At 40.2% G+C, this 144179-nt stretch overlaps 3 protein-coding genes across 9 annotated transcripts; 2 read left to right on the top strand and 1 right to left on the bottom strand.

Annotated features, from left to right (window-relative positions):
• The first annotated feature begins 3695 nt into the window (after positions 1 to 3695).
• HSF2 (heat shock transcription factor 2) lies at positions 3696 to 25591 on the top strand. Of its 3 annotated transcripts, none has more exons than XM_089530480.1 (13): positions 3696 to 3950; positions 12800 to 12908; positions 13585 to 13712; positions 13895 to 14019; positions 14255 to 14330; positions 15910 to 15971; positions 16082 to 16166; positions 17824 to 17987; positions 19873 to 20136; positions 23117 to 23222; positions 23847 to 23900; positions 24565 to 24649; positions 24903 to 25591. In XM_089530480.1, exons 1-13 carry the CDS (start codon positions 3813 to 3815, stop codon positions 25190 to 25192), a joined length of 1686 nt encoding a protein of 561 aa, XP_089386606.1. In that variant the 5' UTR covers positions 3696 to 3812; the 3' UTR covers positions 25193 to 25591. The 3 variants fall into 3 exon arrangements, with proteins under 3 accessions (XP_089386606.1, XP_089386608.1, XP_089386609.1); XM_089530483.1 differs by lacking the exon at positions 3696 to 3950 and adding an exon at positions 6892 to 6935; XM_089530482.1 differs by lacking the exon at positions 23847 to 23900 and having other exon boundaries at positions 3698 to 3950.
• A 777-nt stretch (positions 25592 to 26368) lies between these two features.
• On the bottom strand, positions 26369 to 44083 carry SERINC1 (serine incorporator 1). Its single transcript, XM_089530479.1, has 10 exons — positions 43942 to 44083; positions 39430 to 39591; positions 38605 to 38765; positions 35868 to 35947; positions 35421 to 35558; positions 33150 to 33319; positions 32957 to 33047; positions 30738 to 30879; positions 30412 to 30642; positions 26369 to 29897 (listed from the first exon to the last, which is right to left on the bottom strand). The coding sequence occupies exons 1-10, from the start codon at positions 43978 to 43980 to the stop codon at positions 29759 to 29761; spliced, it is 1353 nt and encodes a 450-aa protein (XP_089386605.1). The 5' UTR covers positions 43981 to 44083; the 3' UTR covers positions 26369 to 29758.
• Positions 44084 to 66105: 22022 nt separating this feature from the next.
• Positions 66106 to 134664, top strand: PKIB (cAMP-dependent protein kinase inhibitor beta). 5 transcript variants are annotated; one of them, XM_089530475.1, is made up of 4 exons: positions 66106 to 66362; positions 130912 to 131013; positions 131776 to 131950; positions 132876 to 134664. In XM_089530475.1, the coding sequence occupies exons 3-4, from the start codon at positions 131803 to 131805 to the stop codon at positions 132962 to 132964; spliced, it is 237 nt and encodes a 78-aa protein (XP_089386601.1). In that variant the 5' UTR covers positions 66106 to 66362; positions 130912 to 131013; positions 131776 to 131802; the 3' UTR covers positions 132965 to 134664. The 5 variants fall into 5 exon arrangements, with proteins under 5 accessions (XP_089386601.1, XP_089386600.1, XP_089386602.1 ...); XM_089530476.1 differs by lacking the exon at positions 66106 to 66362 and adding an exon at positions 106889 to 107073; XM_089530477.1 differs by lacking the exon at positions 66106 to 66362 and adding an exon at positions 128855 to 128871.
• Positions 134665 to 144179: the final 9515 nt, after the last annotated feature.

Below are 144179 nucleotides of genomic sequence, written 5' to 3'. Positions count from 1 at the left end.
CTGAACAGCTCTTTTTTTCCTAATGAAAAAGAAAAACAGAAAAAAAATGTGTTCATGAATGGCTGAGGTAATGGAAAGCATAGTCTTATCCAACGTATCTGGAGGATATACTATTGTGGAAAGTTTGTGTATGTGCTGAAGCAAACCACCTTTACTCGGCAGGTGGCAGCAGTGTTCACCACACAGAAGATGCAGAGTAATCTGTAGGAAATGAATCTCTAAGGAAGGACTCTTGAATGAAGCTTTTGTAATAAAAAGAAAGGCTTATCAAAACATCTCAGTGAGGTAATACATTTATTAAGACCAACTACAGTTCCAAAATACAGTGGGTCCTTGCTATCCACTGGAGTTTCCTGCTAGGTACCTCTTTGGAGACCAAAATCTATCGACTGGATGTTCAAGCCCCTTTATATACAATGGAATAGTAAAATGGTGCCCCTTACATAAAATGGCAAAATTCCCCGATTGATAATGTCCAGAACCAATTGAATCCCCCTCCTTTTATTATTTTTCTTATTCGTGGTTTGTTTATTAATTTTGTCATATTGTTATGTATTTTTAACCATGTTTTATTGTGTAATTTTATACTTGGGAGGGAGGGTTGGCCCGGGGTCTTGTGGGGCTTGTTGTTTTTATTGTTTTATATTGTATAAACTCTGATGTTACCCACCTCGATCCTCAAAGCGGAAGAGGCGGGATATAAATATAAATAAATATTTTATTATTATTATTTTATTACGGTATGCGTTTGGGAATTTTTATATTTTTCAAATATTTTCAAGCTGTGGATGCTTGAATTCTCAGATAAAAAACAGTGGATATGGAGGGCTGACTGCATTGTGCAAACTTTCACCTTCTTCACTGTTCATCAGGCTAGTTTGTTAAAGGTTGGCTACAGTGACACATTATTTGATCACATCCCATTTGGATTACAGTTGGCCTTCCATATCCACTCCATTTGTGGCTTTGTAAGTTTGATTATCGGTATTCACAGACTTAATATGTTTTCTCTAGGAATCTCTATGTCCTCCAATGTGTCGCCGGAAGACCTAGAAATTTATAGAGCAGCGGTTCTCAACCTGTGGGTCATGACCCCTTTGGGGGTTGAATGGCCCTTTCACAGGGGTCGCCCAAGACCCAAAACACATATTTCCGATGATCTTAGGAACAGAGAAACCACTCCTCTATGGTTGGGAGTCACCACAACATGAGGAACTGTATTAAAGGGTCACAGCATTAGGAAGGCTGAGAACCACTGTTCCAGAGAAAACACTTCTCTAGTCATCTGTAGTCCTCTAGTGCACTTCTATGGTCAACTTCCACAAGGCTGGCCACAGAGGTGCGCTGGAGGACCTAGAGATTTATAGAGAGGTGTTCTCTCAGGTTAAAAAAAGTGTATTTTTATTTGCATTTCCCCCCACTTTCAGGAGGGTCTACAATGTGAATGTGGAGGGTCTACTGTACTGTAACAAACTCTACATGCAGCTTCCTTTGGAAACTGTTTAGAAACTTCAGCAGGTCGAAAATACTGTGGCCAGAATGCTGACTGGGGCCAATTACAGGGAGCATATAACTTTCTTGTTAAAACAGATTCACTAGACACCGTTATGAAATAAGTTAGAAAAGTTACTTTTCGGCTATTAACCCCTCCCATCATTCCATACAAGCCACTAACACAACTTAATAGTGAGTCCAGCCCCTATAATAAACCAGTTAGTTGCCCAGTGTGTCTGTGCCTTCAAGTCATCTGTTGACTCATGGCAACTCCTATGAATTTCAAAGGGTTTTCTAAGGCAAGGAATCCTCAGAGATGGTTTTGCCAGTCCCTTCCTCTGAAATATAGCCTACAGAGCCTGGTATTCCTAGGTGATCTCCCATCCAAGTACTAACCAGACCTCATACTACTTAGATTTCAGGGATCTGGGGCCCTCAGGGTATTTAGGCCCTGGCCCTGGGGGAAGTGGGAAACATGAAATTGGGGGAATTAATTTCAAACAATGTATTGGCTGTGTTACTTCCAAGCTACCACTGAAAAAACAATATGCAAAAAAGGAACAAAGAAATGAGCAGTGCCTGTCATAACCTATTTTGGAATACAGATTCTTAACAGGGATGGTTTATATAGGAACAAATGCTGCAACTAAAATTGTCCCACTTTTAATAGAAACAAAGCTAACCAGATCAAACTGGCCTTTGTTCCTGATATATGCCAGGGTGACCAGATGTCCTCCTCCACCCAATTATGCCCTAGATGTTGTCCAGGAAGAATTCCAAAATGCCCTCCATTTTGAGCACGCCTAAGCTCCAAAGCACACTGCAGAAATAATCCAGTTTGAGCCTGCTTTAACTGCCCTGGCTCAGTGCTAGGGAATCCTGGGAATTGTAGTTTATTGTGTAACTGCAGCTTTCTAATGTCTCACTAAACTACAGTTCCCAGAATTCCCTAACATTGAGCCAGCACAGTTAAAGCAGTCTCAAACTGGATTATTTCTGCAGTGTGGATGCAGCCGCAGGGGGAAAGGACAGCAAATGTGGTGTTAGGGAGTGGGCTGCTTGAGGACACAATGCAAATGTTGAAAGGGTTCCCCCCCCCCCTTAACTCCAGCACAACGGACAAATGAAAGGAACAACTTAGGGCCTGAACAGAGAGGCCAAAATAAAGCTGCTTCCGGTCACTTTGGAGGTATGCTGTTTAAATGATGCCTGTGTCCTAAGAGGCCAGAAGCTGCACCAAAAGTGTGCCCCAGTCCTTAAGACTGGAGTGTGGCTTTGGCGCAGCTTCTGGCCTCTTAGGACACAGGCATCATTTAAACAGCATGCCTCCAAAGTGACCGGAAGCAGCTTTATTTTGGCCTCTCTGTTTGGGCCCCTAAACACAGATACAGTCAAGGGTTTGTTTCTAGTAAAACACAATTCTAAGCCTTTGTCTCTCTTAGTTCTGAAAGCACATTGCAAGCCAAGAAGGCATACTGACAGGAGATAGCTTCCTCAGAAAAAGACCTAATAAAATACAGTATATGTCCTACAGCCGCAAATCAACTACATGAAATGAATTCATATGAGTGTTTTTAGCTTTGATTTGGTCATGTCTTCCATTTTTCTTGGTGGTTGAACGCTTGGGCCTCATCCACAGTGTGGAACTTAATCCGGTTTGACACCGCTTTAACAGCCATGGCTCGATGCTATGGCATTCTGTAGAATAATAGCCCAATCCCCTGTATAACATCTTTTTAAAGGATGTAATAGGGCTAAAACACAGACACGAGAGGCGGTGAACCTCCCCCTCAGGAGAGTATATTCCTCCCTTCCCCTCAGCCACTCTTGACCCGTTGCCATGGCGACTGCCTCCTTCCCCACGTGGCTAATAGGCTGGCCTCCCTCCCTTTCCTTACACACGCCTCTCCTGCCCGAGTCCCACCTTCCCTTCTTAAAGCCTTTCCCTGATTGGTCAGTCGCGTTCCTTACTTTGCATACCAGTGGAAAATTCCATCCCCTCCCTCTTTCCCACCCCCTCCCTTCCAGCGAGCGATCCTCGCGCCCCTCCCAGCCAATGGCCGCGTCGCGAGCGTCCTCCTCTTCGTCCTCCAATCAAAGCCCAGCGGCCGCGCTGTTGTGGCACGTGAGGGCCGCGCACGTGGAGAGCGTTATGTAAAAAAAAAAAAGGAGGGTAGGGAAGGCGGGGCCAGGCCCTTCAAGGAACCTGCGCGTTCAGCGCGCCGCGCAGGCGCAGTATAGTGTTCGTTGAGGCCGAGAGACGGCGGCACCAGCGGCGGCAGCAGCTTGGGTCCTTCTTCTTGTTCCACTCAGGCGCCATGAAGCAGCAACCGGTCGCCTCATCGGCCTCGGCGGCGTCGACGACAGCAGCAAGCACGGCGGTCCCGGCCTTCCTGAGTAAACTGTGGGCGCTGGTAGGCGACGCTCCGAGCAACCAGCTCATCACCTGGAACCAGGTAGGCCTTCCTCATGTCCCTCCGCGGCCACCGTCGGCCCCTTCGCTCGGATAAAAGGCCTCGAGTGAGAAGGGGGCGTGGCCAGGCCTTGGCCGCGCTTTTTTGGTGACTCTGAGGCGGAAGGGGCCGCTTCTCTGTCAGAGGCTGGTTCCCCGGCCCTTAACCTGAGGGTGCAGGCCCCGGACTCTCCCGAGGCTGCTCCCTTCGGGGAGGGATCTCCATTGTGAGACCCCCTTTCCATTGTCCTTGTGGGGGAAGAGCACCGTATTCGCTGTGCCACTGCTACATGCAATGATACAATATAATAATGAAGATGTGTGCATATCCCGCCTTTCCCATGGACCGAGGCGGGTTACAGCAAAGCCTAAAAATACATAACACACCTCGACAGCTACACAGCCCCCAGCCCTCCACTGTCCATATAATAATAGCAGTCGAGTAATAATTAACATAGTCAGACTAAAACAGCTTAAAACCGAGCGGGTGGGAGTAAGACACTTCTGTCCTCCAATGGGAGGCCAGTCTGGGAGGGCCTGCCCTCCCTCCGTTCCCTTAATGTAAATGGGCATTGAGAGTGGATGTGACCAGCATGGGTCAGAAATGGAGCACACGCACGTGTCCGACATGCGTCCCTGACACCGGAGTTGGAGGCCATGCATCCCTGCTTAGCCCTGGGAACCTTGGGCAAGTCACACTCTCTCAGCCTCGGAGGTAGGCCATGGCAGAGCCTCCTCTGAAGAAAGACATTTTATTTCTACCTGCCTCTCCCGCAGGATCGAGGAGGCTTACAACACAGACAGTGTTCTGTAGCCTTGGGTCCAAAACACACTGCAGAACTAATCCAGTTCGAGACCGCTTTCACTCCCCTGGCTCTGGGCTAGAGAATCCTGGGAATTGTAGTTTATTGTGGCACTAGAGCCCTCTGACCGTTCCCAAGATTCCCTCGTAGCATTGATCCAGGGCAGTTAAGGCAGTCTCAGACTGGATTATTTCTCCCGTGTGTTTGGGACCCCTGTGACAGTCAGGAACAGCAGCCACAACAGAGGATGGGAGAGCAGAGGCTGACCTATCATGCGTCCCCTGCCTCCAGATGAATGTTGTGTTTACACACAAAAGCTACAATTGTAAAACATGCTAAATTTAGCATTGGACTACAACTCTGGAGACCAGGGTTTGAATCCTGGGTTTCCCATAGCAAACTGGGTGACCTTGGGCAAGTCACACTTTTTCAGCCTCAAGATGGCAATGACAAACTCCCCTCTGAAGAGGCTTGCCAAGAAAACCCCATGATAGGCATTTCTAAGGGTCAGCATAAGTTGGGAACCACTTGAAAACACGCAGCAATATCTCTTAGTGTTTTGCTCCAAACACCCATCTTGGGGATTTTCTGAAGATAGGAATCTCGGAGCTTCTGGTTCCTGCCTTGTTTTATGTCTTAGCAGGATTTCATCCATAGTTTTAGGCAAAGCAGATTTTAAAGACACCTTTGCAATCCTGGGTGGTGATGCAACTCTGTCTTTTAAGATCACTTTAAAAGTTATTTTGGGTGTCATTAGAAACGCTTTATATTTTAAAGAAGTTTATTGTGGCTTAAACATTTGTAGGGCAGGACTCATTTCATCAAGCTGTATTATATTTGAAATAGTATGTACTATCCCGTATATGAAATACTATACACATGTTAAAGGTTAATAACTTTCAGTTCTGATTTCAACAATATCCACAGTCCGCTCTCCATATCCACGGATTCAAGCATCCACAGCTTGAAAATATTCAAAACAATTGTGAACATTGCTTTTATCCTTTTATACAAGCCATTTTACTACCCCATTGTATATAGAGTGGGCCCTTGGTATCCATTGCGGTTTGGTTCCCAGACACACACACCCTCCCCATGGATGTTCAGGTCCCATTAAATATAATGGATAGTCAAATAGTGTCTCTTCGATAAAATGGAAAAATCAATATTTGCTATTTGAAATGTATATTCTTTTTGAATACTTCCAAGCCGTGGATGATGGAATCTGTGGATACAGAGGGCCAGCTGTAATAGGACTTGAGCATCTATAGATTTTGGTATCCATGGAGGGTCTTGGGACTAAACCCCAGCAGATATCAAGGGTGCTCTGTAAACATTGTTAAGTGCTTAAGAAACACTTAATGTCTTCCTCCCATTTTCCCAGCTGCATATTATCAGTTTTCAGACTACACTGTACAGTATAGTGAAATCTAAACTTACTGTATATGCTGTATGGAGGAATTCCGTAGAGTAATAGTGGCTTTATATAAATACTCAGTTCACTATTTTTGTTCCCCCTAAATGTACATAAACATTGTTTCCCTGAGTCCCCAAAATATTAACATAGATTTATATTTGTATGCCTGTGTCAGAGCAGTTATGTTCATATTGTAACAGTTTTATTGGTCTGTAAACCGCTTTGATCTAAGGAAAAGTGGTATACAAATAATAAATTTTATTATTATTATATTGCTATGGCTGATGGATCTGTTTAATCATTCAATCTGTTCAGTGTTTCTTTGATTAGAGGACTACAGATTATGGCAAGTAGCATTCCCAAAACATGTTATTACACCATATTTTTTCTCCTTGCTTCTAACAATATAAAATAGGGTTTCTTCTTGTCTGCCTTGGGTCTTGTGCAGATGTGAACCTCATGATAAGATAGGATAAACAATTTCCACACACAGTCTTTGGATGACTAAGGCAAATAGTGTCCAGATACCAGAGACATTCATTTCTTACAGTGTCATTGTATCACACTCCCTACACTTCTAATGGTGATTGTTTATTTTTAGCATATGATCTGTTGGGTATACAAGTTTTTACTTGCTCCTGATACTTGGTTCTGAGCTATGGCCTGTTTAATAGGCTAAAATAGGCTTGTCATTCATTTGAAGGTATCAGGAAATAGATCAGAATCAGAAAAACAAAATCAGAAAATGCTACAATCCTTTCTCCACCAGGTTGGTATAGGATTGCTACTGAATCACAGTTTCTAACACAACAGAAGATATATCAGTGTAATGAATGTATGAAAGCTAGCGTGATGTAGTGGTGTGGGTGTTGAACTAGGACACTGGAAGACCTGAAGTTTGAATCCCTGTTCAGCCATGGGAACCCAGTGGGTGACCTTGGACAAGTCACTCAGCCTCAGAGGAAGACAAGAGCAAGCTGTCTCTGAACAAATTCTGCCAAGAAAATCCTGTGATAGATTGAAAGGTCACATCTCCTTATATAAACCAAGTTGTGTATTGAGATCTGCAGGAAGGGCATTCTCTCAGCCCCACCACCCTCACAGGTGCAGTTGATGAGGACTCAGGGAAGAGCCTCCATGGCTGCTCCCAAGCTGTGTGGAAACCCCTTTCCACAGGAGGTCTAGGTGGCTCCCTCCCATCTTTCATTCCACCGGGAGGTGAAGACATTTTTATCTAGGCAGGCTTTTGAGCAGTGTGGGAGGTAGTGTATGCTCTCTCTCTCTCTCTCTCTCTCTCTCTCTCTCCCCCTCTCCCCCCCCATACATACATACACACACAAACAATTATTTTGTTGAAACTCTTTTAAAATATGTTTTAAGTATTTTTAGTGTTTTAGCTGTTTTAATTTTTTAAATAATGTTTAATTCCTTTTTAACTTTTGTAAATTAATGTTTTAGTTGGATCTTTTTAAATTTTTGTAAGGCACTTTGGAACCCATTTTGGAAGAAAGGCAGAAAAGAAGTTCAGTAAATAAATAGATTCACCTTAGGGTTGCCAGAAGTCAGAAATGATGAAAATAATGAATGTATATTCATGCTACATCATACTTTTATCAGTAATAGGCTAATGGCAGCAGAACACTGGCAGGACATCACTAGCATAGGAAAGTGGATGGAGTTGAGAGCATGCTAAGGACCTAGTAGAGCTTAGTTCAGGTCCTGTGTGTTTCGCCCTTCTGCCAAGTTACGATATCTATAAAAGAATTAGTATCACCTAAGAAAATGTTCCCATTTAGTGTTTTTGTATGTGGTTTTTGCTGATGTGACTGCTGAGGATAACATCTGTATAAAACTCATTAACATGGTCTAGCAACTGCCTATACTGTATAATAAGATTATAGACTCAGGTAGAATATTGATTAAGTGTCAGGAATTAGCCAAGAACTATCCAGGTCAGATTTGTGATCGAGTTTACAAGACTATTGTAAGAATTACTGATGTATATGATATGAGACTTGTACACTTTGCAGATCATCCATTGCCTCCAAGGCAACAAGGAGCAAAACCCTTTATTCCCTGTATTTAAGAGTCCCTGGCCAGAGACCAGTAAATAATTTTGCAACAATGAACCAAGCAGTTAGTTGCTAGATTCAGAATAATACACAACCATGCAAGAAGAAACTTGATTCCTTACAGCTGTATAACTGTTTATCTTAATTTGTTATGCATTCTCATCAGTTGATGTAGGAAAGAAAGAAAACATTTGGTAATGTTCCTGCAATGCTATACATTGTATGCAGAACACATGCTTTGAATATTTTTGAAGATCCTTGATCTCTTGTCAAGGTAACTGCCTGAAGTCAACAGGAATTTGTGGCTTTTGAGATGTGGTTCCACTGCAACTTACTGTACATTATTCCTCACCATTGGCTAGGCTGACTAGGACTGATGGAAACCTCTGGAGAACAGCATTTCTCCGCCTTTGCCTCAGGGTCTCCCTTTCACAAACCTGTTACAATGGAAACTTCAGCTGGCAGGCTCTAATACTGCTGCTGGTTCAGCATCATGTCTAGGTCTGGGCTCCAGACCTGTCAACTGAAGGCCATTTCAGACTGTGACTCTTAGTCCTCTCAGCCTTCTTCTTTTTGCCAGTAATGCACAGCCTCTTTTGTCCCCATGTTTTGTGTGTAAATCTTTGCAGGGTCCCTTCTTTCTTCATTTCTCATACTTTCCCAAATCCAGATTTCCAGCCCACTACCTGTTACGTTCAACTTCCTTTTCTGGCAGTCCCTTACCAAGGATGTTGCAGTTTATAAGGTTCTTTCTCTGACTTGTCAGCTTACTGTCTCCTTTGTCCATTTCTTCAAGGTTCATGTTTTTATATTTCCTTGCTGTTTCTTCCTTAGTTATATATAAATCTTTCTACAGATATCTTACCCCCAAGTTTCTTAGCCCTTGTAGAACTGCTTCAAAGATATGGAGCTCCACAGAGCTTCACAGTGAAAAGAAGAGTGCTGGCAAACAAAAAGTGAAACAAAATATGTAGTCTTTACTCTGCCATATATATGTCCTTCTGTCAGTAGCGCCCATGTGAGGTTTTAATTCCAAGCAGACCAAGTAAGCACGAAGTTGGTAACTCCTGTTTCCTGGCTCCTCCTATTGCTGCCATCATAACTCCTTCTGCTCCAAGCAGAACAGTCACTACAGATCAAATCTCCAGCCTTCCTCCTTGATAGACACCAGACTGCATAAATACATAATAAAAGCAACAGAACAAAGGGACATTAGCTATAAGCATGCAATTATGAAGTAATTGTAATTAGGAAGGGTTCTATACTCCCAACTAACCATTGTGTGATAATGTGCCTTCAAGTTGCCTGTTGAATTAAGGTGGCACCATTAATTTCATAAGGTTTTCTTTCACAAGGAATACTCAGAGACAGTTTTGCCAGTTTCTTCCTCACCTAACCAAAAGTATAAATTTTGTTGTTGTTGTTAACTGCCCTTGAGTCAACTTTGACTCCTGGCGACCCTGTGGATGAGACATCTTCAAGTCTCCCTGTCCTCCACTGCTCTGCTCATTTCCTGCAAATGCATGCCTATGACCTCCCTAATTGTGGTCCAAAACACACTGTAGAAATAATCCGGTTTGAGACTGCTTTAACTGCCCTGGCTCAGTGCTAGGGAATCCTGTGAATTATTGTTTATTGTGGCACCAGAGATCTGTGACAGAGAAGCTACATGTCTCACAAAACTACAGTTCCCAGAATTCCCTAGCATTGAGCCAGAGAAAGAGGTCTCAAATTGGATTATTTCTGCAGTGTGTTTTGGACCAGAGTCTAGCCATCTGGTGTGTGATATACCTTCCTACCCCCAACCTTTCCTGGCAATATTGTCTTTTCCAGTGAGCCGTGCCTTCTCATGATGTGGCCAAAGTATCACAGGTTCAATTTAATCCTCTTGGCCTCCAGTGGTATTTCTGGCCTGATCCATTCAGGGACCCATTTGTTTTGTCTTTATGGCTGTCCACAGTATCCTCAGCAGTCTTCTCCAGTACCACATCCCGAATGAGTTGATTTTGTTTTTCTCTGCTTTTTTCACAGTCCAGCTCTCACATCAATACATAGTGATTGGGAATACTATGACCTAGACAATTCTAACAGGTGTTTTGTTCTATATCTTTAGGATCTTCACTAGCTCTGTCCCATTACTAATCTTATCTCTTGACTGCAATCTCTATTCTGGGCGATGTTTGATCCTAGGTACAATAAATCTTTGATTATTTCAATTTCTTCATTGTCTGATTCGCATTTATGTATCTCCTCTGTGGTTATTATTTTTGTTTTCTTTATGTTCAGCAGCAGCCCTGCCTTTTCACTTTCTTCCTTGACCTTCCATAGTAATTGTTCCTAATCTATGATGCTTTCCATTAGTAGTAGGGTGTTATCCACATATCTTAGATGGTTGATATACCTTCCTCCTGTCTTCACTCCTCCTACTGAGTCTAGCCCTGCTCTTGGGAGCTAAATTTAGTTGATTAGACAACTGTTTCTCATCAAATAAAACAATTAAGATATTGTGGGAATTGACTGTTCTGTCAGTGGTTGCATTTCATTTGGGTTACATTTAGTCATCTGGAAACATATTCAGGTGTAGTTGTGTTGGTCATATAGCAAAGTACAATAACATTCAAAATCCACAAAACAGTTATACCTTTATTCAGCGAACTTGCTTGTCACCTGTTTTATTGCAGGGCTGGCAAGGAATAAATGGAACCACCACACTCCCTGTAAATGTAGCCAAATAGTGTGATATAGTTCATCTGACTTGAAATTAATGTTCACTCTTGATTCCCACTAACCTACCCACCCGCTCACCCCGGCCAAGTAATTGCCTGTCATGAGAAGGTGGGGGAGAGACTATCCTTTCAAAGATAGCTTAATTAGCAACCCAGTGACAATGTTGGATTTCCTGCAGTAGAGACTGTAGTGCTGGATATTGGAGTCTGATCTGCTCCATATCTCAGTAAGATGGGAAGTAAAAAAGGCAAGGAGAACAAGGATTTACCATGTCCCCATTTTACTGATTCCCCATCTAGTGGACCCAGAGTGATAGCCCAGACCGAATATGGCTAGAGAGCCCAAGCTGTAGAAATTGTATGTTAGATGGGTATGTTTTTCACTTACGAACTTGGTGAGGTTTTCAGGAGCAAATGATCTGAAATACTTTGAGGTGTGGATATACAATTGATGATGGTCGATGAAGTTTGATCTGATTTTGCCCTTTTGCCCTTCTGACTTTTGTTCCAATAATTGTACTGTTTTGTTTATACTGTTATCTCAGTATTTATATTTTTATTATATTTTATACTGCTCAATGACTGAATAAATGATTGATTGATTGAGCAGGAGATGGATGTGATGTATGACTTTTAGTTTTTCCATATTTAATCTTTCATTGAGTGCTCATTGAGCTAAGATCTACATACAGTAATAGAACACAGTCTTACTGGGCAAAGGATAAACAGAGTATTCATTCTAGGTCTTGTGATTTTATTGTGGCCTTTCTTGCTTCCATTTGGAGGATTATAAAGTAGTGCTGTGTTGTGTCTACTTTTATTCCAAAGAACTCCTATTAATTTTATTAGAGAAATGTGAAGAAAGCCAGTTTCATTCTATTCTTTCAGAGGTTTCCACTTTCTAAAATGAAATGGATCCCAGGGTGCATACATTCATTAAGTTAGCTTCATTTTAATGTCTTCAAGGCTAAAGAGGCTTGTTAATAGGACTTAGGTTTATGGGAACCTGCTTCATCTAGAAAATAAGAAATGTCTCCATTCAGCAAGTGGTTGGTCAGTGGGAGCACGTGGATTGCTAAGGGCTTTTGAATATTAAAACTTGGGGCTGGAGTTAGTCTGTTTGCTTTACCATACTTCTTGCCTTGTTTTTATTCTATGCTTTATAGCTTGCTTTTTTGTTGTGGGTGTTTGTTTTGAAGCCCATCTCAGTACATAAGGGGTAGGATTAGAGATAATTGCTATTCCATGTTTGTGCATTCCCAAATGTTACTTTGGTCTTCCATGTAGTTTGTTCCTATTTACACTTTTGCTTGTAAATAGATTCTACACCTACACAAGCCCTTATGTAAGACCCAGTGTTGGACAACAGTTCTAGAGACCAGGGTTGGAATCCCCACTTGGCTCTGAAAACCCACTGGGTGCCCTTAGACAAGTCACACTCTGTCAGCCTCAGAGGAAGACAAAGGCAAACCTCCTCTGAACAAATGTTGCCAAGAAAACCTTGTGGTAGGTTCCCCTTAGGGTCACCATGAGTTGGAAACAATTGAAGGCACACAGTAACTCAGCTCTTGGCAAATATACATGTATCCATTGAAAATGGCTCATTGATGTTTCGTAGTGGCCTTAAATTCTTAAGAACCCAGAAAGATTTACAAACATTTTCAGTTTGCCTGTACCAAGTTTAATAAATCAGTGTCCAGTATTTCTGATGCTGATTTATCTTATATTCAGAATGCTCGTATTGGATATGGTTCATTAAGGTCATGAAACTGCTTTATGTTTCTAACTGTATTATTCAAATTGTCAGTGTAATTGTATATGATTTTTAATTTCAGAATGGCCAGAGTTTCCTTGTGTTGGATGAACAAAGATTTGCCAAAGAGATTCTTCCAAAGTACTTCAAGCACAACAACATGGCAAGCTTTGTGAGACAACTAAATATGTGTGAGTTCGATAATAATACGCAGAATTGCTTCCAAGATTATATTCTTAATTTAAAACACCAAACCTTCAATTTAATTTAGTGCACAGGTGGTCTTTTTGTCAGCAGTACATTTTACTTTACTTGATAGTCTGAGTGCAGATAGTGTTGTATGGTGTACAGCTGCAGTCCTTGGCTGAAGCAGTATACAAGGGAAGCAAAAGTAAATGTTCTGCTTATTTTGAGTGATCAGTGTGTTCTGAATCTCCCAAAACAAAAAGGAGAAGAAAATGCTGAGAATGGATTTCATTGACGGGTTTAATTCTTACAGCTACAGGTCTGCATGAACATATAATTTGTGTGAGCTTCAGTCATGTCTGTCATCTAAGAATTTTGTTCTATAAGTGTATAAACTGAGAATGGAATCAAAGATGTGATGGTTGATGGGAGTGAATCTCATTATGTTAATGACTAACAGTGGACACAGAGGTAACAAGAAAATCTAATGGATTCAAACTGGGTCCAGTTTTTGAGCCTCTGTCCAGTTAAAAGATATCCTTTTGATAAATCTCTTACTTACAGAAAGATAGAAAAGCTATCTTGCTGTAAAAACTTTGTAATTGTTCACTTTACTGTTTGTGGCTTGTAGCCTTCAGTATTCTAGTAGGTTTTTGCATACTGTTTGTTTGTCCTTTTCAGATGGCTTTCGTAAAGTAGTTCATGTTGACTCGGGTATTGTTAAACTGGAAAGGGATGGCCCTGTTGAGTTTCAACATCCCTACTTCAAGCAAGGACGGGAAGACTTACTGGAGCACATTAAAAGAAAGGCAAGTGAGAGGTTTTGTAGAACCTGTCCAAAGTATTGTTGAAGTTAACATCTGATAGTATTTTTGTTTCTGTGTTCTTAAGATTTCATTTCAGTTTGTAGTCTGGCAACTTGTTAATAGTTTAAAAGAATAAGATGTCAGTTCCATTTTAAAACACTTATTCCTGATGTTAATTTTTATAGGTTTCTTCTTCAAGGCCTGAAGAAAATAAAATTCGTCAGGAGGACTTGTCTAAAATCATAAGTAGTGCACAGAAGGTTCAAATTAAACAAGAGACCATTGAATGTAGGCTCTCTGCTTTGAAGAGGTAAATATTGTGTGAGAATGTATGCAGTCTAATGTAATTTTTCAGAAGCAGAGGACAGTATTTTAATAGGGAAAGCTAGCAACATTTAGATTTCCAAGTCCAAAGTTTCCTGCTTTGTCCTAAAACTGTCAGCCGCATTACTGGTTGTTAATACCACTTTACAGCTACATTTGCAAGTATTTTATTGTGTTAACTATTATAAATCATTACACTGACTGTAAACATTTTGAAACAGAGAGAATGAATCTCTTTGGAGGGAAGTATCAGAACTGAGAGCAAAACATCTGCAACAACAACAAGTTATTCGAAAGGTAATTATGTAATTCCTATTTTGGGTCATTTATAATTTTAAAAAATAATTTAAATCCTTTTATTATGCAGTTCAAAATTGGGGATGCGGAGCACATGTGAATTTGCACTGCCTAGTGTTAAGCAGTAAACTTCGATTATTGTAAACATGGGCATGTCTCCAGTATAGACTAGTAGTTTAAATAGTATAGCAGCACCTACACAAGGTAAATGCAAAAAGCCAAGCTTCCTTAGAACTAGTTTACCTTTTCCTGTGCTGACTTTGATTGGGGACTGAGGGAAAGCTCATATTTGTTGAGCACATGGTAATAATGGAACTGTACATAAGTAACTGATATACCTGAGTTTGTTATATATACACAATTGTGTATGATAAGAAATTACCACGTGGCCATTGGTATCGTAGAGATCATGGCCATCATATGAAGAGTTGTTCGATGTCTAACTCTACCGATTGGTCTTATTACTTCTGTGGAAGCTCTCTGGCCTTCTACAGTCACAGGATTGTGAGATCCCTCATACTTATCACTGCATCTCATTTTATTTGATATTTATCCACTTAGAGAATCTGTAACATTTGTTATAGCTAATTTCCTTCTGTTTTAATAAAACCAAATGCCAGAGGAGTTATTATTATTATCGTTTATTTGTATAGTGCCATGAGTTTACATGTAATTTACATATGATGAACTTGCAGTGTTCATACAGGTGTAATATAGTTCACAAACTAGATAGGCTCCTGGGCATTACTTCTTTAACAGAAAATTTGGTACAATTTTACACACACACACACCCCTTAGAAATGCTCTTAGAGCAGCTTAGAAATTGTTAGACAGTTCCCTGCCCTCAGGCTTACAATCTAAAAAGACATGACACAAAAGGAGAAGGGAATGGCAGTGGGGAAGGGGACCAAGTCCAGCGGTTCTTCTCTCCCCATAAAAAGAACAGGGATGGGTTCCTGAGTCACAAAAGAAAATAGCAGTTGCTTGTTTTAGCAAATTAAGTTTGCATTTAAAACTTAAATTATGTGCATATTAAATGAAGCAACCAGGTCATGTAAAATGATTGGAACTTTCTGGAGACCCTTTCAAACTTTCTTCCAAAAGGCAGGCTGGAATGGTTTTTTTCTTTCCTCCATTTCAGTGGCCAAACTTGCTGATCGAGCCTTTTTTAATGGGGGTGGGAAGGGGGTGAGGTGGCTCTCCACTTTTCTTTTGTCCATGCATGCTCAGTAAGAGATTGTGGAAAGAGCTGTTGTTTATCTTAGCACTTGTAGGCAGGCCATACATAGCTACATTAGGACTGTCTAGAATAGAATCCCATGCTTTCCCACCTCAAGCTTTATTGCATACTTACTGAAGGTGTGCTGCTGCAACCTGACACTAAACGTCTGTGTTTCTCTAGCCAACTCAGTGCTTATGCTGCTAAAAAATTACCAGTGAACAGAAAATAAGGAAGGAAAGTTGGGAGCTGGGTGGACATAAACTGTAAAAAAGCACTTTTTTGTGAGAGATTTAGTTAACTGAGGACTACTTGTGTTTAAGATTGTAGTCTGAGGCAAATTTCTGTTTTTCTTTGCAGATTGTACAGTTCATTGTTACCCTTGTTCAAAATAACCAGCTTGTGAGTCTCAAACGCAAACGGTAAATATGTTGTTGAGAATTTTGGTAATGTAAAACAGTTTTGTTTCTTGAGAGGTATTATTTAAAAACTTAATTCAAATCTTTATTTTTATATTTCTTTTCTGATTTAGTCCATTACTTCTGAATACAAATGGAACTGCCAAGGCCAATGTATTCCAGCAGATAATCAAAGAACCGACAGAAAATAAACACCATGTGAGTTAGTTCTGTAATATACTTACCAAAGTTAGGGCTGAAACAGATGGCCCTTTTCCATCGCCGTCCAAGTGGCTTTGGAGCACGGCGTTCATGCACCGCATGTCCTGAAGCCGTTTTGGCCATTTACATGTGGCAGCTTCAAGGTGCACCGGCGGCACAGCAATTATACGCTACTGGAGCATCTTAAAGCCAGCTTCCAGCTGCAGCAAAGCGGGAAAAGACGGCTTTTTGCCAGCCAAAAAGAAGCAGCAATTTGCTGCTCCTTTTTCAGCTGGGGAAAAGGTGGATTGGGGCTGTGATGTGCGTTCACCATGGACCCAATCTGTGTTCAGAAGAGGCAGCTTCAAGCTGCCCCTTCCACCAGTCTGTTTCTCCCCTTAGTGAAGGGTGTGAATACCATGTTAGAGAGAGAGATTAAGAAATGTAAGATGATAACATGGAGAAACTACATCATTCAGCATTGTAATGGTATTTGTGGTAGGAGGAGGACTACAATGGCTTATATTACGTTACTCCTGACTAGAGTAGATCCATTCAATCAGTGGAACATATCTCTGTGTTTACTCACCATTCAACAATTGATTTGAATGAGTTGTGACTAACCAACAGGATGCAAGTCAATTGGTACATATACTTCTGAAAAAGAAAATGTTTCCTTACTATGATTTCCTTCCTATAATAGGTTGAACCCACAGAAGCCCTCTGTATTTTGTTACAGTGATACTCTTGTTGTGTAATTGCTAGGGAAGAACACCAAACATACGTCACTCCTATCCACCACCACCTCCAGCTACAACACAATACGTTACAGCTATGTGTAACCCATTTTAATTCCTCATAACAGTAGTTGTGGGAGTATATGTATATTCATATACATATTCAAAGAGCTGCTGCCAGGCTATTAACAGGGGCAGATTACAGAAACCATACAACACCCCTGTTGAAACAGCTTCTTTGGCTGCCAGTTTGTTTCCGGGCACAATTCAAGGTCCTGGTTATTACCTACAAATCCCTACATGGCTCAGGTCCACGCTATTTGGCAGACCGTTTCTCCTGGTATGAACCGGTCCGGACTCTAAGATCCTCTGGGGAAGCCCTTCTCTCTGTCCCAACATCATCACAAACACGGTTGGTGGGGACACGAGAGAGGGCCTTATCAATGCCTGCCCCTAAACTCTGGAACTCCCTGCCCAGGGTGGTCAGAATGGCTCCCTCCTTGATGGCCTTCTGCCAGCAGGTGAAGACCTACCTGTTCACACAGGCATTTAGGGAATTACTATAAAGACAGGCTGGAATGTTCGATGTTGGACCAGTTTAAAAATTCTGTTCAATGTACTTTTTATTTTATTGTACTTTTTTAAAAATACTGTGAAGCCAGTCTGAGTCCCAGTCCTGGGAAAAGAGCGGGATACAAACAAGCAAATAAATAAATAAAATTCATGAATGTCTTTGTGAATGAAAGTTCATGAGAAAACCACATTTTCCTTCTAATGTTTGTCTAGTTCGCATATCATAATATCTTAACTTTTTGTAAGCCCAACTCAAATCCATTTTAGCTTCAGGTTATTAAGTTCAGTATCTTCTAATTTTGATCTACTCTGAGGGTCTCTTTTTTTAAAAAAAACTTCATTATGAAATGGTTTCTTTCTTGCAGCTTGTAAATGGGCAAGTACCACACAACAGAACCGATGGCTTAAATCAGAGGGAACAGTTGTCTGATGATATCATTATTTATGATATCACAGATGATGATATCAGTGATGATGAAAAGGCTCCAGTTACTCCAGAAACCAGTGAGGACACTGCTTCAGATTCCAAGTAAGGTCTTTCTTTAGGTTATGTATTAATGTACTTAAGGTTACTGTACTGCATCTACTACGCCTCAGTGGTTGTTCAAGACAGACATTTGTTAACAGGTTATTTAGAATCATAAAATAATAGAGTTAGAAGAGACCACAAGGGCCATCCAGTCCAACCCCCTGCCATGCAGGAAATCTCAATCAAAGCATACCTGACAGATGGCCATCCAACCTCTGTTTAAAGACCTCTAAGGAGGGAGATTCCACCACACTCCAAGGGAATGTGTTCCACTGTCAAACAGCCCTTCCTGTCAGGAAGTTATTCCTAATGTTGAGGTGGAATCTTTTTTCCTGTAGCTTGCATCCATTGTTCCAGGTCCTAGTCTCTGGAGCAGCAGAAAACAAGCTGGCTGCCTCCTCAATATGACACCTCAACACCTGGATGAACGAGACTACATGCGAAAGGGATCTGGGAGTCCAAGTAGGCCACAAGTTGAACATGAGTCAACAGTGCGATGCGGCAGCTAGCAAGGCCAATGCGATTTTAGGCTGCATCAATAGAAGTATAGTGTCTAGATCACGGGAAGTAATAGTGCCACTCTATTCTGCTCTGGTCAGCCCCCACCTGGAATATTGCGTCGAGTTCTTGGCACCACAATTTAAAAAGGATGTTGAGAAACGAGCTTGTCCAAAGGAAGGCAACTAAAATGGTGAAGGGTCTGGAAACATGCCCTATGAGGAACGTCTTAGGGAGCTGGGGATGTTTAGCCTGGAGAAGAGAAGATTAAGAGGTGATATGAAAATAAAAAAATAAATAAAAATATGATAGCCCTGTATAAATACTTGAAGGGATGTCAAAGATGCTATGGAGCAGCAGCATCACTGGGGTGTGTCTGGATGGTGCAGACCACACCGGGTGACACTCAAGAGGGGGGCAACACCCCGTTGCCTGCCCCTCCCCTCCTTGCTGTGCCCCATTTTTTCTCAGAGGAGAACCAGGCCATGGGAAGGAGCCAGGCTGAGTGCATGCATGCCCCCTGCACCTTCTTGTTGCAGCAAATGGAAGGGGGTGGGGCTTCTGCAAGGAGGCCAGGCTCAACCTTGCCGAGTGCTTTCGCCCATCCACACCTCCTTGCTGCAGCTTGGTTTTCCTCAGATGAAAGCCAGACTGAGCACACATCTGCCCCTGCTGCTCATTGCTGCAGCTCGGTTTTCAGGGAAAACCAAACTACAGCAATGAAGGGTAGGAGGGCACACACACTTGGCTTGGCTTTCCCCTGAGGAAAACCAAGCTGTAGCAAGGAGCCTGGCCTCACCACACCTCCTTTGTGGAAGCCCCACCCCTTCCTCTTTGGAAGCCCTGCCCCCTGCACCAGGTGCCACCAGAGGCAGGCACGCCGCTGCTATAGCAATAGCAAGTACATTTTATAGTGTTTATCAATGCACTTAAGCGCTCTATAAGCGGTTTAAAACATGTAAGCTAATTGCCCCCAACACGCTGGGTACTCATTTTAGCAATCTTGGAAGGATGCAAGGCTGAGTTGACCCTGGAGCCCCCAACTGGTATCGAACTCGCAACCTTGTGACTATGAGTGAGTGGCTGCAGTACCAGCATTTAACCACTACTCCCTATGGTGTAGTGTTCGGTGAACTGAAAAATGTTTCAAATCTTCTATCAAATTTAAAAACAATTAGTTGAAAATCACTGTTCTTGATCTGAGTAATAATCTTGAACTGCTAAAGTAACACTGTATAAACGTTACATGATATATGTATTTATCCAGTCTGATCACCATCTCAGAAAGAATCTTAATGGGAAAAATTAAAATTGTTTTCTTCACTTAAGCTTCAGAAGAAAGGTCATGACTAGATGATCTAACTGTAATCTTCCATTTGTATTTCAGCTACAGTCCTGACATTGTAATAGTAGAAGATGACAATGAGGATGACTATGTGCCTGTAATTCAAGAAAATGCAAATGCTGAACCAGTCAATGTTACATCGCCTGATTCTGTCAGTCCTTCCATAGATGGTACAAGCCCATTAATGTCCAGTGCAGTTCAGTTAAACAGTCAATCAACTTTAACAGCAGAAGATCCAGTTTCAATGATGGACTCTATACTCAGTGAGACTGGAGTGATTTCACAGAATATCAATCTTCTTGGAAAGTTAGTTTCTTGAAATCATATTTACTACTTTTCCCTTTAATAGCTTGATTTTCAGTGGCATTTGTATTTTTATTTTTATTTTTAAATTGCACTTTGATGTATTGATTTCTGAAATAGGTATGCTCCATGGGATTCAGATGTGGCTTCAGTACTCATTGAGTTCTGAATTCCAGTAGGAATTGTGAAGGTCTTAAGTAACATCAGTTGTGTGGGCAATATACCATGGATCATTTGCAGAGGTTTAGAATCATTAGATGCCTGATACCTGTTAAATTTTGAATAGTCTTAGTGATTGTCCTCAGTTATACATGGTTGCGTTTATATCCCATCCTAAGTATTTTTTGTCTTAGCATCCTTTGAAAGAAAATACATGGCTTGGGCCTGTAAGATCTGAAGAGAACTGTTTCTCTTTTTAAAAGTATTTTTATTCAGTATTTATGTAGTATAATAGTAAATTATCCCATAGCCACCCAAACAACATTCCATGATTCAAAGTATAATCAGTAAAACTACTATCAATGTCCAAATACTGCTCATCATAATAGTTTCCAGAATATCATGTGGTTCAACAGCAGGCCATGGCCAAAATTTATAAGTGCCATATATGTTATAAACAAATGCTATAAGTCTCAAAAGTGTCTTTGGCTATTTCATCTCTGGCAAGTTGGAATTTGTCTGTAATTTTCTCTAGTAATACAAGAGTCCAGATTGTCTAAGCAGCGATTAATGAATAAAGCTTTTAAGTTCTTCCATGTCCTTGCTATCTCTACCCTTGCTGCATGCAGTAAGGGAGATATAAGATCTTTACATAGGGCATTTTCATTTTCTTTGTCATAAATTGATATAATCAGTAAAGTATTTTGAAAGTGCATATTCTGATTACTGTTAGTTACTTTGTTCAACCAATCAAGAAATTGAATTATTTTAGGGCAGCCAACCCACCCATGTTCTAGTGTTATTCCGAATTATTACAGCATCTCCAACGTCTGTCTGACAAATTGTTACTTATTTCATGTAGTCTTATGGGGAAACAGTTAACAACTATATCTCACTTTAATTGTTTTATAAATCTTGTAGGCTAGTCCTTTAATTCTCTTTAGAGTGATCAAGGCAGTATGTCTCAAACATTGTAAGGGAGCACTGGTTGTACCTGTATCCTTATATAACCTAAAGGCAAACATGAGGGCTTGAAATTTGTTCAATGGCTTAGGGATCTATTCTTCCAATTTTAATGATTAGTTGTCCTTCTGATACTGGTCTACCACTTATAAACAGGTCTCCAAGCCCATATACCCCTTGGTTAAATTTGGTTAAATTTATCACTGTGCTGAAATTTAGGATGTATCAAGAAGTGGCATGAAGGGGTTGAACAAATACGTTAACTTTGGTCTGGTGCAGATCGGCGCTTTGCGCCGGCCTGAACGCATAGTAAGGTTGCCCGGGGGCGGAGCGTCCGCACGCCCCGCAACCCTACTATGTGGCTGCGCTGTTGTCATGGCGGCCTCCCATCTACATGGGGGCTGCCATGATGCCGGTGCCGCCACTGAGCACCCAAACATAGTGCAGAGGAAATGGTGTCATGACGGCATCACTTCCTGGTTGCAGCGCCGCAACAAAGGAGCTGCTCTACCTTGAGAGGGCCGTGAGAACGAAGCCATGGGAAAAAAGGGCCGCCCATGGTTGCGCCTGTCTCCCTTGGCTGCGGCTGTCGTGGTGTCCTGGGGCATGAAGCCTTTTGGGACCACGGAAAAGCAGCATTTTGCCACTTCTCCATGGTCCTGAAAACTGCTGGGTTGGGGCCTCTGGGCTGCCGATGAAGCTGCCCTGTCCCCAACCTGGAGATAAAAGGGGAGGCTGGAGACCACCCCATAGGTAAACATGTCCAAACACCTCAGACACAAAGAAATTCTGTAACTGGTTCAGTTTTGTTCCTGAAACTTAGTAGAAAGACAGATGCATCAGCTATACCTAAATGGCCCTCCGTTTCCATTTGAACCTGGTCTGCTTTGGGCCACAGTGAGTACTACTAATTAAATTGCCAAATAATATTTCTCTAAATTAGGAACCGAAAGCCAGCATGGTGTTGTGGTTTGAGTGTTGATCCAGGATACTTGGAGACCAGGGTTCAAATCCCTGCTTTTCCATGGAATCTCACTGGGTGATCTTGGGCAATTCACATTCTTTCAGCCTCAGAGAGGGGCAGTGGCAAACTCTGAACAAATCCTGCCAAGAAAACCTCATGATTGGTTCACCTTAGGGTTGTTGTAAGTCAGAAATGAATTGAAGGTACACAACAAAATTAGGAATTTCAAGGCCTGCCATTTTAACTTGGAAGACATTTCACCCCATCTACAAATATGTTCTTTGCTGCCTGGCAATAAACTTTACAGTATTTATTTGCCATTTTTTCAGATGTTTTGGTCCAGTGTTTAAGGGAACATTTTCATTAGGTGAAATGTAAGGTATCTAATATAGGAGTAGTTGAGGGACATACCTGATATGACTTAGATTTGTTTTTGTTCTACAGAGGTGTCAGTACACAACAAGTTTGTCTTCTCTTAAGCCTGAAGCAGTCAGGCCAAAAGCACCAGCTTCCAGCCATGTTTGGGGCGTGGCATTCATATGACGCACACTGAATGCAGTCGGATGGCACACCAGCGCCACACCATCTGGAAAGAACTGGGCCCAGTTCAGGACCGGTTGCCACAGTTCCAGCGTAGTTCTTTTGGTCCGTCTGCTTTGGGACATAGTGGATTTTCAGGCCAGAATGTTAATAGAAATCCTTCAAAATAATTTTAAGCTGCAATTAAAATGCTGTTTTGGATAGCAAGGGAAAAACAAGGATATTGTTAGCATAAAGACTAATCTTGTGTTCCTTGTTTTTATATCATTGCACCCTTGAAAGAACTTTTTCTTGAGGTGAAAAGTTTGTATTGTTCAGAAAACAGAACTTCATGAAGTGTTCTTACATTATTTTAAGGGTGGAACTCCTTGATTACCTTGAGAGCATCGATTGCAGTTTAGAAGATTTCCAGGCTATGCTTTCAGGACGGCAGTTCAGCATAGATCCAGATCTTCTGATTGATGTAAATATTCACAGTATCTTATTTTGGTTTTTCTTTCCTTCTTCACAAAGATTTTGTGAAGGGAAAATACACACTTGCATTTTCTTATTTAAAAATGGTTATTCATTAGAGGTTCTGTATTAACAAATTCTAACTGAGGACATATGGCCTGTATCCAGTGCTTTCATTTTGCTGATAGAAGTAGCCCCATCAGTAGAACTAGGTCAGAATGTCTTCCCCCAGTTGCCCTTAGAATTTGCTCTGAAAGATTAATAGACTGGAGCTGCAGCTGCACTGCAGAAACAATTCAGTCTGAAACTTTAACTGCCATGGCTCAATACTGTGGAATTCTGGGAATTTTGCCTTCCCTGATTTGAGAGTTTGTAGATTTTTGGTGTCCTGGAGACTGCAGGAAGATAGAAGAAAGAGTCCTTCTTCATTAGCAAAAAATTTAGTATCATGTTGGATTTAACCCTAAAGGTTCAGAAACATCCACTGAAACAGAAATTTGTACGTGAAGGTTTCTGTAGAGCATTTTTACTATAGAAATGTTCAAGCTCAAAATACCGGTTTGCAGTTTAAAAATCACCGGTTTCATATAAAGAGCACAGAATTTTAAATTCATGTATATTTTGTCTTGTTCAGCTTTTTTCAAGTTCCGTGCAGATGAGTCCTACAGGACATATCAATAGCACAAAAGTAAGTTTTAAATTAGTACAGCAATTGCAACTCTTGGTGGCAAGTTGTTCAGTTAGCAGATAGCATGTCAGTATATTTTATTTGTCTTAATAAGGCTGAAATTTTACATTAAGATCTTGCAGTTTGATTGTTTGCATTTCCAAGCATTCCAGTACTGAAATTTTATGAACCAGTAAAAATGTGATGCACTTTCTACATTTTAATAGTCTTTGTTAGAGTTTCTACTAGCCTACTGTGGCAGAAACATTACAGATTAGCATGAGAGTTTTTGTTTTTTTGGTTTTTTGCACTACAGAGTGTACTATTGACAAAGAGGAAAAGACAGAAGCAGAGAACTGGTTAAAATTGGAAAAAGAGTATTTGGATCATTTAATAACACTTGGCATGAATTTAGTCATGCTACTAGTCAAACTAGAATAGTAATTAATTAGTAGGTGTTGCCAGTATATAGGTATTTAGAATTTCAGTACTTCTGTACCTTAACTTTTGGATAGCATTCAGAAACCTGGCAGTTTTGTGCTAGATACATTACTGTTTTTTTCTAGAGACACAGTCTATCTTATTTATTTTTAAAAGTCATTTCAGAATATTGTAACTGTTCCTAAACTTAATAAAAATGTTTAATATGTAGTCAAATTTGTATAATTATGCAATCTTTCCCTAGGTAGAAACAAAGGGAATTGAGACTATGAAGGCTAATGGTACTCAACAAACTACACAAGATGTGCCTAGCTGTAAACTCAAAGCAGGTTAGTACATGAATAAATAGTAGTGTAAAATATGCTAGATTGTGTATAATTCAGCATACATTAATTTTTAAAAATCTTTCTGTTCAGATATAAACATCATAAAATGGCTAACAGTTTCTGTATTTCACATAAGTCTAAGTAGCAAATTGTATATCGTAAGATGTCTTTTAAAAATCATTTTTTTGTCAGAATAAACAAATTTCTTTGTGGGTGTGCTAGACAATTCCTTTTGATTTTCTTTGTTCTTCTATAGATAAACAACTCATTCAGTATACTGCCTTCCCTCTCCTTGCACTCCTTGATGGAAATCCAGGCTCAGCAGTGGAAAGTGCAAATGTGGCAACAGAACCAGGGTCATCTCTAAATAAACCATTGGAAGTGGATGAACTTCTGGAAAGCAATCTGGATCCGCAGCCAACCCAAAGCAAACTTGTTCGTCTAGAACCATTGACAGAAGCAGAAGCCAGTGAAGCTACATTATTTTATTTGTGTGAACTTGCTCCAGTGCCCATGGACACAGATATGCCGTTGTTAAACAACTAATGAGTGTTACAACAAACTATTTATTTAGGCTGTTTGGGATCGATCTTTTGTAAATGGCATTTTGTGAGAGCAACTAATGTGGAATCTAAAAACAGTTCACTTTTCCCCACCAAGTCAGTGGTTTAAACGTTTACCCAAACCATCAACAGTATATTCAAACTAGTTCGTTACATTCTAGTGCTATCATAATTGGAATTATATGTATTCACAATATAGCAGGTAATGGGGATGCACTGTATTAACCACTTACGGTTTTTCTTGTTCACTTTTGGTCCTATGTATGACTGATACAAGTAATTCTGGATGGAGGTCATAGCACTCCAAAGTTTTATCTTCTGTACTTTGTTTTCTATTTTTACAACTTTGTTTAAATAAAACTGTTAAGGGACCAGAACAGAATTGATGGTTACTTACCTGTAATTGAGCTTTGGACTTCAGCTATTAGATTACATTATAGGTATGGAAAATTCAAAACAAGATTCTACCTACAATATTATCTAGCGTCAGAGTTGGAACAGGCCTAAATGAGTCCTGCAGGATCACCAACTACAGCATCACCAGCAAGTAGATTTAACTGGAGAGCCAGCATTGAAAAGGGGGTTGGACCTGATGATTTTGAAATGTATGATTTTAGTAAATATTGTAGGCAGAATCATGAAACAACACTGTCCAATAAAAGGAACCCATGCACTACATTACTGCTAGTTTTGTACTTGTACAAAACATGAAAACACTGTCTCAGAAAACACTAGAGGGGTGAGTTGTGTTGAAGAAATTCTAACTGTACCCCTTCTGGAAATGAGAATGACAATAAAAATTTAGCTCATGCTCCTGTCTTTGTTGGTACTAATCTCATTTCTAAAAGGTTGCACTATTTCAATAGAGATAACCATCCTTTCATATTTAACAGTGCTCTGTCAGATTACTGGGCTAAATGCCAGAATTATAGTTCCTATCCTGTTTCATCCCTTCCCTTTCCTCTCTAGATCAACAGAGGGGTATAGATACCACAGGCAGTGACACTCCAGTACTCTGAATGTATATGGTCTAGTTAGTGGATCAAATTTCACAATGACTACACAGTCAAACCAGGCTGAAATTTCCGTCAAACCTCACTCATCTTTGACCCCCCACTAATGTTATAGGTACAGCCGAGGAAAAATTAAGATTAAAGAGCCAAGTTATGTGAATGTTTATTGATAAGATACAGCATACACACTTTCAAGTGACTAAATATTGAAGTTACCTCCACATTTCATTCATGATGATCTTAGCCTTTCAGCATATATTACAATGTTTTAACAGATGAGGGGAAATGAATATTAATAATCATAAAACACACATCTTAAGGAACGTTGAAATTAAAACAATTTTCTTATCCCATCTTGACACTCCTTAGGTGGAGCAAGTTATATTTCCAGTTAAAGCAGCAAACAGAAATTTGCAAAGCACATTAAACTACAAAGCAGACCTAGTAGTTTCCAGGTATGTAGACAAAAGATTTTCTGGGTATAAATCCACTGCCGGCAATGGACACAAGGACTAGCAGAAGTACTAAATTACAATGAAAGTAAAAGACTGTCTAAATGCTTAGAGAAAAGTATCAGACTGGAAGTGTTCCAATTAAAAAAATCCAATATTGGCAATTTATTCAGAATGGTTTAAAAAGCAAGGCATAGCTATCTTTGACTTGCAAATGAAGCTAAGCAATCTTCACTCAAATAACATATTTGAGCCACACTGGGGTATAAAAGCATGATTTTCTGTCCTCACTCATTCCTGCTAAAAATCTCTGGGTTCTCAAGCCAACTTTGCATGCACTCGCTATACTGCCAATTCCAGCAGTGTGCAAAAGAAGGTCATCTCAGGCCTCAATTCTACTTTCTTACAATTATCACTAGAACTAAATACTTTCAAGCGGTGATCAGGTAAAAATAGGAAGGCTTATAGTATCAAATGAATACAAAAATGAAAAATCTTAAGTACATGCACTATTAGTAGCACAAAATTGTAGACTCCACTTGAAAAGCAAACCCAAGCAAAATGACAGCTAATATCCATTATTCAAATTCATGCAAGTTTCTCACAATTTCAAATACAGCCTTAAAGATGTAGTCCATTCGACATTCTTTTAGCAAAGGCCCTATGCTCAGACATGCCTAGGAGTATAGAAACTGGCTCTTTCAACAGCAGGGATGGGCAGAGTATATCTAGTCAAGCAAGCCCTTTTTTGTGTGCACACAGACCCACCTTTCCAGCTAAATCAAGAGCAGGCCACCACCAGAATTCAGCAGTTCAAACTTGCTGTGATTTAGTTTGCCACCAAAATCCAGTGGCAAACCACAGTTAGAGTAGTATTTTGGTGGGTGGTGGAATCCCCTCTGGGGCCATCATTTCTGCAGCGATTCAAAACTGAAAAGTAGAAAGATCAAAAGCCACTACCACTGCCAGCAGTTGGTTCTGCTGTCTATAGCCAGTTGTTTTCTGAATGCCTGGGTCTAGATCTTTCAAGCCATGCTGTATGACAGGGACAAGAAAAACTGCTTGTGCTGCACAAATACAAACTTAAGGACTGCCCACCCAGCTCAGCCACAGCTACCCATCCCTGTTCTCCAGGATGCAAAAGGTTGTTGTGTTTAAATTCTCATACTAGTCCCACTACCAACTGCATCAGACTCTCAATTAAAATATTATTTTATTGATTTATTTAAAGTCAATGGCAGTGTCCATTGGATCACAAATACATTACTTCCCTCTATATTAGCCCAACTCCTTGCTCCACTACTGTCTTCTCTGCAACTATTGCTCCCTCCAACTAGGGGGATAAACTTGAGACTCCTTTGCTTCTGCACTGCTCATTCAGCAAAGTTCCCAGCTCCTACAGGTCAGATAAAGTTAACCAAGACATCTACTATTCAATGGCGCAGACATGAATGCAAAAGGTACATTATTTTTTTTTAGTATTCCATTCTAGAATAAAGCTATTATTATAACAAGAACACTGCAATGTAACAATTATTATTAAAACTGACTTCTGTAATCAAAGACAAACAGATTGGCAGAGACATTACTAGCTTACTTCCAACACTGTACCTCCATCCTATCAGTTTATAATATAAAATATTTGTCCCATTTACAGGCATTAAAATACTTTTTTGAGGAGGGGTTTTTCATTATTATTAAGCTACTTCTCACTCGGGTCAAGATGTAACAGTGCTCCAGTAAGATGTAGCAAGGCTGAGCCAGACATATGTGGGGATTATACTTTAGCATTCATGTCAAAGTTTTTCCCCCCAGAAAGGACAGCACTCATCATGGACTTGGCTAAGGGGGAAAAAACCACTTTATTGCTCCTGGCACCACACTTTCTGCAGAGAAAGTGGAGGCAATATCCAACAGGTTGGTAAAATCAAACAGGCTTTAGCAATAGCAGCTTCATTTTTAGCCATCCGAAGGAAGAGAATGTATGGGTGGATCATGCCTTCCACTGTTCAGTTGCTAAGAGAGAGGCAGTTACACAGTGCACATGCCAACAGCATGGCGGGTAGCTCTGTAGTTACCTCCTATAAAAGGAAAACATATCAATCCAATTTGCAATTGCTTCTCTCTGAAAGATCATCAACTGTAGTGGGGAAGTACTTTTTGTGAATTGTTTAATAAAAGAAAACATCTCATTTTTTTCTCAGTCGTAGCATACAGTAGCAGAGGCCAAAGCAGGGAAGTACTGCCAGCATCTGTGTGTCAATACGCAGAAATATATCCATAATGTGGAAAGCAGCAGCAGGGGACATTGTTTTAAATGTGTAAAAAGGTTCTATAGAAGGTAAACAAAGTCTCATTTACCCTCTTTTATTTTCTTTATCTCCTCTTCCCACATGTTCCCCTCTTTCCATGGCCCTTCCACTATTAAAGCCCAGCTGGAAGAAATAATAGTTGGAGAGAGAACAATAAGGAGATATATGATTGAAAAATGTTTTGCACTCCTCATGCGCATACCTCTTTTGCTTTTTAAAATACATTATCTAAGAAACTCAGCAAACTGTGCTTAATGCATATCGGATAATATCTGCTACACTGGATAATTTTTGCTACAGAAAGCTTCTATCACTTGTAGAAACACCATTTTCAGCCTTGCAAAAGTGTCAAATGCAATATTGATCAATCACAGAAGTGCTTTTGTAAACTTTTACAACTTGATTAAACTAGATGTCACTTGTCCAAGTTATTCACTATCATTGGCACAACCTCTAGTGCAACATAAAATCACCAGTAGAAACTACCACCTCGTGTATGTTTTCTATTAGGATTATGTTGCATGCAAGTCATGTATCCACTACTACCATATCTGTTTTGGCCCTGCATCTAGCATTCATTATCAAGCTCAACTAGAAAAAGAGTAATTGAAATGACAATATAATATGATCTAAAAGTAATCATGCAGAACTAAAACAGAATAAAGTACACAGATACTAGACACATATATTTACAGTTACATCCTAGTACAGAATACTTTTAGCTTCAATAAGCAACAAAAGGTGGGCAAAGCTTATAGATGAGATGCCTGGCTTAGTCAAATTCACGGTTTGTAAGAACAAGTGGAGCCACCAGAGTCCACACATAGAGCACAATACCAATCCAACTGGAAGAGATCTTCACCCAGACAGATGGCCATGTACTGGTCATTGATGCAGAAGCAGGATCAGGGCTAAAAAAGAGAGAAGGGGGAAACAAAATGTGTTTACTGGGTCATTTATGAATTAAGGAATTAGCTTTCTCCAAAACTACTGACTTAATTTTTTTTCTCTCTTAAAAAAGGCTTATGGAAGTTGCCTCCAACTAATTTTCAGGAATCCCTTTCACTTCACCCTTCCATGACATAGCCTATTCCATTCAACAGATAACCTTTATCCTTGTAAGCCTGGCAAAGAGAGGGCTGGGATTACATTTCTTTCTAGGTGTCCAACCAGGGATGTAGCCAGGATTTTGGGAAGGGGGGGCAGACTAAGTGCCACCATTATAATGGGGCTTGGGTGCGGCGGTGCAGCAGCACTCACCATTCATTTTATCTAACGGAAGGGGGGTCCGGACCCCAAGAACCCCCCCCTTGGCTACGTCCCTGGTCCAACCCTTCAGTCCCTTCACTTGCCTTTCCATGCTCAACCTTTGTTGAGATAAGTACTGTCAGAACAAACCATGCTAAGGATCTGTGAATCCCATACCTATACCAGTTGGTCAGAGTCATCATGATGTAAAGCGAAGCAAGGAAAAGCATGAAGTGAAAGAAGGAGTAACTGTAAGTAACTCCATCCCGCTCATTATCAACAGCACGATTGTAATCATCCCCATCATCAAGGGAGCCTTCACTCCTTGGAAGTCCATCCTCTATCAGTGTTGACTCATCGCTGGTCAGGGTCAGTTTATTTACTTGACTGTTATTAGATGACCGAATGCTGCAATCAGAAAAGTGAGCATTGTCATTAATGGCCAATTTGGATATTTTCTAAGAATTGAAAATTGTAAAAGCATTTCCAGATATTCTGCTCACCTTGAGTAGAGAACACAGAGTAAAAACAGGATGAGTCCTACAATTCCTTGAGCATCCCACCAGTGGACAAACTGGCCCTTACTTGGAGTGCTTGTGGAATTATAGCCAATTATGTTGAGCAAACTTGGGTTGCACTGTCGGTCTGGATGGATAGAGACAGAAGAAAATAGAAGTCAGGATGTCCTGTCCTACTCGAGAAATAGGTATTTCTTATGAAAGATGAATCTATACTTGGAAAATGTGCCTTACAAATGCTGGGGGAAGGGAGGGGGATCCAAGTAAATATTAGATACACAACATTAAACAAATCTTCTAAGATTGTTGGGAAGAGGCTTGGAAAATTTATTAGTGGGTCTGGGGGGATGTTGTGAGTTGTAGCAGCCTCAGTGCAATCAGACACAGCTGAACTCTACAGGAGAAACAATGAACACAGAGATGGGCAAAGTGTAGTCATTCCCATTTTTGCTCCCATAACCCCTCCCCTTTTTTTTCAGTTAGAAAGGCAAATTACAACATAAACTAACTCACTGACTACAAAACATTTGGCATGTACGCATTTAGAGCATACATTTAGCCTGTGTGGCATTCAGAAGATTTGGCATGTATGCATTTGGAGCAATATACTATATCATGATGTAAGAGCAGACCTTCTCTGTTGTGATACCCTGGTTGTGGAATGCCCTGATCCTGGAGGCTTGACCGCCACCAGCATCCTGACATGAAAGTAAAACATAACTTTTTATTAAAACCAGTGGGGCCTAATGGTTTATTCAGTCTGTACATACACATGGTTGTAAAACTTTTTTACTTGTTTGCTCCATTAAATTGATTGATCCAACTCTATGGTTCTATGATATGCTTTCTGTTTGCTTAAATTAGTCCTTACTGTTTTGGTATACTTTCAGTCTACTTAAATTATTCTGTATTGCTTTACATTTTAAATAATTTATAACTGTTTCAGCTGTTTACATTTATTGTACCTGTATGACACCCTGGAATTCTATGAAACCTCTCCCAAACAAATACTGACATAACCCCAGAGGGCATGGCGCTATTTTACAATTCCCTAGGCCTCAATTAGCTGGGGATCAAAATGTGGCAAAATTGCACCTCAGTCCCATGGGATGCATTAGGGGCATTTGGGAGCAAACAAAAATGTTGAAAAGCAATCAGAGCAAGAGAGGGGGTTAGTCCTCTCAAGTCCTCTCACCCCAACAGCTACCAGTCTGTACTATAAATAAATAGAACATGGAAGTGTTACAATGATTATTACTTGAACTGTAATATGACCATGTCTTCCTATGAGAGGTTCTAGTTGCTACTGGTGGAAACTGGGTTGTGCACAATGCTCTGATTATCTCCTTAACAAGGAAAAAGAAAATCTTTTCCATTCAAAGGAGAGGAAAAGTTTGTCTCAAAAGGACACTTGGTTAATACCATTGTTTACAAACCACTGGGAGGGTTAAATAAGTAAGTAAGTAAGTAAGTAAGTAAGTAAGTAAGTAACGTAACAGTGATTCTCAACCTTAGGTCCTCCAAATATTTTGGACTTTAGCTTCCAGAATCTGCCACTACTGACCAGGCTGGTGCAGCTTCATGAAGCTTCATTTTACACCTTGTATTTTTTGTTGGGTTTTTTTGGTGAGATTCAAGCCATTGGTATGAAGTGCTAGGTTGGATAGCTTTCTTGTATACATTTTCTCAATCCTTATTCTTGTTTTTATGTATTTTTTATGTTCCCATGTTCTGTTCCTTTGTAAATAAGCTTGCCTGAAAGGTCTGTGTCTCTCTATTTTATCCTCACTATAGATCCAGTATCCAACTACTCAATCCATTGATGGTATTTATTGGTTTCTGATCTTAGACGCTGGAATAAAGGGGGCAGGATTTTGCCTCTTGTTGCACTAGATCCTAGGGATATCCTGTAAAGTCTGAGAGTCTCCTGTCACAGGCTGAATCAGATAGGCTAGAGCAGTGGCAGTCTATATTGGAGTGTTGTTTTATGTCCAGGGAGGTCACTTGAATGCCCTTCACAAGGGGTCAGCTGAAAGCAAAAAGCAATTTGCATTGCCCATTTCTGTAACTAACTCTCCTCTTTAGTAAAATCTAGCTGAGATGATTGGGCTTAGAATTCTAAACCTTATACCAAACTACGCCTGAGAAAAAAATAAGCAAATATATATTTACCTCACTTTTACACAGCTATGAAATCCTCTTACCTGGTTCATTAGTCATTGCTGCCCAAGTTAGATACATTGTATAAACTGTAATCACAGATGACTGCAACAAGCCAGATCGTGGTTGTGATTCCTATACACAGATGGAAAGCAAAACAATAATGCAATAACTTGAGAAAAGGGTCAAAGTTTTTACCAGATTTTTAACCAAATTTTGTTAAATGTAACCTCATACCTGGATTTTAGGCAAAATTGACATTATAGATGCTCCAATACACAGCAGCATATTGACACTGATGAATGCTTTGTTGTTAGAACAACCTTCTGGGTGAGTATAATAAACATAAAAGAGGACAACAGCCACCAGAGATAAAACATAGTTCAGAGCTGTGGCAGACAGCAAAGCTGTAATGAAGTAAACAAGAGTGGTTTCAGATTCTTTAGGCACATTTGAAGCAAGTTATACTAGTGTGCAGATCCTAGGGTTCAGCAGTGTCTTGTCTATGAAGTCATGCAGAATAATATCATTACTAATGCCCAAGAAGAAATGGCAAAATGCCAATATTTCTTCACAACATACACTCATCATATTCTCAACTGGGATGGGAACCCCCACACTGAGCATCCATTTTGTAGAAACAGCACTTCTACATTTAGTTAAGGCTGGATGGAGAACCAGGGGTGGGGAATTGAGATATGAAGCCGGGGGGGGGGGGGGGGGGGGATGGAATGGAAAAATTCAAGAGGATTTTTTTCAAAAAAAATTCCTAAAGCCTTTTTCCTGGAAAAATTGGAGGGGGGAGGGGGGAATAAGAAACATTTTCTGATATAATGATTAATAAAATTTTTAGAACAAGATGTCCATATATTTACTTCCCCAAACCAAAAACTATTTCTAAAACCCATGTAACAGGAAAACATTTTATAGAGATATATACACTGTCTAGCACAGTGGTGGCGAACCTATGGCACGGGTGCCAGAGGGGCACTCAGAGCCTTCTCTGTGGGCATGCACGCTGTTGCCCCAGCACAGAGTTTGCCAGAGTTAGCACCTAGAAAGCCAGAGGAATGTGACACTTTGCAATAAATAAGTGGGTTTTGGGTTGCAGTTTGGGCACTCGATCTCTAAAAGGTTTGCCATCTCTGATCTAGCTACTGCAATTCCTGTCCTTGTTGTTTTCATGGTAATTAATGCTTTACATCTGTTTAACATTATGGAAGACTGAAGAAGAGAAAATCATTTTCTTTCACTAATGTTGGTGGTTTCTTTGGCTTGTGTTGTTTTTCTTACTATTTCCCTGCTCCTAATAAATTGGCAACGTTGAAGAGGTTATTTAATGTCTAAGACCATGCAGTTCAATTTGTACAGCAGGGATGTTTTAAAGGGGGATTTTCATTTGTAACTGTACTTTTAATATACCAAACATGATAATTTTATTCCCCCCAAAAGTTGATGTAACAGTACTATTTTATATATATAGGCCTGTTACAGACTGCCAAAATAAAGCTGCTTTGGGTCTCTTTGGAGGTATGCTATTTAAATGATGCATGGGTCCTAAGAGTCCGGAGGTCGTGCCAAAGCCACACTCTATTCCTAAGCACTGGAGTGCAGCTTTGGTGCAGCTTCCAGATTCTTAGGGTGCATGCATCATTTAAACAGCATACCTCCAAAGAGACCCGAAGCAGCTTTATTTTGGCAGTCTGTAACAGGCCATAATACCATTTATGTTCCTGAAGTATCAAAGTAGGTTTTAGTTTTCAAAGGAAACATTGTTGGTTTTTTTACATTTCACGTTTTTCCCAATTATTCCCAATATTTCTAGGTTTTTTTTCCTCCATAGCTTCAAGATTTCCAGGAATTTTACTTCTCTAGTGGGGAACCTGGGGGCTACTGCTGGCATGCCCCCATTCCCAGAGACACTCTTACATTCTATCCCTCATATACACAAACACCTGTCCCAGCCCTACCTCCTCAGATAATCTATGCTGATCAGGAGGATGGAAAGCTTTTCCTTACTCAGCGCAAAGACAGTACTGAGCAAGAAATTGGCCTTGTCTCCAATATGCAGTAAAACCTTTCCCTTCCCATGCTGAGAGAACCTCCCAGTCTGCAGCAGGTCAGAAATAAGCTCTTTCCTCTTTAGTGCTGGGGTAACCATTTCGAGAGATGGAGCCTGGGAGAGAAGTTTTGCAGTCCAGATTGGGAAGGGCTGTGTGCCATGAAGCCCATGGATCAGACATACATTTAGAACATCAGAAGATTAGCACTGGGAGAGCTCTAGAAACAACAGAGTTACAACGTACTGCGGATTCAGGGAAGGAGGAAAGCGAGGGTATGCTTTCAGATGGGGGAGCAGGAGGGCAGATTATTCTCTCCTGCAAGTAATTCAGATAGGAAAAGCAGCAATAGTATTTGGAGTTCATTTTAAATGTGAGTATCACACATTTCAATTATACTGTTTAAAAATCCAGGCATACTAAAAAAAATGAAAAAGAAAATGCATACCTGCATACCAGCATCTTGAGTTTCCTTCCTCCATTTTTTCAACCCAGGATTCATTCCAAGAATGGGCGAAGTCAATAAGTAAAACCAGCTGGATAAGAATGAAGCAGAAAGCACCAGCCATGCCTACATAAAACCATACTGAAAGGGGGCGGGGGGAGAGAACATATTAATTTTTTATAGAAAATTGGTTTCTCAAGTTGAGATTTTTATTACTGTTTCAGTGCCAAAGCTTACTTTTTCTTTTTAAAACATGTAATTGGGAAAAAACCAGGCAAATCTGTGCCCCCAGTGATTTTATCTAAAACCAATAATAGAAAAAATACACACAAAAGGGATGGAGATGCAGCTAAGAATGAAAGGATAAGCACTGGTAAAACAAGTTACACAGTCTTAGAATGAGTGAGAAACTTTATCTTTGAAATGAGTTAACTTTTGATGCAACCTTACCAGTTGTAAAGGGCCCCTCAGGAATAAAAAAAGCACCAACTGTAATTGCAACCGCTATGGCAAATTTAAAGAACCAGAACCTGGGGGAGGAGAGAAACACCAAATTAGGTCATACCAATACTTAAAGCAACAGTATTCATAAATTTTAATTTACACATCTTGTACAGGAAATGGTAGAACACAACATCCCTGCAAACATTCAGGAGATGCCAATAAATGGGCCCTGATTTTTTTTTCCCTATCAGTCTCTATATTCCAGTGACAAGCTCAAAAAATGAAGGGAAATGGGAATTCAAATATCTCAGATAAGCTATGGATTCTACAGAATGACAGTCTTGGGCATTATCCTCAGCCACAGTTTCTCATTGGTAAAAAAAGGAACGTAGAGGCTGTACAGATTGGGAAAAAGGGGCGGCAAGACACTGTCCCTTTCTGCCCCAGATGGAAGCTGCAGAAACCAAACGCCGTGGCCTTCACGTGTGAGGATGACGTCCACACAGCACAGCGCTGTTTGGCGCGCCCCGTCTGTATGGGGGCATGCCAAGATGGCACTCATGGTGCGCAGTAGGGTTGCTGAGCGTGTAAACGCTCAGCCCCCGCGCACCCCCAATTTGCACCCATCTGTCAAACCCCGTACTCTAGAAGAACTGTATGGATGAAGCAATTACACAACTTCCTAGAATGAAGGTGGTCTATAATTCTATTGATTTATTTTTTTTTAAAAAAAGAAAAGTATTTATTGCCTTTTGCCCCCACTCCCAAGGAAATATAAATCTTAAAACCATTTAAAAACCACATTATCACCCAACAAATTAAGAACTGGAGAACAAACAATATTTGAAAACAGCATTTTAAATGTATTAGAAGAACTAATATTTAAAAGTCTGCAGAAGCCATGAGAAAGAAACAGCACATCAGCACACCAGACTGCAATCCAGAGTGATTCTGCTTTAGCTTGTTATTGAAACCCAGCATTCAGTCCCACAATAATTCACTTACTGTTTCAGGTTAAAATATCTATTAGACCAATGTTTCATATCCATGTAATTTTCATACCTGGAACTACTCACAGCTTGAAAAGTTACTCTTTTGGACAACAACCTTCAGATTCCTCTAACTAGCAGTGCCCATGTTATATGGGAGATTCTGGAAGCTGCCATCAAAAAAAGTAACAGTTCAAAACTCTAGCGATCCTCTGGTTTGCACACAGAAGTTTAACTTCTAATTATAGAAAAGCATACATTCCTAGAATTTTTATCAGCTTGTTAGATCTTAAGTCTCTGTGTGGCAATCAGCACATAAAGAAATAATTGTGTGTGTTCTGAAACTCCTACCATGTTTATTTAAGAAATTCTAAGAGCTACTGTTTTAAGACTAGTCCAGATCCAACAGTGTTCTACTAACCCTCAAACAGGTTTGCACATTTTAACCCTCTGTTTAAAATAACTGGAGGTACAGGGAGTATACCTGTATTTGTTTTATACCATTTCTAGTTCTCTTGCATAATTTCTGAGATGTTCTGGTTTGCTTCTCTACATGGTATCCTGTAAGTCATTGTTCCATAGATTTATTGAATCTATAGAAATATAATTGAATCCTTCTTAATTATAATTCATTTCCTCCTAATTAGTTTTGCTCACTAACACAGTACACTTAATAGTTTTTAATTATCTTTCGTTGATGACCATCTCTTTCCTTGATGGTCAAATTTGGCCCCATCAGTGTACAGACAAAGTTGGGATACTGATTTCAATGTATGTTACCATCTATTTATGCTATATTTATATTTATACTCAACTATGGCCAAATAGGAAGTTGACATTCCTCTCATATAATTTCTTGCATTTTAACATAATTGGTAAGAAAGTAATTTTAAAAAACCCACAATTGTGCCAAGACAATTCTGGTTGCGAGGGGAACAATCCAGATCTGACTTCCTATAACCTTTGAAACAGAAAACCCAGTACTTATTTCAATAAGGTTAACAGCTTCATCCATTCGTTTTATGAGGTAATATCATCTCCATGGCCCTATCAACAGAGCTCTCTAAAGAAATACATGTGAACAAAAAATATCTACAAAGACATGCTGAAAGACATTCTCTGAGCTATATCAAGAATGGGATATTAACATTTATTTTCCTTAGAGGTTTCTCAAACACTTCTCTTTCTCTCTGGGTCCACACACTGGAAACCTTCAGTAGTCTCCCAAGCTCCCTAATCTGTGTCCTGGACAAAGCAGAACCAAGCCAGTTTGTACTTTCTTACAGAAAGATAGGTCCTACATTCATGATGCATTGTGAGCAGGCAGTGACCTTCCAACAGAAGCACAATACTTGTTTAATCTGGTTGTTTGATTAAGTAAGCAGTAGAAAATACAGATCAGGGACTGCACAGCTGAAGTAACTCCTGAGCTATTCCTGACCCCTTCCAATTCTGATGATAACTATGCCCCCCCCCCCAAAAAAAAAATTGTATCTTCCAGAAGTGGTTTCAAATAATTTCATTCAGGACATCATTTAGTAGTCAAATTTTATAAATTAGCACAATAGGAGCTATTATATTCTGCAAGATGTTTAGACGTTTGAGGCCTGTGTTAGCTCATTATTACCTGCATTAATGGGAGTTTGGAATGCGCTATCACATTCCAGTATCAAGAATTTCCTTTTCATGAGATCTACTCGTAAAGGTTAAAAGTGTACAGCTACATGTTATACAATTGATTACTTTCTTCTTACCCATTGTGTACTGATGCCCTTGGATCACTGCTGCTCTTCACCTTGATCATCAATAAGGAAAACAAGAGGAAGAACATGGCCATACCAAAGCACACCCGATACACTGCTTTGTATCCCACTAGAACATCACAGTTCACATGCCCATCGCAAAACCCAGGAATCTGTAACAAATAGCATAAAAATATATTAACACATACTAATGAAGAATCCAGACCTTTATGTTGTAATGGCTATGATCTTTTCACTGTCTGTTCATCACCTGATATTTGTGGAGATGAGGGTCCTCCTGCATTCCATATAAAATATTAAATCAGCATATTAAACAGTTCCTTGCTGATTTCAAAAGCCACATATATGTCTAACTTGTTCATACTATTTGTCTCAGATCTGAACAAAGTTATTCAACAATACTGGACATTTTACCAGCATCTATTACGCTAATTATTTAAAAGAAGACTACACTCTCTGGTTAGAAAAGCTTTTCCTGGGCCTAAAACAGCCCAACAGTGAGGGGGAGGGGAGCATGATAAAATTCCCTGAATGCTCCCTAGAAGACACAGTGTGAAGGGGGGGGGGGGGTAGCACAGGTATATGTGAAGCCTTCAGAAGTTTGTTGTGTAGCTCAGCAGATCTTGGGCAGTTGCCCACTCCTGTTACATAGATTTAAAGAATTTCCCAGGGTTTTATTAAACTGAAATGGCAGATAGTGGATATGAAGTTCTACAGCAGATGATTCTCTGGAACAGTTAAGGAAGACCAAGAAAATTCCAAACAACAGCACTTGTGCCAAGGAAATCAATGTTGTCGTCTCCAGAGTAAACTGACCTTCTTCAGCTGTTCTTCCATTCCTGGTATTAGCATCACACATGCCACGCTCACTCCAAGAAGCAAAAAGAGTGCATATATCACTCTTGTTATAGTGGAGTTGTTTCCACTGGGGCAGCATCGACACAGCAAACATGGTGCACTGCCACATAAACATGGAATCTGATGAAAGAGAATTGGAGGAAAAAAACATGAAAAGAAAATCACTCACATTAGACTTATGACTTATTCTAACTGCAATGTTTAAGCATCTCAACCCCATACAAAAGATATTTTTCAGCAGCAAGTCCTATACTATTTCATTTGCTCTGACCATTATTTTGATGCACAAAGTTTCTGCATTAAATGTACACACATCTGAACAAAAGCTTACAGTTTTCCTGAGTCACCATTGTAACAAAACCAAAAGGAAGAAACAAATCCTCTGAAACAGCAGAGATGATGTCGCAATTCCACTGCTCATGTGGCTTTGTGAATGCCCTTAAGTACAGTAAAGAAAGCCAACATACTACTTTTAAGAAGCTGTTAATTGTCTGAAGCAGTAATCTGAACACTGCACAGCCAATAAGCACCCGCACTTTCAAACTTTCAGCTTTGTGCAGATATGTTCTGCTGTGAAAGATCCATCCTGAATTACCACTGGTACTTCACTATCACCAGAATTAGAGAATGCCTTGGAAGAAACTAAATAAGATAGCTGCAGTTAAACCCTGCAAACATGCTTGGTCTATGGTAAACCTGATTTTACATGATATAATCCTGACTGCAATTCTGGAGTAAACAAACATGAACTTTTCCTCCCTAACTCCATTGCACAATAGACTGAGATGTATACATGCACACTTGGCAAGTAAGTTTGGTGGTTCTTCAGTCCCAAAGTAAACTCCCACTTGAGCAGCTTTTCAGATTTCAGCAAGGCCATACACCATTAAATTAATTCTTTATTATACAGTTATAGACCTCAATGCCACAAGACAAAAGTCAGCAAAAGCTTTAAAATGTTCTATTACTTTCCCAAGTATGTTTGCATTATCTTCCCATCCCACATTTACTCCACAGGACAAAATATATTTCAGACCTATTTCAGTCCAAACAAAAAATTAACTATAGTTTTTTGTGGTTTTTCACAATACATTGAGATATTTTCCTCTCTCAAACTCCAGCTTTATCATGTATTGTTCTGTCTCCTTCCCATTACGATGACACCATTTTAATGCAGGGCTTGTCAGAAACCACAATGAATTTGTCCTTCATAACAATACCTGCCCCCAAACATGGTGCAGCTCCCTCCTCTGTCTGTCTGTCTATCTTAACAGTGTCATGGGGCTGAAGTTCAGCAGAATGACATCTAGAGATACCTTCAAACTCTGCACTCATTAATTTAAGTAGTAAAAATCAGTTTGGCCAAATCCACACTGGGATATTGCCTGTGTTATATAGACTCATTGTTATTAGCAGAGATCCCTTTAATTACAGAGATCTGTTGATTGCTATTCAGAGAATGCCCACAATAACTATGAAATGACAAGCCACTGCTCTATAAGGAAGGAGCCATTTTGGAGAACAGTCTCTCTTCATTCACCATGTTTTTCTTCTGACTGAGCATGATGTCACCAAGACAAGAGAAATAAATAATGGTTGGACTTGCAGTTTTGTTATTCAGACTGAGATCTCAATCCAAGGGTTGATTGGGTAGGAACCCAAACATATCTTGGAGATGCTGGCTGTTCCCTTAGTCATCTTGTGACTTTTCTCTGGCTGGGTGATACAGTACAAGGATTGGCAACGTGCCCCAACCATCCATTTTTGCAATTCCCATCCTCCACTGCTACTAAATCTGATGCTCCTCCACCAACTTTTGGCAGCAGCAGCAAACTATGCAGAACTATACTTAAAACAGTGTGGGATAGAGGGCATGTGAGTTGAACAGAAACACAATTCTGACTTAAAACAAGCACCTCCTTTTTTCCAAAGGAATTTCTGGCTATTTTGCCAAGATATTGTGCCTGCGGCAGTTGGGTGTAGATTTTTTCCTCACCCTGGTTTTAATGCATAATGGATCCATGTCTGGTTTTAATGCAAATCTCACCATAAGCTCATCTTGTAATAAAAGCAAGCATTTCAAAATACTAGAAGCCTTCCACGACCACTGAAACCTCTCAACGTTCAGAGAAATGAAGTGTGCATGAGTATTATTTTCCCATGCACTGCTGATTCATTTTCCTGGGGTTTCTTTGAGCAAACTATGACCCTGGAAAAACCAGAGCTTAGATAACTCCACTGAAAACAATTTTTACACCACAACATCAGAGCCCCTTTTTCTTCTCCCCCCCCCCCTTTTTTTTTTCTTGACCCAGCAACATTAGAAAAAGTCAAACTGGATCCTTGGGAAGCTATTCCATGTAATAGTACAGTAAGAAAAAAGAAAACTGAAGATGCCTGCAGTCCAAAAATGTTAGGCTAGACAGCACCAATTGACAAATTTTAAAGTCCAGCTTCATCAAGACATTATACAGGCCTGAAAAATTGAGGGGAATAAACACCTTTAAAAAAAAGTGTGTTGATTTTATAGGAATTTGGCATTTTAAACCCAAAAATGACCTGAGATTTGCCATCACATACAGTTTTGCACAACTTGATTTGCACAACTATGTTGTAATACATGACTGAATGAAATCGCCTTGCAAAGAATTATCCTGCAAAGAGTAAGGTTAAAGTATTCAATGAGAATTTCAAAACACTTTTAATCTGCTCACATAAAGCACAAAAATCCATCTAAAACCACTAAAAGAAATTTCACTGGAACAGCAGCATCTGCACGTAATCAAAGCTGAATTGATTTTTTAAAATCAAATTTGCAAAAGAACTGTGTGCAGCACTATGTTCTTGTTATGTTTTTTCAAACTCAGCACCTTAAAATACATTAAAAACAGCTACAATATTGCAAACAAAAAAAAGGTGTTTGCATTGCAGGCTTGGAGCTTATTCCCCTTCACCACTACCAAGATTTTAGTTCTGTGGCAAATACTGTTGTTGTTGTTGTTGTTGTTGTTGTTGTCTTCAGTGGCCCTTGAGTTAACCTTGACTCTTGGTGACCCTATGAATGAGATGTTTCCAAGCCCCACTATCCTCTACCTATTTATTTATTACATTTATTTGTATCCTGCTCTTTTTCTGGGACTGGGACTGACCTTTCTGCTCAGACCCCACAGTCTCAGGCCCATGGCCTCTTTGGCTGAATCTATCCATTTGGAATGCCCTCTTTCTTCTCCCCTCAACCTTTCCCAGCATTATTGTCTTTTCTAATGAGTCGTGTCTTCTTCTGATACGGCCAAAGTACAACAGCCTCAACTTATTATCTTGGCCTCCAAGGAGACTTCATGCTCGATCTGTTCAAAGACCCATTTGCTTGTCTTTTTGGCTGCCCACGGGAACCTCCGCACTCTTTGCCAGCATCATCTCTCAAATGAATTATAGCTGTCCTTCCAATTCCTAATCTTTCTCCACTTTCTTGACTGCGGTCTCCATTCTGTTCAGCGATGATCCAAAGCAGCATGGTGGTTTGAGTGTTGGACTGCCACTCTGGAGACCAAGGTTTGAGTCCCAGCTCTGCCGTGAAACCCACTGAGTGGCCTCAGGCAAGTCACACTCTCTCAGCCTCAGGGGAAACCAATGGCAAACCTCCTCTGCCAAGAGAACCCTGGGACAGATTCACCTTAGAGAAATGTCGGAAATGGCTTGAAGGCACACAACAACAACAACAACAACAACAACAACTCCAGAAGCAATATCAAGCAATAACACACACAGAGGAAATCTTTAACTCTTTCAATTCCCTCATGATCTAGGCTGGATTTATGCAGAGAGTCCTTGGTCTCTATTTTTGTTGGGTTTTAAATAAGTTTTAATTATAACTATTAATTATTTTATTGCTGAATTACTTTAATTATTTATCCCTTTTCCACTGCAAGACTCCTTCTGCCTTTGGGCTGAATGCAGGGAAGAAATGTGACACAGCAAATGAGAACCCAAAAACCTCTGGGAGGCGGCAAGTGAAAGTGAGGCACTCGGTCCCTTCTTTCCTTCCTTCCTTTGGACGAAGCAGAGAAGGAAGTGGGGCCATGTTGTTGTTGTTGTTGTTGTTGTTGTTGTTGTTGTTGTTATTGGGTTTTAATTTTAGAAAGCGCCGTCTTGGGCAGGGGAAAAAGGCCCAGGCGTGAAGGGCGAAGAGGAGAAAAGGAGCCCCATCAACCACCCAAGGCAGTGGTCCCCAAACTGTGCCCTTTATAAGAGATGGAGGACTACAGCTCCCAGAAGCCTCAGCCACGTTGGTCAACAGAATGGGATTCTGGGAGTTGAAGTCCAAAACCCTTTAAAAGAGCGGAGCTTGGGGACCTCTAAGGAGCCCCATTATCCGCCTCGCAGCGCCTGGGGCCCTCCCTCGCCTGGCCTCCTCCCTTCCCTCGGCCACGGAGCCCCGAAGCGAGACGAACGTCCCGGAAGGCGCCTTACCCAGCTCGCCATGGAGCAGAGGCCCAGGACGGCCCCCATCTTGCGCCGAGTCCCGGGAGGAAAGAAGATTAGAACCACCGCCTCGGAAGATGGAAGGAGATGGCGGCTTGTTTACGCTCTAGCCCTTCCCACTCGCTGCTGAGGGGGGTTGGCTACGTCACTTCCTGTATGCAGCGGAAGTGGCGCTTTTCCCTCACCCTCCACTGAGCATGTAGATATAAAACATGTAGAGTCACGCAAGCTTCTGATTTCTTTGTTGTTCTGAGGCTGCATCCACACTGGAGAGATAACCCGCTTTGGCACCGCTTAACTTATTGTCTGGCTCAAGAGTATGGAATTCTGGGAATTGGAGTTTGTTTAACTGCCCTGGCTCAGGGAATTCTGGAAACTGTAGTGTTTGTGAGGCCTTTAGCCTTCTCTGTCAGAAAGAGCTCTGGGGCCACAATGAACTACAATTTCCAGGATTCCCTAAGCACTGAGCCAAGGCAGTTAAAGCGGTCTCGAACTGGATTATTTCTGCAGTGTGTTTGGGAACTAAGCCCTTGTCCTGAGTCATACTGAAGTCAGGTTCCCATCCCAGCTCAGCATGAAGCCCTCTGTTGACCTTGATCAGTCTTTCCTATGCTTTATCATCTAGGACTCAGAATGACTGACTGCTTCACTTCTGCCACAGAGAGGCTAGCCCTGTGTCTGAAGGAAGGCAGCACTTGGTCCTCTGCTCCAGCGGTGTCTCTCCTTCGCCAACTTCAAGGCAGAATTAAAAACATTGTGTTTAAGGAAGCAATCTCGTCTGACGTGGTGGTTTAACGTCTTTACTTGCATGCTGTCCAGATGTATTTTAAGATATGTTTTAATTTTATAACTCTTGTTCACTTCTTTTTTTTATTTGTACTTGGATATTCACTATGTACAGCGCTGTGCAGATTTACAGTGCTGTAGAAATAAACTTTAATGATGATAATAATAATAATAATAATAATATCCTCTCCCTTTCTATACTTCAGTCTCCATCCTCAGGTGCATTTGGTAGAAAGACTTCAGTAGACTGTCGGGCCAAAACAGACGGCACAAATAATCCAGCTCGAGACCCCTTTAACGGCCCTGGCTCAGTACTAGGGAATGCTGGGAACTGTAGTTTTGTAAGACATCCTGGGAATTGTAATTTATTGTGGCACCAGAAATCTCCGACAGAGAAGGTTAAATGTCACACAGAACTACAGTTCCCAGAATTTCCTAATAGTACTGAGGCATGACAGTTAAAGCAGTCTCAAACTGGATTATTTCTGCAGTGTGTTTTCTGCAATCATTTCGCCTTCTCACTGTCAGGGAGCTCTGGGGCCACAACAAGCTACAATTCCCAGGATTCCATAGGATGGAGCCATGGCACTTAAAGTGGTGTATTATTTTGAAAGAGCTTGGTTAGAAAGACCATTATTTTTCTCTGTTTCTTCCTTTCAAGAGGCGAGAGAAATAGCACCTAAAGGAAACCGGAAGAAGACTAGTCTTTGAACTAGACGTTGTTCTTCTATTTCTTATCTCTTTGGCTTGGCAGTCGTGAGGGGCGGGGCCGGCCCTCTTGCGGGAGAAAAGAGAGAGAGAGAGAGAGAGAGAGAGAGAGACTGTGTCAGGCTGGTGGGCGTGGCTTCAAGGGCAGGAGGGGCGGGGCAGGTCTTTAAGCGTTTCACTAGAACGCTGAAGGGCACAGGCCTGATCTAGGAAGCTAAGCAGGGTCAGCCCCGGTTAGTGTTTGGATGGGAGACCGCTATTAAAATAGACGCTGTAGGATATATATTTCGGAGGAAGGAACTGACAAAACCACTTCTGGGGATTCCTTGCCTACTGGCAGGTCCATTTTATTTTAGTTTATGTACAGCGCCATGTAAACTTACAATGCTTTATAAAGTTTAATAATAATAATAATAAGAAAACCCTATGAAATTCAACAGGCTACTGTTAACTTATGTCAAAAGGCAACTGGAAGGCGCGTGCACACACACACACACACACGCACACACACACATATGGCTGTGTGACTTTGAAAGCTTGCAACATGTAATTGTGTACTTTGGTTGGTCCAATAAAGGTATTATGGGATTTGCTATATGGCCAATGCTACCCCTAGATGTTTTTTAACACATAAGGATGTTATTATGATACCCTAAAGGCACCTGATCTCATTTGATACTGGTAGCTAAATTGGGACAGCCCTGGTTAATACTTGGATGGGAGACTGCCAACAAAGACCAGGTGCTGTGGGATGTATATTTCGGAGGAAAGAACTGGCAAAACCATCTGAGTATTTTTTGTTGAGCATTATTTGTCGAGGAGGGAAATTGTGTCTGAAGTTATAATCATCTTCCTGTTGACATTTGTTATTGTGGTCTGAATCTGTACTTGCCTGCATGGAGAATACAGTGGGCCCTTGTTATCTGCTGGGGTTTGGTTCCAAGATCCCCTGCAGATAACAAAATCCATGGATGCTCAAGTCCCATTAAATATAATGGCACAGCAAAATGGTGTCCCTTATACAAAATGGAAAATCAAGATTTGCTATTTGGAATTATACTTTTTAAAAATATTTTCAAGCCATGGAGGCTTGAATCCGTGGATTAAAAAATTGTGTACAAGGAGAGCCGACTGTACTTAAGGCCTTGAACAGATCTGAAGAGAACCACAGGGAAGATAGCCATTTCCCCTTCAGAATGTGTGATTCTGACCTAACTCCTAGAGGCCAGTGTAAGCCAAGAAATCTCAGCTTATGCTCACTGTAATGACAGTAATTGCCAGTCTGAAGCAGATTTTATTTTTTTATTTTATTTTTATTTTTCTGTTTGGAAGGATGTCCATGTGAAAAGTGATGTCTAATATAAACATTATAATCACATTTGTGCACTGAGTAATTTCCCCAGAAGCCATTTTATATATGGAAAGTACTCACCCACATGGAGGGGATTACAAAACGCACTGACATCGTATCTGTGGCAACTGTGGTTTACAAATCTGTCTTTACATTCTGAGAGGAATTAAAGGTTTCTTGGGCTACAACCAGGCTGCAGCCTCAGGTGGGAATCATACAGCTCTCAAAATGTTGTTGGGCTATATCTGCCAGTCTGGTTCCCATCATCAGCCCATGATGAAGAGTGCTGGGAATTATCAACCAAGAACATCAGTACTTCATTAAAGTGAGATAGTGTTCCATCATGCCTAAAGGAGGCAGTTATAGGATTGCTGCTGAAAAAGGCCTTTCGGGATCCACTGTACTGGACAACTACCAACTAGTTTCCAATTTTCCATTTTTGTGCAGAGCACTGGAGCTGGATGAGATGGATTATCTAGATCCATGTCAATCTGGTTTCATTCTGGCTATGAGAGAAAGAGAACGTTGATCATGTTAGAGAACAATCTATACAGGGAACTGGATATGAGGAGTGTGTCTCTGTTGCTGCCTGCAAAAGATATCCTCCCCATCATAACATCTTTACGAAGGGCTGAAAGAACATGCAGGCATCCAACTAACATCTCCAGTTATGTTTTTCTCTCCTGTTTGGTTTGTAACATCTTGCCTGATAAGAAGCCGATGGAGCTTCGAAAGCTTGCAACAAGTATATTCTGCATTTCAGTTGGCCAATAAAGGTATCACTGATGGATTTCTGTTGCTTCTGTTAGGCCTTTCAGCCAAAAACTGATAATTTTCAGTGTCATCAGTCATGGTATCCTTCTGGGTCTCCTGAATGGGGTTGAACTTGCATGCACTGTTCTATAGTGACCCTTTTCTTTCCTGGATGGGTGAAGCCAAAAGAAGGTGCTGAAAGACTCTTGTTTAAACCCTTGGATGTTGGACTGTGGGGTCTCCCATGTTATTTAGTAGTAATAATAATAATAATAATAATAATAATAAATTTATTTATAGCCCACCCAATCATGAAGAATCCGGGCCGGTTACAACAGTAAAAATACATTTAAAATACAATAAAGTTCAAAATTAATCCCTTCGCAACCCCATCCAGAACCGTAAATTCTGGACTGGGAGGAAACTGAGAAATAAATAAATAAAACAGGAGGGGCACACGATTCCCACCCTTGCTAAAAACATCTATCTAGGAAGAAGCTCTACTGAATTCAACAGGGCTTACATCTGAGAAGACATGCCTAGGACTGGGCTGTCAGAAGACAAATATTTCTGTTAGCATACGAATGAAACCATATGTTTGTTGCTTTAAAAAATACTAAAATGGTTCTAATGCTTCATGTTTCATTTTAGAGCTGAAGTACATAGCAGAACAATCTATACAAAGTTATAACCTTGAAAAGAAGAATGTTTTATGGATTATTGTGCTTGAAAGTACATTCCTTTATTCTCTGAGTGCTGCAGTACATGGGAGTACAAGCACTTACACAAAATGTAAAGGACTAATTGCATTATAGTGAACCTTGCTTTCATTGCTGTATAAGAGGTCATCATGAGAACATAAACTGTGCAAAGATATCCAACAATATTTCCAAATAAAGCTTGCATCCATTCCCACTGTACAATCTCTGCAAGATTTAGGCTGTAACCCCATACACACTTAACTGGGAGGAAGCCCCACTGAACTCAAGAGGATTTGCTGCTGAGTAGATGTGTATAGATTTGTGCTGCTTGGATGTAATTCTGTTGCCTCTTACCTGCAAAGAGGTGCCATTGAATTCTGTGGAAGTATATTTGCACAGATTTGGTGTGGAAAGGATGCATGCATGGCACATATGGATGCTGAGGAATCAAGCAAATACACCCTGCCTTTTCACCCCAGTATGTTTTCAGTGGCACCTAGTGGCTTCCATGTCAACGAGACAGTGAATCTGCTCTGGATTTTAGTGTATATTTTAAAGAATATATTTAAGGTGCTGCACTCTTTCTCTCAATGATGTTCAACACCTTGGATAGCTCCATTAAACTTTTTATTACTTAAAGTTGGAGTACTTTCATCACCACGCTAATATGGAGGCCATGAGCTTCCATTGTTATGTTTTAGAATGATAACATGACGCAGGGCATGTTTCCTTAGTATATGACTGACCTGAAGAACAAACATTATCTTGGCTTTTAAACCAGAGGAGGACAGTCCATGGAACAGCAAAGAAAAGCCAATCAAGATTTCATAGGAAGGCCATGAGGAATAATTCCTGTAAAATAATAACTAACTGGAGTCATTTGAGGATTCCTTACTCTTATCTTTTAGTCTGATACCCTCACTAGGCCATTTAAATGGGTTTTAGTTTGCCCTAGCTTTACCACTGGAACTAAGCTGAGTTTAAAATATATCTTACAGACTCCCTGATTTAATACAACAGTAGTTATCTTGGGGAAAGATATTAAACAGGAGTAGTGAGTTTCCACTCTGCTATCTTCCAATTACTACCCCACTAACTGTCCTGTAAGGTTGCACAATGGCAAATTTATGGGCAAAATTTGGGCAAAGGACATCAAACACAATTGCAACTTGTCCTCTCTCAGAGAAGATGAGAAACTGTGATGAAATCAACCTTAAAAATTTCCTAACATGTCAGTCCTAATTTACCAACCCTCCATGAGAAATTAGGCCTGGTTAAAAGGTTATGGGCTAGAAAACAGGCTTTTAGAAAGACACATTGCTTGGCTTTAACTATATATTTTAAATATTGTTAATAGGCAGGTGGTGCAATTCCTGTTATGAAAAATATATAACAGATAATTGTATTTTTGATATATAAGAATATATAAAGATGTCTGTCAAAAAGTATGGTTTTCTTCATAAATGCTTTTTACAAAATTACTCCACAGATTGTTATAAATGCCATGCAAGATGTTTAATTCCTTACCATTATATAGCGCATTCATTGTCTGTTATGTGCCTTCACGTTGAAACCAATTTATGGCAGCCTTATCATAGGGTTTTCTTGGCAAGAGGAGATTTGCAGTTAATGTCCCTTTAGGCTGAGAGAGTGTGACTGAGAGAATGTGACTTACCCATGGTCACTCAATGGGTTTCCATGGCTGAGGGGGGATTCAACCTCTAGTCCCCCGAAGTCCAGGTCCAACACTCAAACCTGTAAAAGATTACAAAAGCATATGCTTATTTCCTCATGTTAAATATTCCTTAATGTGAACATGGATGTTATGTCTGCCTGTTATGATAATGCTGTTGCTCACAAGTCTGAAAACTCAGGTGACAAGCCAGTGAACATATACAAACAGGCGTGGACCTGCAAATCCTACAACTAAAGAAACAGGGTGGAGGAACCAAGCCAATTTGAATACTTCACCTGAAATGCTAATTCAGTTTGAAAGGTGGGCAAACCTGTCCAGTGCTTTCCTGCAAAATATATTAATTCAGAATTTCCAGGTTCACATGCTGGTAGCCATTCCTGCAGTCTGCAGTCGAGAGATAGAAGGCAGAGCTGCTGAAAGACCATCTCCATGAAGGGTTTTCACTCTATTGCAGAGGAGGCAACTGTGGAGGGTGTGAAATGTGCATCTGGCCCATTCCTGGGCCCTCTCTTACACTTTCTAATGAAACCAGAAATAACCAGAAAATTAATTATATTTTTCCAAACATGCTAGATGCCGGATCAGAAAGGCCAGGTGATTGCAAGAGACGGGGAAGTCACTCTGGCTCTATCCATCTTGCATCTCTTGCAGGCAACCAGGATTGTGTTGTTCCATGTGGCTTTTGAGCCTTAAAACTAGGATTGGCTTTGGAAACTGTTTTCAAGGTATGTCTTTATCTCATCAGGCCTGGTGGATAAGCAAACATGTTTAATACATAAAAATAAATGGATAATGTCTGGCACCAAAACAAGAAGTGGTAAATAGTATTTACAGTAATAGATGAACTGACCCTTCTGAAGGCATGAGTATCCTTTTATCAGCCTTTTTCAGATAATGGAGAGGTATCTCAAGGGGCCACACAAAAGGCCTTGATGGGTCACAGAATTCCCAGTATTCATTCTGTCAGGCTGCAACAGAGGCAGATGAGGTGGGAAGCAGGGACCTTTCATAAATCCTACTGAACGACTCTGTTCTGTTGCTGTCACTCTGCTCAAGTATAACTCATGGATGTCATTTTATCTTCTGTAGCTGCATGCTGTTGAAACCGGGGACATGTTGTTTGGTGAAGCACTACAGCTCTTTGGCAGAAAATTCTAAAAAAACTCATGGAAAAGAAATCTCATGATTCCATAAAATAGGCTATAGCAGTTAATCTGGTATTTAAATCCATATTGTGTAATGTGAAAGAGAAATGTCCATTCCATTTAGCCAAGGAGCAGGATAAAAATACTTTAAATAAAGAAAGATATCCCTTCACTGTGTTGAGCATTCCAATTAGAAATTATTAATTAATTGTATATGGTAGTATTCTGTGCATACGATAATCCTTTTGAGGGAGTGTGATGCTTGTTTTAATATTAGATTCTGTGGTTAATAACACATGGCTACCAGCATCTTAACAGCACACTATGATTATGAATCATCCTTATGTTACCAGTTGGTATATCTTTGGCAGTGTACTTCTTATTTATTTATCCTAGCTGAAATCTAACCATTTGTGTGTGATAACATATGCTGAGAGATTAGTTGTATCTTCTGTACAAACAAGCTCTTTATTTGACAAAAGGATGCACCTAAAAATAGGCTGTAGAATCTGGATATTTTGGGCTGTAGCTTAATAGGTCAAATTGTAGCTGAGACACTTTAATTCTAAATGGCCTTGCAGTTTTGTCCCTGTTCATCAAAGCTGATCTTAACATCAAGTCCAGATGGTACTCAAATTAATCTGTGTTCTGGATACTTTCTCTGTTCCAGTTGACCAGTTAGATTCTTATCCACTCCTTGCCATGTGTATGTATTTACAAATAAGTTACTCAGAATCTATGTCTGCCAATCGCAACCATGTTATACAAACAACATTTACACATTTCAAGGAAGGTCAAAAGGCGAAACTCATAAAGACTTTTGACTTCTGGTTTTGGAGTTCCCTACAACCAGTATGCTACTAAAAGCCAAAAAGCAAAATGTTTCCAAAAGCAGCTCACCTGGAGATACAGATGGTGGAAGAGCAGAATGCAGAGAGAGTTAAAACCTTTACTTAGGCAAATCATTGACCAATTCTTTTTCTATGGCCTTTTTTTTAAAGTTCAGATGAATTATAAAATATGTTAATGTAAATATGTTTAAATGATTAGTTCCAAACTCTAGTTAGGATATGTGAGTTTATTCATCATTTACCAATTCTTTTTCTGTGGCCTTTAAACAAAAGTTCAGCTGAATTATAAAACATGTTCATTTAAATAAGTTTAAATTATTAGTTCCAAACTCCTAGTTAGAATGTGAGAGTTTATTCATTTATTTATAACCCATCTCTGGATGGCATAACAGCAGAGAGAGAGAAAGCCATAAATCCACACAACCAAGCCAATGGGTAGAACACACCGTGTTAGCATTTGTATGAGCTGAGCTAATTGTTGGAGCTGAACGCTTCTTATGACAGCATGAATAGGGAAGCAAATTCAGCTAACTGGCTTTCTCTAACACAGTGATTCCCAAACTCTGGTCCTCCAGGTGTTTTGGACTTCAGTTCCCAGAAGCCTCAGCCATCTTGGCGAATGTCCTGGGATTCTGGGAGCTTAAGTCCAAAATACCTGGAAGGACAGAGTTTGGGAATCACTGCTCTAACAGATAAGGCAAAAGCTCACCATACTCTTCTTCTTACGTGAAGGTACAGGTTAAGGTGCGGCTTTCAATTGCCCCTTGACACATTGGTGGATGGTAGGGGCCAGTGTATATTCGTTTCAGCACAGATCTGAGTCACAGAGACCAAATGCCTCAGAGATTGAAGATATTCATCTCCAAACTTTCATGAAACATCTGCTTCAGATACAGATCCTGTATTCGCTCAGTGTACTTCTTTCTTCCTGACACAGCTCTTTAATAAAGTTTTGACTTATAAAGGTTTGAGTCTTCTTTTGCTCCCACCAATATGTAGAAGTCATTGGTTGTGTGAGGGTTTGACAACTAGTCGCAGATGATGACAGCTCTTACTGTGGCACCTAATCTTTGGCTAAAGTCATCTGGGCTGCTCAACCAGCTTAATCAGCACAAGATTCTCATTGTGATCCCAAAGTGTGGAGGAAGAGCTTCCAATATAGAACTATGCAATCAAATGAATCAAATATTTTCCCCACCAAGGCAAGAAGCAAGGTTGGACATTTCTTTTGCCTTTCACATGGCTCATGTTTTGTATTAAATGAATGTCTTTTCCTTTGGGTCCTCCTGTGTCTTCAACAGAAGAATATCAACAAAGAGCAGCTGAGCTGGACTGGCAGCCTATATAACTCCTGCCACATCTCTTCATATTCAATGAATGGTTGGATGAAGAGAAATTACAGTTTCCACTAAGAGCCTGGCAGACTGGCCACACAATGCACGCCCCAACTCAGGCCCCGTGGCGCCAAGATGCCACACACTGCACAACACAGCACGCGGCATCACAGTGCTCCTCTGGCACTATGTTTAGATGACACAGGAGTGCCATAAAGCCATGGCACTGGTGGCTACAGTGCCCTTTCCAGGGTGCAAGGAAGAGCAATAAAAAGTGGCTCCTTTTTGCACCATGGAAAGGCTAGATAGGGTTGGGGAGTGCAGTTGCCGCAGCCCCAGTGTGACAAAGACGGAGGCAGCTGCAGGCTGCCCCTTCAGGGGTGGTCTGCACAGCCCTTAAGTTAAGGATCTTGATGGTGGGAACAGCTGTACTATTTGTTTGTTGCTCTTTTGTCATTCCTGAACATGGAAGAGTTCCAACACAATTTGATATTTACCATTTTGCTGCTATAGAGTTTGGTGAACCCAAATAAATCTTCATCAGATCTTTCTAAGGTTTCTTAGGCCCCATACAGACAGGCCAAAATAAAGCTGCTGCAGGTCACTTTGGAGGTATGCTGTTTAAATGATGCATGCCTCCTAAGAGTCCAGAAGCTGCACCAAAGCTGTGCTCCAGTCCTTAGGACTGGATTGTGGCTTTGGCACAGCTTCTGGGCTTGTAGGTCACATGCATTGTTTAAACAGCCTACCTCCAAAGTGACTTGAAGCAGCTTTATTTTGGCCTGTCTGTATGGGGCCTCAGGCTCCAAAAGCTCCCCAAGAGAGTGGAATCTATTGAAGAACACAGTAAAATTGAGAATGTCATCCTAAAATAGTCATATTTCCAGTCCAACACTCAGCTTCAAGACTACCTTTTTCTGGACTCTGTGGTACATAATGGACAGAAAGTGTTGCAAGATGGCTGCTGTTTCCTCCTCACATCCCATATTTGGGTCCAAGAGACTGTTTTAAATCTTATGTGGAAATGGCTACTTGGGAAAGGGTGGAACTGAGTCCAAGGGGTTGGTTACTGGGGAGAGAGGGGAGGTATATGGGAGGGAATGTTAGGACAGAGTGAGCAGTTTGGAGAGAGGGAATGGTGAAATGTGAGCTAGAGTGGATTTATAAGATGTTTAAGTTGCTTGAGTTACACTTAGTTGTCTTCTTATCCCTTGCTCTCCTAAAATATTCTTAACTTGCCACTTGCAATAAACATCCCAGTCTCATTTGGGAGAAAAGTGAAGCTGGTATTGTTTTCTAGATTAAACCACCCACATTAATAAGGCATGAACACCTTTTCTGCATTCAATCATCCTTGAAATATTTCTTTTATGCTTTTGCTTCCTCCAGCATAATTTAATTCATCACATGAGCTAGCAGAACACCTGCAAGCGGCTAGCATTGCTAATTCAAGGGTGAATAAACAGACACTCAAATGAGGCTCACAAACTCTAGGGAGATGGAGAGGTTAGGAAGGAAGAAGAGTCCAGTAGGAGACTTACAAGGACATTTGGCATGATATTCCAAATTAAAGAGCTTGAGCTATGATTCAAATCTTGGGATGCATCCAGGGTGACTATCAAAACCTGCTCTCCCCCCCCCCCCCCCCGAGCTCAGTGAACAAGTCTTCTGTATTGCAAGCAAAACCTTCTTCCAGAAAAACCTTAAGTGTTACCTCTGAAGACTGAATACATCCGAAGACAGAAGTGCCCTCATCCCCCACCCCCCAAAACAATGGCCTAACATTAACATTATAGTGTCCACAATTTTTGCAGGCTTTGTACTAATTTGTTAACAAATTAAAACATACCAACCCTCTCTTTCACACTCCATCATTTCACTCAGCCCCCAATACAGTTCTCATCTCATCTCTACTTTCTGTTTCCCACTTGCTAACACTGAGAAAATTTCTCCCGCCACACATCTGCACATTCCTGCACCGAGTACCAAAAATCCCTTTGAAACATCACCAGTAATCTCTACTAATAATACACCTCCCATCATTCTTTTACCTAACTATTATACTAATTAAAACATTACAATACCCAGTTATGACAGAATATGCTGGATTCTGACACTGACTAAAAAGACCAAAATGTCCCAGGTTTTGTTCCTGTTCTTTCCCATTTTATTTTGAAGATCCATACAAGTATTGTTTATCCCAGCTCAATTTATTTTAACCCAATATACAATTGGAAAGAACAGGAACTTTTTTTAAAAAAAAAATTTTTTATTAAACATAAACACAATCACAAACAATTTCTATAAATATATTCAAAACACGGAAAATAATAACACAAAATAGCAAAACAAACTACTACACAAAAATAAACATACAATATTGACCCCCCCCAAAGTAATAGATATATTATATATTACCATTTTTCTCTACTTCCGTGTGTGTGTGTGTGTGTGTGTGTGTGTAATAAAATAAAATAGTTTTGCCCCTACAATATACCAATTCTGCTTATTTTACCCAACCTAAAACTGATTCATCTTCCCTATGAGACAGCAAATATGGAACAATGGTTTGCAATGAAATGGTGTGGTCCAAATAATAATTAAAACAGGAGCATTCACAATCAAGACTAGTATATATTTGCATGTGAATCTCCTGATGTCAGAAAATAAAGCACTTTTTATACCTCTGTTTTGGGCCTAAAACCTGAATCTCCAGAAAACCACTGCAATTATATTTTGATAGTTGTTCCTATGGAAGTGCATCACTCATGAATAAACTAAGTCATAAGTAGGATACAGCCGCATAACACGGAGCCTCTCATGCTTTATGTCAACACTTGGATCTTTCTCTTCATGGCTTGAATCCAAGTGATAATCCCAACTAGATGAGACCCACTCAATCAATTGCTAAATTGTGAGCAGTTGTATCCCCACCCTGGTGTCACTCAGGGAAGTGGTAGCCAAAAGGGCGTGCTTGACTCTTTCCCTTGTGGTAGTGGCTGACGTCTCATCATGAGGAGCCTCCGCCACTGTGGCAAAGCTGGGAGAGGAGCTCTTGGCCCTCTCATTCATGGCAATGGTGGAGGTCTCTTTGTGAGGAGACCTCCACCACTGCAGCAAACCAGGCGAGGGACACTCAGCCTCCATCTCTACCTCCGCAGCGAAGTGGGCAGAGATGCAGTGGGAGGATGGCCCAATTGGGTGTCACTTCTCTTCCAGGGTTTCACCTGGTGTGGTCAGTATAATCCCCTGTATCCCCTTAGTGATGCCCTTGATTGTGAATGAACTCTTATGTACATCTCATTGTTTGCACATGTGAACTCCAGTTGAACTTGAAACTAACAATCCTGCACTCAGCAGGGGGGCAAACTGAATGGTTCATGGGGCACTACCATGCTATGGTTCTATAAAATTCAGGCCATTGTCTTCCATTAATATTCCCACTGTATTTGGGACATCAGCAAGATCACCCTGCTCTTCATACTTTTGGTATGCAGATTCTGATCAATTCACAGTAAATCATATTCTGAAGTGATACATTCATACTATGTTCCCACTGTGGTGTGTGTGTGTGTATGAGAGAGAGAGAGAGAGAGAGAGAGAGAAATACTGTGTTTAAATGTCAATATTTGCAGTTACTACCTTGTTCCAGAACTTTTTACCTTATCACATTTTGGAAAGGGAAAATAAAGTTCTTATTTTGTTTTGTCATTTGTTGGCATTTTCACAAGGCTTCAGAAATGTAAAAGCCAGTTGAGCAATACTAACAACTCAGCATATCATGGCACATGATGCCTTACATATTTTAGCCAAGGATAAGCACATCTGGCAATCATGCACATTTGTTGAATTGTCTCTGACTTTTAATACATTTCTTACCCAGCAGATTTGATAAGAGGCTGTGAATATATTTAAATACATTTATCTTAAATTATCTGACACCATGCATATTATCAAAAATATGCAATAGCATACTCAGATTGCAGACCTAACACTTGTAGTTAATTAATCTCAGTTGGTTTTGCATTCATCAGCATCCAATGGGATAAAAGTAATAAAGGAGGAAAAAAAACCTCCACACTGCACTTTATGATCTCCTTACTTTGTCAGTAGGCTGAGCTGAGCTTTGATTATATTCATTATCAAAAGATCTGTTTGGTTCTTCATCATAGTAATCATTTAAAGTGCATGTCTTTTTCTCTAATTGTACTTCCAAATGACATTATAATTGGATGTTCACTGTTGGGAGCATGTTTGCATGACACTGCAGGCATGCTGAGGAAATGGCTACCAGCAGCACATGGTCCCTGATCATCCACTTCAGAGCCAGGTTCATTGCATAAATAATCATTAGCACTGAGGTCCTCTGATCTAGTTAAAATTAATCATGACCAAATGCGATTGAAAGTGAGAGATGGGACATGCAGCAGGGACATAGCCAGGATTTTAGGAAAGGGGGGTTCCAGACTAAGTGCCACCATTATAATGGGGCTTGGGTGCGGTGGCGCAGCAGCACACACCATTCATTTTTCTAATGGAAGGGGGGGTCCGGACCCCAAGAACCCCCCCCCCCTTGGCTACGTCCCTGCATGCAGGCCTGGATCCTTGTTGTTAATCCTCACTGGAGTGTGCATACATGTCCCTTCCAGTTGCTTGTTGATTTATAGTGACCTCATAAAGTTCATAGAGTTTTCTTAGGCAACTAATACTCAGAGGTGGTTTTGCCATTTCCATTCTCTGAAACAGGGCCTACGGAACCCAGCATTCACAGACACTCTTTAATCAATAGATTAATTATAGGTAAACACATAGGTGAATGCTATAGATTTCAATGAGACTAGCTGGAACTAAAAATAGGACTTAAACCATACTATAATCCAATCCGTTGTATTCACTTCCATTTATGTACAGGTAAATATATGTAAAATTGCAGCAGCAGTTACAATAAACTAGCTAAACTGTAAATAGTGTTGACATATTAGGCATTAGTCCATCAAAATGAATGAGCTTTGCTAGTCACAACTAATTGAATCCTCATTTGTTTCTGTGGAACCATGCCAGGTAAGACTAAAGTTGGATTTAGATCATTGTGTCCATCCTTCAAAATATTGTTGTCTCTTTCTTTCCATATCATCTGAGGCTACTGACAGACAGTGGCTCCCAGGGTTTCTAAACTGTCGGTGACAGAGATACTAGGCACTTTGAACTTGAACAAGCAAAACATGTGCTCCACTACTAAGAAGGGTAATTTTGCTGTCCCCCTGTTATCCCTTAAGCACTTTGCATGTTCCTCTGATCAAATATTTATCCTGTGCTTTTTGCATTAAAATGTATCACATTTCAAGTACATTTAAACTCTTGAAAGTGAAGAGGTAGTTTTGCAATTGACATGAAACAAATTCTTATTTGTTTATTTATTTATTGGTTTTATAAAATTAACAGTAAACTCCGAAGTGACTATCTTATTTAGATAACCTTTTTCATGGCAATACTTATGTTAAATTCACTTTTAGTTTGTTTTTAAGTGTGCCAAAATGTCATGTGTGTTGCTGTTAGTGAGCCTTGATCCATTGCTATGTCTGTAACCTGAGATATAAACAGAGTCCATTATCTTCACAAACTTATCTTTGCTATCTCTCTCATTGCCCATTGTCAATCTTTCAGCAAGAGTAATTCACCACTGCTTATCCAGCTAGTGCTGGAGGGGAAATCACTCTGCTTTTTCCCAGGATCTTTCTATTTCAACTTGGCATCTCCAATCAGAATTGATATCTTTATGTAACAGTTCATTGTTTCCCCCATTAAAAATTGATAATATTAATGAAGATTTTGTAAATCAATGCTATGTAGAACAGAGAAACAGACACCCCCCCCCCGCCACATGTCATTCTTGTGGAAGAGATAAACAAAACAGAGTGAGTGTGCTTTCACAGTTGAATCACTGTGGAAATTAATGCATGCACACACATACATAAATATCTCTATGGGTAGAGAAATTAAGTTACTTTTGCTTGCAAGTTGTTTTTAAAAAGTAATTAGTTATACTTATAGCTCTAAGCCATTTCTACTCCAAAATGGTTAATTACCATGATAGTTAAACATGTTTTGCCTTCAGGTTTTGATAAAATGGTTATTCATCATTACTTAAAAGAGGGGAAGGGGGAAATTCATAGCTCAATGCTTCTGCCCTCTAGTACAAAACATATTCTTCCCCTGTCCACCTCAGCATCACAACTGTAATGTAATCTGGGAGGGGTAACCCAAAAGAAACTGAGAAGGAGAGGCAGTAGTATGACAAGTGTGTTATGATAACCAGTTATTTGTGTCTCGTCATAACTTGATTAGGAAAACTTTCCTTCCCCTTCTGGAATTGTTGACATATTTTCTGTTTCTCATAAACAGCTGTTCATGATGTGGCTATTTTCTGGAAATCCCTCCCCCTGTAACTCTGGTTTCTGACTGCTCATATGTTTCTTTGCAACAACCTGCACATCAAACACAAGCTGGGATGTGAGCTTATGGAAATTAGGTAGTGAAGGAGAATCTTGGCAAGAGCATTAATATAGTTGAGGAGAGAGAGAAAAAGACATCAAGGAGGAGGGAAAGTCAGCTTGCCACCAGTAGACTGTTGTTTTTTAAAATGGCTTTGCAAATGAATTGGAACAGAAGTTAAATGAGGTGAGAGCTGAAGTGATTCAGATAGCAACGAGTGTACTATACTGAGAGGTGCTATTATTTTTAGCTATGTTGACAAAGTTCATAGGGTTAAATGCAGTTTTTAGTACCAGTTAAAGGAACCCCACTGAATCAGTGGGAATTTGGTAAATCAACATCCAATGAGTTTTCTTTAGTTAAGACCAACCGTTGAGTTTATCCTATAATTACCATTGAACTAGCAAAGTAACTGTCATGGCTCCATACGGCAGAATGTTAGGATCTGTAGTTTTAGATTGTTGAGGCTCTCCAGTGGAGAAATCCTTATACCACAAATCCCAGGATGGAATCATGTTAGTTACAATAGCATCAAACTGCTGTAATTGTGTAGAGTAGAAACTCTCTTAGAAAGCAGACACATTCCCCCATGTATTTACTGAAAAAGCTTTTTTAAAAAAGCCAGGTCTCAGAAATGTGCTGTAGTTGTTGAGGGTGGGGTGAGAGACCTAATATTTTTAAAAAGTTGTCCTTGTTTCTCAGCAGCTTTATAATGCTAGTCCATTTTGTACTCTGATCCTTCCAGAAATATGTATAGACAGAGCCATGGAAGGAGGAATGAGCTAATTTGGGAAATGTATACTTTGAACAGATGCTAGAATAAAAGAAATGTAATCTCTTTCCCCTGGAGCTGTCAACTTCACTTAATTAGCTCTCCCTGATACTGTTAGCCTGACACTTATTGCTGCTAGATCAAAGGAAAACACCTTACAAGATCCTGGTTTCTGTACAAATGAAAGCTTTGATCCTTTGCACTGTTACTTGGAAGTAAGACCCATGAAACTTGATCGACCTTCCTTTCCAGAGGGGAACAAAATACCTTGAGGCTTGGCTGAAGCTGAAAAGCTACAGGGCACAGGGTATCTATTTGGTGATCTGATGCAGGGTTGTGTATCTTCTTCCCTGTCAAAAGAATCTGCTTTATTTATGCTTTGCGTGCATATTTGTACATAAAGTACACTAAGATGGTGTAAGGCCCCAATGTTCTTTTTGCTCAAATGATGGAAAGGCTGCATTCTTATATCTCTTGCCTGGGACTATTTACCTCGTTGAACTCAAAGAGAGTAATTTCCAAGTAGAAATGTACTGAACTGTGTTATAACTTCCAAAGTTCTGGGAGAAGTGAGTAGCTATATAAAGCTAAAATAACTGAAGAGCTGTCTGCTTATATTTATGGTACATATTTTGTTTCTGGAATGAGATCTGTGATTATTCACCACTGCCTACAAGTTACATCATCTGATCTGGAATCCTATTTCCTAATTGTGGTCAGAATCCTGTTGGCCCATTATGCTAATGATTGTACTTTTTTCCATGGTCATGCAACAATAGTGAGGGAAGACACACAAAGGAGTTTATCAGACAAGAGAAATTGGAAGTATAATCCAATGGCAATCCGAACGCAATCATGGGGTTTAACGTTCTAGCGTGATAGACTACCACACACAATTTCGGGCAATGGCAGGCTATTTTTGGGCAATGGGAAGTCAGTTCGAATGCAATTTGAATTCATGTAAATTTGCTGAACTAGCGAATTCACGTGATTGCGTTCTGGCCCCACTTTCTTTTCATTCGAAATTAAGAGAAATTCCTCCTTTGTATTCCAAGCAGCCATACATAGCTGCAGCATCCTCAGTCTTCTCCCACCTACATCTCCATATAATATACCAGTGAAGTATACCAACAGGATTCTGAACCTCAAGTGCTGGGGAGAGGGAGCAGCAGATTTAAACACCAACAAATACAGTTAAAACATCTTATATACTGACCTCAGGGGTCTCATGCAGGCATGGTGAATCTTGTAATCCATGCTGCAAAGCTCCTCAGTTCTGTTCTGGGGATACACCCTTTCACAGGTCTTTCCTCATCCCTTTGATCTCCCTCTTGATTTGTCATGAAGAAGAAAATATACATAGTGGGCATTCTTGAATGAGTGATGCAACTTGGAAGCACACATATATGAGGATGCATGGTTCAGTTCTCCTTACCTTTAGCAATTAGGAACTGAAATCAAGGAAGTCAAAGTCAAAGGGATCAAGGTTAGCTTCATGTCCTCCCTAATCCAAGGAAAGGATCAGGCAAAGGCAGCTTTCATCAAACCGGTGGTGTTTCTACATATGCATGGTCCCATAAGAAGCATCAGTTCATGATGCCTCAACTGACCCTTTGAGGCTTCAAGTGTCCCACATGAAGGAAGGTACTATGTGGGGGTAGATGATCAAACTGCCCACACAGAAAGAAACTGAGCTCCTGGCTGTACACCCAATGATCTTGAGGGGCTCAGGAATCCATTTATGGTGTGCCTGACCCCCTGTCTCATCTGACCCACAGAAAGGTCTAGGGAAAAAACAAACCCAGTCCTCTACTCATAAAAGTTTCCCCACTCAAGACTTAATGGGATTCAAGCTCTTCCGGTAGTAATGTGTATTACTTTACTTTCATCAGATCTCCCATTCATTCTGCTGAGCTCGGCCCTAGATCTCTGCTCCAAGGCCTTACTCTGACAGCACCTCAACTGGAGAAAGAATTTTGTGCCCTCCCAGAGATAGATTTACAACAAATCGTGCTGAAATTTGACACGTTGGGGAGAGCCATCAATTAAACATACTTTTTATCAGCTAAAAAAAGTGTCCCAATTAATCAATCGTTTTTAAGGAGAAAGAAGAAAAATCTATGAATTTCAACACAACTACTTATAAAAACTGCAGCCAGACAGCAAATGCCATCTTCAAAGAGTTTCTGGTTTTCTGTGATGAAACTTGCTGCAGCCTAGACATGCATACATAATCCGGGGGGGGGGGGGGGATCTTTCTCTCCCTTTCAGAAGTACTGTCTGACTCACCCAGAAGACAATTGATTAACTGGTCAAAATGTATCTGGGTAAGATGGCAATCCCATGCATGTCTACTCAGAAAAAAGTGCCATTCACTAGGTATTCTCAGCAGCAGTAGTAGTTTCTTGGGCATTGTAAAAGGGGTATCCAGTACCTGCTTACATAATGCCTTTTCCCCAGCTGCACAACAACAGCTGAACAGCACCTGGATATAGCTCCATCCTCCAATCCTAAAAATTGAATTTGGCTCTATCAACATTCAAGTCCTTTCCAACTTTTGGTGCCCCTAAGACAAACCTATTGTGGGGTTTTCCTTAGCAGTATTTCTTCAGAGGAGGTTTGCCATTGCCTTCCCCTGAGGCTGAGAGTGTGTGACTTTCCCAAGGTCACCCAGGGGGTTGCATGGCTGAGCAGGGAACTGCACCCTGGTCTCCAGAGTCATAGTCCAGTGCTCAAACCAAGCTACCTGGGAATTTAGATGCCATTTGGACTGGAGGATGGAAGGGGGGGTGCTCACCACCCAGTAGCCCCCACCCAGGGAAAGACTTCATCCACCAGATCTGCAACATTAAATACAATGGTGGGGCTCTAGGATGCCAGAATCCAGTCACATCTTGGCCACAGTCTTCAATGGAATTTATTCCATGTAACTGGCTTTGAGCACTAAACTATGCATCTGGAGACCAGGGTTCAATTCCCTGCTCAGCCATGAAACTCACTGGGTGAACTTGGGCAAGTCACACACTTTCAGCCTCAGAGGAAGGCAATGGTAAACCTCCTCTGAAGAAATCTTGCCAAGAAAACCCCATGATAGGTTCACCTTACAGTCAGAAAGGACTTGAAGGCATACAACAACAATTGGGCACAGGATTGCATAAGATTTGCTAATGGAATGACAGTCTTCATGATCATTTGACATATTCTACAGCAGTCATACTGCTGAGCACAGGTTGTGTGTCTGATTCATGTTACACAGACATTGTGTCTTTGGACACTGCATGCCTGCTTCCAAAAGCACAACTGCACACCCACGGAGCCAGCTGAAGACATTTTGCTGCCTGAGGCAGAACAGCAAATGTCACCCACATTCCTCCATGTTAAGGGATGTGTATGTGTGTTTCTAAAGCACCCACCACAGCTAGCCAAGGCATTGCTTTTGTATGTTTTTAAGGTTTTCATGTTTTTAACTTGGTATGTTTTTCATGGTTTTATATTTTGAACTTGTTATATATTAACACAATGTTTTCAACTGTGCCTTTAAAACTGTACTTTTTAAAAGTATCTTTTGGGAGCCAGCTTCAATCCAATTTAGTAGAAAGGTGGCATAGGAATAAAATAAATAAAGAATAAATACACGAGATGATGAGCCAGTGCAACCTAGTGGTTTCAGCATTGGATTATGACCCTTGAGATCAGAGTCTGAATTCCTACTTGGCCATAGAGCCCACTGGGTGTCTTTGGGCAAGTCACACTCTCTCAGCCTCAGAGGGTGGCCAGGCCAAACTGTCCTCTGAAGAAGCTTGCCAAGAAAACCACTTGATCCTAAATTGGAAATGGCCTGAAGGCACACAATAACAAATATATGAAACCAAAAAAGTGGAGAGAAAAAATAAAAACACCAATCTAACATCCTTCTCTTTATCCTTGACAGTCAAAATACAACAAGAGGAAAATAAATCACAATTTGCTTCCCTTTCACGACAGCCCAAATAGGTTGTTTTCTTTGCCTAAGAGCACGGGAGGGCTGGAACCCAGCCCTGAGGCTGCATCTGCACTGCAGAAATAACATGGTTTGACTCCACTTTTAACTACCATGGCTCCATGCTGGGATATGTAGTTTGTTGTGGCACCAGAGCTCTCTTACTGGGAAGGATCAATACATTTAGGCTGTGTCCATATATTGTACTTTAAACGTATAATTTTGGTAGTTATGTCACAAATATCGCCATTACATTCCATGACATAGGGAGTGATGATGTATGAGTAATGTTAGTACAACCCCCCCAACAAACACAAAACTACAAATCCCAGAATTCCATAGCATGGAACCATGGCAGTTAAAGTGGGGTCACATGGGATTATTCCTTCAGTGTGGATGCAACCTGAGTCCCACAGATAAAGGGTCCTTCCATCCGCAGTGGAGAAATAATCTGTTTTGACACCGCTTTAACTGCCATGGCTAAATGCTAGAGAATTCTGGGAATGGTAGTTTGTTGTGGGAAGTGGGAGTAGAGTTGAGTAGCAGTTGAGTGGGAGACGAAGGGGGAGTTTAAGACAGCTGAAAGGAGTTGAAGAGAATTGAGTTAAGAGGATACTGAATGGGAGAGAAATTGTATTGGAGATCATAACTGTGAAATACTTGCAACTGTTGTATGATTGTAACCATTGCACCTTTGACACCACACTTGTCCCTCCACATTTGCGGCTTCAACTTTTGCAGATTTGATTGTTCATGGATTGGATTAATATGGTCTCTCTAGGAATATCTCAGTCCTCCAGCTCAACTCTATGGTCAACTTTAACCAAAAGTTGCACTGGAGGACTGAGAGATTCCTAGAGAAGTGTTTTTTCAGGTAAAAACATAGGAGTTTATCACACGAAGGAGCTCAGGAGTTTATCCCATGAATATCCTGGAAGTAATTATGTGAAACGACTTCACACGATGTTGCACAAAATCCTCCACGAGTCACAAAGAAGCATTAACGCACATCTTTTTTACTTCTGGGATTTCAGCAACAATGCTTTACTTGTGCAATTGCGTCTGATAACCATTTGCTCACTTACTCGCCATTTTCACTTTATTTGTGGGATGCTTTAAATGTGCTTTAATCTCTCTTTAATGCCGAAATCAGCCCCGGTGTGATAAACTCCCTAGGAGTGTTTGTGTTCTTTGCGGTTCCCCCACTTCCACTGGGGTCCTGGGCCACTAACCCCAGAGAAGAGGGAAGGTATAGTCTCCCTCCTCGGCCAGCTACATTCTTGCCGTAAACGTTCTTCCATAAAGCCAAGGTTTATTTGGTGCAACAGGAGCCTCTTCCTGAGTAAATTCTAAACCATATAGGCTCATTAAAAATGTTAAAAAAACCCAACAACACCCAATACAAACTACCTTTCCCTGAATGCCCTGGCCCTAAGCCAGGGCAGTTAAAGCGGGGTCAACCCGGATTATTTCTGCAGTGTGGGTGGAAGTCTTGCCTTTCCACTCTACAAGGCAGGCAGTTGCAACTGATCCCGCCTCCCAGGATTATCTCTCTCTTACAAAATAAGGCAGGAGGCGACTAGAGCTCTCTCTCTCTCTCTCTCTCAGTCCTAGGCTTGCTCTAGAGAAGAGCCCGCTCCTCTGGGGGTTTCAGTGTGGATTTCCCTTTCTCTTTGGAGTCCCTTCACTTCAGAGGCTGGCTCTCCTTCTTCTTCCTGGGGCCAAGGGCTGCCTCTTGGGATGGGAAGCTGAGAGGAAGCCCAGCAAGGAAAGGCGGGAGCCTTAGCAGAGTCCTTGGAGGGCTGCCTGCTTCGCCTCTGCCTCTTCTTTTCTCCCAAGTGGTAAGTGCTGCTGGGGCAGAGAGAGAGGGAGAGGGAGGGAGCCGGCTGGCATGCTTTCACTCTGGGACCTGAGTTCGAATCCTGGCTCCGTTTCTAGTGGGGGGGGGGAGGGTTTGAGCCTTGGGCTGCATTTGGGTTTGAGACCGCTTTAACTGCCCAGGCTTAATGCGGGCCCCAGAGGGGAGAGCCAAGAGGGCATTTCTTCAAGTTTCTTCCCACTTATGGCCGCCCTGTCAAGGGGTTTTCTTGGCAAGGTGTCTTCAGAGGACTGCCCTTGCCTTCCCCTGAGGCTGAGAGAGTGTGACTTGCCCAAGGTCAGCCAGTGGGCTTCATGGCTGAGCTGGGATTCGAACCCTGGCCTCCAGAGTCCTAACCCAGGCTGAGTCTCATGACTGGGAGGGAAGGAGGAGCTTTGGGGCGGTGGGAATGCTTTCGAGGATGGGCAGCAAGGGGACAGTCCCAGTCGATGGGGGCAAACTGGCCTCTGAGGAAGGAGGCTCAGGTCTGGAAAAGTGCCTGCTCCCAACTTCTTCTTCCTTGGTCTCAAAGGTGCTGCAAGATCCCTTGACAGACTGATCGTCCAGAGTAACAAGTCGACTGTGTCTTTGAAGTTTAATTCCGTTTTAATGTTCACTTTTTGTGTGTCTTAAAATCACAGAATCAAAGAGTTGGAAGAGACCCCCAAAGGTCATCCAGTCCAACCCCATTCTTCCATGCAGGAACTCTCAATCAAAGCATCCCCACTGACATCCAGATGGCCATCCAGCCTCTGTTTAAACACCTTCAAGGAAGGAGACGCCACCACACTCCAAGAGAGTGTGCTCCAGTGTCAAACAGCTTTAAATTGTATACTTCTTTCAAACTGGGGCCCACTTTGAATTCCAGTTTTGGGGAGAAAGCAAGATGAGGCTGAGGTTGTTGATGATGATGACTGACCTCCTGCTCCACTGATAGCCCTTGTCCCCCCCCCCCCCCCCGAAGATGTCTCACCTCTAGTTTGCTAGTTTTGACAGTCTTGTCATTTTAAGTATATTTTAATTCGTTTTTACCCTGAGTTGTTTTGTTCTTGTTTTAAGATAGGGAGGGAGGGAGGGGTAGGAGATTACTTAAGTTTTGGATTTTATTTGTACTGTGTATTTTATTGACATTTGTTTTGTAAACCACCTCAATCCGTAGGGAGAGGCGGGATATAAACAAACATTATTATTATTATTATTATTATTATTATTATAGCAGCTTTTTTGAACTGTATATTCATTTTCCCTTGCAGAAGTATTATTTAAAACAGGTGGGGGAGAAGGAGGAGGGATGTTCAGCTGTGATATCACTTTCTCTTGAGTCCTATGTTGGGAGAAAGGCGGGATATAAGAAAATAATAATAATAATAATAATAATAATAATAGTGCACAGATTTTCCGGACACGTGGCAAGCAAAAGAGCTGTTTGCAAATCCTGTTTGCATTCTGTCTGGTGGGAATGTTACAACATTAGGCTACTTGGATTAAGCCCACAGGTGGGCAGCTCAGGTGACACTCCTGCACCAGTATGCTCCGAAGTTAGTTCCTCTTAATCTGTTTCAGCCTGAAAAGGACTAGTGGGAGAGTTGCCTAATGTCATCTTTAAGGTGCGCCCATTTATTTTACCACCAGATTTCCTGGGTTTCAGTCCACTTCCTCAGTTCCTTTGAGTTGTTGGCCCTGAACCCCGTTGGACTTTCTTCTGAGTAGGCACGCGTAGAGCTGCACCTTCAACAACCTTCTTTCGAAGGAGCTGGATGTTCATTCCAGCACAGTCCCCTTTCTGAGTCAAAATTGTTTTTTCATACCTCCCCGCAACAATCCTGAGAGGGAGGTTAAGCTTGTGAGAAAGTGACTGCTGTGGGACCATGCAGTGAGATTTAATAGCTGAATTACAGGCATGTAATTCTTGCTTATGATCGAGTTGCAACATGTGACCTGGCAACCTTTATCAGCTTAACTATTCAATTGTAAAATGAAAAGGACTTTGGACATGATCAGAGACGCTCCTTTGAATTATGTGCATTGAAAAGAGGCTTACTAGTGGAGTCCTGTTGAGCACACCAGTTCCGAAACTGCTTGTGATGCCGTGATTCAGAATGTGAACTGGATAGTCACTTTGCTTGGAGATCACTGGACAAACCACTTTTGCTTAGCTTCTCCACACCATCATCTATAAACAGTATGGAGATGGTGGACACGTTCTGCATTGCAGAGTCATCGTTGCCATAAGTGTTGAGCTGGTTACCAAGAAGAACAGGGGCCTCCTATTACCTAGGCCTGGGCTGCCCTTGATTTCTTTTATAATCCCATCCCAAGCCCTGTTAGCACAGGCTTGTTGTTGTGTTATGACAATAATATAGCCATAGCCACAGTTTCTTTATCCATGGATTCAACAATCCATGGCTTGAAACTATTCCAAAAATTACCAATTCCAACATTGATCTGGCCATAAGGGACACCATTTAATTATGCCATTGTATTTAGTGGGACTTGAGTATCCATGGATTTTGGTATCCATGGGAGTTCCTGGAACCAAATCCTACCAAATACCAAGGGCCTACTATATCACTGTACCCAAGGCTGAGGGTTGAAACTCCAGCCATTTCCCTACTGATTTTAAAAATCAGGGCCTTTCTCGGTTTCATTAATAGACGTACTGAGGAAGGTCCTCTCCACGTGGATTTATTGTGGATTCAGGTAAAACAGGGAGGAGGGAACCTTACCCTCAGTGCCAAATTTGGCCCTCAGGAGTTGTTTAACTGGCTGTGCCCCTTCTCCATGAAATCACTGTTTGGTGGCTTCTGTACAGGTTTTCTTTCCCTTCAGAACGCAAGGAGAACTTTACAATAAAATATGCCAGAAATTTTTTGTGGCATTATTTTGGCTTTGCTCACCATTAGAATGTGATCCCTACCCCCAAACATTTCTGAAATTGACTATAGCCCTTGAGGCTAAAAGAGGTTCCCTAAATTTGGGAGAAAAGTATATATGGCGGGATACATACCGCCATATAGTACGTCTTCTATACGTACTAGGGTTAGGAAGGGGCGGTGCTTCCGCACCCCCCTAACCCTAGTACGTATAGAATACGTACAAGATGGCGGCGCCCCTTCCACATGGGCGCCGCCATCTTTGCGTATCGGACGCTGAGCGTCCGTACGCGTCGCGCCGCTTGTGACGTAGCGAGTGCGCCCCTGGCGCCTCGCTACGTCGCAAACGCGACGAAAAAAGAAGCTCCATTTTGGAGCTTCTTTTTCGGTCCGCGCGGGAGTCGGGCCGTCTGAAGGCTCCGGCTCCCCCGCGGACCTACTGGCGGCGGCGGCAGAGCGCCGCAAAGTGGCGGTATGTACCCCGCCTATATTATTTCCAGGTGAAATAGCTCTCTCAGTTGAGGTATTACTCTTTGGGAGATGGGAAAGCTGTTACAACAAATACTAATAGTACTGATACATCCTCTGTTAGGCCAGAAGATCAGCAGGCGGCTGATGGGAAGAAGAGAGAACATCATTATTTTGATCTGTTAGATTGTCCCCAAATAGTTCAGCTGAGGGGAGGAAGAATTCATGTCATCAAACATGAATGGGGTGGTTTCAACTGATCTTCCTGGGGAAGGGATTCAGTTTGTTGCCATATTTTTTTAATGCCAGGATTGGGGATCCTGTTATCCTTCAGCTGGTGCTAAACATACAGCCAGCAAAGCCAGTGGTGAAGGATGATAGGAGTTACTGTCCAACATCAGGGAAATTCATCTGTCCCTTTGGGAAACTGTTCTAATGTTATGAACATTTCTGTTATTCTCAGCCTCAGGTGTTCATTTTTAACCCCCATCCAGGAATGCAATGCAATGAAATGTCTTTACCGCAGTGCAATGAAATGTCGATATTTTCTTTTTACTTTGCTTGACTTCACTTGTTTCCTTTATGGATCTGGTATTGAGAAGTTTTCTAAGCTGATCATACAAAACTGTGCTCGCCTGGTGCTGGTTGTTAGGTAGTCAAAATGGCACCATCCACAACCAGAAGACTGATATTAGCAACCTTGGGAGAAGCCTAAAATTTCAAAAGTACCAAAATCAAGCAAACAAACAAACAAAACCCCCAACAAAACTTTGAGAGAGAAAAACATAAATGGGCTAAGATCCTGAAAAATAGCCCCCCAACAGGGCAGAGTATGTTTAGTTGTCACAGAATGCTACCTTCTTGTGTGAGTTTTTTTTTTAAAAAAAGGTGTGTTTGAGGGGGGAGAATGACATGGATTATAATGGAAAAGGGCATGGCAAGGGTTGATTGGAAGCTTGAACCAGGGCCCTCCACATTGCACCATTTTATTTAAGTCTGACTTGATCTTTTAGAGTTGCTTTTGCAACCAATAAATATGCGTTCTTCTATCAGTAATATGTGACTTACAAAATAAGGAACTCCAGTTTAAGCAGCAGTCTTTAGCTGATCTTTTCTATCTTGGTGATTTAGATAATGTGTTATTTAAATCTCCCAGATGGAAAATGAGTCCACCCTAATGTGCCCACGCAGGGAGAAAAGCCTGGTACTTCACACAGGCCTTCCTGCACAGAGAGGAAAATGTTTGCTCAGACACTCCTTTCAAAAAGCAACTTTGGAGGAAAAGAAAAGTTGTTTGCTCAGCAAAGTGCAAATCATAATGAGCTTTTTCCCTTGTCAAAATGGTAATGAGATCATCACTTGATCTCTTATTCATCTGAAATTCACATTTATGTCATTTTGGATCAGTAGAGGAAGAGGAAGTACAGACTTTCCTGTGCTTTGTTTTAAATACAGCAATAAAATTATGCAATAGATGTTTGAACAAGTCTGTTGTGGATATGGCATCACTTTATGGACCCTCCTAGCATAGCCATCCAGAACTTGGTTCCTTCCAGATGAGTTGGACCATAATTCCCACTGTCACCAATGTTTGGTTGATAATTGGAATTGTATTCCAATAGCAGAGTATAGGAGTTTGAGCAATAGAGTTTAACTCTGGAGACCAGAGTTTCAATCCTTGCCCAGCCATGGAAACCCACTACGTGATTTTGGGCAAGTCACACTCTCTCAGCCTCAGAAGAAGGCAAAAACAAGCCCTCTGAAGAAATCATGCCAAGAAAACCTATGATAGGTTGTCATAAGTTGGGAATTACTTTAAAGCACACAACAACAATAAAGTTGTTTTCTAAAACACCTGAAAGACATCAGTGAGAGGAAGGCTTGTTGTTGTTCTTGTGTGTATTTAAGTCTTTATAATTTATGGTAACCCTAAGGTGAACCTACCATTGGGTTTTCTCAATAAGATTTATTCAGAGAGGATTTGCCTTTGCCTTTTCTTTCTCTGAGGCTGAGAGAGCAGGACTTGCCCAAGATCGCCCGATAGGTTTCTATGGCTGAGAAAGGATTCAAACCCTAGTCTCCCAGTGTCCTTATCCAACATTCAAACCATGACACCATGCTGGCTCATCGGGAAGGCTATCATAGGATATAATAAAACTCTGTTTCCTTCAATCTTTTCCCCACTTGACATACCTGGTCATTACAGGGAATAACAAACATAGAGGGAGGAGTGCAAATCAGAGATGTGAGAAAGTGTATACACATTTTAGTTTCCTTATTGGCACACTGCCTGTGTGAACATAGAGGGACTAAACAGGGCTATGAAGGATACCTTGCACCTGTGCCTGGAGTGGGTTAGGTCAGAAATAGATTTTATTGTGGCTATTCAGTATTGTTTTTTCCAGAGCAATGTGATCATTGGACTATATTATTTCATTGCTGTCTACTATGGTGACCTGAAATGTATCTCTGCATGTCAGCTTAATGACTAGCTTCACACGGCAGCTAAGTTTGATGACCTCTTCTTTTTTACTGCTACATAACGAGAAAGCAGTGTTGAGTGAAGCAGCATCATTTGGCATGGAAATACAATAGTTATGAAAAATCATGCATCTTTTACATTCCAGTTTGGGCAACTAAAACACTGCTTCCCCCCCCCCCCCCCCACCACCACCACCACCACTTTCTTGGCAATCCAAGTACAACTCCATCCTTTCTTCCTATCTGAATCCCTTTCCCCACCCCTTGAGCATAATACGGTCATTCTTCCACATTTGTGGGTTAAGCATTTGCAGATTTGATTACAGTATTTGAGGATTAACTGTATTTGCTGTTCCCCCTGCTGCTGCCCTATACATGACTGAACAAACGTATCCTCTTTAGGTCCTCCAGTGTAATACTGTGGTCAACTTCTGACAGAGGCTCACCATAGAATCACAGGAGGATCTAGAAATGCCTAGAGAAATCTCCTCTTAGGTTTTGTTTAAAAATAGTATCATATATTTGCTTTTTTTCTCTTCTTGTCCCCCTAAGCCCCGCAAAAGTTGAAGGCTGACTATACTTAACGCATCATATTTACCCAAGGTGTTCATATAAATGTAAAAGAACTAGTTCCTTTCTTTGCTATGCTATAGGAAATAATGACATCTGTATTTAAACTTTAATATTGTGTATTGATTTCCCCCCTTTAAATCGTCATAAATCCTTGATTTTGGCATTTTATAGGACATATATGAAACCATACTTTGTGCTTCTTTGTAGTGTACAATACTTCTATGTTTAATACTTTCCTAATAAGCATAATATGGAAAGCCCATGAATTCCAAAAATAGGAACTTACTAATCATTTGTTCAAAATCTGTTGCAATTTATGCAATATCCTGAGAGTCTGGAGGGAGGACAGGATTGGATGTATGTGTGTTCTGCTCTGTACAGATGCCATGTGGATCAGACTTTAATTAACTTCAGATTTTTATTGCAATCTCTAGTATTCCTTTTGAAATCTGTCAGTCACCGGAAACTAACCAAAAATGGGATTGCAATGCATACAAGTTCTTTAAAATTCATTTTAAAAATGTTTTCCCAGTCTCCAACTCCCACCAAAATCCAGTGTAAAAAATGGTTTTGTGTTGTAACTAACTAACTAAATGAAATTCTGTTTTTTTTTAAAGGGGGTGGAGGTGGAATATGGTTGAGAAATTTCACACCAATTTAATCTTATTAAAGGAGGGACAAGCATTAAATCTTCACAAATGTGCTGTTGTTTGTCCTGAAATATAATAAACACATAAAGAAGTTTTATTTAGATAAAATGTCTATAGCTGTGCTGGTTTTACAGGACTGGTGATAAAATTGTCTGGCAAAAGACAGCTTCTGAGGGCATTGAACTTTTCCATTCATTTAACTGCTGGCATTCCACCTCCCCAGATATGGTGTAAGTTACAACCAATTGAAAAGGTTACTTTTTGGACTTTCTGTTGTGTGCCTTAAAGTTGTTTCTGGCTTATGACAACCCTTAGGTGAACTTATCACTGTTTTTCTTGGCATGCTTTGTGCAGAGGGGGTTTGCCATTACCTTCCTCAGAGGCTGAGATAATGTGACTTGCCCAAGGTAGTCCGTGGACAAGCAGGGATTCAACACCCAGGTTTTAGCAGTTGTGACAATATCACACCACACTGTTGTAGCACTATTATTCCATTTTAATTGCTATGGCTACCTCCTCTGAAATCCTGGGATTTGCAGTTTAGGGAGGGGCATTCAGAATTCTCAGCCAGAGAGCTCTGAAACCTCACTAAACTACAGTACATACCTCAGAATTTCCCAGGAGGAAGCCTAACAATCATCTGTCTTTCCATCTTTCTGTCTATGAGCTTTTCCTAGGTGTATTAAATTATTGTTTTGGAAATAATCCCTGTCTGTCTTGCTAATTTTGTTTTTCTTAGCGTTGTGCATTCAGATTTCAGAAGATAGCATGATGCTGTGTGATAGCATAATAGAACAAGTTAACAAAATAAGCTGCATTGAAGTTATAACTCAAAATGTGAGCATAATGTTTTTTCGCTTTCCCTGAGTGTAGCAGTGCATCAGTTTAATGACTCCATGTTGAAGACTTAGAGGTTGTCAACACTATGATGACACTATTGTCACTCACTTTGAGTTGGAGGCAATCCGGGGACATGATGTTTTGACCAATTTGCAGCAGGTGTGGGACTTTTTGGTGCCTGGTGGCTTTAATCTGTAGAAAAAAGAATCTCAGTTTTCTCTGGAATTTCCTGGAAAATTCAGATGAGTGGATGTGTGACTGACTAATTTGCATTGGGGTGGCGGGAGAAACCTGTGATGGTTGGACAGACAGAGTCTGACAGTCCCATGATTGTTCCCACCAGGATGATTCTCATATGATGGGAAGTTAGAGTGGCTCATTCTCCATTTTTGAATGCTGAATTTGTGCACATAATTGGATGCCAAGCAGTATATCTGACCAGTAGATATTTATACCAGTATCTGTGCACCTCCATTTAACTGCTTGGTTTAGCTTTAGCAATGGTCAGTCCTCCCATGCTAAAAAAAAAAGAAGAAGAAGACAGAGAAGTGTCCTGGTCCAGGGTGGGAATATATATTTTCACATGTTTGATAGATGGGGAAAAAATTAATAAAGCAGAGTGATCATGGATGTGTGGCCAAAAATGATTCAGGGAAACTAGCTTGTGGGCCACCATTTTACAATGAGGCAACCTCAGAATGCGGGAACATGTGGTGTGGTTGTTAAGTCGAATTTGCTGCGATTTGCCTCAGTGTCCATAGTAATAGTATAGAGAAGACCAGGGTTGCTACAAATATGGAAAATCCCCCCCCCCCCCCGATTTTATGGTAAATGTAGACTTGCCTTTAAACTTTTTATTTTACTAGTTTGGTGCACCAACCTTCTGACCAGAGCTGGCAGGGTATATTTATCCACATTGCGTATCTCCTTAATATTTGAAATGCCTACCAGAAAAACATATTCAAAGCTACAGATAAATAAAATGAGTGCCAGCAACTCCACCTGTCTCCCCCCCCCCCCTTGACCTTTAATTTGAAATGTCATGGCTCTTGGGGCGACTTTGTAAATATTGAGTTTTTAAATGGACAGCAAGTAAAAAGTACACTGCATTACCTTTTTGACTTCCACTTTTCTGGAAGTGTTTACATCAGGGTGTGTGCATTGTCTCCTGGTGATAATACCCTTCAGAGATTTGAATTCTGAGAGCAGTGCCTCTTATAAGAACATTCTGCCTTATCATAGCTAAGTATCATTTGCCAATTTCCATTTTTGTGGATGGGTGAATCAAGAAAAGGGTATAAGACCAACTCTTAGAGTGATTCTTGCTTCCTCTGTTATGACATGTAGCCTTCTGATCATGGCCCTTTGTTTACAATCCATCAGACAGGTTACAATCCATGTGACAGCAGTTGTAGCCAAGCTGATTAGAACTGGATTTGGAGAATGGCTTTTACAAGGAACTGAATTAGACTTAACTGAAGTAAAGTACTGTTTATCTCCCACTTCCCTATCTCCTACCAATGTGTTGCACTCAGGGATATGTGTCAGATTTATCTGGGTGAATTTATTTTGTTATCTTGTGTGGTTTTGAAATCTCAGATACAGTATTTGGAAGGGGTTGTTTTTGTTTGCTTCTTTCACATTATTTGAGGAAAGGAATTTGCTTTACAATTACCAATGTTTCTCTTTTATCCTTTTTTGTTGTTGCACAATACTCTTTTCCCATTTCCTCTAATAATTCTATGAATTAGAAAGTTGAAGGTAGTGGTGCTTTTGTGTCGTCTCCCCCCCATCAAGTGTCATTTAAACTTTTTCTAGGTGCCATGCTGGATTAGGCAAATAAAAGTACATTTCAATTTGTTAAATTGTATAGGTGCCTTTAACAACACACAGTAATATCCAGGATATGGCTAATGCATGGCTAAAACTCCTAATGCACATTTGATCCAGGTCAACCATATTTGGAGTAAATGGTGGGAGGAATGGATTAGCTGGGGGCCATTTCTTCTGTACACAGTGTAGCACTATGATTTCATCTTAACTGTCATGGGTGTGTCCTATGGAATCTTGGGATTTGTAGTTTGCTGAGGCACATGAGCTCTTCCTGAGAATTCTAAATATTCCTCTCTAAGCTGACAGTGTGATTTAAGACTAATAGGAATTGGAGTCCAACAAGATTATGAGGTTCATAGGTTGCCCATCTCTCATTAAAATCCTGGTGTGTGTGTTTGGGTCTTTAAATCTCCTGTTGAGTTAATGTATATATATTTTGAATATTTTCATGCTGTGTTTGGTTGACACCATAGATAAACAATCTGTGGATACAGAGGCCACTTGTATCCCTTGTCTCAAAAGCAAGTTATAATGGACCTAGGAAAGTACCAATCATTTTGAATACTAACTTCAGGAAATGATCTCAAAATAGTCCTTTCTTGCCTCCTTGTGTTCTCAATGAATATTCATTTAGTATAATGTTTAAATGCCAGAGTCATCTTTGGATTCCATAAAATAAATTAAATTCATTTGCATTTAAACTCTGCACTTGGAGTCTGTTTCCTAACCCTCCTCAGGACTCTTTCACATGGGAGAGTGTCCCTCAATCCCGAATGAAGGAGACAGCGAGGTCAATTTGTGAAATATCGTGGTTAGGTATCACACGGAAAAACTAACACAGCGGCGAATCTGAAGTCAGTCCTGCGCCAGTTTGTAGGAGAGCATCACATCAATTACATTGCGCCCGCGCCATAGGCGGGCACCCCATATGTGGTTTCCTGCTTATGCAGAAGCCGTGCAATGGGAGAATGAATGGCGCGTGCGCAAGTGGCACATACTCTGCTGCACCGCGAGCACGAGCCCCATTCAATTGAATGGGACTTCAGCTTATGCTTTTTTTGGCTTACCCGGGTGTGGGTGTGTGTCCGGAACGGATCCTCTGCGTAAGCCAAGGGTCCACTGTACTACTCCATGCTTTCCAGACTTTGAATGAACCATCCTCCGCATGTGCAGACAGTGCAGGGGTGTGTTCTGACCTCTGTACACTTCCAGGTGAAACCCCCCCCCCCCCAGCTTACTTCCTGTCCATTATTTTGTGTTGTTGTTCATTTCGCGTTATTTCATCCATTCACATTTCCCATTTGCCAACATGCAGGTTTTGTCCGATCTCAAAACTATCCTTTTCTCTCTTTTTACCTGTATGCTCACACACACACACACCCAATAAAGTAACAAAGTAACAAAAATAAAAAGCAGGCATGCAAACTGTACAACCACAGCAATGGAAATACATATTAGCACATTACTGTCACAATTTCAGTCCTCCACTGTTTGAATACCTGTGAATGTATATATGTATACTTGTATACATGTACAGACACATTATATCTGTGTACATGCATATGCATTTGCCTGTATATATGTATGCATGTATACATATACATATATGTATGTATATATAGATATGTATACTTACATAGACATATATATATGTGCATATATACATGTATTTATTTATATATACATATATATGTATAAACACACACACATATGTATATATGTCTCATATATATATATATATATATATACATACCCACATGCATATGTGTGTATATTCATCTATGAACATGCATATATATACACATATGTGCACGTGTACATATATATGTGCATATGTATATACGCATATACATATATATGCATATACACATATATACATGTATATACAAACTCCCAGATACAGAAAGTAATAACAATAAACTACAGGCTTGCAAGCAGAGCAACCACAGTTATGGAATTAAATATTTGCACATGACTGGGACAAGAGGTTGTCTAGGGAGATCAAGTGAGGGAACCCTCCCCCCCATGCCCAGTTAGAGGTGGACAGCAGGGGCAAGAAGAATGAGCAGGTTCATCCTTGCCCATTACCCCTTGCTGTTTCCCCTTTCAAAACAGCTCCTGTTCCTCATGGGAGCCGGAGAGGTCCCTAGGTGACCTGGAAGCCAAGCTGCTGAAGAGGATCATGGGAACTGAAGTTTTAAATGACGGGGGTTATCCCAGGGCAGAAGTGAAAATGTATTCCATACCAAAGCTAATTCGAACTAACTTTAAATTCGCATGTGAAAAAGGACTTGTAACTTCAATGTTTTCCAAATTTACATGATCCTGGAATGACCCTTGGATGCGTCTGTATCGGCCCCGCATTGCCTGAAATCTCATATGATCGTCTTTTGCTTAATAACGCAAAACCGATGGATAACACCGAATTGGTGCTACTTTAACCTTCTAATTTAACTCTGTGTGAAAGAGTCCGCAGAGTAGAACTGAGAATTTGTCCTGGAGGCTTGCAACTGAACTGAGGGTAACCTGTTTTTCTAGTGAAGTGAAAGTCAAAAAGGGAGCCAAGTTTCCTTTCTCACACTTAGACAAGAAAGAATAATATCCTTTAATGGCTGGTTACTAAAGTTTAACAAATGAACCAAGAGGAACTGTTTCATGCTCTTGTTTCTCTCTGCTTTTCCTTGTTGGCTAAAGTGCTTTCCATTGTTCAGGACTATAAAATTAAAATTATGGGGTCATTAATTTTAGAGTTTGGGAATTTGGAGGACTCCAAATCTTTATATGAGCTGTAAACTTGTCAGCAGCATTCATTACTTGGCTGCACTTGTGAGATCTGTATTTGCTTCATGGGATAGGAAAATCTGAGAAAAATTAGACTGCACATTCATTATCCTAGGGTATAACCAGATAAATATACTAATCCTATCAGGATGCATCTACACTGTATAAATAATACAGTTTGACACCCCCTTAAGTGCTGTAGCTCCATTCTAAGGAATCCTGGAATTTGTAGTTTTACAAAGTCTTTAGCTTTCTCTGCCAAAAAGTGCTGGTGCTTCACAAAGCTACAAATCCCAGGATTCCATAGGATCAAACCATGGCAGTTAGTGTCAAACTGCATTATGTCTAGAGTGTAGATTTATCCTAAGTCAGAAGGTATCATGCATCTTGCATCTTTTCCTGGTGATGAACAGGTTTTCATTTCATTTCATTTTTGTGATCGGAACAAAGGTTAAAGGCATAGTGGGAAAACTTGAGAAGGTTACAAATGAAAGACAACACCTTCTGCACTCTTTAAAATTCCATCAATATAGCAGGGCAATTGCACAAGCAAAGCTTTGCATGTCTTGTTGTTGTTGCTGCTTTAAAATAGGAAATGTTTCTTTTGTTTTCTGGTTTGTTATTCTCAGCTTTTCCTTTACTTATTAAAGCAGGTTAGAAGTAGAGGATAGAAAAATATATATTTTTTTAAAAATGCCTTTCTTCTGCATATGTTCATATCCCTTTTCCTTCAAAATAAAAACTGCTAGTAGAGACTATTGCACATTAGGGACTGCCCAAAACGGGCAGTCTCGCGCTGCTGCTGGTTGCTGCGTCCGGGAACCACAGCAGCCAAACCGCGCAGTTCCTGGGCGCAGCAAAAAAGAAGTGCCAAAATGGTGCTTCTTTCTATGCCCCGGAAGTGGCGCCACAAGGCACGAGGCATGCACTCACGGCGTCACTTCTACCGCGTGACGTCCAGAAACTACGCGTCCGTGATGTCAAAATGGCGGCGCCCATCTGTATAGGGTGCCGCCATTTTGATGCACTCATTACATGCGAGGGGCAAGGTGCGTCAGGAAGCGCCGCCCCTCGCGTGTAATGACGGCGCCTCGTGGGCCCGTCTGTAACGCGCCTAAATGTAATCTAGAGAGTCCTTTTGAAGACCAGTCTTTGGTCCTCAAGATATTTAGGCTTTAGATCCCAGAATTCCTGAATATTGGCCAAGCTGACTGGGTCTTCTGGAGCTGGAATCCAAAACATCTGGAGACAGGCCAAAGTCTGGGAATCACTGCTTTAGGTCATGGTTGAGAATCATGTTGCATGGTGTAACATTTAAGGTCTTGGGGGAGCTGAAATGGCGTTCAAGGCCCCAGTGTGTATCCACCTCTGTTTTAGGGCAATTGTGGCCTTCCAGATGTTTTTGGACTGTGATTCCATAATCTCTGGTTGTTGGCTAGATTGAAATGACTTGCAGGCCGGCAACATCTGGAGAACTACAGTTGCATATCCCTATTTTAGGTGCTCAAATGCTGCCAAAAAGAAAAATAATAATGTTTGCACATAAATAGAAATCAGGGGCTCACTTCTAGGTAAAAATGTAGCATTTATGAAGCTATCTTATGATTGGCCCAGCATTTTTAACTTTGACTGGCAGGTTTGTTTGTCAGAGTTCTAGCCCGATTCCAGTGGCATCACCAGGCTTAGTGACACTTGGTGCAGGGGGGGTGGTTGTTCTTGAGGGGCAGTAGTGGCTTGCCTCCTCTGTCCCACTGCCTTGCTCACCTACCACCCTCACTGCCACCTTGGCTCCATCCCTGGGGAGGGAGCAGGCTGGCAGTGAAGCCTCTATGGTTGCACTTGCCCCTCTGCTGTAGCAGGAGGAAGGCCCACTGAGTGTCACATATTAACAGAAAGTTTTTTTAAGTAGACTGTGTCCATTTCATACTGAGATTTCCTTTGACATTTGCACACCAGAATTTGTTTTTCTAGTGGTAACCCACAGCCAGGAAACAGTAACATTAATTTTAGAAAATATGACAAAACACATTTGCACCAGTTGATTCCCATTCTAAAATCTGAGACAAAGAGATATACATTTGATAACAGGATTCAAAATTAATACATCTGTTTCTCAAGTCTAAGTAATTTTTCTAAGCTCTTGTTTGGCCTATCACCCTTGTCGTTCCTGAAGATAGATAAACTATATCACCAATTTTCTTTATTGACTTTAATGACAGGAGTTCAATTTTATACAAAACACATCACAATAGAATCTATAGTTCTGAACATGTGGGCCCCATTGGGAGAAATGGCCAGTTCCCTCCTCTGAAATCTAACCTACAGCACCTGGTATTCATTGGCAGTCTCCCATACAAGTACTAACCAGGACTGAACCTGCTTAGCCACCAAGATCAGATGGTTCCTTCAGGCTCTTGTGAGCTGACATTAAGCATTTGTCAAAAATAAAACCCAATGTGTGAAGGATTTCCATTTCTTCCCTCTTCTTTCCCCTGCTTATTGTGTTAAGCATTTGCCCTTTGAGACAGCCAGAAGAACCCCTATTGTTTTGAATAATATAATACATAAGGCATAATGGAGTCTTTTCTCTCTATTTGGAAGACTTTTTCTTTATGAGATTAGGCCTTTTAGCCAGATGGTTTTGTTCTCTGAGAAGAGCAAATATAAAAAATTCAGCAGCACTGGTATTCTTACTCTTTGCTCTTAACTTTAAATGGCTTTTCAGGAGTAGGAGAAAGCTCATGCTAATGAAGTCTCCAGAGGAGATGGGAGTTCTCTGCTAATCTGCTATTAGGATTTATTTAAAGCTGCCTGAAAAATGGATTGTGTCTTATTAGTGATGTGGCCACACTTATGTAAACAGGTGGAAAGCTCTTCTCTGTGGTTTTAAACTTGTAAGAAGCTACCAAGAATTGGTAGCAAGGAGGGAAGTTGTCTTCAAATGAACGTGTGGTGTTCTTGGAGATATATATATATAGAAAATCCTCATTTCAAGTAAATTGGTTTCTTCCCTTCTCATTGTTTAGAAACTTGTCATACTTATATACTTACCCTGGAATTTAAAAGCTTAAAAGGATTTGGAAGTAATCTTTGTATGTGTGTATTTCTATACACACATCCTCATGGACTAAGACTCTGGGGACTAGGGTTTGAATTTTAACTTGGCCATATAAACCCACTGGGTGACTTTGGGCAAGTCACAGTCTCTTAGTCTCAGAGAATGGCAATGGTAAACCCCCTCTGAAGAAACTTGCCAAGAAAACCCCATAATAGGGTCGCCTTAGAGTCACCATAAGTAGGAAAATGACTTGAAAGCACACAACAACAACAACAACAACAACAAAAATTTAAAGGTACAGTGTTCATGGCCCATTCCCTCTCAGAATAATTTATTTGCAAACTTAGAGTTACAAAGGAGCTTTCAATTGTTTCAGAATGAAGCACTTCTTCAGGTTTTTGTCCAGGAATGCAAATCTGGGATTCCAAGTGTGGCTTTCCTGAAAGATGGTGACAAATCTCTTGCACCACATAAACCTCCAGTTCTTCCTCCTCCTGCCACCTGCTTCAGATACTTCCACCTTCTGCAACATGTGAAACTGAGTGATCTGTATTTGGAAGTACACTAAATCAAGAGTTCAGTCAGAATGGCTGAGTGAAAGGATAGAGAAGCTTGTCTTAATTCAGACAAACCTTGTGTTAGACATCCACAAAGTGACTGTAATGAGGAGGAAGTATAAATTTCTGATAGAGATAAAACATAAAATGAAACTGATTAGACAAAGTGTCACACATTCTAGACTTTAAGAAAACCAATTTCTGTAAATTTAGGGAATTACTGGTTGCAATTCCATGGAGAAGGATACTGAAAGAGAAGGGAGTTCAGGATGGCTAGGAGTTTCTGAAAAGTGAGGTACTAAAGACACAAACTAAAACTGTTCCAATAAGAAGGGGAAATGGGATGTGTCTAAAAAATCCAGAATGGTTAACTAAAGAATTTTCAGCTGAGCTAAGATTTTAACAAAGCATGTGCAAGAAATGGAAAAATTGGGAAAACACCAAAGAGAAATTCAAGCATCTAGCTAGTATATGTAGGGGGAAGGTAAGAAAAGCTAAAGCACAGAATGAATTTAGGCTTGCCAGACAGATTAATAGCAATAAAAAGGACTTTTTTAGTTATGTCCGCAGCAAAAGGAACAACAAGGAAATAAGGTCGCTGCATGGAGAAGATGGCCAAGTACTAACTGAGGATAGAGAAAAAGCTTAACTACTCACTATCTTTGCCTCAGTTTTCTCTAAAAAGGAAAATGGCACACAACCTGAGGAGCGAGGATCAGGTGGTGTAGTGGGGGAAATGCAGCACAGAATAGGCAGAAAAGTAATACAGGAATACCATGCTACTCTAAATGAATCCAAGTACGAGCAGCATCCAAGTATATTAAAAGAACTGGTAGAAGTATTTTCAGAACCACTGACAATAAATAATCTCTGAGAATTCTTGGAGAACAGGAGAAATCCCCACAGGTTGGAATAAGGCAAAAGTTGCCCCCATCTTCAAAAAGGGGAAAAAAGAGAAGTCAATTAATTATCACCCAGTCTGCCTGATGTCAATACCTGGAAAGATTTTAGAGCAGATCATTATACAGACAGTTTGTAATTACTTAGAAAGCAATGCTGTCATCACTAAGAGTCAACATGGGTGTCTCAAAAACAAGTCATGCCAAACTAATCTGATTTATTTATTTTTTTTGATCTTGTTACAGGCTTGATAGATGAAGGGAATTCTATGGATGTAGTATATCTTGATTTTAGTAAGGCTTTTGACAAAGTTTCCAATGATATTCTTGCAAAGAAGCTAGTAAAATGTGGCCTAGACAGTGCTACTCTTAGGTGGATTTCTAATTGGCTGACTGATGGAACCCAAAGGGTGCTCAGCAATGGCTTTTCTTCATCCTGGACAGAGGTGATTAGTGGAGCGCCACAGGGATCTGTACTGAGACCTGTGCTATTCAACATCTTTATCAATAACTTGGATGAAGGAATAGAGAGCATACTGATTAAATTTGCAGATGACACCAGATTAGAGGGATGGGCTAAAGATAACAAGATGGATTTCAACAGGGAGAGATGTAAGGTCCTATAGCTAGACAGAAAAAAATGAAATCTACAGATATAGGGTGGTAGACACCTGGCTAGACAACAGTTCATGTGAAAGGGATCTAGGAGTCTTAGTAGACCACAAGCTGAATACAAGTCAGCAGTGTGAGGCGGCAGCCAAGAAACCCAATGCAGTTCTTGGTTGTATCTATTGGCATATAGTATCTAGATCAAGTGAAGTGATAGTACCACTGTATTCTGCTTTGGTCCATCCTTACCAGTAATACTGTATCCAGTTCTGGGTAGCTGAATTCAAAAAAGAAATTGAGAAGCTGGGGCGTGTCCAGAGGAGGGTGACCAAAATGGTGAAAGGTCTGGAAGCCATGCCCTATGAGGAGCAGCTTAGCCTAATGAAAAGAAGGTTAAAAGGAGACATGATAGTCATGTTTAAATATTTGAAAGGATGTCATATTGAAGAAGGAACAGGCTTGTTTTCCACGTCTCCAGATACTATGACAAGGAGCAATGAATTCAAACTGCAGGAAAAGAGATTCCACTTAAATCTCAGGAGAAACTTCCTGGTGATCAGGGGTGTTTGACAGTGGAATATGCTGCCTTGGAATCTCCTTCTTTGGAGGTTTTTAAACAGAGGATGATTGTTCCTCTGTTAGGAGTGTTTGATTGGGTATTTCTGCATGGCAGAGGGTTGGACTGGATGGCCCTAGTGGTGTTTTCCACCTCTATGATTCCAGGATTCTGTAGCAAAATCAGTATTCAGTGATACTTTGATTTTCTCTTTTTTCATCAGCTTTCTGCCCTCCCCCCCCCGCAAACAATTGCTTTCTGTGTCTTTTTGAAAATATGGAGATGTCTAATTTCAGAATATTTAATAAATTTCCATATATAATGTTTTTCCTGCATCTCAGAAATTGCTGACTACCTGCAGTACCAGTTTATACCTTTGTTTCCAATAAAAGTCAAATTTAAAAGTAAATTCAATCAGTAAATTTGTAATTATTGTCTAAATGAGCTATATTTTTTCCAGTTAATATGCCCAAAATGTGGTAATTTTATGAGAAGATCAGATTCTATTGCATAATAATATGCAAAATTCCTAAAGTAAAAAAAAGTGAAGTCAGATCTGTAAAGGGTCCTTTAAAATATTTTCATGTTTGTGAATCTCAGTTTTTCCCCTAAACAAACAATGAAGTGGGGAATTACTATTATTGTCATTACTTTAATTGACATATGGGAATTATGATATGGGGGTAACATTAATACAAAAAATGTTTTACTAAGAATTATGTATGGTCTGGTATGGGAAGCGGGCCATGGGTTGACACCATGAGTTACGGTCATTGGTTGACATACCAGCCTACTAAGAAAAGATGCATCAAGATTGGGAGAATGATTAAGTCCCATAGTAGTCACAATAATCCATCCACTTTTTTTCTGATCATCCCAGGCAAAGTTTGTGCTGTTCCCTTGAAGAAAAATATAACAAGTTGCCCCTCCTATATAAGGTAGCTAAAATCACGTAAGGATAGGAGTAAATTTGTATGTAAAATTATTGCTGTGTGAGCTTCAGTTTTTATACAGTTGACCCTTCTTATCCACAGATTTTTTTATACACAAATTCAAGCATCCACGGCTTGAAAATATCCCAAAAAAGTATAAATTCCAATTATCAAATCTTGATTTTCCCATTTTATATAAGGGACACCATTTTGATATGCCATTGTATTTAGTGGGACTTGAGCATCCACAGATTTTGTTATTTACAGGGTTCCTGGAACCAAACCCCAGCGGATAACGAGGGCCCACTGTACTCGGATACCAGGACTGAGCATGTATTTAGAGGCACCTTTTTCTGCCATTCTCTGTCCACCTTGAGCCATTAGTTAACTGTGCTATATAGTGTATTCTGTTTGCATGTCAGTGCTGAACAACCTGGGGGTGATGGGCCCACATTTGTGTACATGGGCAGGTGAGTATGCTTCCTAGTCTTCCTCTTATGCCTCCCCTCTGGCTCCATCAGCTGGGAAATTTACTAAGAATTCTATATTGTGTGGTATGGGACCACCACTCCGCTTCTTTAATTCTTTGGAGGCTTCCCTATGACTCGGGTTAGCCCCTCTTTTTCTAAGCCCTGGTCTTGTCCAATAGCCTTCGGCTGCCCACACTGCTGTTCCTATTTTGTTAACATTTTTGTTGAAGCACACACAGCTCTGTTTTATGCTAGGCAGAGTGTTCTCATGTAATAGTGAAGTTTATCATCAAAATGAACATAATTTTGATGTAGTTCTTAATGGCAATAGTAGTGACACAAACAATTTGCAAAATTTAAATTACACCTTTCAGTTTTCTCAGCACCGACATGCAGACTGAATACACTGTATAGCACAGCCACATTTAAACTAAGTAAGGCGGTTTACAGACCACCCTTTTGGGGCGGCCTGTTCCCGCCCCTTTCCCAGCTGGATCGGGGCCTCAGCTGCCACAGCGGCAGCCTCTGAGGCCCCAATCCACTGCTTTCCAGGCCGCGGGGAAGCAGCAAAAGGCCGCTTCCCCACGTCCTGGAAACGGGTGTCCTTGGGGCTAAGACACCCAACTGCGGTGGGGACAAAGAGAAAGGAGCCGCTCGGCCCCTTTCTCATTTGTGTCGCTGGCGCAGCCATGTAAAGGCTGCACCAGCGACAGAAACCTGGAAGGAGCTCCGTTTCGTGCCGCGGAAAGGGCACCCCAGGTGCCCTCACACGGTGCCAGGATGTCACTTCCACACCGCTCCGTTTGGAGGCAGTACGGTCGTGATGTCCCAATGGTGGCGCCCATGTAGAATGGGCGCTGCCATTTTGTACATACTAGGTACGTACCAGGGTTAGGGCATCCGGAAAGGACACCCTTTCCTAACCCTAGTACATACCTAGTACGTACTTTTTGCCTGTCTGTAACGCGGCCAAGTATCTCTTGCCACCTTGATCCAATAGAAGAAGCCTGTGCACTAAGCAAAGAATGATTCAGAGGCCTCCATGGTGCACAACCAACACTGTGATGAAGGCAATGGCCAAGGAGAGACTAAAGCATCCCAGACCAGTTCTACAGACCAACCCTGTCCCCGTGACATAGTCTTTGGCTAACTGAACCTGATGCATACCTTCCATTGGGCATCGTGAGGCCAAGAAAAAGATTGGAACTAAACCCCCGTGGCTACCAAGAGCTCACTATACTTAGAAGATAAATTCCCTGGGTTTTTGTTAATCCTGAAGAAATCACTAAGGCGAGGAAGTTCTGGCAGCTATCCTGATGAAAGAAGCCTCAAAGAGAGGTGCTCACTAGGACTCCATTTTTGCAAGAAAGGAAACCACGATGGCTAGAACTGTCTGCCTAAGGAGATAAAAGCTAACAAGGCTCACTTTCAGCAGGACACGTCTTCACAAGCCAAAACTGGATGCTTTGGGAGAGAGGGCTCAGAAGAACAAACCCTGTATTCTGTATCAAAGTGACTTCAGCAAAGCAAGGGATGTTATTGCTTTCTTTCATGTCCAGAGAGTTTCTGTTGGGACTGAAGTGCTTGATACCATGACCAGCTAGAGTGAAAGTAGCAGAATGATAGGGCACTACAATACTGGGTTTCCATAGCATTTTTAAACAAAGGTACAGCTAAATTAAAATGGGGAAATAATTCAGGCTGAGTGCATGCTTATCTCAAAGAATCCAGACAAAAAGATGAGATATGCCTTCAGTGCTGGTGGACAATAGGCTCAATAGGATGGATTTTTTGGTCAAGGTTGATCAAAATAAGGATATTTTCTGTAGCATTTGCACTTGTATGTTAGGGGACCTTGGCCTGCTGCAGGACAATAGGAAAAATACCTCTTTTGGCAAGATTTATTCATATTATATTGCTTGTTAGATGGTTCTCAGGTGCATTACCTACTGTGAGGAATTTTTAATAGGGGCTCATTGGACTAACTTTTCCAGTTTTTGATGGGCACTCCCTGCATTTGGGTTTGTTTTATTTTTACTGTTCCCTTTGCATCTGGTGATGCCACTGTCATTCCTTCTGTGTTAAGCATGGCACAACTCATAGGATTTCCCAAGCATCAGAGTACATGAGCATCTGCATGCAGACCAATGGAGGGCTGTCAGGCTCTTGTGAGCACAGCAGTCTGGTAAGAAATATTGAAGGAGTCCCAACAGTTCTAAGTTTTCTATTCTCATTTCTGCTCTTTTTTCCTGTTGTGAAGCATAACTGAGGAAAGTGTTTGGCCAGTGTTCATAGAAAATCTAGTGTTCTCAGTTCTTAGCAGGAGGATTGTAAAGTTCCTGATTAGTGATCTGCTTTTTTGAACTCATGCCCCTATAATGAAAGTTCACTGCTGTGTATCAGTATGGGTATTAAGGAAAGACATACCTCAGGCCCAGTACAGACCAGTGTTTTGCCCCAGCCTGGGGCTGAAAGTAGGACTTGGTAGAGCGGAGAATTCGCATGCTCCTGAGTCCTACCGCGTGGTGTGGCTGCCATCTTGGTGTGCTGCCATTTAGACGGGGTGCACACGAGGAGCGTCATGAGGGCATGGTGCAACCCTTATAGCACTCTTGTAATGCCGACAAAAGAAGCTCCTTTTTGAGTCTCTTTTCCTGGCAGGTTGGGGGTATGGTGTCCAGTTGCTGTGTCCCCAATCCTGTGCATCCAGGGGTGGCACAGAGCTGCTCCTTTTGGGCTGTCTGTACAGCCCCTCAGTTACTGTAACAAAGGCTCTGACAAAGGCTGCATCCGCACTGCAGAAATAATCTGGTTTGACACCACTTTAACTGCTGTGGCTCATTACTATGGAATTCCATGAATTGTAGTTTTGTGAGACATTTAGCCTTCTGTGTCAGAGAGCTCTGGGACAGCAACAAACTACAGTCCCCAGAAAACCAGATTATTCCTGCAGTATGGATGTAACCCAAGAAACTCCTTTGTACAAAGTTTTTTTATCTCCTGCCAGCTGCCCCCCCTTTTTTCCCCCTTTCTCTGTCTAGCTAGATATTTTTAGTAGGATTACTATTGGAGGTATATTGGAGGTATAGTGATGGAGAGCTGGAGAAACAGACTTTTAATGTCAGGTTGCAGCAGTTTTTCTTCCGTAAACAATGCAATAAAAGCCTGAGCTGGGTAATGGGATTCCTCTCTAGTTGGTCCTTCTGTAGCTGTGTGTGCCTGCCTACAACAGGCAAGGTAAACAGCAGCTTTCTCCAGAATCCTTTCGAGAGCATATTGAACACCAAAACAGATAGAAAAGGGGGGGGGGGGGGACCAGATAAACCTACCTCATCACCTCCTTATGTCCATGTTAAAAAAAGCATAGATCTGTCTGTTTGGCCATCAAAAGAAACAAAAGAACTAAGACTAACAAAGTCTAACAAAAGGAAAAAAACCCAACCTCATTGTTGAATACATTTTGGAAGAAGCCTTCAAGTGCTCTCTTGAGGGTTCCAAATGTCTGTCTTTACCTATGCAAGGTATATCTGATATAGTTGTTTCATTTCACATGTACATGTTGTTAGTTTTGGATACAAAGTTTGCTGAAACTTGCTTAACCGGTCTTTTTTGTGGTGTAGGAACTTAAATCTATCAATTCCATCTTATTTCTGTCTCTGGTACCAAATTTTCTATTAAAGAGGTAACACCCAGGAACATGTGAAGTACCTTAACTGTAGAGTGGGCCCTTGGTATCCACTGGGGTTTGGTTCCAAGACACCTTCCCCCTCCTCCAGATCTCAAAATCCACAGTTGCTCAAGTCCTATTAAATACAATGGAATAGGAAATGGAGTCCCTTATATAAAATATAAAAATCAAGGTTTGCTTTTTGAAATGTATATATATTTTAAATATTTAGAATATATTTTTTGAATATGTATTGGGATGATCTTATCTAAATTTTGAAGTTGTTTTTAATGTTGTTTTATTTAATTGTCTGGAATTTTATTATGTTCAGTGTATAAAATTCAGATGTTAGTTATTTGATGGAGCATTTTATAATTCTGAATCTCTGTCATTGATTTTACATATTAATTATGCGAATGGCCTTTGGCTTAAGCATTAATAAAATTGATTGATTGATTGATTGTATTTTATTGAATATATATGGATGGTTGAATCCATGGATACAGAATCCATAGATACAGAAGGTCGACTGTTTTAACTGGAGACTTTTTCATTATAATCTCAAAAGCTACTGAGCCTGCATACACAGTGAAGTTACTTGGGAACCTAGTTCAGTGTGAATTGTTAATGCAGGCCCTTTTTTTCTACAGAGGCTTTACCTCAGAGCTGTGAAAAATAAAAATAATAAAAGCACACTTCACATGTTTAATCTTTCTTTAGCCTTAGATACAAGGCATGATCCATGCAAAGGTAAGCATTTACATCTCATTATAAGGAATGGTTGTTCTCTGTTGAAACTGATAGGATTTAAAGTTGCTTCACTTGCCTGCAGTCTACAGTGTGTAATGTTCTGTACAGTTCCTTATCTTGCTAGTCACTTCTGTTTCATAAGAAGTCGGAGTTTTCTTTGTAACTTGCCCTCAGTCTCATTTTCTTTTTTCATCATTGTTGTCTTCAGCAGAAGTACTTATACTGCTTGATGCATTTAGAAATCGAGGTAGAGAACATCACTCTTTCTTAAAACATAGTTGAAATGGTAAGATTTTTGTGGGGGTGTGGTAAGATAGTTTCATAAATCAGTCCATTATTTTTTCTAGATGGCAACTGATTAATGCTTGTTTGTGGAGCCTTTGCCCTAAAGAGCTTTAATAGTGACTGCCAAAAGAAAAAAATGTAATGAAGAATCTACACTGTAATGAGAGCAGGAAAATTGCCTTTTAGCTGCAGCCTTGAGTGACTCTTCTCCCTGTAAAAGTCATTTGTCTTTTATATAAATGTCAAGTATCTTTAAAAATTAGCTTTCAAGATCACAGAGCCCGCTTTTGATGAGGCACAATACAGAATTTAGCAAAAATGTCTTCTCTAGAGGAGGATGGACCTGCGGTTTTCAAAAGCTATTATGTTAAGTTGAGAGTGTCAGCAACAATAACCAAGGAGTGGGAACATCTAAACAGAGAATTAACAAAAATCTATCTTTTTCTTGTACCCTACAGTCTGTGCCTTTTTCATTGCTTGTCTTGTTAGCTAGACTGTAGATGGTTGCTGGCATATTCTTCAACATTTAACATACTGTATAATTGGTTGACAGACCAAAGCCAGAGTACTTACCAATGGTTGTTCTTCATTCTGGAGAGAAGCGACTAATGGGATGTCTTGGGATTCTGTCCTGGGCCTGATATTGTTTAACATCTTTAGAAATTACTTAGATGATGGAATAGGGATGCTTATCAGATTGGCAGATGACACCAAATTTGTGGAGAAGGGTAGTAAATACAGAAGGCAGGATCACAATTCAAAATGGCCTTGGCAGTTTAGAAAACTGGGGCAAAACTAACAAAATGAAATCGAACAGGATAAATGTAAGGTACTACATCTAGGCAGGAAAAATTAAATGTTCAAATATAGGATGTGTAACACCTGCCTTGAAATCAGTACAAGTGACAAAGATTCAGATGCTAAAGATCTGCAAACTACATATGATGAGTCAATAGTGTGAAGCAGTGGCCGAAAAAGCCAATGCAGTTCTAGACTACATCAACCTGAGCATTATGTCCACATCAAGGGAAATAGTAGTGCCGTGCTATTCTGCTTCACCTGGAATAGTGTGTCCAATTCTGGGCACCATAGTTCAAGAAGGATATTGACAAGCTGGATGGAACATGTCCAGAGAAGGGAAACCAAGGCGATCAAAAACTAGAACCCAAGCCTTATGAAGAACAACTGAAGGAGCTGGGTAGCTTGGAGAAGAGACAATTGAAAAGTGACATGTTAACTTTCTTTAAATGTCTCAACAGATGTCATGTAGAAGATGGAACAAGCTTACTTCCTGCTACTCTAGTTATTAGAACATGAACCAGTTGATTCAAAGAAAAGAGATTCCTACTAAACATTAGGAAAAAAAAAACCTTTTCTGTAAGAGCTGCTTGATAATGGAATGGTCTGCCTCAGAGGGTGATGGACTCTTCATCTTAAGAGGTTGTTAAAGAGAGGTTGGATGGTCATCTTTCAGGAGTACTTTAGTTGTGTATTCCTGCATGGCATGGGATTGAACTAAATGGCCTGTGTGGTCCCATCAGAATCTAAGATACTATGATTCTGTTTCACAGATGAAAATGTAATACATGTGGCCAAGCAACAGTAGAAATCAGTCAATATGGCAAACGTTATTAATGAGAAAGAACAGACAAGCTAGGAGAGAGTATATCAGTTTGTATTTGCATAAATGTACTGGGGGGAGGCAAGATTCGGCTTCCTTCTTCTCCCAGTTGAATTAATTGAATGAAAACTACTGTTGCACTTTGAGCTCAATTTGCACCACCTGAAGAAAGCTGAGGACAAAGGGGAAAAGTGGGAGAAGCAGAAAGAAACTGGGACGTTTTAAAAACAGCTGGAAAACTGGGACAACAGGGGATTAATCAGGACTGTCCCTGCCAAACAGAACAGTTGGTGAGCATGTGGGAGAGATCAGAGTTTAGCAAAACTGCTTGTCCACAATAAGCCAAGGTTTCCATAGATCCTCCCCCCCCCCCCCCCCATGATATATGAACTTGGCCTGGAGTGGAGCAATGCGCTTAGCTACTAAAGGTATAGATCTTTTATTTCATAAGCAAGAATTAATAATTTCAGAATTCATCTCCCTACTGGCCAAGAGTGAGAGAGCATTTAAGCAAATTTTAATTTTTGTGCATTTCACTATTTTTGTAAGAAAAATATTTGTGCAAGATACACTATTTCTTATGTTAAAGAACATAATGGCAATGGGGTTGATAACAGCAGGATTTTTTCCCCTTCACAACAGGCTTTTCAGTTTCAAAAGGCCTGAAATGCAAAAAAAGAAAAGAAAAAAAAAAAGCTTGCAACATCTGGCCATTTTCTTTATAGACATACTTCCTCCTTTTGTGAGAACGTTTTGTGAGATTCCTTACTGAATAGCCAACTGAAGCCTTCATCAAACTGCTTTTTAATTGTGGATCTCATTTAGTTTTTCCTTGCCACATCAAATCCTGATGGCATTGTTAAAGATAGGAATAATAGGAACAAACATAGCTAAGTAAATAATGTAACAGCAAAGAGAAAGAAAGAAATGAATCAGTGCTGACTATCCAGTAAGAATTTTCATCATAGCCGTAAAAGCTGCTAATTGTGGTAGTCAGTCCATTACGCAAAACTCTTTGGGGATCTGATGTTGCTGTCAGGATTTGTGCTTACTACGGTGGCTTTCAGGTCAGACCAAAAGCCTTCTTCATACCTATTCACAACTCACACACTAAGCATCACCCTTCAGGTGGAATACAGCGGGGTGGGGGGTGGGGAATAAATATATGGCTGGATCAGTATTTTTTTTTTTTTAAAAAAAAGGTTTAATGGGAGCTTCCAAATCTGACTGAGAATATGGCATTGGGGAAGTGCACATTTCTCCAGGGAAATGTCGTCTTCTTCTACACAGAACTCTGGAATTTGTCCCTCTGGGCAAAAAATACAAGTCAGTAGCCATGAGATACCTGTATGTCTCGCCCAATTTGGCCAATATCTTCAGGGAGTGGGCAGCATTGATTGAGAAAATGATGTAAAGAAAGGTTTTATTTCTCCCCCATTAAACTTTTTTAAAACGCTGCCGCTTTGATAACAGTTGTCTTCATGGCATACCGTGGTTGTGTCCTCGGGTTAAGCACTCTACTGGTTGCGCTTTCTTTTCTATAGCACATAGCTTCTTCCATTGCTCCTCCTTACCACCTGGATTCTCAAATGTGAGAAATGAGTGCCGTCACCTAGGTAAATGTCAGACATGCCTTGGAGTCAAAACCATTGCCAAATAGAATCTTCTGTTGTGGCCTGACTGCCGTTGCTTGTCCTTTCTCTACATCCCAATTCACATTAGACTTGAATGTTTTGGTGTCTATTATGTCTTTAGAAAGAGATAGTAGGTTAATTTTTTTAGAGGTGTGAGTATAGAGATTTGAATAGTGTGGGTTTTTTTAGTCTACAACTCCCTGAATCCTTAACTGACATGGCTGGTACCATACAGGCTAGGGGATTCTGGGAGCTCTAGTATCACAAAGTAGCTTTTCCAAGCTGCTTGGAAGCTTTAAAAGGAGCTATCAACATGCCACAACAAACTCCATCTTCTGTAGAAGCATGGAAGATATTCTCTCTTGCTAAGAATTTCAGGGACCTCTCCTGTGCATCCCTCTCCAATATTTAGATTACTGATGATTGAGCATGCTCCATAGCTACAAAATGATGACTGTCACTCAAAAAACACAGTTGAAGAGGCTTATCATGATACTGAGAGCCACTAAACATTCAGAGAAAGGCAGGTAGAGCATAGCTTTATGGGTTTATTTTGGAATGGCAGTATCCTATCCACCCATTCTTTCCCCTATTCAGGGCAGCATACCAGACATGAGGCAGCCTTGTGATTCTGATGAATTAAACACTCACACCATTTAACTGTTTTCAAATTGAAGCTCCAGAAGCACTTCTACAGGGATAAGTGCAGCTTCCTTAATTATACATCATGGAAAGCTGTCACTCAGCAGACAACCTCACTTAGAAAAGGACTTTGAAAAGCCAGAACTCTTGAACGAAATACATTACAGTGCATTAAGGTGGGGAAGGAATTGTTGTTTAATGGAGAAAAGATGTTTTAATTGCAATGAGAAAAACAACACAGAAAGTGGTGGCCCAGGCCCTTGCTTAGATAATGCCAACTGAGAGCAAAACGATTAGATTAACAAATATATAGTACCCCTACCACCATGTCAGTACCTGTGGTGGTGGGATTGCATGCTCCTGTGAAGCAAGAGCCTCTGTTGCTCACTGGTAGGGTCTCATGTCAGACAGGTTTTTGCTGAGGAGCCAGACTAAATGTGCCAAACAGTTTCCAGGCAGCAGCAGTACTGGAGTGTGACACTGCTGGAAGATCTCTTAGAGACAATGATAGCACCATAGGTGATGCTTGTTAGTACTGTGCAGAAGGAGGCACAGTAGACCCCCATCAAATGTTTTTTACCATACAAATATTAGGATGAAACAATCTAAAATTAAACAAGAGATAGTGCCAGAAGATGAAATTCCCAGGTCGGAAAGCACTTGGTGAACTACTGGGTTACAGCAGAGGACAAGTACAAGTTGCACCATGGCTGATGACACAACTGGACTTAAGGCAAAAAGACGTTCAGTTGTTGATGTGCTCAGAGGTGAAAGGAAAATCCAGAGCAGCACAACACATATTATAGGAACATGGAATGTTAGAAGAATGAATTAAGGGAGGTTAGGCATAGTAAAACAAGAAATGGAACATATAAACTAGTGATGTAAATTGCTCTCATAATTATGGAGCACTGGAGGGGGGGTAGACATGGGTGGTAATAACCTCCATCCTCCAGGTGTGGTTGGACTTTAATTTTGAGGCCCTACAACCAATGGTTATGTAGGGTAATTTATGTTTCCTAAAGCTTTAGCTTTTGATATGGAAACAAAAATATTTAAATATCAAAAATACCAAAGCCAAGCCTGTTAGGGACTGGCTTTAAATTAGCAGAGGAACAGAAATGTGCTCTTGTCTAACTATGAGGCAAAACAGATGGCCCTGAGGAGAGCCAGACTGAGGCCACAGCAAACACAAACCTTGGCCCTAATCCGGCCAGCTTCCGCCCCAAATAGGAGCAAAAAAAGTTGCCCCTTTGCCTTTAGAGCCGGCTTTTTGCCAGGTCTGGGGTGAGTGGCACCTGAATGCCACACCCCCAAGTCACCTGGAAGCTGGCCAGCATGGCTTCTGGGCGACTCGGGGGTGTGACATGTCTAAATAGCATGCCCCCAAGCTGTCTAGAAGCCGGCTTTACCGGGCTGTCTGTTTCGGCCCTGTGCTTCCCTAAGAACGGAGACTGACTCCAAAAACAGCACAAGTAGCTTGTCGTTCAAAACAAAAAAATTACTAATGACTTTAATCTATACTTTGATAAAGGCTTTATCCTAATCTAACTAGTGAATAGTTCAGATAGAGAAAAAGTGTCTATCTTACCATCTTTCCAAAGAACATTGAGAGAGGAGGAAGACAGCTCAGGACAGGAGAAAATCTTGAGAGATAATCAGTGTTGCCAACAAGCCTCGAAGATAATTCCCCAAACATTTGGCCAAAACTCACCAAATTCCCCCCCCCCCAAATATCTCACCAAATACTTATTTCAACTCTCAAAATTACCATTAAAACCAATCACCAAAATCACACCAAAGGCTCTGAAAAGTACCCATTTTGGTGTGAAAGTCACCAGATTGGCACTAGTCCCAAAGGGGGAGTGACCTAAGTCACATGGTCAGTTTGAATGAGAGAGAGGGGGGGGGGGGGAGAATTTGCATGCAGGAATTCCCTATTTAAGGAGGAGGAAAGAGAATGCAAAAATCTTCCAACAGGTTAAGAATATTGGGAGTTGCATCCCAGCCACATCTGAAGAGCCACATGATCCCAACCTCTGTACTACAACAATAGTAGAATTCTCCTTGGTGACATACAGTACCATGTGTGTGTGTTTAGTCAGATGTAAGCCCCACCACACTCAAGAAAGTTTACTTGCAGGTAGACATAGGATTTAGTTGTTCTCTTTCTGCCTCAAGGGCAGGGAATATTTGGCCATCTAGATCTTCTGGCCTGCACTGTTTTTTGGTTTCAAACAGCATGGCCAGAGAGAGGCTGAGAGGCCTAGGAGAAGACATAGGGAAGATCAAAAGTTCCCAGCCATATTCTGTTGAAAGTATAGAAGAGAATCTAGGGCTAAGAAGGAAAGGAAAGGAACTCACAAAGCAATTAAACTTTTCAGATGATCCATTTGTCTCATTCTAGACTTTAATACAGTCAGCCCTCTGTATCCACAGATTCTGCATCCATGGATTTAATATTCATGGCTTGAAAATATTCTGTAAAAAAATAAATTCCAAAAAGTTAATCTTGATTTTGCTATTTTGTATAAGGAAACCATTTTACTATGCCATACTATGAGGACCCACAGAGTTTGGCATCCACAGGTAGTCCTGGTACCAAACTCCAGCAGATATCAAGGGCCAACTGTATAGTTTAGAAATTTCCAGTCATAAAATCTGCCAGCTACCATATGTATTTCAATACAGGGTACCTTCCCAGTGATAGCACACGTATGGTTTAAAAGATTCTGAGTTTTATATGTTATATGTTTAATAATTAATCTTGCAGCATGCAAAATAAGCCTGCATCACCCTGAGCAAAGGAAAAAACACCCTCTGGGAGAGTCAGACATTCTTTCAGTTTGAAGCTTTGCATGTATATCTGTTTCAGAAACTGTTGTGATCCCTGCACATAGTTGTTTCTTGTATGCCTTGAGCTATGCGGATCATTGTGTAGCTACAGTACACAGGCATCTCCTCCTTTGTGCCTCATTCTGCTTTAATGTGTAATATGGTTCAATGTATGCAAACACAATTATGATTCACAGGATCTGATGATGCCTGCCAAATATGATGTATGAATAAGCTAGCTTCACTGTTGTGCTTGTTAATGGCATAATGTGTTCATAGGCTTTTAAAACAAAATCAAAGGGTTCTCTAAGGCAAAACATCAGTTTGTTGTTCCCACACTGCTGACTCTTTAGGTTTTATATCTCCACAGAGAGATGGGGAAAGCTACTTTTGGGACTACAACTCCCAGAATTCCCCAGATGAAGGATTTGGAGAATTATGGTCCAAAAAAGTAACTCTGCCACTCTGCTGACACTCATCATTTCAGATTTAGATTCCCTATTTAGTGAGATGATTTTTTTTAAAGTAGCAGTTGCATAACTATGCTTGTTTGTGGCTTTATTCACAGATTAAGTAGGTTCATGTTGAATAATACCATAAACTGGGGAATTAGTAGTATCACTATCAGTTAGGCAGCTTAAGTGTTAGGCTGACGTGAATGATTTGTAGTAATGTTTGCAGGGTTGATCTGGAACTGTAGTAGAGCTTGTCTTGTTTGCACATCATGTTTGCTATGAACAAACAGTAGTCCTGGTTCAGTAAGATAGCAGCTCATTCTCATCACTTGTATGGATTTGTCTTACAGCAGAATTTGAATCTTATGATTTTAAGATACTTGTTTCCAATGATCTTCTATTTGCATTTAGAAGTGGTCCCATGCTGTTTGGATTGCATTATTGGCCTTTTCAGAACATTGTGATTTGGTCTATAATGAATGTAGTATGATTATTTAATATATTTACTACAAGTCTTTTCAAGGTACTCTGCAAAAAAAAGTCTTAGGATCTGCAACATGAATGATCAAGCCTTGCTGTCTTGATTTGGGATCAATTATAATAGAGAACAAATAATTGTAAAATTGCCTGAAAATGCTTTTTTTTCTTTTCAGTGAAAGATTGCCTCACAATTGCCCTTAAATGCTGTTTCAGACTCCTTCTCCCACAAGAGCCAGAAATCACTTAAAAATGACTGGAAATGAAAATGGTGAAATGGTGCCAGTGATGCTTATGTGGGGCTGGTGCCAATATTGCCTTCTGACCTTAGTGCATGCCCACTCCTGCTTTAGACCATCCACATCTTAGCACAGGTGGAGGTGAGAGCTGCCTATAGAAACAGTGAAGAAATCCAGAATGTGAACATAGCTGTGACTCCCAGAATCCCAGAGGTTGTTATAGGGCTGCATAGCACAGAGTACTTTACAGGCAAAGTAGAAACAAACCATTTCTCTAAATCATGCTATTTTAATAGTGTGGCTCCCAGATGGACAAAGATTCACTACCGAAGCATCCATTTTTAAAGTTATATTCTGATAGCAATACTTCACAGACAGTTTAAAGCCATAGAAGTAGAGAGGTGCAAAACTGAAGGGCTTCCTTCCCCCTTTGTTTATATTAGGGCAATAGAACAACTGCCATCATATCACATTTTGAGAGATCTGAATAATCTGAGAGCTGAGATTCTGGTTAGTTGGAAGGCAGATCAGGGAATAGGGATCCTCCAGCCTGTCTTAGATGGGGTCACACTCCCCCTGAAAACACAGGTTCACAGTTTGGGGGTATTCTTGGACTCAGCTTTGAACCTGGAGGCTCAGGTCTCTGCTGTGACCAGGAGTGCTTTCGCACATTTAAAACTTGTGTGCCAGCTGTGCCCATTCCTTGAGAAGCCAGATCTGGCCACAGTGGTACATACCTTGGTTAGATCCTGTTTGGACTACTGTAATGGGCTCTACATGGGACTGCCTTTGAAAAGTGTTCGGAAAATTCAGCTTGTTTAAAGAGCTGCTGCCAGGCAGTTAACGGGCAGATTACAGAGACCATACAATGCCCCTGCTGAAACAGCTTCATTGGCTGCCAGTTTATTTCTGGGCACAATTCAAGGTGCTGGTTATTACGTATCAAGCCCTATATGGCTCAGGTCCACATTATTTGGCAGATCATTTCTCCTGGTATGAACTGGCCAGGACTCTGGGATCCTTTGGAGAAGCCCATCTCTCTGTCCCAACACCATCACAAACACGGTTGGAGGGGACTCGAGAGAGGGCCTTCTTGGTAGCTGCCCCTGGACTCTGGAACTCCCTGCCCAGGGAAATCAGAATGGCTCCCTCCTTGATGGCCTTCTGCCAGCAGGTGAAGACCTACCTGTTCACACAAGCATTTAAGGAATTGCTATAAGGACAGGCTGGGATGTTGGACCATTTTAAAAATTTGATACAGTTTTTTCTATATATATAGTTTTATCTTTTTAAAATATGTTTTATTCTTTTAATAACTACCTGTTTTAATACTGTAATAATTTAATTCCTTTTTAATGTACTTTTTAAAAAATGTTTTTAATTGTACTGTTTTTAATGCTGTGAAGCTTCTCTGAGTCCCAGTCCTGGGAAAAGTGCGGGATATAAATAAATATAATAATAGTAATAATAATAATAATAACAATAGAAGTCGAAGTATGGAATTCTTGGGGTGGGAAAAGAGTAGAACGAGAAATTGATTCTTTCTTACATTACTACATTAGATTTGCACTTCTTAGTTATACCACAGTGTCTGAGGTTTCTTGCAAGAGATGAGGGGGGGGTTCCCTTTTCAGGACTCTGAGATGCAAGCAAAGCTGAACATATGAAGTGCCCTAATTTCAGTTGCACCAGATTGATGTTGCTAGGCATATCACAATACTTGAGAGTTTTTCAGTGACTTAATAATATATTATCTAGCAAGCAAACACACTGCCACAAAGTGCCTTTTTTCTTCATTTGATATATGACAAAATATTGTCATTTCTCTTTATGTATTTTCTATCTTTTCTAATGAGCTTGCCAACATTACAGGTTCAGAAATATGGCTTTCCCAAAGCAGGCACTTCTTTTTGTTGTCTCAGACCCTGGGAAATCAATAACTTCTTGTTTACCACGTAATTATATTTTTGCTTGTTTCCTCTCTCGTATGTTGCATGGATGGATATAGTACCAATCATAGAATTAAAAGGAGCCTCATGGGCCATTAAGTCCAACCACCTGCTCAGTGCAATATCTCCAGCTAAAGCATCCCAAGCAGGTAGATGTCCAGCCTTTTTTTTTTTAAAGAGAATACTAAGCTGAATAGAAGAATACCAAGTATTCTTTCACTTCCAATCCTTGGCTAAACCTTGGCTAGTGTGTAAAGACATAGTCATGTTAGTCTGGATAGGTACGCAAAGACTTATTATAGCACGTTTGAGACTAACTGAAAGAAAGAAAGAAGTTGGTAGCATAAGCTTTCATAGACTTCCTCAGATGTATAGGTTAACAAAAATAAATAAATAAAACTTAAGCGGTTTACAGTGGTAAAAATGATAGAGCAATATATACAAAATATCCCCCCTTTAAAAAGAATTAAACAATTTAGGATTAAAATTACATACTTAATACATAAAACAGTTAAAACAATAACAGTGGGCAGAATCATTATGTGGGAGAGTCATTACATGGCTGAGTAGTTTATTCTGGCAAGGCCTGCCGGAACAGGTCTGTCTTGACAGCTTTCATGAAGCTGTCTAGGTTGATAATTGGATGTGTTCACAAACAGACCTTTATAAGCAGACACTGTAAATGAATAGCAAAAGAGATGCTAGCCTAGTTCATTCTTAGTGCTTTAACTAATATGGGGTGATGAAACCAGCTGTAGGCAAAGGATGGCCCTCCAAGTGTTGTTGGGCAGCAGTTCTCAGCATTCCTCACCCACAGGCAGTTCTTGCTAGGGCTGGTGGGAGGTGCGTCTATAATCTGGAGGACTGCTTTTGCCCACTTAGCTGTTGTCTGCTTCGGACTCATAACACAGGGTTAGGAAGGCCCCACAGGGCCCAGCACACATGATGTGCCAGTACCCTCCACCATGGATTTCCTCTGTCCAGTATTCAGAGGCTTGTCCCTGATCTCCTTGCACCATCTGTAGTAAGACAAGATGTTTTCTCTGCAGTTGTGGAATTTCCTCCAGGAAGCAATTTGATCCAAACACTGTTGTTTCAGGGTGGGAAGGAAACTTTGTTATTACACACTTCAATCTGCTGTTTATGTGGTGCCATTTCCCTGGTTTTGCTGCTGTAACATGTTTGGTGGGGGTGGGAGTGGGGCTAGGTTGCCATTTTTAAAGGGCTTTATAATCTTTGGTTTTAAAATTTATTGTAATTATCTGTTTTGGGGGGTTTTCAAATGGAATGATAGGGAAGAAATATATTTAATAAATATCTTCCCCTTTTAAGGATAACATTGATTTTCAGTGATGTTTATAAACCTGTGGTTTTTCTACCACTGCTAACAAATGATGAAGCAAAGACTTAACTAAGTTTCCTAATATTTATGCTTGCAAAGTGTTGACAATAAAAGCAGGAAGCCCCTATAATTTTGATAAATACAATTTCTCTTTGATCCAGGTTGTTGCAAGATGCTTATTTTGGCCATTTATCTCAGCTTAGTTTCTTCAGCAGATTAAAAAAGGGTGATACATTGTCAATTACATTCAACAGAATGGTGGGAAACTGTTGCCAGGAAGCTATGATTTAGGAAGTGTTGGTAGTTTGAACAAGGTTTTTATTCATTTGGGTTTTCCAAAAATGATAGTGAGTTAAGGGGAAGAGGTTGTGGCTAAAAAACAAAGAATAAAGGAAACAATTAAGAATATCTCTCATTGACACAAAGCTTGAAGGCTACTTCTTTGGACCACAATTCCCAGAATCCCCCAGCTGTCTCAGGGAACTTGGAAGCTGTAGTCCAAAGTAGTAATTTTTTCAAGCTTGCATAGAAGCATATTTGTGCCAGAATTCACCACAGTGTTGTTTGTTCACATGATGCTATTTCAAACATGGTAGTTAAAAAATGTGGGGCCAACAGGTCAAATGACAGGTTGCAAAGCTTGTCATCAGCTGTTAAGAAGGGAGCCAGTTAGTATCTTGCTATCAAAGGCAAGGATGTGAAGTGGCAACTGCTGAGCCAAGGAAACCTTGGCTCAAAACTGCCATCATCCTTGTGTGACCTTGGGCCAGTAACTAGCCTTCGGGCTAATCTACCAGTCAGGGATATGTGTCAGGATAAACTTGAGTATGCTACTCTGAGCTTCTTGGAGAATGAGGATATAAATAACTCTGCTCAGTTTCTGATAAGAGCATGGATGATGTCAAGTGAATGGAGGTTCTATTCATTCTTTTGAATGAGAGGATAAATAATACAGTTCCCAAGTGCTCATATGTATATGATGCTGAGTGTCTGAACTGTGGTGAATAGAGAATATCATGTTGTCATCCCTTTGGCCTTCAGTGATACCAGGCTGAGTCATTTTTGTAGAGTTGACCTTGTAGATTTCTGTAGCATAACAAATTGAACTGCTTGTGTGAAGCAGGTGGTGTTTATATCAAGAATAGGCATGATATTCAGATGCCTATGTTTAATTGCTCCCCCACTGGAATAATACAGCAGACCGAGTGTTGGGAGGTGAAATGATTTATTACCCATGGATTCACAGGGAGTCAGAAATGCTAAATATGGTGGTTCACAAATGTTATGGAATGCTGAGTGAGAAACTGTGCAGGTGTGGTGATTTGCAAAAATGTTCATTTCTGATACAGAGACTCCCACAAAGGGATGCATATTTGTGGGGCAGCAGTTGGGTCTAAAGGTGAGAGATTCCCCTGTTGCTAGCAAATACGCTGATGCATTCGTTGATCCATTCTTTTATCATAATGTGCTGAACAATAAATATCTTGAAGTATTGACCCTGAAATGATGTTCAGGGAGCAGATTGAGGGCACTATGAATTGTTATCACTCACTCAAGCCATTGAAGAGGCTTTGAATGTGTGTATACGGGGAACAGATGGAGGGCTTTGAATGTGTTTCTGAAATAGGACCATGTTGGCACTCAAATCAAACAGCAGTTTTAATGCCACCTTTACTAAGGAACAGAAACACCCAGAGCTTCATAACTTAGGCACTTTCCAGACTGCCCAAAAGGGTGGTCTGCAAAGCGCCCTCATTTGCTGCGTGGAAGAGCCTCAGCGGCTAAACCGCGCAACTCCTCCGAGCAGCAAAAAGAAGCCACAAAAAGTGGCTTCTTTTTGTAGCGCGGTAATGACGCCGCAAGGCGCCAATGGCACACTTGCAGCATCATTACCGCACTGCGACGTGTGGACGCTAAGCGTCCGCTACGTCAAGGTGGCGGCACCCATGTAGAATGGGCGCTGCCATTTTGTACGTGCTCGGCACGTACTAGGGTTGGGGGTATCCGGAAAGGACGCCCCTTTCTAACCCTAGTACGTGCCACACATGTACTTTTGATCCGTGTGGAACGGGCCATAGATACCATTTAGCCCTTACCATCTTGAAGTGTTTCCCCTCCTTGTTCATCTTGATACACATTGTTTGCCCTTACCAACTCTAGTGGTCTTCTTCTCTGGTCACCCATCCACCTTCCCCAGTAGTCTTTTATTCCATGGATCTAAGTGCCCTTTGACTCCTGCTATACATTTAGTCATTTATTTATCAGTTTATATGCACCTCTCTCCCAAAAACAATGAAAAGCTTTCCTTTTGCTCTTTCTCTTCATTGCCCAGTCACTTCTTTTCCTTTCTCCCTGGTCATCCTTTTCTTCTGCCTTGTTTTGTGTTCCACTTTTCCCTTTTGTTCATTTGTTTCTACCCTCTTAACAGACAGTAGGACTTCCTTACTTATTGTTTTTTTAGAGTTTGGGGACCCTTTGGGAAAAGCGTGTTGTTTTTCCAGCTGTTTCAATGGTCCATATGTGAAACATCCTAGAAGCTCCCTAGATTAGGGATGTGACTCCTCAGCTATTTCTTCCTTACATTGGCCCCATTCCCACTTATATTTAAACTGGTTTGCAACTCGTCTTTGCTCCGTGTTGGTGAATCAGTTCCGAAAGGTCCATTGTTCCCACTGTGAAAGTGGATCTTTTCATTATCCCCTTGTAATTGCTTCTTTTTTGGCATGATTGTCATCCTCACTAGTTTGCGCCACTTCAAAATGCATGTCAATCATCTCCACATCATCAATGATCTACAGCGCTTTATAAATAAAGTATAATAATAATAATAATAATAATAAGAAGAAGAAGAAGAAGAAGAAGAAGAGGAGGAGGAGGAGGAAGAAGCAGCAGCAGCCACCCAGCTTGGAACCTGTATTTTTTTTAAAAAAAAGATGATAGAAGATTCAATTCATTGGTTTTGCAACTACATGCCTCACTGAGCTGCTGGTCACCTGGCTTGACACCCAAGTAATTACAAGTAGTTGCAAAATCAATGAATTGAATCTTCCTATCAATTTTTTTTAAAAAAATCATGCGCCCATAAGTCACCCCACAAGCACAAAGGCAGCATTGAGGGGGGGAATGGTAGATCTACCAAAAACTGAGGAGGGATAGTAAACACCCCTCTGCCATTAATCCCTCCCCTCCAGAATGATGCAATTCAGATCAGCTGTTCCCACTTGTTGAACATGCTTCAGAATCTATTTTTTCAAAATAACTACCAAAGAACTAGTGTCAGAAAAGAGCAGGTTTTTTGCATTTGTCTTGCTTCATCATGAATGAAACTGATCACAGTAGGATTGGAACCGGTTTCAAATGGGAACGACGGTCATATAACCCAATCAGCAATTCGCTTTAAATCGTAGTTGGAACGCGGCCATTGTGAGATAAATAATTCACATAATTTTTTCCTGCTGTAGAAGAAAGTGAACATTTCCCCACAGAATTCTCCCCGTATTCAAAATTCCCAGAGATCTGCCCCTCCTAAATATCAGCAGGAAAAATGACTGGGAGAGGAAGACAGGGAGAAAATGGAGGCAAGAATGAGAGGAGAGAACAAAAAACATTTTAAAAAAGTGAAAAGTGAATGTACAGACTGTTTGCATCCTGGCTTTGCCTGCTGTGTTTTTACCAAGAACAAGATTAAAAATAAAATAAAAACTCTTTTGCTTTGGGTACAATTCTTTGCTCAGCCATGGAAACCAACTCGGTGGCCATGGGTGAATCACGCACTCTCAACCCCAGAAAACCCTGTGATAGGTTCACCTGGGGTCACCATGAATGGGAAACAACTTGAAGACACACAACAAATTCACAGTATTCTGGAGTGTATACTCCATTACATCCCTAAGTCATTTAAAGGTTAGGTGGTATCAGGTGCAAAACACAAAATGATTGCAGAGTTGCTATGGTGACTTCTCTCTTCAGTAAGATGACAGAAGTAAATCTGTACTAGAAAAACATCTGAACCCAGAATAACTAGTAAGTAAACAAGTACTCCATATTACCTGGTCTACCCTTTTAAAATAATTACATTTTTGTTTTTGTTTTTTTCCAGAAAGGCTTAGATTATATTCATGACTTCAGTCACCTGAAGAAAGTTGGAGGGGAATTAGGTTATTTTAGCTGTTTTATGATGAATTTGGGCCATATTGACAGATTATCTAAGTCCCTATCATGCTGCACAATTACAGCACTTTGATTCCACTTTAACTGCCATGGCTGCATCCTGTGAAATCGATGGCTGCATCCACACTGCAGAAATAATCTGGTTTTACACCACTTAAACAGCCATGGTTCAGAGCCATGAAATTCTGGGAACTGTGGTTGGTTGTGGCACTAACGTTGTGGGGAAGAACCCATTTATCTTTTACATGAAATGAGGAATAATTTAAGTTTAGGATATGTAATTATGGATGTCAGACTGGGAACTAGAACTTGGAATATTATTTTTAAAAGAAATTCATTTCTCATTGCCCTGATGAAAAAGTTATTGATCTATTACTTATTTCTTTTTGCTCAAACCTAACACACTGTTACTTGTTGGTAACACATTACTTTTTAATTGTTTTTGCTTGCTTACTTTTTCAAAAGTACAAAAAAATATAAATATGCACCCAAATGATCCCCCCCAAATTAAAGTTTTAGAAGTAATGAGTAATTGGTTCTTGTTACACTGAAAATATAAATAATAATAAATAAATAAAAGCTTTATTTTTACCCCAGCCTTCTGCCAAAGACAAAATATGACTTTGTTACAAGTCATTAAATGACTTAAAAGAAGAATGACTTGCCTTTTATTGTTCCAGAAAGTAACATGTTACCAGTGGTTGTTACAAGATGATTGATATACATAGTATCTAGAAGCCGGGGGGGGGGGGTATTGTGTATATTGTTGTACTATTTTAATGATGTGGGCCACTTTGATTGTCTTAACAAACAGTGGGATATAAATAAAAGTTTAATTTTTTTATTTATAAACCAAACAAAAACTAAACAAGCAATAACAACATTTTTCACTTTGGTTGGCTAGCTGGAGACGTGAAGCTGCATAAACACCAAGAATGTCCAGCAAAGGTGAACGTAGTCTGTATGTATGTGCCTTCAAGTCACCTGCTGAAATTTCATAGTAAAAGATGTCACTTTACTGTTCCTGTGACAAGTGCAATGGACAAGTGTAAGCTTACTTGAACAAAAGCTAATTATTTTATCTTTAAAAAGTACTAAATAAAGATGCAACTTGTTTCTTTGTTTTGAAGCTCACTAAGGAAGATGCTTGCTTCATTGTGTATGTATGTGCCTTTTTGTACATTTGTACATTTGTAATGAATTGAAGAATATTTTAGATCAGTGTATTGTAATGGAACTGGCTCCTAGACTAGCTTTTCTGTCTCTGGCCCAGCACACAGGATAAATTATTTAAAGTGCAAAGATGCCCTCTCTAAAGCCACAGTTTTAACTGTAGATGCCATACTAATAGGTAAAGACATCTTTCCTTCAGTTTCTTTCAGTTAAATGTTAATGGGAACCACATGAGTGCAACAGAAAGGATTCTGCATAATGCATTTTTGTAGAGCAAGAAAATTCCTTGTGTGACTTAAAACATTCAAGGAAAGAGGGAAACAACAAATGATATTTACAAATGATTGGAATAACTGCAACAGGGGTGTGTCTCAGTGAGCCTGATTCGGACTGTGGGATCAATTGATGGTATTCAGGTTGGTTGTGAAACTTTGACCCAGCGAGACACAAATCATGGGGGACAGGGAGGTCCAGGTGCCACACATAAGATCTGAAGATCCTAGGTGGGGCCTCCCACTCCTGATACTTTCACTAACCAAGAAAAAGGTTGGCTGAGAAAAGTTGGGGAGGGTACAATATTTAACACTGGGGGCAATGGATCAAAAAAAGAGATATGTGAGGAAGTCACATGTAATGGAGAAAGTGGCTGACAGTAAAAAGAAGGATCCAGGATGTAGGGACCACAAGATTTCTCGCATCTACCATCTCGATCAGCATTAGGCAATGGCTGAGGGCTAGAGGCCACATTGACCTCCAGGAGATTTTGGAGGGCTGCACACCTGCTAGTTTGTCCTGCAAACAAGTTTTTTGTTTTTGTTTTTTGTTTGTTTGTTTTGCCTCTAGCCTCTGCTAATTCCTTTTAAAGAGTGGAGGGAAAATTTTGCCATATTTTTGGGCTATTTCAGGACCAGGCGCCCCCCCTTCCCCCCCCCCCAAACAAAGTGATCTTGAGAATCCAGGTTGCTTCCATATTTTTAACAGTTGCTGTAGTTTATTTGACTTGTCTAGTTGTCTCGAAATAAATACAGTTGGCCCTTGGAACTCGTGGGGGATCCGTTCCGGACCTCCCCCCCACACACACACGAGTTCCAGAACTCACATGTATTCGAGCCTGATAGGCTTGAATGGGGTGCGTGCATGTGGGACACATGCCATGGGCTCATACCCCATTGACATTAATGGTGGTTGCCTTTCCGTGGATTTTCAAGTCCATGGATCTCAAGTCCACAGACTTGGCAGGGCGACTGTAATTGCATTCTTCCAAGGAGTTTTGAGTGCACACACACACACACACCACTCTATGAGTAGGTTCAAGCAAATGCCAGTTATTGATCCAAAATCATCCAGTGACATTCCTGGCCACTCACATGAACCCAAGTTTCCCTAGTGAAAAAGTTAACAGCATGCATTTAGTTAGCTCTAGGTTTTAGACATATATACACTCTATGCTTGCAGTTTTTCTGTTAGATCTGCCAGCTTGAGACTGGTGCAAAAGACATGAACTGCAGCTTAGGAAATCCAACATTCGCAAAAAGGCAATGTTTTTATTAGGACCCACAAAAAATTCTGCAAGAGTTTCCACAAGATGAGGATTCCTCAAGAAGAAAGATTCTGCAAGATGAAGAATTCTTTGTCAGGCTTGGTGGTGTAGAAAAGTAGTATGGAGTTGTGTAGGAGGAAGAGCAACATGGAAATGAATACAGTTGGCCAGATATTGTATCCATGAGGTATGCAGTTACTCTCAACCGTGAAATGTCTAAACTATGAATCTGTGTGTAGTTCTCTAATGACAGCCATGCATGGTGGAAAGGAGAGGAAATGTTGAATACTAGTTCTCAGGTTCCATAATTGCAGTAATCCAGCAACATTTGATGGTTCTGTTACAGATTTGATACTTTGTAAGTATAGCTATCATTCTGCCTGAAAGTGTTCACTGAAGTGGTTCATAGCATACAGTTTTAGAGAAAGGAAGGCACTCCTGCAGATGCGGTCTTCCCAATGGTACATCTATTTGAAGGCCCAACTATGCACCAAACTCTGCATCCAGAGTTTTATTCTTCCCATGAAAGCATTCCTTCCTTGAATACTCTCACTAGTAGTAAAGGTAATTTTTGTCAGTTTCATCTTACATCCTCTGCAGCCTAGAACAACAACACATCATACTGTTCTGGATGGTTTCCCAGTTCTCTAGTAGAGTGCTTCTTAAGTTCGATGATATGAAGGACAGGACTTTTCTCCCCAGTGTAGATGGGGAAGTATATTTGCCCCCATTGGCCTCAGTTGTTCTTTCTTTCCAGGAAAGTCTCCAAGGAAACTTTCCGAGGAAACTCTTTAAGAACTGGCAGTGGATAGCTCATGGGCCACCACTCCAGAGCAATTTTTTTGTGGGATAAAGAGGACTTGTGGGTACATGTGGGGAGCCAGAATCAGTGGGAAAATTCCACAGGATCAAAAGCATCCTTCTAAAAGCAGGAGCCCTTCTGTCCTCAGGGGATTTAAGCTGTTGGGTCACCCATTGCCATGTAGTGCAACTTTTTTTGTTCTTATTTAGTCTGTAATGAATTTGACTAAAATAATCAAGTTTCATTCTAGTACACTGATAACAGTATGCTTCATAGTTTCCTTCTTCTAATTTTTTTTTAAGTCTTTTATTTTTATTTTTGGATGCAAGTCAATCCATAGGTCCTAGCCAAGGTCCTGCATTACACAGGCTGGATCACAACCCATGCAATTCCACCCAGTTAAGCACACATACTTGCTTGAAAAGGCAGGTGCACATTCCCTTGCCCATTTAGTGACTGGGAATGGTACAGCATGCTTGGAGACAGTCCGGTTGCACTTCTCCAGCTAAAATAAAACATCAGTTGTCACTTTCTCACACACACCTCAAAGGAGTACACTGCAGGTACAGAAGGGACACAGCTGTTCTATTTTTCTGGCTCTAGAAATATGGTTCTCTGTCTACTGGATGACTGAGGGAAGACATGTCTACCCTTAGCAGCAAACTTTTGGGGCCAGGAGTGGAGGCATTGTTCAAAGAAGCAATTGAATAGCTTCTTTCACCATTAATAGTAAAATGACATATGCATTGGTTAGATTCCCTGATTGACCATGAAACCCAGTGGATGACTTTGGGCAAGTCGCATGTTCTCAGCCTCAGGGGATGGTAATGACAAAGCACCTCTGAACAAATCTTGCCAAGAAAACCCCATGATTGAGTTACCTTAGGGTTGACATAAGTCACAAAATGACTTGAACGAACACAACAACAACAAAACATGTAAAGCATGCCTTCATCATCAATAGGATTGTTAGCTCTGCTTGTTAGCTTTGACTTTTCTCTGATCTTTCTCTACAAATGGAGATTGTGGCATCTCAGCTAAATTCACCTTCATGCAGATTCATGATACAGTTGTGGGATTCAGCTCCTAAGCTGAACACCAATGTCCCAAAGATGCAGTTAGAATGGCATACATAATTATATTAGGGAACAGTTATTATCCTATTAAATCAATGGGAGATTTGTCCTCTGTTTTAATGGTGCTGCCTTGGACTAGATTTGCAGGAGCTAAATTGCAGAAGCTAAGGAAAATAGGTGGTTTTCTAAGATATATTTTTAAGAGTTTCAATAGGAAATGAAACTGTAAAACTCACATCTCTTCCCTAATTTATGTTATATGGTTTACAGGGAAACAGAAAAAGGAATAGCATAAAAGCTATAAGAACATCTTTCACTTTCTGTTCTACCATGAAACATTCTGTCTTTTTCTGTATCTAAGCCAGGAATAGGAATCATATGGTCCTCCAGATGTTGTTGGAGCCTCAGCCAGCCAATGGCGAGGAATGCAGGATGCTGCAATCCAGCAACATCTGAAGGGCTGCATGATTCCCACCCCTGATATAAACCAAGCAGATTATACTGGCTGTATATATAAATATCCTACTAGTTCAGCAGATCTGTGCATTGGTTCAGATCCAGCACCAAACCATTTTTATCTGAATCATAGTTTAACCTCAAACACTGACCAGGGACGTAGCCAGGATTTTAGGAAGGGGGGGGTCCAGACTAAGTGCCACCATTATAATGGGGCTTGGGCGCGGCGGCGCAGCAGCACACACCATTCATTTTTCTAATGGAAGGGGGGGGTCCGGACCCCAAGAACCCCCCCCCCCCGGCTATGTCCCTGCACTGACATTCGGATAAGGCTTAATTTGGGTGGTGTCCATCTTTCCCCACCTTTCATGAGGGGTTTTGGATGCCCAAAAGACCAAACAGTGGCCTGTCAAGAAAGCGTTCCAAACCATTACCTGTTAGTTAAGATATAATGCTAAAGCCATGCTCAGTTTGCTCAAGTTGCAATTTAATGACTGCTGTTGGTTCAGAAATATAGCCGACTTTTGACTTTCATGGGGCTTGGGGCACAAGACCCCCTGCGAAAGTCAAAATTCGCAAATAAAGGGGGGGCATGCACACCTCCATCTCCCTTCCAAAGTCTTAAACCGCTCTAGCAAGCTGTCTGAGGTGCTGGAAGGGCAGGGGAGTGCACATTCATGGCTCTCTCCTTCCCTTCCAAGCCTTCAGAGAGGTCTCTGAAGCCTTGGAATGGCAGAAGGAGGATTTGTTCACTTTCCCCAAACCCCTTCCCAAGGCAAGAGAGCTGTCTTTCCACTGGCAGCTCCCTGTCCTGGAAAAGGGTGGGGGATTATTTTCCCCAAACCCCTTCCCAAGGCAGTAATGGATTGGATGAGGGAAAACAAATTGAAGCTGAATCCAGACAAAATGTAGGTACTTACGGTATCGGCTCCGAACCCAGGTATTGGGATACAACCTCCAGTCCTGGAAGGGGTCACACACTCCTCAAAGGACTGTGTTCACCATCTGGGGGTGCTCCTAGATCCGTCGCTTCACATGACAAGTCAGGTGAATGTGATGGTCAGGAGTGCCTGTTATCAGCTTCAGCTGATATGCCACCTGCGGCTTTTCCTGGAAGTCAGGGACCTTGAGACCGTAGTACATGCATTGGTAACCTCACGCCTTGCTTTCTGTAATGCAGTCTACATGGGGCTACCCTCGTGCTTGATCCAGAAACTTCAATTAGTTCAAAACATGGCAGCCAGATTGGTCTCTGATACATCCAGAAGAGACCATATAACACCGATCTTAAGATCACTTTACTGGCTGCCCATTAGTTTCCGGGCCCCGTACAAGGTGTTGGTTATCACTAAATGGCTTGGGTCCAGCCTGTCTTCGGGACTGTCTCCTTCCATATAATCCTCCCTGCACACTTAGATCCTCAGGGAGGAATTTGCTACAGCCTTATAAAACAAGGCTGTCCACACCCTCCCAAAGGACTTTCTCAGCTGTCGCGCCCAGATTGTGGAATGGCCTGCTGAATGAGATCTGTCATATTACCATTCTAAACAGCTTTAAAAAAGCTACAAAGATGGATCTCTTCCGGCAAGCCTTTCCCGAATAGTTTCTCTGGCCATCAGAAGAACTCTAAGAACTCTGACCGCACTTTAGTCATTTTATTTTATTTTTATGTATGTTTTAATTCTTACATTGTTTAATTGTATTTTAAGAGGGGGGATTGAGGGTTTTGGAATATATGTTTTTTAATTTTTATAAGCTGTCCTGATTGCACCTTGTAGAGGGGCAGGATATAAATAATAATTATTATTATTATTATTATTATTATTATTATTTTTAAAGAGCTGCTAGGGGAAAGAGGCAGCTCTCCATCCTGGAAAGGGATGGGATTGGCGCACTCACCCTTCCTGGCTTCTCCCTCCTGGGCTTTTTCCCACCCAGGAAAAAGCCTGGGAGGGATAAGAAGGAGGGCTGCATGCGCGGTGGGCTTGACTTCATGAATAATCAAAACTGCAAGTGTCAAAGCTTACAATATCGAGGGACTGTAATGCCAAAAATGGTAACTCATGATCTCTGTACTTTCTTCATGTGTTATTCAATAGTATACGGCATAAGCCCAACAAATAGTCCACAAATTGATCACAAAGTATTATTAAGCATGAACTCAGTTTTATTCTTATATTGGGAGGGACTAGAACACCCCTGGGGTCCATTTAACTTCGGCAGTTGTCTGATTGTGTGGGTTTGCAGAAACTTCCTAGACTAGTTGCTTGGCAGTGATTTTTATGCCATAGGTAAGCCGGCAAATCACTGCTACCAATCTACCCTTAACAAGTATCTCCTACAAAGCTAAAATAATAGTTTTGTAGAGCCTAAATACCCTAAAGGCACCAGATCTTGTCTGATCTTGGGAACTAAGCAGGTTCAATATGGCTATACTTGGAGGGAAGACCACCAAGGAATACCAGGTGCAGTAGGCTATATTTCAGAGGAAGGAACTAGGAAAACCATGTCTGATGATCCCTTGCCTAGGAAAACCCTATGAAATCCTTAGGGTCACCATAATTCAACAGGTGACTTGAAGGCGCATGTAAACACATATTTTGGTGGCTATTTTTAAGGTGAAGTATTCTGAAGAAATTATGTGGGGGATTTCAGGTCTTTGTTTAACTTAATAATCTCAACAGATGTCCTTCAAAATGCACATTGCACATATCCAGTTCGTATATCAAAGCAGAAGTGTTGGATTACAGAAGGATTTACTGATTATACAGAACACTCTCCTCACTTCTCCTTCCTGCTTTTATTTAATAAAATGCAATGTGATGCAGTGTAGTACTGTGAAAACTACCCATCTCAGCAGACCTGCCCATGAGTAATATGAGAAATTAATTTGCAGCCCTGTGGACCTGACAGAAAAGGTGTAAAAGGTCATAAAGTGAGTAGGTGAAGAAAGCAACAACTTAAATATTCAAGTGCTGTGCAATTCTGGTGCCATCACTTATGCACATACAGCTATTGGCTGATGTGTACCGATGCAGTTCAATATCAAGGAAGAGAGGAAGCCAAAGAGCAGTCACCCGAGAGATTACAGTGGGCCTTTTGTATCTGCTAGGGCTTGTTTCAAGGACCCCCTGTGGATACCAAAATCTGTGGGTGTTCATTATATACAGTGGCATAGTAAATTGGTGCCCCTCATGTAACATGACAAAATCAAGTTTCCCTTTGAGGGACTTTTTTTTGGGGGAAGGGGATATTTTTAAGCTGTGGATGGTTGAATCCATGGAAGCTATACCAACATTGGACAAATGCAAGGATTTACAGTTTGCATTCTGCAAACTGAAAATAATTGTGAGAAAAATTAGTGAGAAAACTAGTGAGAAAATTTTACTTTAGCTCTATAGAGGTGAAAAGAAATAAATGTTTGAAAGGTTGCTTAAAATAATAAAAGAAACAATAAGCATAAGAAGTTTTATTTTTAAGGCATGGGGAAAAATACTGCAATCCACCTCTGCTCTTGAAAAGCCTCACAGTAGCTTTTGAGACTGTTTTATCTGTCAGTGTTTTGGATTTTTTTTAATCATTTAAATCTTTTAAAAACAATGTTTTAACTGTTTGTTTCTGTTGTGCATTACCTCAGGATCCCTGGTCAGCTGAGAGGTAATAAACAAATAACAGACAGACAGTGGGACACATACAGATACGAATGTATCACATCCTTCTTATATCTATATCTGGGGTCAGCTCCTCTTGGGCAGCTAGACAACCTGCAAACTGACCCTTCTGAACCAAGATTACTAAACCAGCAGAGAAGGTGATATTAACAGAGTATTGCCCAGTACTTAGATTACATGTGTTTGCCTTCTTATTAGGGAGAAAGAATTGCTTTTAAGTCCCCACATTACTTGTTTGCCCTGACTCAAGTTACTGTACTTTCATATCCTGTTAATTATGTGCAGATTATATAACCAGATATATTTTACAGACCACAGTAATATATCTGCAAAGTCTTTGGATAGCATTAGAATTGAGACATTATGCTTGATATGGACTCTAGTTTTTGTTTTTAAATTATGTACAATAATGGAAGAAAGAGGTGCTATGTAAGATCTTGGAGTGGTGGATTAGGGCCCAGAGAGACAGGCCAAAATAAAGCTGCTTTGGGTCACTTTGGAGGTATGCTGTTTAAATGACACACACATCTTAAGAGGCCAGAAGCAACAGCCACAGTCCTTAGGACTGGAGAATGGCTTTGGCATGGCTTCCAGTCTCTTACGACGCATGCATCATTTAAACAGCATACCTCCAAAGTGACCCGAAGCAGCTTTATTTCGTCCTGTCTGTTCGGGCCCTTAGCTAAACTGTTGGGCTGGGGCTTGAGAGATTTATGTTGAACTCCCCACTGAGCCACAAAACTAACTGGTCATTTTAAACATCACTCTCTTTTAACCTGACCTACTTCATGGGAGTAGAATTCAAAAACGTTCCATCTCTGACCTCAGGATAGCCATCCTTGAACATCAACAACAAAATACTACAAAGGAAGATTGAAAAGAGAAACAGCTGAATTAAGATATATTCACAAACTCCACTCAATCAGCAAAGGCAATGGCCTCCTGGCACACTGCATCCATTATAACACTGGACAGTCTTAGCCAGTTTACCATATGGGAGTCCATATTCCATTAGCCTCAGCCTGGGAGGAATGCATCCCAACCTAAGAATTCCCATGTAGCCAGCAATGGGGACTCTTGATTGCCAACTGGGGATAGTCTGGGTAGAATTTGTTCTATCACTGACTGTGGGGGAATACTGGGCCCCATCAATGAAAGGGCGGGCATGCTTCTCTTCTGTGTATTATCTGATGCATCATTTACCACCAATACAGCTTATGCTATAGCAGTTTGGCACTGAAAGAAAACTTAGGGACACCTGGAACCACGCCCAGTTCTGGAAGGCAACCTGTCACACAGAATGTTTGTTTGTTTTATCCATTCATTTATTTCCAAGTCTGGAATGCAACTTCCAAAAGATAAAAGGATAGAGCTAAAAACAATTTTGACCATAAAAAAATAAAAATATAATTAAACTACCAATAGAATTAAAAGTAGTTAAAAGCATTAAAAAGAAATCATCAAGTATTCTTCACCGCACACTGATCTCTTTCCTGCCAGCAAAGTTAATATTTCAGTTTAGTTTGTCCTCTGGATCTATGCTGCACGAGCTTTGAGCTGTTCCCCATTGTCATGATTGGTTTAACAAGAAACCAGTTTATAATTTAAATAGTCCATTAGATCAATACATTCATTAAATTCCATAAATTTGTTCAAATTTAATGAGATCTTTAAAATTCAGCTCCATCTAGCTTTCTCCGTCTATCACCTTTTCACTTCTCCTCCTGTCTGTATCTTAAATTCATCTAACTCTTTCAGGTTTTTTGTTGTTGTCTCTCTCTTTAGAAGTTTGAAACTTAAAAAAAGGTCTGCAACCTCAAGGTTTTATATTCCAAAACTGTTGCTTATCTCATAGCTTATTTTTAAAAAAGGTGCAGGTGTCACTAGTGTCATGCTCTGCAGGTGACTTATGAGGAGGGTTTGGCTGCTCTTCAGTCCCCTCAATCTTCCTTATTGATTCTCCAGATCTGTACCCTTCCAAGTCAAGGGAGCAACGGGAAATGGACTCCTGATGAGCTCCTGCCAGTCTCCTCTTTCCCAAGAGGTGTTTTGTCCAGGTTAGATTACTAAAAACCCAGTTTTTCCCTCCTCTGGCAACTTGCTATGCATAGAGCTCCATACTTAGGTGCCAACCATGATGCCATCACACCAGAAGTATCAAAGGCCTGTCCAAACACAAAGGTCTTCAGCTACCTATAAAAAGGATAGCAGGGAGGGTGCAAATCTAAACTCTCAAGGAAGGGAGTTGCAGAGGTCACAAGCACCCATGGAGAACATCTTCTCTCATGTTCTTACCAGATGTACTTATAATTGTGATGAGACAGAAAGAAGGGTTTCCTAAAAATATTTAAAAAACATGAGCTTATGGAAGAATACAGCTTTTCGGATAACCAGGACCTGAACCATAATAAATTTTAAAACCTGGTGGAAGATGGATTTTTAATATCCCCAGAGATGCTAATTGCCAAAGAGTCTAGGTGTCAATGTCACTTCTTTTTTTATTCACTATCTTTTCAAGAGTCAACTCCTGAGAAGCAGCCTGTTCATCCGGCCCCAAGCCAAGACAGCTTGTTCCATAGGTTCTAGGCTTGATGTTTAAATAGGCTGCATAAAAGATGATACCATTTTATTACCAAGCTGTATGCCTGTGTAAAAGATGATACCATTTTATTGGTAAGCTGTATGCAGGCACTTTATGGAGAGGAAGATATAAATAGGCTAGCAAACAGACATGTTAATTAAGAATGCTCTTATCTGCATTCTGGCAAATGAAGTTATGTGGGGGGGGGGGATGAACAACAGTGACAAGTGCATTTGAAAGTAATGTAAGGCCAATATGTGTATAGCAACAGTGCAGTTCATTGAAAATGCAAGGTAATGGGTCTGAAGGAGACCTAAGGATGAAAGAAAGGATGAGAATGAAAAGAGGTGGAAGGTAGCACTATAAATTTTGTTGGAGGCAAGGGAAAAAACATAATTACAATCTGAGAAGAGAGCTAATTGTCAAAATGGCGAAGTGAATTATATTTAATGACAGGAAGAGAAGAAAGATATAATTGAAATAATTGAGTCTAAAATCACATGCCAACTGTATGTTAATAACTGACTCTGCAAGCACCTGGTGAAGTAAATATGAGTTTTGACTTTCAAAAGAAGATACAATAGAGAGGCTGAGATTTGCTTGGGGTACAAACAGAGAAATTAGTATGTTTGCCCAGTCTAACCTGCTTGGTCAGGAGAAGAAAAGAATGCTTAATAGTTCTTACAGAAAGATACAAAAATGCTGGGAAAGAGAAGGCTGGAGAGGATTAAATAAACAGGTTGCTTGCAGCGTGTGGAAGTGGTACTTTCCCGAAGGTCCCTTTTAATGGGATGCCTGTTATTGAGCAAATTTCAAGGAATCTTAATTATGGGACTGAATATCTAAATTTTCCCGCTGGTACCGCACACGCGCACACACTGAACAGCACAGAATAGTGGACCTTTTTTATGTTAAATGTGGCTGTAAAATTTATTTTTGCTCTTAATTCCAATAAATGAGAAAGGGGGGTTTGAAGATCTTTTCCAGAACTGAATGCCAGTATCTTTGAAACTCTGCAATGCTGTTATTTATTTCTTATTTCTTAAGATGTCTCTATTCTATTCTTTATTGTGCAATCTCAGGGCAGCATACTATCAAAACAATATAAACAATTTAAAACTATTACAGATACCTTGAAGCACTTTCATATTTACTCTCGTCTATCCTCTATTTTGAGATCTTAGGGCAGCGTACTAGCAAAACAATATAAAAAATTTAAAACTATTTCAGACAACTTGAAACAGTTTCATGTGTACTGGAATTATTCATTTTCTTGTTGTACAGTGGTGTCACTAGTTGAAAACAGGGAAAACCCAAATAGCAAAAGCGTGAAGCTGTGTAAGCACAAACATTGGGGTGCAAATTTGGGGTTTGATGGATAGGGGGGAGTATGAAAAAAAATCAAATCATATGATTAGAAGGGACCCAGAGGCCAGCCAGTCCAGTCCCCTGGCAATCAGGAATACATAGCTAAAGCATCCCTATCAAGGTGCTGGACAGCTGCAGTAAAGAATGAACTTAATCTGAATAAAAGCTGTATTTTAAAGCACATATTATGTTGCATTACCTCAATATGAGAGAACGAACAAGACTGACTGTCCCCTTTCAATCCATCCTATCACCCAGCTAAATGTTAGTGTTTTACACAAACTTTGCACCAACAGTATTCAACTTATAGAGGTAAACAGGCCAGAGTTGTCCAAATGTGCCACGGTTTTCTTTCATATTGCTCTGCAGTGGCTTTACAATGGCTGGCTGGAGAAGGCAGTGTGCCAAATGGAGGGTTCAGTCTGGTCTGACAGAGGGAGATATAAATATTACCGCAAAGGCTCCTCTGACTTGAGCAGACTTCCCAACTTCCCAACCTCTTTTGTTGAGTTCAGAGCATGCAATTCATTTACTATAATTGTAAGCTTCTTTAATTTTGTCACAAACTGCAGGTGTGACATAGAATCATAGAGTTGGAAATGACCACAAGGGCATTCCAGTCCAACCTCCTGCCATGGAAGAACACAGAATCAAAGCATCACTGACAGATGGCCATCTAGCCTCAATTTAAAGACCTCCAAAGAAGGAGACTCCACCACACTCCAAGGGAATGTGTTCCACTGTCAAACAGCTCCTCCTGGCAAGACGTTCCACCTAATGTTTAGATGGAATGTCTTTTCCTGCAGCTTGCATTGTTCTGGGTCCTATTCTCTGGAGCAGCAGAAAACAAACTTGATCCATCCTCCATATGACACCCTTTCAAATACTTAAACAAAGCTATCATCTCTTCTCCGGGCTAAACATTACTCAGCTTCCTAAGTCACTCTTCATGAGGCATGGTTTCCAGACCCTTCACCATTTTGGTCACTCCTCCTCCAGCTTGTCAACATGGCCATGATCTAGTCAGAGAGGGAAAATTCAACCATTGGATTTTCCCATTTGGGTTTCCCCGTAAGGGATCTTGGAGGTGCAAGCAACCAGGATCAGGCCCAGCTCAGAGACCAGGTGGCAAGAAAGCCACACAGAGGTGGTGCACCCAAGTAGAATCCTCAGCTGTATTGCCACAGCAGCCCCACCGCCAGTTATAGTCTAAATGGATGATGTGGTATGTCAGGTGACAGGTTATCTGATACCTAAATATGTGTGTTATGCCATGACACTTATTCCAGCTATGTGTAATAAAGTTGCAACCCTTTCTCTCCAATTATTTCTGTATTTCTTGGCTCCCTCCCCATCATCCAGCATCTCACTGCTAGACCTGCAAATAAACGCATATACACACACAACTATATCTTGGGATGGTTAGGTCCTTTGCCAGCCTATGGCTAAGTGCAGTAAAGAATTAACTGATTATGAATAAAAGTTGCATTATTTCAAATCATAAATTCTGTCACCCTAGTATGAGATAGGGCTGTTTTTGTTTTCTGTTGATAAATAGGACAGCGTTATGGAAATGAAGATGAAAGTATCTTAATAGAATAATGCATAAAAACTAAGGTTGTATCTGCTAAGCATCCCTGACATATATTTTTTTTTTTAAAAAAAGAAAATTCAGAAAAAACTATAGAATACTTTTTTAAAAGTGTAAATGCATTTTTGTAAGATCTTTCAGAGTTGCTGAATAAAATACTGAACAGAAATTGATACAATGTATCTCAATGTGTAGCTCATGGATGATGATGATGATGATGATGATGATGATGATGATGATGATGATTATTATTATTGGATAGGTTGCCACAACCAGTGTTATGTCTTCATAATTTGGTAATGTAAATGCTAGTGAGTTTTCCAGACTTTTCACACCTAAAATCAATCTTTTCTTCACATAAACACATACTTAGGCCTAAGTTCATATTGAAAAACCTTAGTGTTACCTACAGGGAAATCCTGTGCATATCTTTCAGACATTAGTTTCATGGTGTTCAGTAGGAGTTCATCCTTTTAGTATCTGCTTGGGTTTGATTCCAGGAACCCCCATGGATGATGATGATGATGATGATGATTATTATTATTTAATTATATAGCACTGTAGATTTACACAGCACTGTACATATAAACAATAAAATCAATAAAAATGAAACTGCCAATGGTGTACATTCTACAAAATGCATATAAAACAATATATAGTAATACAAACTAGAATAAGATAAAAATAAGCAGGCAACAAATTAAAAAACATCAAATATCAAATCTGATCGGATAAACAATTACACAATGCCTGGGAACGCTTCTCTGAACAATATAGTCTTCAACTCAGTTTTGAAACTGGTAATCCACAGATACTCAAGTCCATTAAATGCAATGGCATAGTAACATGGTGTCCCTTACGTAACATGGCAAAATCAAGCTTTGCTTTTTGGAATTATAGTTTTTGGAATATTTTCAATCTGTGGATGCTTGCTTCCATGGATAAAGAATCTGTGGATACGGAGTATGGTATCCAATGTTGGGAAGCCCTCTGGAGCAGAGGTTTCCAGAAAGGCATCAAATATCCTCACTTCAGTCTGAGAATTTTATATCAGTCTGTACATAGCATGAATAGGATTGCACTCCAGTCCTTTGCAAAAAGGCATCCATGTCCTATTTCCGCAATGGTAACCTGCTTTCTTCCAACTCATACTAATCACAGAAATGACTGTAGTTTCCTCAGTTAAAAGGAGTTTAATGATACTAAAATTCTCTCTGCTGCACTGTATAACAAAGGACATGTGTGTGTGTTGGAGAGATAAGGGAAATAAAATACTACATATTTCTGTGAACTGATCCTTAGCTGCAGCCCTGTGCTTCATGCTTGTAAAAGGAATAAGTCCTTTTACTACTGACTTCTGAATACATGGGTTTAAAACGTTCCTGGCGAAACACCAGGAATAAACTCTTCTAGAACATGACCACATAGCCTGAAAAAAACCCACAAAACCTATGGATGCCACCATGAAAGCCTTAGACTTCACATGCGTTTAAAATTATGACACAGCTGACTCCAAAACTGAAGGGCAGGTAGATATGTGCATGTTGTATTTTGCCTCTTTTCTTGCCTCTGTCAAGTACAAACTCTCAACTATCTTGTGGATTTGTGAGATTCTTTAGGCAATATAAATTATAAGTGTGTGGAAGAAAACAAACCCATTTATAAGGCCTTTTAATAAGCTTTATCTTTATGTGTGCACTTAAAATCAGTTTATTCACCTGGATATCTAACGTATTATGCAGCCAAGTGTGCTTGAGAGAGATATGCTCATCTAGGAATAAGATTAAGAGCTCCCTGTTTAGCATCACTCACTAGCAACCCTCCAGAAAATGGGTGAAAATTTCCCTCCAAAAACCTGAATAGTAGTTGATTTTTTAAAAAAATCACCAAAGAGTCCTGTACCAGCAAAGCTAAATAATGAATCAATTGCAATATTGAAACACACAAGCTCATCTTCCTAAGATTACTCCAATCATTTTCATTTCCCAAATTACCACCCATTTATACATTTGAATAAAGGTGCTGATTAAAAATACAGCTTGATTTACTGTTATTTTGCTTTTACAGACTTTTTAAAAAAATGTTAAAAGCATTTCAAATGGACAGGTCAAATAGTACAGATAATTTCAGAATAAATATTTTGCACAAACCAAACAAGAATCACAGTGGCAATGCAACAACAACAACAACAAAAACTTTAAAGGGCAACCTTTTCAGTTTGACCTGAGAAGAGCCCTATAAAGCAACTATAGCAGAGATCAGTTGAATGCTGTACCTCAGGGCTTGAAAGAGAAGTACAAAAGAAGTGGTGCTGAGCCTATGTTGATACATCGGTTGAATTGTTGAGAAGTAGGTATGAGTCAAAGTGCATTAATAAGAAATGATGAGCCAATAGATGTATGGCATTTGAAAGGTAAAATGTATTGGTATTTTTCCTATCCAGAAAGGAGTTTGTTCTTTCTTTTATAGGCCTAACTATACCTCCAGGATAGGATAACCTTTATTCTTTTTCAACACTGTTCATTATAATAGAAGAAATGTAATACACATCATAAACAAATCTGACATTTATACAAAACAGAACATCAGCATTATCCAATAAGACAATTAAACACTGACACACCACACACACAAAAACAAATTTTACATCTTAATCTAATTATACCAAAACTTCCCAGCTCCACTGCTGCATCCCCATGTTATCACTGCCTGTTCACTTATGCTCTCTGAACCAGAGTTTTGGGAAAGTTACTTTTTTTGGACTATATACTCATAGTATGGTAGTGGCAGTGGTAACTTGATGCTTCCATGTCAGTGGGGAAGTGAATGTGCTCTGTGTTTTAGTATGACCTTTAAGGGTGCTAATCTGGGGTGCTCTGATCAGTTCAGGCATGTTGGATAGCTGCTTTAAAGTTTAGACTAGAACCCAGAGTGGGTTTACTGGCTGGAGAAAATCTAAGAGATGCATAATAATAATAATAATAATAATAATAATAATAATAATAATACTGTTTTTATCATTTTCTGCTCTAAGCCTGCAAGTTATGACAAGAATGAAGAGAGAGGAGACATTGATTTACCACTTGGGGCTGATTTAGGTTTAATACCTAATTTGGATGAAATATTTATTTGTAACCCATGCAGAAACCCTATCTAGATCATGCAACAGTTAAGTGATTTTTGTTGGCCCATAATATATGTAATGGCTCCATGGCAGCAAATCCTCAGCCTGGACCAAACCTTACCCAAGAAATAATATTCTCAAACATTGCAACAGCCAGGTAGCTGCCATCCCCATCTTTTGGTGATCCTTTGTCCAAGATGTAATGGATGCTACTTAGTGTAACCTTCCCCATCTGCATGCTCAGAATGTGCTGGACTACAGCTCTCATGACCTATAAATGGCCATGTTGTTTGTGGAAGATGGTAGTTGTAGTTCAAAACCTCTGGAGGTTGCTAGAATGGGGTATGGAAGACTTATTTTGGCAAATTAATCTATTTGTACCAGGTGTGTATTTTTTATCAAAGGCCATTGCTTAAGAGGAAAAAAAGTAGAGTGTAGTAACTATTTGATTTATGGCAATTACCAGAGTCCATCCCGAGATAATGTGTTGCTTGAAGGAAAGAATAATATGGTACCCTTCTCTGTTCTGCACACATAAGTCAATTAGAATGATAGTGGAATCTTCCTTCATTAGTGCCCATTCACTGTCATACCTGGGGGAATCTGAGCTGTTGCAAAACAATTTTGCATCATTCTGTTTCCAATATTTGTTTGAAGTTGCCTCAGTTTACTTCAAGGTGCGGCTGGCTTGGCTGATTACTTTAGAGTCGTATGCTATAGCATTTGTTCTGTAATGTATGTTCTAAAATATATTACTGTTTTGGCAATATCAAAAATGAGCCTTTAAATTATGTTATTGATTATGCCCTCTTTTCCAATGAAATCTGAAGTCTTGTTGCCTAAATCCATCCTTTGTTCTATGTAAACACTGACTTCCATATGAGGAGTAAGGAAGTTTGTGTCATCTTTAAAATCTAGAGGGAATATTTCAGAAGTGACCAAAACAATCTAAAAACAGCAAGTAGTGATGCTTTTCGCTTCACCATCCTGCATAGAGAGGAAGCAATCACATTGTGGGTGACATTTCCGAAGGAACTGTTTAATTTCCTGGTGAACTATTAATATGGATTTGTATCAATCTCTCCTCAACAGCCTTACACAGAGAGAGCAGTATGATGCAAGGGTGTGTGTGTGTGTGAAAATCTATATCAAATATCATCATAATGGAGGTGGAGGGATGGCACACTAACAGCAACATCTTCATTGGAGAGCTATTTACTCCCATCCACTGCTAACAATTTTTAAATCCTGAGTTGTCCCTAATAATGAATGCTAAAAGGCTCTAGATGTTTCCAAGTGCAGGCTTTACAGCTTGGAAAAGTAACTTTTGAACCAGCTCCGAGAATCATCCAGCCAACATGGACATGCAAGCTGGGAGTCTGATCCAAAAAAGTAAATTCTCCATTCTGTATATTGATTCCTAGTGCTTTTTGGTCAAAGAACACTGTTGATATTCTGTCCTAAAAAAACAAATTTTCTGTGGTAAGGAAGAAGTTGGAATAAGTGGTGGGAAAAATACTATAGCAAAGCATTTGACTGCATAGATCACGAAAAACTATGGATGGCTCTTAAGGACATGGGAGTGCCACTACATCTGAGATTCCTAATGAAAAATCTGTACTTAAGACAAGAAGCTGTTCTACTCCATGTTAGAACAGAACATGGAGAAACAGAATGGTTCCCAATTGGCAAAGAGGTCAGGCAAGGTGGCATTCTATCTGTTCAACTTATATGCAGAAAATATTATACAAAGAGCAGGTTTAGACCTCAGAAGAAGGAGTAAAAAATAGGAGGAAAGAAAATCAACAATTTAAGGGTTCATTCAAACATCTTTCTTTTTAGCACAACAGTGCAAATCATCTCCTTCACATATTCCAGGTTCATGGTTTACACTACTTTTTTATTGGAACCACATCACTGAAAAGAGATTCCACCTCAACATTAGGAAAAACTTCCTGACAGTAAGGGCTGTTCAACAGTGGAACAAACTCCCTCGGAGTGTAGTGGAGTCTCCTTCCTTGGAGGTCTTTAAGCAGAGGCTGGATGGCCATCTGTCGGGGATTCTTTGATTTGGATTTCCTGCATGGCAGGGGGGTGGACTGGATGGCCCGTGCAGTCTCTTCTAACTCTATGATTCTATGACTGTGCATCTCTTCATGTTCTGTTGCTCACATGTGCTTGATATCCCTGTGCTTTCGACACAAGGGTACCGGTGACCCCTGAGATGTTCTCTGCTGGGCATTTTGAGGCAGGAGTGGCAGCAACCATCTCCCACTTCTTGGCGCCACTGGCTGCCAAGAGATGGGGGGAATGGAAACAGGAGAGGGAGAGTTCTTTTCTTCCCCCACCAGAGGGGAAAGATGCAGGGCATGCAGAGTTTAATCCCAGGTCTATTCGCATTGGTTATTCACACTGCTTATGAGGCAAAGCTTTTTTAAAAACTCGGAAAAATACCCAGTACTGGTTATCCCAGGTTAAGTGGGTTTTTGGGCAGCCCCTCCCACTCAAAAAAGTGAACAGGTGCATTTGGGATGCATGTGAACAATGGAAATTCAACCTGGATTCATCCTGGATTATTTTCACCATCTGTATAGTCCCTAAATTATTCAGATGACACCATACTACTAGCAGGAAAAAATCACGGACTTGAAAGATTTATTAAGGAATGTCAAAGAAAAAAGTGCAAATACAGGTTTAATGATGAACATAAAACAAAAATAATGACCACAGAGGACTTAATTCAACTAAACAATTAGGAGATTTAAACAGTGACAGAGTTCTGTACTTTGGATCAAACATTGATCAGAAAGGAGACTGCAGTCAAGAAATCGGAAGACTAGGAATGGGAAGGGCACCTGTGACAGAACTAGACAAGATCCTAAAGCATAAAGATATATAATGAAGCATTAAATTTTGAATTATCCAATCCATTTTATTCTCCATCACCATGTATGGAAAGTGGACAGAAAGAAAATCAACTCATTTGAAATGTGGTGCTGGAGAAGAACATTAAGGACACCATGGATGGCCCAAAAGACAAACAAATGGGTCCTAGAACAGATCAATCCTGTAACCTCTCTGGAAGCCAAGTTGATCAAACTGAGGTTGTCGCACTTTGGACACAACATGAGGAAGCATAAGTCATTGGACCCCTTTGAAAAGACAATAATACTAAGAAAGGAGAAAGGAAGTAGAAAGAGAAGAAGACTGCATGTTAGATGTATAGACTTTATTAGGGAGGTCATGGATATGAATTTATAGGACCTGAGCAGAGCAGTGGAGGACAGGGGGTTTGGGAGATATCTCGTGCACAGGGTCACCATGAGTTAGGATCAATAAACAGTCATTGTTTGGACTCCCTATAATTTCTGTCAAAAGGGGAGAGAATTGCATAATAAAAACCTTGCCTGAAAGAACCTTTTCTTTCATTCCTTATATGCTTAAAATGAACTCTACTTAGTGCTCATGTTTTGTCTAAACTGATACTAAAGGGAAATCACAGAGAGAATCTGAAATTCACTCTCTCTCCTTCCCTCCCCATTCTCTTTTTCTTACTCAAAAACAAAAAACAAAAAACCAATCAAATAAATAAGCAATCCCATTTCCTTTCCTGTCACAGTTTGGCCAAAGAATTTGAGCCACAGCTGGGTCAACATGAAAGGATGACCTGGATTTATATTAAACTTTATAATGTTTATCTATTATTAACTGCTCTTGTAACAACCATTAACATCAGTTGTAGTAAGAGCCATGGTTTTCAGCCAGATGTTTCTGGCATGCTTTTCGGACAAAAGTCACTTGAAAGCTTACACTGTGATGCAAGCATTCTTTTCATTTCATACAAATGAAAGAGCATTGGCGTTTCTTTAAAAAAAATTTTTTTTCAGACTTATTCAGGACTTGATACAGGGCAAAAGAGGGGCATTTTAGTAACTGGAAAGATTAAGAAATTTTACATCTGGTAGTTAATTCCTGGGCTTGTATTTTTACATCTAACAAACTGGAGGAGAAAATAATTCATTTTAAAAGGTTTTTCTCACTTTGGTGTGTACCAAAGGCTTACAAAGCACTTACTCATATTGGTAATGTGACATACGATTTTGAAGATAAATCTGTGGCTCAACATAGTCTTTAAAACTATGTAGGTGTGTCTAACACAATGTTCACCAAATAATCTCTCAAAAAAGCAGTCAACGTGATACAAAATGTGTGATACTAAAATAATCTCAAAAAAGCAGTCAACATGATACAAGATGTCTGAACCAGTTAAAAAACAACTTAAGAAAAATGAAACAAGAATTACTCTCTCACATCCAAACAGAATATGACCACATCCCAAATGATAGAGTTAAGACAGAAAAATACATCAAGTGATTTGAGCTCAGGAAAGTAACTTTTTTAAAACCACAACTCCCAGAATTCCTTAGGAAGCATGGTTCCTCTACTGATGTAGAAATTCCAAAAGTTACAGTAAAAAATTACTTTCTCCAAGCTCTGGAGCTAACAAATGTTGACAACTTTATAGTGAAGAAAGACCCAAATAGCATCATGCTATTTCCTGATCCTGTTTACAGACTCACTTCCTTTCTCCCACGGGAATCCTGAGTGCATGGAATAGCAATGAAGTGCTTCCCAGTTCTATCTTTACTTTGGACTTACTTGATTTGTCGTCAGCTCTCAAACCACAACTATTCTATAGGACTGTTGATATTTCCCAAACATTTTGTCAATTTAGTCTTCAGTTTTGCTTTTAACAAAGTGATTGACTGAAATGATTAAAATCTGCAGTCACCATGATCTACATCTTTGCTGGAAATAGGCTGCAGGGTCAAAAGCAGCTGAGATATTCATGGAGTTGAAGTCCACAAAAAGTAACTTTTTCGAGCTGTGTCCTGAATGATGAATACTTGTTGTATTAGGTTGCTGTGGTCAATTCCTACTGATTCAGTTACCTGCTGGGAAATGAGGAAACTGAATACAGGGCTCCCTTTCTTTCTAGTCCAACATCTCCACTTTCATGCTAAAGCTATTTTTAAGGATCTGTCTGTCACTATCAGTGTCTCTATACAACTGTTGTCTAAGTAAGATTCAATATTATGAGCCAATGTGGTATTGTGGTTTGAGCATTGGACTATGATTCTGGAGATCAGGGTTCAAATACCTACATGGCAATGGCAACCCATGGTTATGAAACACATGGCCATGGACCTTGGGCAAGTCTCAGCCCCAGAAAACCCTATGATAGGTTCACCTTATATTACTCAAAAAGGTTAGGCAGACTTGGAGTCCCTGCAAGCAGTGTCAGCATCTCCTTTGAAAGTTAGGGATTTAATTAGCTCAAAAGGAGGCATGAGAGAGGTGGGTAACTTACTACTTTTTCATAAACCATGAAAATCCATTCCCAACGGTTGGAATATCCTGGGAAATGGTGTGGGATTTCATGCAGAAGACCTATATAAAAATAGTAAGAATTTAACAGAAACTACTTCACTCCTTGAATGGAGGAGTCACATAGCAACCAATCCATTAAATTTATTTCTAAATAAAGTAGACTTTCATCAGGGGAAATTAGGATCAAGAAAGCTCATGCTACCAACTTCTTTCTTTTAGTCTCAAAGGTGCTACAAGATCTCTTTGCACACTTGGAAAGAGTGGGATTCTGCCCTAGGGGATCCTACTGTGCAGCTGAGTGTGCCTTCATACAAAAAGTAAACAGCAGATATCCATAGAGTCCCTTACTTCAGCATGTGTGCACAGCAAAACAGAAGGAATAGGGGAGATAAGATAACCCTCCTTGCCATCCATTTCCTATGTGCTAATAATTAATAGATTTATAAGCTTGGCTTCCAAATGGAAATCATAAGAAAAGTAGATGGTATACAAAAATAAAATATCAATATGTGAAGTCGAAGGCTTTCATGGTTGACATCCATAGTTTTCTGTGTTTTTTCCGGGCTATGTTGCCACATTCTGGAAGAATTTATTCCTGACATTTCTCCTGCATCTGTGGCTAGCATTGTCAGAGGGTGGTGGCATGAAAGTATGTGGGCTTAGAATGCTATTTGAAAACACTGAAATTCTGGACCATGGCAGCAACAACCAGGTCAGAATGCACAGGGAGGCCATTGAGATCCATAAACCCAAGAAATAAGAAACACTGAGAATAAACAAAGTTTGTGTACAAGTCCTGAAGAACACCAAAATTAAGACTCAGTACATGCAAATGAACACCAGCAAGGGATTACTAATTAAATGAACACACATCCTCCCACCCTGTGGCCTTGCCATTCAACCACAGACCAATCCACAGATTAACATGTAAATCACTTCCTCCCAACCAAGGGTTGCACAAGTATATATACCCCACACACTTCCATGCCACCACCCTCTGAAGATGCCAGACACAGATGCAGGCAAAACATCAGGGAATAGATTATTCCAGATCATGGCCACATAGCCTGGAAAACCCAAAGAAAATTATAATAACAGATTCATATTATTATTATTATTATTGCCTTTGGTACCAAATTTTCTAATAAGGAAATGTTCAGAAACACATCTCTTTATGTTAACTGTGGTATAACTGTACTAGTATCTAGTAACAGTTCCTAGTCATTTTTTTCAAGTTATTTTTTTATAAAAATAAAAAAAAAATGTTTTTAATTTCTTTTTAAAGTGGGTCCTAAAAAGCATTTTGAGTGGGCTTTTTCAGGTTTTCTCCTATCAACCCATAAATGGATTTTTAAAAACTAACCAATTTTAAAGCAGGCAATAACAGGAGTTACTTTTCAAAAAATGCAATGAGTTGTGAAAACAAAGTACTTGCGAAATGCTACAGTGAGTAATGAGAAAAAATCACTTTTAACAAATAAATTTCTAAGATCTTTCAAAATGGGATCAGAAGGAAGTACTGTATCTGCAGACTTGTGGATATGAAACAAGGGATGTAGTTACACTGCAGAAATAAAGCAGTTTGACACCATTTTACCTGCTATGACTCTACTCCACCCAAAGAATTCTGAGATTTGTAATTCGGTGAGGTAACAGAGCCATCTGACAGACCAGGCTGAATACCTACCAAACTACAAATCCCAGAATTCCACAGGCTGGAACTATGGTGGCTAAAGTAGTGTCAAACTGCTTTATTTCTTCAGTGTGGAGTATTTAAAATATAAAACTCTAGGAGGCATTTTCTTAAAAAAAAAATCAATGGGAATGAACATGATAATTAGTCACAGAAAGTAGAGCACCAGGTAGAAGTGTCAGTTGGAGCAGCGGGGCATGGGTTCTTTATTTGGAGAGAGTGATAGTCAGGAGATTTGAACAGGAACACTTCTTTTGGGAGGGGTGATACCATTGATTTACCATTCAATAATTGATTCAGTGGGTCTAACCTGGTTTGAACTAGGAGTTATATTTACATAAACATGTTTAATGTTGTTAAAACAGCAAAACAAGTTTAGATTTGATAACAAACTAAGCATATATTTCTCTTTTCCCCAAGTTTTCAGTACCGCACGATAAACCCTGAGAAAAATGCCCATCTTTTCCCTAAGACTTCAACATTTCTGGAAATGTTACATTTCCAACAGCGTAACAGCAAAAGGTCAGACTTGAGAAGTTATTGGAGATTTCATTTTATAGTTAATTGATAACAACGCTGTATTTCTTTCTCACTTAGAAAAAAATGTTTCCTAGTTTATAGAGAAAACATGTGGCTTTATTTTAAATATTTTAAAAAGTGTTCCATGGGGTGTGTCACCATTTCTCAATCCCTTATTCATATAACAACCTATTGTACCTGTTTTCTGATGTTGACTGCTTCCAGCTAGCTGTAGCTTTATCTCCATGACATACATTTGAAACAAAGCTTTCTTTCTGCAGCTCTTTCAAATTGTGGTGAGGTTTTTCTTTGTGCCTAAAACAGTGCATGAAAATGTTCCTCTGACACAGGACAATAGAGTAGGATTGTCAGTGATCTTCCTATTGACTGGTAAAATTACTCAAAGAATACACAGAGAGGAACAGTGTAGATTGCCAGGAAGTGTATATGAGTGCTTCTCTTTGTCCTATTCATAGTTACTGGAAATCTGCTGTTATGCTTGGTCTGCATTGGTTGTTGACATCTAAACAAAAAGTGAAGGTGGGGAAAAATGGAAATGGGGTGTTGGAATGAAATTTCAGCATTAGTGTATTGAAACTTCTGACATTTAAGCAGGACCAACTGGGTCAGTGCTCTCTTCAGCCAGCTGACATTTTGGTTTTCAAAAGACAAATAGCCATCTCCTGTTAAATAAGAAGATTGCTTCATGTTCTGATACCAGATGGAGGATCCTCTTTACATCCTGTGTCTATTTCTTCCCTGTAGATCTTGCTATGAAGAAAGAAGCCAGAGATGACTGATGTGGAGCCTGTGGTCACAGATTTTGCAGCCTCGGGGCGGGCAGGCCGCCGAAACGCCTTGCCAGACATTCTGGGTTCTTCTGCTGGGGCTGGAACCTCAGACTTGCCACACAAATTAGCTGAGCTCTCCATGTCAGAAGGTAATGCCTCCACATTAATGAGAAACAAAAGTTATCTTTCTTGACAGCTAATCATTTTACCCTCTGGCAGCCTTGGCTAATGCTCTTTTATAAATGGCATATAGATAAGTGAGGGCCAGTGTGGTTTAGTGCTTTGAGTGTTGGACTAGAATTCTGGGAGAGCAGGATTCAAAACTTTGTTCAGCCAGGAAAACCCATTGGGTAACCTTGAGCAAATCAGACTCTCTTGGCCTCAGAGGGAGGCAATAGCAAACCATATTAGAATAAATCTTGCCGAGAAAAACCTATGGTTGGGTCATCATAAGTAGAATCAACTTGAAAACATAACAGTAATAAATATGAATAGATAATGTCCTAATGAGTATTACAACTCTGTGGCATAAAAGAGAGTATTAACAATTACCAGTCAGGAACAGTAAAAGAAAAAAAGAAAAGAAATAATACACTACTTTTCATGCATTATATAATCTATACATGGAGCCAAATTTAACATCCTCTGGAAGCTATCTGCTAGGCTAGCATGATGGGATTTTCCTCCATTATTAGCCCTTTTCTCTGCTCCAAAACCTGCTCAAAAGTGGTTCCCAGCCCTCTCTAGCATGTTTTGAGGATGCACAGGAAACTGTAAGAAAAAGAGATTGCCCTCCACCCAAAGCCATTCTGTCAATAGAACCACACTATTGGACCCTGGACATGTGTGTGTTAATTCATAAGGATTTTTTCTCCACAGTGAAATCAATATACAACCTCAATCAGAGGTTATTATACAACCTCAGCAACTCTCTGAACTCAGTGTAGTCCCATATTAACACAACAGCACAAAATTCAGCATCCCCTTCATCTAATCTCCAAATGCTCAGAATGTTTTGACTAAATTACTAAATGTGAATCTAATATGTTATTTCTCTTATACATATCTCTTTAGGTGAAGGAGCTGAAGGCGGAGAAGCTTCTTCTTCTGGTGTCACCACAATGGAAAATCAAGAAACAGAAGGAAAGACCATGGATTCCTAATATCTATGAAATCTTTAGTTTGCAGTAATCACCAACAGATGTCATTCTCAGTGTGTGCAAGATACTGAAATATACAGTACTTGTAACTGGGTGATATAAATAAGGAGCTATTGAAACGTTTCAGCAATGTTACCTGGTTCAATAATTTTTGTGTGTATATAAATCCCAGTCAATATTTGCAGAATGCATGTGAAATTTTAGCACTATTTTCTGTCCCATAGTAAAGCAGCTCCATCATATCCTTTTGGATAAGGTAAACAAATACAACAAGAACATTGCTGTTTGGTCAGCCTCTTGAGGCCTTTTCTGCATATAAATATAATAAAATAGTGGGTTTTGTTTTTTCACACAAAAATTATTAGCCTTTATCCAGTGCTGGCATAATCTAGCAATATGATGCAACAGTTCAACAGGCTGCAGTCACTTTGCTCAGTTGAAGTAATTAAGATGGGAATATATGTGGAAATAAAAGAGGAATGAACACAATGCCCTGAATGAATTGTATGCTTCACAAAGGACAAAATGATAGAGAATAACAGAATGGTGATACAGAAGGGATGGAAAATAGCCTTCATATTCACCACATTTTGTGTTAAGATCAGTGCCAGCTGTACCATTAGGTAGAGTGATGCAGTTGCCTGAAAGATGATAGGTGCTGAGGGCAGAATTGTGCCCTGCACTCCTTAAAGTAGCCTAGTGCCCTCATGTTTGGTAGACAATGTCATCCTACTACAATTACTGAAGCAAGAATCATCTGCCAGTACAGTCAGCATTTATTATCTATAAATAATATAATAGCTACCTGGTACCAATTCAGACTATTTGTCCATATAGCCCAGTGCTATCTGTTCTCCAAGGTTTGCAGCACATATCTTTAGTAGATCTGCTACAGGTGTGGGGATATTAGAAAAGCACCACAGGCACAATCTGGTACAATGATGTCACACACAGCAGCTACACTGGCAACCGATTGATGGAAATCACACTTTTTCGAGAAAGAGAATATTGAAGACTGAATGTTGAAATGCTATAAGTCTCTGGATTCCCAATAACAACTGCATTTATATTATGTAATTGTCTGGAAAAGCCCTTCTTCATTGTTTTTAAAGGTTCCCCCCCTGATATCTACTTCCTGCACATGAAAGCTGAATTTACCCAGAATCTGTTGCCGTAGAAGGCACAGTGTTTTTGACATTGCAGGATACTTTGATCTTTAAAAGAAATGGAATGTCATCTCTATATAACCTCATGAAGCCCTTTCGAGGTCTGAACTCTACCTAGAGATGCAGTGGTGTGCTGAGAAAAATGAAAAATGCTCTTTCCTCACGCCTTCAAAATGTCAAGATACATTGAGAGCACCTTGGTTTTTGAAATCCTTTTGTGAGTGTATAGTATGCTCCCCTCACTCAAATCTGACTCTTTCAGTGAGCTCTGCACTCTTAAAGTTTCCAAAGTAAACTCATGGCATTTGTTAATTACTCAAACCATTGCTTTATTTTAGCACTTGAGATAAAAATTCTCATTATCTCTTTTGGCCTTTGGTGTCTTTTATTGGTTCTGTCCTCATCAAGATCTGGGGCACAAGCTTTTCATTTGAGTTGAGGGTGGATTTATTTTTGCATAACTGATCTTGTTATCCTTGTGAAAGGATTTTTTCCTGATATATTTTGCCCGTATCAAAGATCAATCCATTTTTTAAAATAAAAGTTGTATTAATTACAGTGTCCTGTATTCATTTTTTATACAACATGTCCATGGCCATTGTCTAAACTCTTGCACCAAGAACAAGGAGTTGGATCTAGATTATGGTAGGTCTTAGTCATTACTACATCCCAGTGATGTTATTTGGTCAACAACAACAGTAACATTTATTTCTTACCTGCTGCTCCCCATGGATTGAGGCGAGGAACAACAGGAAATAAACAATACACATCATCAATTAAAACATATTAATTGAAACATGAAACAGTTTAAAAAGACAAATAAAACACATTCTAAAATAATCCACATTTAAAACAACCATAAGCTCTAACAATTTGTGTCATATGAGTATAATACTGACTATGGTTTGCCTCTATGTGCCCAAAAGTTGGGGGGAGGTGTGTCAGGATTAAAAGGTAGACCCACCATGTGCCTTTTGTTCTTCTGATCATGACTAAAATATACTCAATTGCATTTCTTCAAGAAAAATGTAATTTAATCGGTTGCCCTGCATGCCATTTATTCTTACTACATATTTCCCCAGGCAAACAGTTATGAAATGGAGTATATTACATGCAGGACCCTTAAAACTGTTAAATATGAAAGTCATCATGCAAAGCTTTGTGCTTTGTTACTTTCTTTTTCCCATAGTTCATTAATGCCTGATTGATCCAAGACATTGGTGGAGTTTCTGAGAACAGAGTACACTTGGGCATTGCATACTGCAAGCACTAGGTGGCACTCTGCACCCATTGGAAGAAAATCAGCCCAGCTATGCCTTTTTGCTCATCTCTTACAGACTGATTTCTTCCAAGGTTTTCTCTCAGCTGAGATAAATAGGGTTGGTCCTAGATGAGATGTGTTTAAGAAGCATCATTTTTAGAGATTTTTGAAAGCAGGAACATATTTATGTGCCATTATGGGTGACTAAATACAGATCAAAGTTATTTGTTTATAAATTGCACTTCTGGATTTAGTTGATAAAAATGAAATTAGCATATTGAGACCGACATGATAAAACATAAAGGGGAATATAAATAATGCCCAGTATTCTACATTATCGGTTTAGGTTCAAAATACCCTGCAGAAATAATCCAGTTTGACACCTCTTTAATTGCCCTGGCTCAATGCTAGGGAATCCTGGGAATTGTAGTTTATTGTAGCACCAGAGCTCTCTGGCAGAGAAGGCCAAATGTCTCGCAAAATTACACTTCCCAGAATTCCCTAGCACTAATCCAGTGCAGTTAAAATGGTCTCAAACTGGATTATTTCTGTAGTATGTTTTGGACCTCAGTTTCACTGGTGGTATCAGGCCTCATATCACACTACAGTTTCAGCATTTGGATATCATTTTAACTGCCATGGCTCCCTCCTATGGAATCCTGAAACTTGTAATTTCATCAGGTAGTTAGAATTCTCTGCCAGAAAGCAATAGTGCCTTGTAAAACTACAAATCCAGAATACTAATGCTTAAACCACTACACCACATTATCTCTTACCTTAACTTATAGGCTGGCGGGGAAAGGCAGGGTGGTTGCTGTGGCTGCTGTTTCCCCAAAATTATATTTAACAGGACTCTGTCTTCCTACTGGATGTGATACATAACTATCCTTATTTGTCGTAATTGATAGCCCTGACCTTACACAGAGCTTGCCTTCCCAGAAAGGTCATAAGAGAATAGCACAGTGAGAATGTTTATAAATATTTATGGAGTCTATTATAAACAGTATTCTTTTATTCACTTTTAAAGCACCCAGTAACCAAAGTTCTCTGAGCAATGTGCAAATTGAACACAATGTACAAATTGAAGAAATTGGAATGATTCTGTTCATTACTTACAAGATCATGAAATGAAATTACAGTCTTGGAATTGCTAGAGATTAACATTTATGGCTGTTAATGTCCAAACATGACCCCTAAACCCTACCAATTCAGCCTTGCCACACTTCAGCGAAAGAGTTTCCAGACTGCTGCTTACTGGGGCACTGGGATATAACATCTATGGCACCCTTCTGGTTGCACAATGTCAAAGGAAGCAGTTCCAGCAGGACCACAAGGGGCCTCTCCAACTCCATGTTCTTGATGCACCCCATGACCAGGAGATGCTGCACATGTCATTTCCCAGTGCCCTGTTCTACAGCTTTTCAGAAACCTTTCAGCTACAATTCTGCCCAGCTGAAATGAGGGGAGTTACATTGTCAGACATAACTACAACAGAGATCCATCACTGTAGAATCATAGAATTGTAGAGTTGAAAGAGACCACAAGGGCCATCCAGTCCAACCGCTTGCCATGCAGAACCTCTCACTCAAAGCATCTTTGACAGGTTATGTCTGTAGATGCAAAAATCTTGGCCATAAACCAACAAATGTTTCTTCATATTTTCCATGGACTTTTCCCCTTTGAAAAACCAGGCAGAGGTTTCCAGCTTGCATGTCTGAGATCATTCATATCTTTGTTGTTGTTGTGTGCCTTCAAGGTATTTCCAACTTATGGCGACCGTAAGGCAGGATCATGGGGTATTCTTGGCAAGATTTGTTCAGAGGAGGTTTGCTATTGCCTTCTTCTGAGGCTGAGAGCATGTGAATTGCCCAAGTTCACCCAATGGGTTTCATGGCTGAGTTGGGAATTGAACCCTGGTCTCCAGAGTCATAGTCCAACACACCATTACACCACACTGGATGTCATACTGTTCTCTAACTGTTAGACCTCATGGTACCTCTGCTTTGTTTTTCCAGTGACCTGATTAAACTTGGTGATATTGTAAAACTTTCCATGTACACATGGAAAGTCCACTACTACACAGTAATAAATACCCCTGGCTGTAGCTCAGTGGTAGGGTACATACTTTGTATGCAGGAGCTCCAAGACTCAACCCCCAGCATCTCTAGGTAGGGCTAGGAAAGATGGCTGTTTTAAACTGTCGCTGTCAATCCATGTTGATAATACTTAGTTAGATGGACCAATGGCACACATTTTATATGGCACACCTTCCAATGTTTTTATATTAAAACAAGCAGGACACTGGTAATTAAGTTCTTGAGCTGTGGAAGGGATATTAAACTGAGTTGGTGCTGTTATTATTATTTTTTTACTGACATGTTTAATTGTTTGATTTCATAATTGTTAGCCAGTTTGAGTGTTGCTAGCAGAGTATAAATGCAACACATAAATAAGGACTATTTATATGAATACCCTTAGTTATCAAACACAAGTCCAAATCTGCCTATGAGTTGTATCCAATGCTGGTGTTACACTAGGAGATTACTAAATTATTTGCATAAGACAGTACACACCAACAACCCAGCCAGCTGCTGTATACTCCCTTCCAAAAGCTGTTCGAGATGGGTAAGCTCTACTGGATTAGATGGGCCAAGAATTGTTCAAGGCACTTTCGTCATATATACAGTGGGCCCTTTGGAGTTCTGTTCTGCCCCATTCCACCCCTTGCAGTTAAAAATGTAAATGACCACACCCCAAATTATTAAATGGCAGCAACATGAATGCAGACATGTTGAAGAGTTCACGTTCATGTTGCCACCATTTAATAATAAGAGGTTTGACAATTTGTAGTTGCTTGAAATCACAGATCCAGAGCCTGCAGTTCTGGAGGACCCACTGCAAATTCCCCCAGGACCTCCACAAAAAATTAATTACTACTTCCAAATGCCACCTGCTGTGGCAATGTGCTTCAAAATGCCCCCAAAACTTAAAATATTCAGCTAAACTCTAAATCACCCAAATATCCTGTGAGAGGTCAGTGGAAATAGCCTTCTGGTCACTTTAGTTTGTGGCCAGCTTTAATCCAGGTGTAAGTAATAATTTTGCTATTTTGTTTTGTTTTATCATCAGGGTGTAGCTATGTCCAGGGCGTATATATATGCCCGGGTAGCCATGTTGGCCATGCAGCAAAATGCAACACAGTCCAAAATCCACAAACAATGATACATTTATTTGACTAACTCCAAATGATAAAATACATTATACAAGCTTTTCATGTTTCACTGGATTCTTCATCAGGCATCTTCATCATCATCATACTGGAGAAAAATGGTGATGATGTTAGAGCCACAGATCTACATGTCAGTTAAGATGGTACTGAGGGATTCCAATGCAGACAGAGGAAAATACCCTTATTCACCATGTGAGGGATAGGGACAAAGAGCAATAGACAGGTAATAAAATTTCCACTCCACTGGCAACAGAAAAGTAACTTCTTTTCAGATCCAACTGTTTCTATACTGCGCGAAGCTAACTGCTCTTTTGTTAGGCAAAGAACATTGAATTTCTCAAGGAGTCTGTGTACTATTTCAGCTGGAAAAACATGTCTGAGAATACTTATAGAAACCTTTCCCCTTGGGGGAGGGAGGGATGGTGGATGACTGTGTATTTTGATAAGATGCTTCTGTTATATGTTATATATGTTATATGTTTTATGTTATGTGGTTTAGTTAAATGTAATTTGTTTTGTAATAAAAAAAAGAAAGAAACCTTTCCCCTTGTATCCATTTATCTATTGAACAGAGTTTGTGAGATTTGCTGGAATTACTCAGAAGCACTACTGGTGTGATTTCAAGCAATATTTTGAACTGATGGATATTCTGGCCCATGCCCATCCTAAGGCTTTTTTGTAGGCTAGACAGAACTTGGTTTGGCAGTTAAACTAGGTTTGTGTGAACCTAAAAGAGCAAAATATTTGGACTCCTCACCCCCATTTCATATGTTCTGTCATTTCAAGAACTACAAGTCCCGGAATTTCATGTGCACAGAAGAAAGATGGCACAGCTGGTAGAGAGAGCAAAGCAAAATACCATAAGACAATGGGAGCAAGTTTTACTTCTTCTGTTAAGATTTGCAGGCCCTCACAGTTACAAGCACCTTGTATGCCATGTCAAGGGGTAACTATATATAGAAAACAGGCAGCTAGAAATATAAAGTAAAAAGAAGGGGAACTAAAAGAAGTTACAGGAGTTACTAACTTAAATTTTTGAAATCGAAAAAGGCCTCTCTGTAGTCAGGCAACAAATAACTATGCAGTTTAACAAAATCAAGGTAGGTAGGTAGGTAGGTAGGTAGGTGTGTGTGTGTGTGTGTGTGTGTGTGTGTGTGTTAACAAACATGTAGAGACTGTGGACTTTATCACACAAGGCTCTGTATCCCCTCAGTCTTGCTGCGTTATTAAAAGAAAATTGCATCATTAAAAGAAAATAGAAACATGCCAGTTTTGGAGCTTTTACTACTACAACTCTTTTCAATAGTTCAACAGTGGCTTTTTGTACATTGATGGTCCCAGCACTCTCTCTTCTACATTCCTCCTTAACCCAGAAAGGAAGGGAGGGAGGGAGGGAGGGAGAAAACAGGTTTCTTGGGAATAGCAAGGGGGGAGAGGTAGGGGGAATGGAGGAGACTGACACCATTTGACTGCTCAATATCAGGACTGCCATGGACTGTCACTATCACATCTGTGGAGGCATAGAGTGGCAGTGCAATTGGCCGTTTATTGATGGGTTTTCCCATCACTGAAAAAATGCTCTCTGACAATACTTTAGAGGCACAAGAGCAACAAATCAGAGGCAACATCATCTGAAAGGTACTGCCAGAGGCACTATTCTCTTGCTAAAATTATGGTTTAAACCCACATGTGATAAGGTCCTGAGGCTGTAGCACTAATAAGCGATAACAAAAAAAAGCGTGCCAGAACATGCATCATATGACACTATACAATCCTTGATAGTCAGGTTATGTTATTGCCACCATCATCACATTCAGAGGGTTTACAAATAGAAAGAAAGAGTTTATACACACACCGATTCTATGATTTTGAAAGGTCTAGTCTTATGAACTGAAAACATTCCAGATTCTATCCATCAAAACATTGTTCTGGTTTAATGATACTCAGACCGATAGTCCATGATAAGTGCTGATCGCTGAGCCATTGGCTACCAGTACTTAGAGAGAGTTTCCAGGAAAGAAAACCAATTGTAGACAAAAGGTATAAATATAATACCAGCCTCTCACATCAGACGGCTTGAGAAGCACTGCTCTGGTTAATGTCCTGACATGAAAGCTAGAAAGCCAAAGGATGTTGAGAGGCAAAATATCTCTGAATTTCTTCTCCAATATAAGACTTCCAACTAGAGATAAAAGCAAGCAAGAGAATGGATTGTTTGGAGTGCTCTCAGTCAAACTCTACATTGTTTTCCATGTTGGTGGCAAACAAGGGAACGTATTCACTAGCTGTGAAAGATGATATAAACTATATATTAAATGTCCTGAACCAGAAAAGGGCATTGAATATAAAACTTGCTGCTGCCAGTGAAAGTAATTACAGCTGTCACTGTTGGGTGAACACATAGCAGATGGTGAGATAAAAAAAATCCAGAACAACCAAATATTAGTAGAAGCTACAAGATGGAAAGAAATATTGGAAAGCCTGTTGATGTCACCCTATTCCTTGCTTCAAGAGGTTAAGCATTCCAACAAGATAATAAACTGACCTGCACAATTGTACCTTTCTCAGAACGCTTAAGATTCTAGCTCATTATTACAGCATCATCCATGACCATTTGACTGAAGCCAAACAGAAGCAAATGGAAGACAGAACAATGAAAGGGCAGCCTCATTATCTCTCACAAGAGAGTCAGAATGCACTTATTGAATTATGTGGTAAAGGAGTATGCAAGGTTCTATCCTTGCTGAGAGAGGAAAAAGCAATTTATTATTCTGTCATACGTGATGCTGCTCCTGATGTTTCCAGTCATGAACCACATATGCTTGCAATATAGTGATATGCAGTTTTGCTGTAAAGACAGGGGTACATTTATATATATTTTTTAAAAACTCCCTAATTTTACCAGACTTGAACTTTCAAAACTGATAACTGGAATGCTAATGGGCAGCATGACCTCTCATAATATTTCTCTGGATAATGAAGGGCTCTAATATGACAGAGAAAAATAAAAGGAATTCAGACTACATTGTGTCCCAAAGTTAACTTGAAGTGAAACAGCAATGGCTTTTTTAAAAACGTAAAGATTCTGGGGGCACAAGAAAGGGCCAATGGTGTGCATCCAGCCCATGACTGTGTCCAGCCCTTCCTTAATATTCTTATCTTAGATTACTGCTAAGCTTTTGATAGCATGAGTGTATGTTTATTTCTTACATGCCTACAGAAATGGGCTGCTGAACTGATTACTACTAGAAGTAGGTAAGAAATTTAGACTGCATTTCTCTTCCTAACAAAGGAAGCAGAATAATGCCTGCATAGCAGCAACATTACAATGGCACTGATGGCTCCTCATGGGGGATTATTTCTTTCATGGGTGAAAAATAAAAATAATTTAGGAGGTTGAAAAAATCATGAAAAACAAGAATGAAAATCAATAGATAATCATAGGCTGTGTTTTCATGTCACACTAAGTCATTGTTCCTGTTGTGTGGCTGGATGGAAAGTAAGTATATCCAAAACAACAAAAGAGAAGTGATGTCTTGCCTTAGAGATATATGCCGACAAAACAGAAAAGGTTTGGAAAACAATGAATATATGTGGCACATGTATCTATAACAATATTTTTAAGTCATTCAAACACATAAAATCCAAAATAGTGGTTTTTATATTTATTTATCTAACAATTGAAAGTAGTGACAAACATTTACAAACATCAACAGTATAGACTGCTTTTGAACAGGTTGCCTTGTATGCAGATATTTTGTGTGTGTGTGTATCAAGCAGAAGCATAGAATCATGGAATCATGGAGTTGGAAGAGACCACAGGGGCCATCCAGTCCAATCCAATGCCATGCGGGAAGACACAATCAAAGCACTCTCAATAGATGACCATCCAGCTTCTCTTTATAAACTTCCACAGAAGGAGACTCCACCACCTTTCAACGCAGCATATTTCATTGTTGAATAGCAGTTACTGTCAGGAAGTTCTTCCTCATGTTGAGGTGGAATCTCTTTTCCTGTAGCTCGAATCCATTGCTTCATGTTCCTAGCAGAAAAAAGCTTGCTCTTTCTCAATATGACAGCAGTTATTCAGTTACAGAAATCAACATTTTACTCCAGTATGGAAACTATACATGCTGAGTTGCAACTCCCATCAGCTGTAGCCAGCATCATGAATGTTGAGGATTGCTGGGAATTACAGTACAGAAACATCTGTAGGGCTGCATGAGTCTGACCCCTGGTCTAGAGCTATTTTCTATTGGTTACTTTGTATGTAGCTGTTTTGTATCATGTCTTTATGGCAAATACGTTTCAACAAGATTGTCTTGCTCAGTGGCAATGAATAAGGATAAATCACTTTTTCGCAGCTGACTCAATGAAAGTTTTCTGACCAAAGATAAATTCAAGAATATCCTCCAGTTATGAAATCTTCAGTCCCCCATCAAAAGATAAATATTCAATTATCAAATGAAGCCTTTCTTTTCTCAAGTCAAGACAGGTAGCAAAGTATGTATGTAATCTGAAGCCTCAGCCCTTACACACACACATGCTGTACAAACATCATATGTACACGTATATGTTAATTGTTTTCATGACTTTCCCTCTTTGCTAGGTAAATAAGTATGATGTTCTCTGGGCAGATATATATTTTGTTTTCATTCTCCTGGGGCATATTGAATGAATGAGAGGACTGGCTTTTTGCCATTGCCACTAAATTCAAGGATCAGCCATGCTCATGCTGGTATAAGCAGAATGTAAGGGGTGTGGCTGGAGAGGAAGGAACTAGGTCAGTAAGGCTGGAAAGAATATTGTAAAATATGTGGATGAGTGAGCAAAAAATGATTTTTCCAGGTTTTGGAGAAACCTGACCAGTAGAATAGTTAACAGATGGGAATCTTCACAGTTTGAGATTTATCGTGTACCAAAACTTTGCACATGAGTTTTTGAAAATAAAACAGTTTTCTGCGCAGAAAACCTGTATGGACAACATGATTTTCTACACAGGCAAGGATATTTCTGTATTGAAAATGCAGGTTTTTTTTGTATAAAAATGCTATTTTTGGCGCAGAAAGTGTCAGTTCCTGCACATACAAAGCTCACATTTTTTAAAAAAATTTCAATTAAATCCCAAAATGCCAATAGACATCAAAACTGCACATTTTTCATAAACTTTTTTGCAGCAAGGAGAAAAAAATTGCTAAATTACTTGTTCGTGCCTGTTATTATGACTGACATTTATGAAGATTTTACATCCTCAGCCAGTCCCTAGGCTGCTGTAACTGCCCATCATCACCAATCTGGGAAGCATATCAGACAAACAGGAGATCCTTCCCTTTTTGTCATTACCACCAGCAGGGAGAGAACAGGCTGGAGAAGAGGAAAGCATAGAAATTTCCATGCCTACCAAAAAATAAAATAAAATAAATTGTGAGACTTCCCACCCTATGAAAAGAGATTTGTAACATCTTTTGTCCCTAGGATACCCTGCCTGAGATAATAGGAATGTAGTCATAATCACAGAGTTCTTGTTTTCAATACTGGTGAGTTTCATTTCAGCCTTAGTAG

Source organism: Sceloporus occidentalis, unplaced genomic scaffold (assembly GCF_023333645.1).
Source record: "Sceloporus occidentalis isolate IW3139 unplaced genomic scaffold, rSceOcc1.0.p SCAF_6, whole genome shotgun sequence".
Taxonomy (NCBI): domain Eukaryota; kingdom Metazoa; phylum Chordata; class Lepidosauria; order Squamata; family Phrynosomatidae; genus Sceloporus; species Sceloporus occidentalis.
Note: the sequence above shows the minus strand (reverse complement) of the source record. Positions and strands in the feature narration are given on the sequence as shown.

Bases quoted from the DNA above. Each gene is read 5' to 3' on its own strand.
- HSF2 (XM_089530480.1), top strand. From the start codon at position 3,813: ATGAAGCAGCAACCGGTCGCCTCATCGGCCTCGGCGGCGTCGACGACA. The intron at 14,331-15,909 runs GTAATTATGTAA...TTTTCTTTGCAG, and splicing joins AACAACAAGTTATTCGAAAG to ATTGTACAGTTCATTGTTAC. The intron at 23,901-24,564 runs GTAAGTTTTAAA...ATCTTTCCCTAG, and splicing joins GACATATCAATAGCACAAAA to GTAGAAACAAAGGGAATTGA.
- SERINC1 (XM_089530479.1), bottom strand. From the start codon at position 43,980: ATGGGGGCCGTCCTGGGCCTCTGCTCCATGGCGAGCTGG. The intron at 35,948-38,604 runs GTAAGAAGAAAG...CTCCTCCCCCAG, and splicing joins AGGGCATCAGTACACAATGG to GTTCTGGTTCTTTAAATTTG. The intron at 30,880-32,956 runs GTAAGAGGATTT...CTATCCATCCAG, and splicing joins AGCAATGACTAATGAACCAG to ACCGACAGTGCAACCCAAGT.
- PKIB (XM_089530475.1), top strand. From the start codon at position 131,803: ATGACTGATGTGGAGCCTGTGGTCACAGATTTTGCAGCCTCGGGGCGG. The intron at 131,951-132,875 runs GTAATGCCTCCA...ATATCTCTTTAG, and splicing joins TGAGCTCTCCATGTCAGAAG to GTGAAGGAGCTGAAGGCGGA.